At 41.1% G+C, this 107,985-nt stretch overlaps 3 protein-coding genes and 1 long non-coding RNA gene across 4 annotated transcripts; 2 read left to right on the top strand and 2 right to left on the bottom strand.

The window, feature by feature from the left end:
* Nucleotides 1–2,881: 2,881 nt before the first annotated feature.
* On the top strand, nt 2,882–37,833 carry LOC135077064 (uncharacterized). The gene is made up of 30 exons (XM_063971661.1): nt 2,882–3,030; nt 3,146–3,298; nt 5,038–5,206; nt 5,681–5,813; nt 7,854–8,065; nt 9,423–9,524; nt 9,924–10,050; nt 12,431–12,587; nt 12,742–12,885; nt 13,040–13,183; nt 13,338–13,481; nt 13,636–13,779; nt 13,934–14,077; nt 14,980–15,376; nt 17,261–17,399; nt 17,933–18,063; nt 18,524–18,724; nt 21,454–21,739; nt 22,051–22,164; nt 22,532–22,873; nt 23,251–23,364; nt 23,635–23,841; nt 23,933–24,145; nt 24,834–24,961; nt 25,953–26,079; nt 35,640–35,752; nt 36,703–36,866; nt 36,909–37,187; nt 37,230–37,508; nt 37,551–37,833. The coding sequence occupies exons 2-30, from the start codon at nt 3,156–3,158 to the stop codon at nt 37,831–37,833; spliced, it is 5,280 nt and encodes a 1,759-aa protein (XP_063827731.1). The 5' UTR covers nt 2,882–3,030; nt 3,146–3,155.
* A 121-nt stretch (nt 37,834–37,954) lies between these two features.
* On the top strand, nt 37,955–40,687 carry LOC135087645 (uncharacterized). Its single transcript, XR_010260897.1, has 2 exons — nt 37,955–38,044; nt 38,956–40,687. It is a non-coding gene; the product is annotated as an uncharacterized LOC135087645 (long non-coding RNA).
* A 47-nt stretch (nt 40,688–40,734) lies between these two features.
* LOC135087638 (prolyl endopeptidase) lies at nt 40,735–62,856 on the bottom strand. The gene is made up of 16 exons (XM_063982380.1): nt 62,689–62,856; nt 60,346–60,447; nt 57,242–57,465; nt 55,614–55,801; nt 54,625–54,707; nt 53,959–54,101; nt 52,614–52,773; nt 51,891–52,010; nt 51,564–51,644; nt 50,884–51,069; nt 49,965–50,078; nt 49,318–49,466; nt 47,968–48,180; nt 42,458–42,597; nt 41,622–41,812; nt 40,735–40,975 (listed from the first exon to the last, which is right to left on the bottom strand). Exons 1-16 carry the CDS (start codon nt 62,830–62,832, stop codon nt 40,910–40,912), a joined length of 2,304 nt encoding a protein of 767 aa, XP_063838450.1. The 5' UTR covers nt 62,833–62,856; the 3' UTR covers nt 40,735–40,909.
* Nucleotides 62,857–67,995: 5,139 nt separating this feature from the next.
* On the bottom strand, nt 67,996–89,542 carry LOC135077053 (PAS domain-containing serine/threonine-protein kinase). The gene is made up of 23 exons (XM_063971653.1): nt 89,390–89,542; nt 89,103–89,205; nt 88,932–89,020; nt 88,512–88,666; nt 88,121–88,266; nt 87,695–87,868; nt 87,145–87,264; nt 86,269–86,452; nt 85,633–85,760; nt 84,707–84,935; nt 84,042–84,284; nt 80,649–81,140; nt 79,926–80,102; nt 79,433–79,578; nt 75,445–75,556; nt 73,148–73,323; nt 72,651–72,791; nt 71,841–72,040; nt 71,437–71,570; nt 69,950–70,087; nt 69,136–69,228; nt 68,749–68,900; nt 67,996–68,454 (listed from the first exon to the last, which is right to left on the bottom strand). Exons 1-23 carry the CDS (start codon nt 89,452–89,454, stop codon nt 68,302–68,304), a joined length of 3,750 nt encoding a protein of 1,249 aa, XP_063827723.1. The 5' UTR covers nt 89,455–89,542; the 3' UTR covers nt 67,996–68,301.
* Nucleotides 89,543–107,985: the final 18,443 nt, after the last annotated feature.

The following is a 107,985-nucleotide window of genomic DNA, read 5'->3' as shown; positions in this document are numbered from 1 at the left end:
TTAAATTGGCTTACCAGAGTAGGCCGCGCGTGTATTGGTGTAAAAAAAGGGGCGCGTGTACTGTAGTGTTAAGAAGTGTTTGATATGAATTTCAACTTTAATATCTCTACGCGTTCATGTGAAAAAGGGTAGGTAGTAAGTTTATAATTATTAAAAAAATATTTTATGTCATGTAAGCAAAAATAATATTTAAAATTTTATATAACTTCAAATTTATCATTTTCGCAATTTTTCCTTTATCTGTACTATATAACGTTGCTTCGTGCCGAATTTCAAGATTCTGAGTTCACAGGAAGTACCTTGTAGGTTTTGATTCCCTAGCGTGTGACGGAAATTCGTCTAAGGTGTCGGTATAAACTGCTGTATCTTTTGATCGCGTTAACTTAGAAGTTTGATTTTTTTACTTCTTAAAGGGACAATAGATCTAGGCATTTGGTATAAATTTCAATTTGATACCTTTATTCGTTCGTGAGAAATAAGGTAGTAAGTTTCATTTTATTAAAATATTTTTATTATATTATATAACTAAAAAAATGTAATTTTCGCAATTTTTCCTATATTTGCATTATATGACAATGCTTTATGCCAAATTTCAAGATTCTGAGTTTACGGGAAGTATCCTGTAGGTTTTGATTCCTTTGCGAGTGTCGAAAATTTGTTGAAAATATCGACATAATCGGCTGTATCTTTTGATTGGCTTGGCTTAGAAGTTTGATATTTTCACAGCTTAAAGGGACAATAGACCTGAGTATTTCATGTGAATTTCAGCTTGATACGTTCACGCGTTCTTGAGATAAAGGGTCTTGACAGAAGGACGGACGGACAACAAAGTGATCCTATAAGGGTTCCGTTTTTTCCTTTTGAGGTACGGAACCCTAAAAATGATTAACTAATAAAAGCATTTTTATTTTTAAGGAATGATATTCTTTGTTATTATTATACTTCTAAATAGAATGTAGAATCCTGTAGCTTCATCATCATCGGGTATTAAGTCTCCCCTGTAGGAGAATTCACTCTATTTAAAAAAAACATTTACACTCGTCATGCTGCCCAATATGGTTTGGGGAGGCATCATTCATGACGTGTTCGCATAATAATATTTTATCCCTTATGGCCATGGACCTAATGCTTATGGCCATGAAATAACCTGCTCGTGATCCGTGACTTTTTGAATACAACTAATATTAATTCATCAAAAACTAATTAGTTTTAATTATAATATCAATATTGTAATAATAGAAATAGAATACGTTTGGTTTGCAAAATGGTTTACGAAGAGAGATTTAATTATCAACTAGGGTAAACCGACAGTCATTGGACAAAATAACCCTTGAATTTTCTTAAAGTGAGGGAGGTACCTGGATGCAAGCGGCGCAGGACCGGTCTTTGTGGAAATCCTTGGGGGAGGCCTTTGTCCAGCAGTGGACGTCTTTCGGCTGAAACGAACGAATATTCTTTAAAAAAAAACGCCCTTTTATCTCCATCAGTCGGAATCTCTCAGTTGTTGAAATAGAAATGCTATTTTTAATTCAGTAAATAACTGTCCAATAACTTTCTTAAGTGTCCAATGACTGGCAGTTTACCCTATTTACTTTTATTTAAACTACAAATTATATTCTTTAAGTTATTGAAAAAGTCTTAATTTTATATTTTATAACGTCTTTTAAATACTTTGAAATTAATTGTATTTAGCTTTCCGCCCGCGGTTTCGCTCGAGGTTTTCTCGGAAATTATTCGAATCAACGAACATTAAAAAAAAAAGAATTTGTAAAATTGGTCCAGGCGTTGTTGAGTTATGCGCTTACCATCACATTTTGCGATTCATTTTTTTAAAGACTAAGTAAGTATGTAAAAGCTTTGCTAGAAGTCACGAGTAACGCTGTGAAGTTGTTGCAAGTCCCCACCACCAGCTAGGGAGGGTATTTAGACAAATTGGAATTTTATATCGGGCTCAGTCTTGTTTGTTACGTTAGACATACTCTCTCTTATCTTTGGTGCTACGTCCGAATAAACAAAGTTTAGTTAGATGAAGCCAATAGTGAATAATAAGGTTCAAGGCGTTGCTAAATTATGACACAGTGGCGGCACAGTGAACATACAAAATATGCAAAAATGGGATCAGCCTCAAACTTACTTGGTTACTGCCCTTGGTGAGTGTTTATGATTTTAAAATAGCCTTATGTTGACTACAGTGAATAATTATTTAATTAATAGAGACAGAAATATGCCTTTTGAGCTGTTTTTTTTAGCTTTTAGGATTCCCGTTGCCTAGCTAATTATATTTCGGTAGGTATTTTTATTTATTTTCCCCTGGAACACGGGGAAAATACATTTTCATTAATAGAAAAACAGGAAATTATTTTACATAGCTTTCCGCCCGCGGCTTCGCCCGCGTGGAATTTTGTCTGTCACAGAAAAACTTTATCGCGCGCGTCCCTGTTTCAAAAACCGGGATAAAAACTATCCTATGTTCTTTCCCGGGACTCAAACTATCTCTATGCCAAATTTCATCAAAATCGGTTGCGAGGTTTAAGCGGGAAAGCGTAACAGACAGACAGACAGACAGAGTTACTTTCGCATTTATAATATTAGTTGGGATTTATCCTTACTTTATCTGCCCGCCCGCGGGTAGGCTAGATTTTTTTAAATACCGACAAATAGCGTTACCGGTTGTCTACTCAAGCTTCAAATGGGTATCAATATGGTATCAATCAAATAAACAATTAAATTCGTATCGTATCATTTTTAAAAACATTATCGCACCACCCAACACCTGAAGGTGGTTTTCGAGCTTTTCTTGGGCATTCTTGGCTTTACTATTTTCAATAAGATCAACTTTGCAACTGTTGGCAACCAACTAAAAAGACAAATATTTTCGTTTTTCTGGCAACATTTTTAACATGGCCGCATGTTGAACGAGACGATTTTCTTTACTGTTTGCCAAAATAGACGATAAATAACGAAATTTGTGAGCGGATTTTTGTTATTTGCATAGCTAAAGACTAATATAGTTCGTGACACAAATATTCGGTAAGATTAGTTGCTGTTTAGCGATGAATTTCATTGTTTGGCGATGGCCGATTGTTGGTGTTTATTTTGTCGGTTGAGCGCGGTATTTATAGTTTTGTTTGTGTCCTCGCCACAGTGCCTTGAAGATGATGCATCACCCGAACATGCATCATCAGCCGATGTCGGGGCACCCGCCGCAGCATATGGGTGGCCACCAGGGTATGCCTGGGCATCATCAAATGCCGCCCCATCAGATGCACAGAGAAAACAGGCACGTAACACTAACTAGGTAGAGTAGCGTTCAGCTTTTTATTATTATTGTTTGCTAGTCATTAATATATAACTACATCCAGCACCGTTTATGCTGTCCCCATTTCGAAATAGTCCACTGAAGTTCGAATTAGAACTGTGGTTCATAACCTATGAACACAGATTCAGAATGTTTAAGATTTTTGCTCATGATAATTTCATTCTAAAATTTATCTAAGACATAAGTGTACCTACAATTAATTGTTCTTGAAAAAGCTCTTTCATTAAAAGAATGTCTCCGGGTCCGTTTTTGATCAGTAACTGGAAGTAAACTTTAGAAGGGTATATAATACCAGTTAGTACGATACACTTTAATTTCAATACATAATTTCTAGTTCAATGTAAATACGTATTTTAAATACCTGCCTACTGGTTTCGTAATTTATAATTTTATTAAATGAGAAATTAATGGACTTTACGATTAACATCTCTAATTCTATGTAATTAACAATAATAATTAATTATTAACAATAATATTTTTATAATTGAAATAATCACTGAACTTCCAAGGAAAGTTAGTTTTTGCTTTCTCTTCAAAATTGTCATTTTATTGTGTACTTTATTAACCTCAAACTTAAACCGTGTAAGTTTTAAAATTGTCTTACTCATTGTAGCGGTTAGTAGCTCATCACGACCATCTAGTCTCCTAAAAAATTACTGTATTATGTACTTTAAATTCATTATATCTGAGACTTAAAATGCAATAATTCGATATTTTACAACTTTCTATAGTCCGTCTACTAAATGTGGAAAACATTCATAAGCTAGTTTTTGCTTGCATAATTGATTTGTGTTAAGCACCGCTAGAAAGTTTTTATTCAGTTAACTAGATTTTCAATTTAGCTAAAGGATCTAGTTTTCTAATCAAATAATTCATCAATCAAGGTGATCAAATAGCATGATAAGAATACTGAAAGAGCCCTCAAAGCAAGATTCCACAAGTTAAGGCCACATTATTTTATTGTACTCTTTCTTCATGGTCAGTCACCATACAAATATTGTGATTTATGGACAGGGAGACATGTCACCATTCTGTGGTCACATTGAACATTGATATATCACCTTGATGTATTTGGTAACTAAGAATTAAGTGTTTTTTCAGTATTCTATTATGTTCTCTTATTAATGATCACCGCTAAATCAAAAACGAGTCTGAGGAGGTGGGCATTATTAACAATACATTATTATTAAATAGGTTTCTTATATTTCAAATTAGCTTTGCTTTCGGCGTGAATCTCACCAGCAGCTTGACCCCTAAAGCGGTAGCTAAGCCGTAAATCTAGGATCGCATTGATTAAGATCACAGTAGGTTCATAATTCACGTCACTTAGCAATAATAATAGCTGTACAGTAATCTCGGTTCACTCAAACATTGGCACTGTTTAATAAAATATTTTATGCAGCCCATTGAGTGGTCAGCCATTCATATGCAAATATTGTGTAATTTGTTGATACGTCGAGGGTTCTTTTGCGGCGCTCTTTGTCGCGAGAACTGGTCATGTAGTGACAAAGGACCATATGACCGACGTCTCTATTGAGCGGTAATGAATGCGAGGCCTCGGTTCTGCACAGACTAATATATCACGGCCGTTGGCGCGGAGCAGTTGCAATAACACCGTCTCGTAGGCAGGATGTCGCAGAGTGTGGGGTGACGTGAGAGAGAGTGCAGCGGAGGATGTGAGTGTTGAATATTGGTGTATAGTGGGTTTGTGATTGAAGGGTGGCGATGGGTCCGTCGCAGCCGGGCGCCGGGATGGCGGGTCATGGCCAGGCCATGGGCGGCATGGGCGCCATGGGCGTCCCGCACCATGGGCCCGGCCAGCGTCCGCCGCACCCCATCAGGCCGATGCCACACCATCCACAGGCTCAACACCACTCTGTGCCACCAGTAAGTTCTCACTGGATTTTTTGTTGCGAACAAAAAACTCAATCTGTTCTATAGAAATTGGAAACAGTCAGTTTCAAGTTATTCCTGTTATAAACTTGTCTAGCCATAGTTCTCAATATTGCATAGATAGGCTAAATATAAGTGAATCCCTTTGTCAACTTTCACAGAAAATCAAAGCAGAAGAAATTCTTTCATTTCATTTCAAACTTTGAAGCCTTGGGGCCATAATATTTTTTTCGGTATGTTGCAAGGGCCATAACAATTTTTTTTTCTGCCCAACTATACAAACATAGGCTTAGTCTTAAGCTGTCGCGGGTCGGATTGATGGCAGTGGCGGTCCGGTAGTTTGGAGACCCATGCTCTAAACCCATTCTTGAACCCGTTATTTCACTGAAAGATACTGCTACACTAGAGGCCCAATTACACACGTCAATTCACTGGAAGACTAAACTGTACCAAACATGTGGTTCGCAGCAGATGAAGCCAATGCGGCGGCCTTACAACATGGGCGGCGCGTACGGACCGGGAGCGCCCGGCGTCATGCCGCCGCCCTATGCCCAGCCGCAGCGGCAGCCGCAACCGCCGGCAGTACAACCCTCACACACAGGTATTCACTAATCATCTTCAGAGCTTTGTGAAAAATATTATTGGCAGGTAGCTAATTGCTCATAAGATAAATAAAATAAACAAAAAGCTTTTATTTCCACAAGCATTTTGGTTACAATAAATTTAAGTTAATAAGAAATATTTGTTTGTTCATTCTTGTGGTACCCTGTATGAGCAAAAGCCTTCTCCATCCCGCCCCATTTCTTCCTGTCCTGGGCTAGATCGAGCCAATTTTCAGCCGGTTCTCTCATTATTTCATCAGCCCACCTTTTTGTATCGCTCATAAGATAGGCCCCCTTAATTGATATTTTTATTGTCCGTGGTGCTTACCTTTTCTTAAGGTTATTAAACCTTTGTTTGTCACCTGTCATCCGCTTTGCAATGGAGGGAAGTCGCACTTTAATTTGGAACTCGACAGTACATAATATGAAAGCTGCTTATTTTATGGACCCATCAGAAAGTAGCAGTTTTATCAGTCAATTTTATGATAAAAAAAGAAATTATAATATCTAATTGATTTAATTTGCATACATTTCGTTGTTCATATTTAAACGAGTTTATATTTAATTTAAAAAAAATACCAATTTGGTCAGTCCGTTTTAATTATTGCTGTATTTTGTACAAAATGAACAGTTGATGATGAACTTTCAATGAAATGAAAGTATTTATTATTAGGTATGAGCAGATCGTCCTCGCCGATCTTGGCCGCGCAGAAAAAACTCATGTCAGACTTCGGTCAGTTGCGTGCGTCTATTTTTCATTACTTGTTTGTTGTTGATTTTTTGGGTATACTTTTATCATCAGTTTAGTGGTATTTGCTGTGTTTTAAGCTAAAAGTTAGTTTTTTTTTATATTCAGAGCATTAAAGGCACATAACGGTGAATTAACTAAGAACTAAGATTGATACATAAATGATCTAGGGCTATAGACGTATCATCACCACCGTAGTTGATAGCATAATATCATGTATAATGTATTATTTATTAGCCTCGGTTATACTTGTATGTAGATCTATACATTTTGTGCTAAATTTGAAATACTAGTTGGTTTGTAATTGTGTAAAAAGAAGTAAGTAGTTGTGTAAAATATTAATTCCATTTATTTTCGTGATCAGCAAAAATATCTTAATTTATTATACGTTTTATTTTCGTCTTCACGATTATCAGCAGTAAGGACGTAGCACATTTATCAACCCGGAAAGGGATCGTAGCCGTATCAACTCGAGGCCGTCAGTATTCTTTGTATGAAACTCCATACTGTAACACACACTTATCCGCCCCGTAACGTGAACGCCTTGCCTTGCGTTTGACAGCGCGCGTAAGACGATGACAGCTCGCGAAAGGCGATACGGTCTTGATACCTTTCCGAGTTGATAAGTCTTCTATGAGCTTTAATCAGCTGCCAACAGCTCGTGCTGTACTAATTTGAACCTTATTCCCAGTATTGCGGACGTCGAGACACACACAATCACAGTATACACAAACGCACTTTAATACATTACAATTTATTATTATTATTATGTACACACACACACAGTTTTGTTTTTTAAATATTATCCTTTTATTTATTAATATCTTATCACATCTTTTCTACTTCGTCTATATCGTATATTTTCTACTACGTCTGTATTTACACTTAAAATTTATACGCGCACTATTATTATTATTTATGTATGTATATTTTATACAGTATAGGTTAGTGTCCGTGACTCCCACTCGGCATGGGGCACACTGAAAACCAGCGTCGTGGCCTCCCTCACCGGGGGCCACGGCATATGCTGAGTGGGGTCCCATTGCGATGGGCATCGCTGTGCGACAGGGTGGCACTGCTTAGTTTACTTGCTCTTTCATTGTATGTTTTATGTCACCTCTGTCTTATTTGCTTTTTTTTATTTTACCTCTTTTGTCTTTTGTGATGTCCATGGCAATAAATGTTTCTTTCTTTCTTTCTTTAGTGTCGACACAGTCTAGCCCGAGTTGGTGTCTGCTATGAGCCTTAATCAGCTGCCAACAGCACGTACTAATTTGAGCCTTATTCCCAGTAGTGTCGACACAGTCTAGCACCGCGCCGAGCGCAGCCAGCGTGGCAGAAGCTGCGGACAGCGCGAAGGCGGCGCCCGCGCCCGCGGCAGACAAGCCCGGGGACGAGCGCGCGGCGCCGGGCGACAGTGAGGCCTCTCGCCCGGCGCCCCCGGCCAACAGTAAAGAGAAGACTCCTATGTGCCTGGTCAACGAGCTGGCCAGGTACAATAAGGTGCGTACCCGCGTCCCAGCCCCGGGACAGTGAGGCCTCTCGCCCGGCGCCCCCGGCCAACAGTAAAGAGAAGACTCCTATGTGCCTGGTCAACGAGCTGGCCAGGTACAATAAGGTGCGTACCCGCGTCCCAGCCCCGGGACAGTGAGGCCTCTCGCCCGGCGCCCCCGGCCAACAGTAAAGAGAAGACTCCTATGTGCCTGGTCAACGAGCTGGCCAGGTACAATAAGGTGCGTACCCGCGTCCCAGCCCCGGGACAGTGAGGCCTCTCGCCCGGCGCCCCCGGCCAACAGTAAAGAGAAGACTCCTATGTGCCTGGTCAACGAGCTGGCCAGGTACAATAAGGTGCGTACCCGCGTCCCAGCCCCGGGACAGTGAGGCCTCTCGCCCGGCGCCCCCGGCCAACAGTAAAGAGAAGACTCCTATGTGCCTGGTCAACGAGCTGGCCAGGTACAATAAGGTGCGTACCCGCGTCCCAGCCCCGGGACAGTGAGGCCTCTCGCCCGGCGCCCCCGGCCAACAGTAAAGAGAAGACTCCTATGTGCCTGGTCAACGAGCTGGCCAGGTACAATAAGGTGCGTACCCGCGTCCCAGCCCCGGGACAGTGAGGCCTCTCGCCCGGCGCCCCCGGCCAACAGTAAAGAGAAGACTCCTATGTGCCTGGTCAACGAGCTGGCCAGGTACAATAAGGTGCGTACCCGCGTCCCAGCCCCGGGACAGTGAGGCCTCTCGCCCGGCGCCCCCGGCCAACAGTAAAGAGAAGACTCCTATGTGCCTGGTCAACGAGCTGGCCAGGTACAATAAGGTGCGTACCCGCGTCCCAGCCCCGGGACAGTGAGGCCTCTCGCCCGGCGCCCCCGGCCAACAGTAAAGAGAAGACTCCTATGTGCCTGGTCAACGAGCTGGCCAGGTACAATAAGGTGCGTACCCGCGTCCCAGCCCCGGGACAGTGAGGCCTCTCGCCCGGCGCCCCCGGCCAACAGTAAAGAGAAGACTCCTATGTGCCTGGTCAACGAGCTGGCCAGGTACAATAAGGTGCGTGACTCACGGGAAATACTTGTAGGAAATGGAGATTAGCGGGTGTCACGCATCCGGGGTAATCCCGCATTCGTGATTAAATCCGCACGATATTAAAGACACCTTAATTGTACATTATCAAGACGAATGACAGCACCGCGTTCAATTACAGGTGACGCTAGTTTCCGTAAATCTTTAACAGTCGCGTTGCAATTTTACAATAAGCAACCGATTGCTTAGATTCGTAATAACCCCGCTGATTAAAAATTAAGAAAAAATAGAAATAGAAATTAGAAGATTTGTTATATCATTATTTAACAGTAACATATTTTGTCGACAGATTAAGCATCAATACCGCCTCACATCAGAAACTGGACCCGCTCACAAAAAAGTATTCACAGTAACACTCCGATTGGGTGATACTGAGGAATACACTGCTGAGGTAAGTTTGCCTTCATATTATTGCGTCAGGCTACGGTCTCCTATTGCACTCTGTATGCGGCGAACGTCAGAAACGTTTCTATCGACGCCACACGCTGACATCAACGTCTGAAATAGTGATTACAAACCGGGCCCGGGAATGCATATTAGAGATTGTAATCCGGTAGGTTTTTCAAGTTTGCCAGGACCAGTTGCATTCGTCGCTAAAGGGGCGACGGGCTCGGTTTGAAATCTAGTCTGAAAGGCACCACAACAATACATTTCCATATTATGCAATGTGACGCAGCCTACCGCGTGACTATGTACGCGGCCTATGGCGTAAATAGGAGACCACAGCCTTAGCAAGTAGCAATTTTTTTCAGTGATCAGAAATGGTAATTTCCTCATTGTTTGTTTCCAGGGATCGTCAATAAAACGCGCCCAGCACGCGGCGGCGAGCGCGGCGCTGACGGCGACCAGCTTCCCGCCGCCGCCGCCGCGCGCGCCCGCCGCGCACGCCTCCGCGCACCCGCATCATCGCCACTCAGGTTAGTGGCCACATAGAACTGGACTCTAACGCGATGCAATAAGGCGCATTCGCCCTATCGCCACTCAGGCAGTGGCCACGCTGAAGTGAACTCTAACGCGACGCACTAGGGTGCGCACACGTCTGCGCATCCGCACCACAGTCACTTAGGTCAGTTAGTGAAGTGAACCTTAATGCGATGTAGTAGAGTGCACTGCAGTGTCGGCACTCAGGTCAGTGGTCGCGCTGACGGCGACCAGCTTCCCGCCGCCGCCGCCGCGCGCGCTCGCCGCGCACGCCTCCGCGCACCCGCACCACCGCCACTCAGGTCAGTGGCCATGGAGTATTAGACCTTAATGCGGAGCAATAAGGCGCACCCGCCCTATCGGCGCTCAGGTCAGTGGTCACGCTGAATGAGGGCTATCGTTTTTATACTTAACAGTTGGCACCCCTGGCGATTGACAGGACCTTATTCTACAGTGGCGTCATCTTGATGAGTGCAAATGCGATAGTCCTCCTATCACTTTCGCGCTCACCAGCTGGCGCCACTGTCTTCGCTACTAGCAAGTGACAGGACCTTACTCTACAGTGGCGCCAACTGGTGAGCGCTAAAACGATAGCCCCCATTGGGCTCTAACGCATCGCACTAGGGTGCGTACGCGTCTGCGCATTTGCACCACCGCCACTCAGGTCGGTGGCCACGCTGAAGTGAACCTTAATGCGGCGCAATAGGGCGCGCTGACGGCGACCAGCTTCCCGCCGCCGCCGCCGCGCGCGCCCGCCGCGCACGCCTCCGCGCACCCGCACCACCGGCACTCAGGTCAGTGACACGAAGAAGTGAACCTTAACGCTATGTAATAAGGGTGCGCCCGCCGCGGACGCCTCCGCGCATCCATATCATCGGCACTCAGGTCAGTGGCCACGGAAACCTAGACCTTAATGCGTCGCAATAAGGTTGCACCGTAGCACCGCCACTCAGGTCAGTGGCCACGTTGAAGTGAACCTTTATGCGACGCAATAGGGCGCGCGGCTTTAACGCAGGGCACTAGGGCCGCCCACGCCTCCGCGCACCCACATCATCGCCACTTAGGTCAGTGGCCACGCTGAAGTGAACCTTAACGTGATGCAATAAGGCGCACCCGCCCTATCGGCACTCAGGTCAGTGGCCACGGAGAACTGGACTCGGGAAAGTGATGCAATAAGGCGCATTCGGGCAGTGGTCACGCTGAATTGGGCTCTAACGCATCGCACTAGGGTGCGTACGCGTCTGCGCATCCGCACCACAGTCACTTAGGTCAGTTAGTGAAGTGAACCTTAATGCGACGTAATAGAGTGCACTGCAGTGTCGGCACTCACATCAGTGGTCGCGCTGACGGCGACCAGCTTCCCGCCGCCGCCGCCGCGCGCTCCCGCCGCGCACGCCTCCGCGCACCCGCATCATCGGCACTCAGGTCAGTGGCCACGGAGAACTGGACTCTAACGCGGTGCAATAAGGCGCATTCGCCCTATCGCCACTCAGGCAGTGGCCACGCTGAAGTGAACTCTAACGCGACGCACTAGGGTGTGCACACGTCTGCGCATTCGCACCACTGCCACTCGGGTCAGTGGCTACGCAGTAGTGAACCTTAACGCGACACAGAAGGGCGCACCCGCCCTATCGGCACTCAGGTCAATGGTCACGCTGACGGCGACCAGCTTCCCGCCGCCGTCGACGCGCGCTCGCCGCGCACGCCTCCGCGCACCCGCACCTCCGCCACTCAGGTCAGTGGCCACGGAGAAGTAAACCCTGACGTGACGTAATAGGGCGCACCCGCACCAACGTCACTCGGGTCAGTGGCCACGGAGAACTGGACTCTAATACAATTTAATAGGGCACACCAGTACGCAACCGCCCTATCGGCACTCGGGGTCAATGGCCACGCCAAACTGGACGCCGTAACACGGCACACCAGGGCGCGCGCACGAGCGGCACGACGAATGGGCATTTCAGGGCTATTACTGCTGTAAATTTTTCTTGTCTAACTCTTACTGATTTACAGTGAAGTAGGGGTGACCATTTAGCACACCGTGATGGAAAAGCAGCCTTAGGTACGATGCCCATTGACCGGCGCGAGCGCACTTACACGGCCGTAAAGAAAATAGTATTTTATTAACAGTTCTTAGAGTCGTAATTGCTTACAACTGATTAACTGACATTTCAATCCGGCCGGATGCGCGAGCATGCGTCGGAGACCGGTCGGCTCCGAGCGTATTTCAGCGGATACGCGCGCAGATGCGCGCATTCCACCGCATTTTTGACCGAACGGACGCTGCGCTGCGCGCCGCCTCGCGCCGGTCAATGAGAATCCTGCCATAAAGTGAAAGTGTACCTGGTGCAGCGTTGATCATGTGTCAATTCGCAGGTGCAGTGATGCCGACGGTGGAGCTGAACGCGCTGGCCATGAAGCTGTGCCAGCCCGCCGTGTACACGTCCATCCCGCCCGTGTGCGCCGGCGTGCGCGCCGCCCGCCCCCGCCCGCCGCCGCCCTACCGCTTCCCGCTCGCGCCCGTGGCCGTGGGGTGAGTGCCGTGCTCTCTACACACGCGGCCGTGAAGCTGTGCCAGCCCGCCGTGTACACGTCCATCCCGCCCGTGTGCGCCGGCGTGCGCGCCGCCCGCCCCCGCCCGCCGCCGCCCTACCGCTTCCCGCTCGCGCCCGTGGCCGTGGGGTGAGTGCCGTGCTCTCTACACACGCGGCCGTGAAGCTGTGCCAGCCCGCCGTGTACACGTCCATCCCGCCCGTGTGCGCCGGCGTGCGCGCCGCCCGCCCCCGCCCGCCGCCGCCCTACCGCTTCCCGCTCGCGCCCGTGGCCGTGGGGTGAGTGCCGTGCTCTCTACACACGCGGCCGTGAAGCTGTGCCAGCCCGCCGTGTACACGTCCATCCCGCCCGTGTGCGCCGGCGTGCGCGCCGCCCGCCCCCGCCCGCCGCCGCCCTACCGCTTCCCGCTCGCGCCCGTGGCCGTGGGGTGAGTGCCGTGCTCTCTACACACGCGGCCGTGAAGCTGTGCCAGCCCGCCGTGTACACGTCCATCCCGCCCGTGTGCGCCGGCGTGCGCGCCGCCCGCCCCCGCCCGCCGCCGCCCTACCGCTTCCCGCTCGCGCCCGTGGCCGTGGGGTGAGTGCCGTGCTCTCTACACACGCGGCCGTGAAGCTGTGCCAGCCCGCCGTGTACACGTCCATCCCGCCCGTGTGCGCCGGCGTGCGCGCCGCCCGCCCCCGCCCGCCGCCGCCCTACCGCTTCCCGCTCGCGCCCGTGGCCGTGGGGTGAGTGCCGTGCTCTCTACACACGCGGCCGTGAAGCTGTGCCAGCCCGCCGTGTACACGTCCATCCCGCCCGTGTGCGCCGGCGTGCGCGCCGCCCGCCCCCGCCCGCCGCCGCCCTACCGCTTCCCGCTCGCGCCCGTGGCCGTGGGGTGAGTGCCGTGCTCTCTACACACGCGGCCGTGAAGCTGTGCCAGCCCGCCGTGTACACGTCCATCCCGCCCGTGTGCGCCGGCGTGCGCGCCGCCCGCCCCCGCCCGCCGCCGCCCTACCGCTTCCCGCTCGCGCCCGTGGCCGTGGGGTGAGTGCCGTGCTCTCTACACACGCGGCCGTGAAGCTGTGCCAGCCCGCCGTGTACACGTCCATCCCGCCCGTGTGCGCCGGCGTGCGCGCCGCCCGCCCCCGCCCGCCGCCGCCCTACCGCTTCCCGCTCGCGCCCGTGGCCGTGGGGTGAGTGCCGTGCTCTCTACACACGCGGCCGTGAAGCTGTGCCAGCCCGCCGTGTACACGTCCATCCCGCCCGTGTGCGCCGGCGTGCGCGCCGCCCGCCCCCGCCCGCCGCCGCCCTACCGCTTCCCGCTCGCGCCCGTGGCCGTGGGGTGAGTGCCGTGCTCTCTACACACGCGGCCGTGAAGCTGTGCCAGCCCGCCGTGTACACGTCCATCCCGCCCGTGTGCGCCGGCGTGCGCGCCGCCCGCCCCCGCCCGCCGCCGCCCTACCGCTTCCCGCTCGCGCCCGTGGCCGTGGGGTGAGTGCCGTGCTCTCTACACACGCGGCCGTGAAGCTGTGAACTCGTTACCCTAACTTGCCATCATCATCAAGTCACCTAATCCTCACTGCAAGAACAACCCTCGAATTCACCATAGTTCGTTCGTTCGTTTCAGCCGAAAGACGTCCACTGCTGGACAAAGGCCTCCCCCAAGGATTTCCAAGAAGACCGATCCTGTTCCGCTCGCATCCAGGCACCTCCCGTGACCTTCACCAGATCGTCGGTCCACCTAGTGGGAGTAGGAGGCCTGCCCACGCTACGTCTTCCGGCTCGTGGTCGCCACTCAAGAACTTTCCTGCCCCAGTGGCCATCAGCTCTACGAGCTATGTGCCCTGCCCACTAGTGCCCACTGCCACTTGATTTTAGTAATAATAATAATAATAATAATAAAATGTTTTATTTGACAAAAAGGGCGACATCACATTAAAATTTACACAAATTACAAAAAGAAAAACATTGTGCCCTGCTGTCAAATAGGGGCCCGCTCAGCATTAATCGGGGCACGCCGTGGGAATGCCTTTAGCGATTCTGCGGGCTATGTCACCATAATTATGTTCACCATAGGCAAATGGAGAATTGGTCTACACTCCCCACGCTAGTCAATTGGGTTAGAGAGACCAGTGTTGAGAAGACCGTGTCAACTTCGCATAACATTCAGCATAATTATGTTGGTTGTCGATGATATTATTCAGCACCCCGTTAATCTGCGAAACAGCCTTTAAATTATTATTATTAACTATATATTTTATTGATTTATTTAATTTTAAATTTGAATGTAAACTAACCTTAACTAATATGATCCCAATGTGATTGAAATAAATAATTATTTAATTTAATTTAAAACTTGCTAATTTATTAAGAACCTTATTTCCTCCCTACAGCGCACCAGTCGGCGTGGCAGGCGTGGGCGTGGGCGGGCCGCTTCTCTACCGCGTGCGCGTCAGCGTCGGCGGCCGCGCCTGGCTCGGCGAGGGCGCTACACCACAAGCTGCTAGACATGACGCCGCCGCTCGAGCGTTACACGACCTGCGGCCCTCGCCCGGATCACAGGTGGCTGCTGCTACGGCGACACCCGGCGCTGCTGCTACGACCAATGGCACTGCTACGACCACTACAGCGCAGACGGAAGGAGAAAATGGTGAGTTGAGGAGACGCCCGCGGCTTGCACGATCTGCGGCCCTAGGTTTAGTGCAGCTGCTGCTACGGCGACACCCGGCGCTGCTGCTACGACCAACGGCACTGCTACGACCACTACAGCGCAGACGGAAGGAGAAAATGGTGAGTGAACACGTTAGAAGCTAGCTCTCTACAATCGTGCTACGATGCCGCCGCTCGCGCTTTACATGACCTAAGGCCCTCGCCTGGATCACAAGCGGCTGCTGCTACGGCGACACCCGGGGCTGCTGCTACGACCAATGGCACTGCTACGACCACTACAGCGCAGACGGAAGGAGAAAATGGTGAGTGAAGACACTCTGAATATCATAGTAGAGGCTAGCTTTCTGCGGACGTGCTACGACGCCGCCGCTCGAGCCTTACACGATCTGAGGCCCTCGCCTGGATCACGAGCGGCTGCTGCTACGGCGACACCCGGGGCTGCTGCTACGACCAACGGCACTGCTACGACCACTACAGCGCAGACGGAAGGAGAAAATGGTGAGTTGAACACTTTAGACGCTAGCTCTCTACGCATGTGCTATGATGCCGCCGCTCGAGCCTTACACGATCTGAGGCCCTCGCCTGGATCACGAGCGGCTGCTGCTACGGCGACACCCGGGGCTGCTGCTACGACCAACGGCACTGCTACGACCACTACAGCGCAGACGGAAGGAGAAAATGGTGATAGTACGAGAGCCCACGACCAAAATTTTTGTCTCATAGCAATACGGCCAAAACCGCATCAAATCGATAGATACGATTATCCTGAACTCGAAAATACCAATATCAGACATTTTCCGCGTAGCGTTTGATCTGACCGAATTTTCAAAATTGTCAAAGAATATTACCGAACTGCATCATAGCAATATGTCTGATTTGCAGACTGTAGTTGAATGATAGTTCTGAGATACCGGAAACATTATTTTCAGACGTTAGTGGTGTAGCGCAAACCCGTAAAATCACTTAAAAAAATTTAAAATGAGACAAAAAAAAATGTCTCATAGCAATACGTCTGAAAATCTTTTTTATTAGTAAATTTTGGTTATTTGATGCGAACAAAACAATTTTCAGACGGAAATGTGAACGCATTAAATTTTGAGACCGTTTTGAAAATGTTAACAAATTTTACCGATCGGTATCATAGCAATATGTCTGAAAATTGTTGGACATGATAAAATAAGTTGTCCACATGTGCAAAAAATTTATATCAGACAAATTAAGTGTAGCACCTTCTCTATCATACAACTTTTTGATACACTTAAAGTGTCTGAAAACAGGTTTTTGGTAATCATGGCAGCAATACGAAAAGTTGAAAAAAAAATTTATCCGTATTGCTATGATACAGGTCGGCTAAATTTGTTGACATTTTCAAAAATGCGCTCAGGCTATATGCTACGCGCAAAATGTCTGAAAACAAACTTTTTCGTAATACAATTATAAAATCTATGTACATTTTCACTATCAGACGTATTGCTATAATATCGACTGTCTTTTTTTTTTGACACAGCAGAAATGGCCTCCCACGCAGTTGCTACACTTTCGACCGTTACTACACACCTAGTCGGGTTCAGAATCATACAATCTAACGATTTTATAGTGTTTTTGCCGTATTGCTATGAGACATGGTTTTGGTCGTGGGCTCTCGTACTATGAGTGAACAACACGTTAGAAGCTAGCTCTCTACGATCGTGCTACGATGCCGCCGCTCGCGCTTTACATGACCTGAGGCCCTCGCCTGGATCACGAGCGGCTGCTGCTACGGCGACACCCAGGGCTGCTGCTACGACCAACGGCACTGCTACGACAACTACAGCGCAGACGGAAGGAGAAAATGGTGAGTTAAGGAGACGACCGCGGCTTGCACGATCTGCGGACCTCGGCATATAGGCCGCCGCTGCTACAGCGATACCCGGGGCTGCTGCTACGACCAATGGCACTGCTACGACTACTACAGCGCAGATGGAAGGAGAAAATGGTGAGTGAACGTTACGTAAAACTACGCAGAAGCTACGCACGTGCTACGACGCCGCCGATCGTGCTTTTCACGACCTGAGGTTCTCGCCTGGATCACAGGCCGCCACTGCTACGACGACACCCGGGGCTGCTGGTACGACCACTACAGCGCAGACAGAAGGAGAAAATGGTGAGTGAACACGTTAGAAGCTAGACCTCTACGCACGTGCTACGACGCCACCGCCCGTGCTTTACATGACCTGCGGCCCTCGCCAGGATCGCAAGCCGCTACTGCTACGGCGACACAGTGCGCTGCTGCTACGACCACTACAACGCAGACTGAAGGAGAAAATGGTGAGTGAAAACGTTAGAAGCTAGCCCTCTACGCACGTGCTTACATGACCTGTGGCCCTCGCCTGGATCACAGGCCGCCGCTGCTACCGTGACACCCGGAGCTGCTGCTACGACTACCAATGCGCAGATGGAAGGAGAAAATTACGAGTTAAAATGCTCGGAATAATTATGGTAGATAGAAGCTAGCTCTCTGTGCACGCGTCATGACGCCGCCGGCTCACACGCCTACGAACAACAGTAGTGCTACGACGACTATTTGGGCCTGTGTTGGCTGTAGCTAAGTAATACTGCACTGCTACGAGTAACAATAGTTCTTAGGCCACTCAACCCATCTCTATTAATGTTACAAATGAGATGTATTGTCCCCAGGAGACGCGAGCGCCGATATCCTGAACTCGGAGGTGAAGTCGCCGGTGTCGCTGGTGCACGAGCTGGCGCTCAAGCGGAACCTCTCCGTGCAGTTCACCGTCAAGTCCGAGCGCGGCCCGCCGCACATGCGGGTAAATGACACTATAATGAAAAATATTTTTCGTTCGTTCGTTTCAGTCGAAAGACGTCCACTGCTGGAGAAAGGCCTCCCCTAAGGATTTCCACGAAGGTGCCTGGATGCGAGCGGCGCAGGACCGGTCTTTGTGGAAAAATATTTTACTTAAAAAAAATTGAGAGCAAATTAGCACACTTGGTTTTATCATTTCAGCCATAGGACGTCCACTAGTAAACATAAGCCTCCCCCAATAATTTCCATAATGACTGGTTGGTCGCAACTAACCAGTGACCTGCATCCACCGCCTTCCTACTACCTTTATGAGGTCGTCATTCCACCTTGTGTTGTTACTTTGTTTACAATTTAGGTATTTACATATATGATAGTTGTCACTGTATGAATAATTTTAATTTTACGTATTGAAGTTGTAAATTAAATTAACTAAAACTAACAAAAATACTCGTTGCTGTTTGCAGGTGTTCGTAACGGCGTGCACAGTGGGCGACATCGAGACGGAAGGCGAGGGCAACGGCAAGAAGGTGTCCAAGCGGCGCGCCGCCGAGCGAATGTTGGACGAGATGCGGCGCCGCTGGCCGCCCGCGCTGCTGCGCCCGCGCCCGCCGCACGACAAGCGCCGCCACCAGCCCGCCAAGAAGAAACCCAGGAACCTCATCAAGGTACGAGACACGCGTCTAGCTTCACTGTAACATAGTGACATCGAGACTGAGGGCGAGGACAACGGAAATAAAGTGTCCAAGCGCCGCGCCTTCGAACGCATGCTCGACGACAAGCGGCGCCACCAGCGCGCCAAGAAGGAACCCAGGAACCTCATCAAGGTACGAGATGCGACCGTCTTTTGTCATTGACGCACTGTAACATTGCGACATCGCGACGAAGAACGCCGTCACCAGCCCGCCAAGAAGAAACCCAGGAACCTCATCAAGGTACGAGACACAAGTCGTGCAGTCGTGCTTCATTTGACGCACTGTAATATAGCGACATCGAGACGAAGAACGCCGCCACCAGCCCGCCAAGAAGAAACCCAGGAACCTCATCAAGGTACGTGATACGAGCGTCTTTAGACGCACTGTAATATAGCGACATCGAGATGGAGAACGCCGTCACCAGCTCACCAAGAAGAAACCCAGGAACCTCATCAAAGTACGAGGCACAAGTCGTGCAGTCGTGCTTCATTTGACGCACTGTAATATAGCGACATCGAGACGAAGAACGCCGTCACCAGCCCGCCAAGAAGAAACCCAGGAACCTCATCAAGGTACGAGACACAAGTCGTGCTTCATTTGTCTTTTGACGTATTGTAACATAGCGACATGAGACGGAGGGCGAAGGCAACGGAAAGAAAGTGTCCAAGCGCCGCGCCGTCGAACGCATGCTCGACGACAAGCGGCGCCACCAGCGCGCCAAGAAGAAACTCAGGAACCTCATCAAGGTATGTGATACACGCGTCTTTAGACGCACTGTAATATAGCGACATCGAGACTGAGGGCGAAGGCAACGGCAAGAAAGTGACCAAGCGCCGCGCTGCCGCGCGAATGTTGGATGAGATGCTGCGCAGACACTAGCCCACCAGGATGAAACCCAGGAACCTCATCAAGGTACGCACGACACGCTAAAAAAAAGTCGAACTTCTTTTGTCACTTGACGCATAGCGACATGAGACGGAGGGCGAAGGCAACGGCAAGAAAGTGTCCAAGCGGCGCGCCGCAGAACACAAACTCGACGAGATGCGAGACACCAGCCCGCCAAGAAGAAACCCAGAAACCTCATCAAGGTACGAGTTATGTGCTTCTTCTTCTTGTAGCTTCGTAGCACTGTCCCGACACGCGATACTACACTTTAAACCCAGGAACCTCATCAAGGTACGTAATATGTGCTTCTTTTGTCATTTGACGCATAGAGACATAGAGACTGAAAGCGAGGATAACGGCAAGAAAGTGTCCAAACGGCGCGCCGCACCTCAAGCGCCGCCACCAGCCCGCCAAGAAGAAACCCAGGAACCTCATGAAGGTATGAGGCACAAGTCGTGCTTTTGTCATTTGACGCACTGTCATAGCGACATTGAGAAAGAGGGCGAAAGCAAAGGCAAGAAAGTCTCCAAGCGCCGCGCCTTCGAACGCATGCTCGACGACAAGCGGCGCCACCAGCGCGCCAAGAAGGAACCCAGGAACCTCATCAAGGTACGAGACACAAGTCGTGCTTCATTTGTCTTTTGACGCACTGTGATATAGCGACATGGAGACAGAGCGCCGCCACCAGCCCGCCAAGAAGAAACCCAGGAACCTCATCAAGGTGCGAGTGATGTGCTTCTTTTGTCATTTGACGCATAGCAACGTAGAGACTAAGAGCTAGGGTAACGGCAAGAAAATGTCCAAGCGCCGCGACGCCGGCCGAACGAATGTTAGACGAGACGAGACTCGACAAGCGCCGCCACCAGCCCGCCAAGAAGAAACCCAGGAACCTCATCAAGGTACGAGACACGAGTCTAGCTTCACTGTAACATAGTGACATCGATACTGAGGGCGAGGGTAACGGCAAGAAAGTGTCTAAGCGCCGCGCCGTCGAACGCATGCTAAACGACAAGCGGCGCCACCAGCGCGCCAAGAAGGAACCCATGAACCTCATCAAGGTACGAGACACAAGTCGTGCTTCTTTTGTCATTGACGAACTGTAACATAGCGACATGGAAACAAAGCGCCGCCACCAGCCCGCCAAGAAGAAACCCAGGAACCTCATCAAGGTACCAGTGAAACTGTACACTACACATACAATACCATACCTCATCGAGGTACGAGTGATGTGCTGAGAAGCTACTAAGAAGTAACCAAGCTACACTTGGAAGCACTGTCCCGACGCGCGACACTACACTTTGGGTTATGATTGAATCAAGTTATGCGTGATGAGTTTCTGAGCACTGTCTGACATGCAACACTACACGTATAAAACTAGGAATCTCATCAAAGTACGCGTGATGTGCTTCTAGTAACCTTGTAGCTTAGTAGCGCTGTCCCGACACGCGACACTAAACATATAAATCCAGGAATCTCATCAAGGTGCGCGCGAGTCGTACTTCTTTTGTCTTTCGTGACGCAGAATTTTTTTAGCTTCGTGTAGCACTGGGCAATCCGTAGCACCTTTCCACTTAACGCTACGCTTCATCCTGCTACGCTGCCAATTTGTTAGCATAACATAAAGTGCGAAGTGGTTCTGCTTTGCACTATGAGGAGTCGATTCTTAACTTTGAACTCATATATTGCGGGTCCAATGACAACTTTCCCCTGAGACAATTGGCATTCACCGGTTGAGTTTGCTACACAGAAATAGTGCTGCCATTTCTATGGTGATAACACTTTATACATGCTCATCAAAGTTTACGTCTTGTCTACAGGAAGGCGGCGTAACAGCCTGCGCTACCAACGGCTGCGCGGGCGCCGACAACCCGATATCCCGGCTCGCCGTCGCCCGCCACGCCGTGCGCGCGCGCTCGCCGCAGTACCGCGTGCTAGAGGAGCGCGGGCAAGCGCGCCGCCGGGAATTCCTGGTGCAGTGTGACGCGCCGCCGCACTCCGCTACCGGGCTGGGACCCAACAAGAAGGCGGCCAAGCGACGCGCCGCGCACAGTAAGTTATTCCCACAGAATGAAGTACTACGTACAGAGAGTTTTCTTCGCGAAGGCATTTAAGAAAATGTCTACTCAATTTCGTCAACGATATGGTGTAATTTAGCGCGTCTCAGAGTCGAGCACCGTTTCGTTTACATGCTTCGGTAGTGTGCTGAACCGATAGGACAGTGAAAAATACGCGCGCATACGTCACTCGTTCGTTGTGGATTATACCCGCCGACGGGTTCGCCGCGCGTGTTTTGTTTTCGATTCCTACTCGGGGAGATGAACAGGCCTGTTATTACGAACGGCTGCGCGGGCGCTAACAACCCTATATCCGTCTCCATGCCGTCCGCGCGCTCTCGCCGCAGTACCGCGTGCTAGAGGAGCGCGGGCAAGCGCGCCGCCGGGAATTCCTGGTGCAGTGCGACGCGCCGCCGCACTCCGCTACTGGGCTGGGACCCAACAAGAAGGCGGCCAAGCGACGCGCCGCGCACAGTAAGTTATTCCCACAGAATTATAGAGAGTTTTCTTCGTGAAGGCATTTAAAAAATGTCTACCCAATGTCGTCAACAATATGGTGTAATTTAGCTCGTCTCGGAGACGAGCACCGTTTCGTTTATATGCGTCAGTGATCGGTAACGTGCCGATCCGATAGGACGGTGAAAAATACACGCGCATACGTCACTCGCTCGTGAATTCCTTGTGGATTATACCCGCCGACGGGTTTGCCGCGCGTGTTTTGTTTCGATGCCTACTCGGGGAGATGAACAGGCCTGTCAATACCAATGGCTGCGCGGGCGCTGACAACCCTATATCCGTCTACACGTGGTCCGCGCGCGCTCGCCGCAGTACCGTGTGTTAGAGGAGCGCGGGCAAGCGCGCCGGCGGGAATTCCTGGTGCAGTGCGACGCGCCGCCGCACTCCGCTACTGGGCTGGGACCCAACAAGAAGGCGGCTAAACGACGCGCCGCGCACAGTAAGTTAACCCCATCTACGGTTCTGGTATACTTGCGCGAAAAGCCATTTGCGCGCATGGAAACTTCCGCGAAAAGATATGAGCGCGAAAGACATGCGAAATGCAAATGGCTTTACGCGCATGTCTCCCGATACGTACGTCTACACGCCGTGCGCGCGCGCTCGCCGCCGCACTCGGCTACCGGGCTGGGACCCAACAAGAAGGCGGCCAAGCGACGCGCCGCGCACAGTAAGTTATTCCCACAGAATGACGTACTACGTACAGAGAGTTTCCTTCGCGAAGGCATTTAAAAAAATGTCTACTCAATATCGTCAACAATATGGTGTAATTTAGCGCGTCTCAGAGTCGGCACCGTTTCGTTTACATGCGTCAGTGACCGGTAATGTGCCGATCCGATAGGACGATGAAAAATACGCGCATACGTCACTTGCTCGTGAACACCTTGTGGATTATACCCGCCGACGGGTTCGCCGCGCGTGTTTTGTTTTCGATGCCTACTCGGGGAGATGAACAGGCCTGGTAATACCAATGGCAGCGCGGGCGCTGACAACCCTATATCCGTCTACACGTGGTGCGCGCGCGCTCGCCGCAGTACCGCGTGCTAGAGGAGCGCGGGCAAGCGCGCCGGCGGGAATTCCTGGTGCAGTGCGACGCGCCGCCGCATTCTGCTACTGGGCTGGGACCCAACAAGAAGGCGGCTAAGCGACGCGCCGCGCACAGTAAGTTATTTCTACAGAATTATAGAGAGTTTTCTTCGCGAAGGCATTTTAAAAAATGTCTACTCAATTTCGTCAACGATATGGTGTAATTTAGCGCGTCTCAGAGTCGAGCACCGTTTCGTTTACATGCGTCAGTGATCGGCACTGTGCCGATGCGATAGGACGGTGAAAAATACGCGCGCATACGTCACTCGCTCGTGAACTCCTTGTGGATTATACCCGCCGACGGGATCGCCGCGCGTGTTTTGTTTTCGATGCCTACTCGGGGAGATGAACAGGCCTGTTTAATACCAATGGCTGAGCGGGCGCCAATATCCCGTCTACATGTGGTCCGCGCGCGCTCGCCGCAGTACCGCGTGCTAGAGGAGCGCGGACAAGCGCGCCGCCGCGAGTTCCTGGTGCAGTGCGACGCGCCGCCGCACTCCGTTACAGGGCTGGGACCCAACAAGAAGGCGGCCAAGGGACGCGCCGCGCACAGTAAGTTAATCTCCCGTCAGCGGTTCTGGTACACTTGCGCAAACGCGAAAAGCCATTTGCGCGCATGGAAACTTCCGCGAAAAGATATGAGCGCGAAAGACATGCGAAATGCAAATGGCTTTTGCGCAAGTGTCCCGATACGCCCGTCTTCACGCCGTCCGCGCGCGCTCGCCGCAGTACCGCGTGCTAGAGGAGCGCGGGCAAGCGCGCCGGCGGGAGTTCCTGGTGCAGTGCGACGCGCCGCCGCACTCCGCTACTGGGCTGGGACCCAACAAGAAGGCTGCTAAGCGACGCGCCGCGCACAGTAAGTTAACCTCCCGTCTACGGTTCTGGTTCACTTGCGCGAAAAGCCATTTGCGCGCATGGAAACTTCCGCGAAAAGATATGAGCGCGAAAGACATGCGAAATGGGTTCACCGCGCGTGTTTTGTTTCGATGCCTACTCGGGGAGATGAACAGGCCTGTTAATACCAATGGCAGCGCGGGCGCTGACAACCCTATATCCGTCTCCACGTTATTATTTTATCAATGGCTGGGCGGGCGCCGATAACACGATCACCCGTCTACGGTCCCGATTCTGATCGGAGTTGCGCGAAGACACAAAGGCAGAGGAGGTCATGCCCTGGTGTAAGACGTTTGGTGCCAGTGCATTTAGGCTGTCTCCCTGAGGCGAAAGGCAAGGTTTGACATGCACTAAAGCCACCAGTTAGCCAAATGGATTAGGCCTGTTACTTTCATATTTCTCCGAGTATCCTCTTATAACACATGGGAACTATGTAAGTGGTCGTATTATACGCTGGCATAACTAAAAGGCTAGTGCGCACAGTGCCTTGATGTCTGTGCGTCCTTGTTTTATTTTTGGATAAAACAAAATATTCATATCAGAAGTCAATATTCACCATTTTTTAAGCATTTCCAAGTATAAGCTATTATGGTGTCAGCCTACCTAATTTTCTTAAGTTTGCCATAGTAAATACTAATGTTGAATTTTAGATGTCTTACTAGCGATGGAGATGAGTACCAACGCGACGGACGTGGCGGCGGTGGCGGCCGCTAATAGCGCCGAGGCTAACGGCGCCGGCGACGCGCCCAGCGTCAGCCAGGGGGACAGTAAACGAAAGGTAATTGATGCGTTTAAATTTTTTTTTTAAATTTAATCATGTCGCCAATAAACGCCTTGGTGCTCTATGCCTGACAGGCTTATCATCATCATAACAAGTAGGCCATTTTATAAATACGCAAAACGCAATTAACTCCCATTTTTTCCCTAAAATCATCGATAGATCATGCCACACATTTTAGCCTGGCTGGTAACGTAGTCTATTGATAAGATAAGAAAAGCTTTATTTGACACTAAAAGAAAATTAAAAAAACAGAACAGAGCAGGAACAGCATGACCCTCTGAAGGAAACCTCAGAGGACATGATACGCGATTTTGTTAATGTGGTTAATTCGAGCTCTAGATTTACCCTAAACATAAGAATAAGAATACTTTATTCAGCATAAAAAAAATACAGTACATAACATTAAACTACAAGCTATGCTGAAGAGGCGTCTCAGCATAGCTTGTATTATATGTTGCTCGCCATGTCGAAAAGCTGGTTTTCAGCGGGAACCAACACGATGAGGATTGCGGATTGCGCGCCCTCTTGACCGAGACCTACGAATAAGACTACTTTTTGAATCTACTAACTAGTGTGCATTACAAAAAGAGGGAGACAACGAGCGTGTGCAAAGAAGGTAGAAATTAAAAGCAAGGGAAGATAATATTGTTTGTATATTATACTAGCTTTCCGCCCGCGGCTTCGCGCGCGTGGACTACATTATCTACATATTTTACGGAACCCAATTTTTTTCCAAAATAAAATTTAGCCTACTCGTGGATAATGTAGCTTTCGAATGGTGAAAGAATTTTTAAAAACGGTCCAGTAGTTTTTCAGCCTATTCATTACAACCAAACAAGCAAACAAAGTTTTCCTCTTTATAATATTAGTGTAGATTTTCGATACATATTTTTCATTTTATAGCACTGCTTCCTCAGCTGGTTTGAGGTGGAGCAAAATTCTCATTACACCGTTGTCTTAGTCTCAACATTCCACCGTGTATCCTCAGGAGGGGTCGATGTCCCCCGCGGGCGCTGGTACAACAGGCGGCGCGGCGGGCGAGGTGCGGCAGCCGGTGCCGGGCGTGCTGCTCATGGACTACCACCAGCGCTCCGGCCAGCCGCCGCAGCCCAACGGTCAGTATCTAAAGCCTGGTCCGTGAGCACGTAGAATCCCGTCCAATGACCCCAAGCTACCCATCCTTATCGCTCGCGCGTAATTATATTGCTGTCGCGACTGTTCGACGCGCGCCCGCAGTGAGTGTGCGAGCGCGACAGCAACATAATTACGTGCGAGCGACAAGGCTGGGCAGCTTGGGGTCATTGGACGGGATTCTACGTGCTCACGGACCAGGCTTTACCAGTACATACGCATTACGGGACTATTCCCACCTCTTGTTCCCACCACTGCAACTCCTGTGTAGCCAGGATCTACAGCTTGACCGCCACAAAAACCCAACCAATGAAGGTCAAGTTTGTCCCGGGGGAAAGTTACACTGTCATTGGACCCGCAACGAAATTAATCAGAACATAGGTGTACGAGTCAACTCGCACATTTTTATTACTAAGTAATTTATTGTTAACTTGCATTTTATTCATGCACTTTGGCCAGCTACGCCTGACCTACATTTGGGACTTTGGTAGTTTAACATTTTATAATCAGTGCAATAAAGCATTCGGCAGCTAAAACACGTCTTTCAATAAATCCCATCAGCGGTTGATACGGCGTAGTTGTCTGACATCTTGACATCAGTCTTACTTTGACACCACATCTTACATTGGTCCTTCGAGAGTTTGATCTATCGCGCGAGGAGTTCAAATTCGGGACATTTCGGCGATAGAATACTTTGCTGAACTTTGCGTTACGGGAGTGACTCGTGTACGTGGCTTAGTAAAGTATACCAGTGACACGTGTACTTATACAGTGCATTTGACAATTTGACATTTTGAGTGTGCAATCCTTCGGGAGAGGGGTTGAATACATCGTGACAAGCAGGGTAGCTTCGCCATCAGTTGCGAGGCACATGACTTTGACATCAGAGCGGCATACCACGTCTGCAGTCGTCGAGTACGTCGACACCACGGGACGGAGCGTGCAACCAGCTACGGTAATCAGCATCGCCAAGGTATCAGCAGCCGCAGTGACAGCAGCATACACAAGTAAGACTGTTCCATATTATTATTTTAACTGATCATTGACTACAATGGAGGCTATTATCGCCAAACAACAGGAACTTATTACGTTAATTGAAAAAGTTAACTCAAACTTCAAAAAAGATTCAGGTGACAGAAAGACAGCAGAATATATCGCTAAGAGGTTAGAGGCATTAGATGTACATTGGAAAGATTTCCAAAATAATCACGACTATCTTATGACAGCTGTAGATCAATCCCACGATTATTACACAAAAGGGGTGTTTAATCGAGTACGGGAATATTATCATAGCACTAGAAACTTAATTGCTAACTTTGAGCCAAAAGTTGGTACTTCTGACACAAAATGTTTCACTTCTGAGCAAACTGAATCTACATCTTTGTTGAAAAAACTTATGAGTCAACAAAGAACAAATTTTAAGGCATTTGTAAGGCAAATCAACTATTGTGTACTAGATGAATTAGAGGAAAAGTGGGAGATAGAGGACGAATTGAGAAGCATTCAAGCCCGTTGGGAAACTATTGATAAATTACATTGGCAGATTGACAACTTGTTAGAGGAGGCGGATCATGGTTATGAGGAGGAGTATAATGAAAATGACATTAGGTACAGAACTATAAAGCGACAATTGAATCAAAAGTTGTCTTCTAATGCTCATCTTAAGGAATCCACACCAAAGATGGAGATTCCTACATTTACTGGCAATTATACTCAATGGCCTACTTTTTATGACCTTTTTAAGGAAGCCATTCACTTCAATAACACTTTAAGCAAGTCACAGAAAATGCAGCACCTGAAGAGCAAGGTGAAAGGTGAAGCTGAGCGTCTTATTCAGCATCTGCATATTTCGGCTGACAATTATGACACAGCTTGGGACATTCTTTGCCTACGCTATAACAATAAGCAATTGCTATTCACTAAACAGATCGAGGTATTCCTAAACCAGCCATCGATTCAAAAGCAAACTTCATATGAGATCAGAAAGTTGCATGACATCAGCAAAGAATGCTTTCATGCCATTGACAACCTTGGGATTGACACGTACACTTGGGGTCCACTTCTTGCTCACCTGCTATGCAAGAAGCTAGATAGTGATACCTATCGAGACTACCAAGAGTCGAGGAAAAAACCGAGAGAATTAGCAGACTTAGGCGAACTAATGACGTTTTTAGAAACTAAATTTACAGCTTTAGAACCTATAGCTAAACCACAACAACAGAATATGACTAACAAAAATGACAAAACTGACTATAATAAATTAAATAAGTCCTTTTCTAACTCTAAAAAACCTACATTTACAAGGGCATATCATACAAATTTCAAATCATTTAAATGTCCTTTATGTAATTTTGATCATGCACTATACAATTGCAAAAAATTTATTAGTATGACACCGGATGCAAAACTTGACATTGTTGCGAAATATAACGTATGCAATAACTGCTTATTTAAACACGAATTAGGTATTTGTAAATCAGTGAATCGGTGCAGAAATTGCAACGCTGCACATAACACACTACTGCACGATGCTATTTGTAACACTAATAAGCCATCGACCTCAACAAATAATATTTCATCATCTCGCCCTACAGGGCAACCACAAAAGAATGCAAATCATGTTGACAGTGAGAGTGATGAAATGTTATTAACAACAGTACAGATAGGGGTGAAGGCTTATGACGGTTCGTATATGACATTAAATGCTCTGTTAGACCAAGGGTCACAAATTACCTTGATCACGGAGAATGCAGTACAACGTTTAGGCTTACGCCGTCAACAAGTCAACGCATCCATTTGTGGAGTGGGTATTGCGGCTAAAAAAGGCAGAGGGAAAGTGACATTGGATTGTAAATCTATTTATGACAATTATGAGTTCGTTACAGAGGCCCTCATTATGTCTAAGGTCGTCAATAACTTGCCAAATACATCATTATCGAACATTGAATATTCTTATTTACAAAATATTCAATTAGCCGATCCAAAGTATCACATTTCAAAGCCAATAGACATTTTACTTGACGTCAAAGTTTACTCGGAAATAATCATGAGTGGATTGTTACGAGGTAAACCAAATGAACCTATCGCCCAGCAAACCAAGTTGGGATGGATATTGTCTGGAAACGTATCTTCTACGTTCAATTGTCATGTTGTAACTAATAACGTTGAAGATATGTCCAGATTTTGGGAAATAGAGGAAGTGACAGATAACGTAAGTGGGTTGACAGAACGAGAACAGTGGTGTGAGGACTTTTATGTATCCACCACAAGGAGATTACAGAACGGGCAGTACGAAGTACGGCTGCCTATGACAGATAAATTTGACGAACGTCTTGGTGCTTCCAAACCAAAAGCCATGGCACAGTTCAGGCAATTGGAGTCCAGACTGTTAAAAAATGAACATTTGAATGACAATTATAAACTGTTTATGCAGGAATATGTGTCTTTGGGGCACATGAAACAATGCATAAATAAAACAGAGCCAAGTTGCTTTTTACCACATCATGACATTCATAAACAAGAATCCACAACGACAAAGTTACGTGTGGTATTCAATGCGTCAGCTAAAACTCAATCAGGATACAGCTTAAATGACCTGATGGAGTGCGGACCTAAATTACATAATGACATTCAGAGCCTGCTTTTAAACTGGAGAACATTCAGATTCGTTTATTCAGCAGACTGTGAAAAGATGTACCGCATGATACTGGTCCATGAAAGTGATCAACATCTTCAAAAGATCGTATGGAGAGATCACCCACAGGATCCCATTAAAGAGTATCAGCTATGTACTTTGACATATGGGACTAAGTCAGCCCCATTCTTAGCATTACGAACTATGAAACAGCTTGCAAATGACGAAGCCGAGAGGTACCCGTTAGCATCACAAGTTTTATTGAACAACGTGTATGTAGACGATCTTTTGGCAGGTCATAACCAACTTGACATAGCAAAGCAAACACAGTTGCAATTGATTGACATGTTACAAGGTGCTGGAATCAACTTACGAAAGTGGTCCAGCAACTCATCAGAGCTACTAGAGCACCTATCTGATGAACAACTAAACCCAAGTGTGGTAAACTTTAAACATGCAGAGTCTACAACAACATTAGGGCTTAGATGGGAACCGACTACGGACTCGTTTAAGTTCCGAAGTAAACTTGATCATGACATTGACATGAATGTGACAAAGTACACAAAACGCATGATGCTATCCGATATCTCCAAACTATTTGACCCTTTGGGATGGTTGTCGCCAATCACTATCAAGGCGAAATTACTGTTTCAAGGTGCATGGTCGTCGGGGATTGGTTGGGATGACGTCATAGCGGATGACATACAAATCGAGTGGGGAAAGCTGAGAGATGACTTAAAAAATATTGACAAGTTCGAAATACCTAGATGGATTGGAAATACGGTAAGGCCTATTCAATTACATGGGTTTTCGGACGCATCAGAAAAGGCTTTAGCATGTTCAGTATATGTTAAGTCTATAGATGACAATGGTCAAGTGATCATTAGGTTACTTGCCGCCAAAACAAAACTTGCACCAATCAAAAAGCCAGTCAGCTTACCACGTCTAGAACTCTGTGCATCCGTATTGTTGACAAAATTAGTACAGAAAACTATGACATCAATACCTACAAATATTCAATTACAAATATACGGATACACAGACAGCATGGTGGTTATTGGGTGGTTGCAAGGTGACATTACGCGTTGGAAGACGTTTGTTGCCAATCGCGTAAAGCAAATAACTGACGTCATGCCAGCATCTTGCTGGAGACACACAAAGTCCGAGGATAATGCAGCGGACTGTGCCACGCGAGGAATAGCACCTTTCCAGCTTACCAACAACTCATTGTGGTGGGAAGGCCCTGCATGGCTTAAAAATGACATCATGCCGGAGATGAAAATATGTGAAACTCCGAAAATTGACATGAAACGTAAACAAGCGCTTTCAGTTCAAGTAATGACATCGCCCACTGTGCTTGACATCGTAAATAAGCATAGTTCATTGACACACGCCGTCCGAGTCATATGTTGGGTGTCACGTTTCATCGCGCGCACTCGACGCTCTGACGTAGTGACAAGCGAACACCTTACCTCAGATGAAATGCGAGCGGCGCTTCAGCTGATAGTGAAGGCCGTACAAGCGCAGCATTTCAGCGAGGACATCTTACGACTCAAGGCCAAACAAAACCTTAAGCCAAAGAGTTCTATATTGACATTAAACCCATTTCTGGATGACAATGACATTTTGAGAGTTGGGGGAAGACTACAACAGTCAAAGTTATCATATGACAATAAGCATCCTATACTTATGCCCCATGACTCACACTTGACGCGTCTCATCATCAGCGAAGCCCACAAGGCCACGCTGCATGGTGGTGCATCGCTAACATTAGCCCACTGTCGTAACATGTACTGGATCGTAAGTGGCATCAGAGCGGTAAAAAAGCAAATAAGACAATGCACGAAGTGTCAGCGGTTGAACACACAAGGGCAGCATCAGCTGATGGCCGATCTACCCAAGCCGAGAGTGACACCGTCTAAGCCTTTTACCCACACAGGCGTCGATTTTACAGGCTTTGTCGATGTAAAAGCAAATAAAGGGAGGGGTGTAAAAACACTCAAGGGCTACATAGCCGTCTTTGTCTGCTTTTCCACGAAAGCTGTACATTTAGAGCTCGTCGCTGACTTAAGTTCTGCATCATTCCTTGCAGCATTCAAGCGAATGTGTGCCCGTCGCGGAGTACCTAAACATATGTACTCTGACAACGGTACAAATTTTGTCGGCGCAGCTAAAGTCCTGACAAACGAGTTTAAAGAAGCATTGAAAGTAATCAATACTGAGTGCTTAAGTGACATAAACGACATGGGCGTGACATGGCACTTCAATGCCCCAGCCTGGCCCAGTGCTGGAGGTCTATGGGAGGCTGCTGTAAAAAGCGTCAAATTTCACCTCAAGCGGGTAATAGGAGAACAAAAATTGACATTTGACGAATTTTACACACTATTGACACAGATAGAGGCGTGCTTGAATTCAAGGCCGTTGTTTGCTCTGTCTGAAAATATCGAAGATGACATTATGACACCAGGTCACTTCTTGATCGGTGGACCGTTGCTAGCAGCACCACTATCTGATCCAGAAGAGCCCATGACTACGCATACTCGTTGGCAGTTGATCGAAAAAATGCGTAAGTCATTTTGGCATAAATGGTCAGCTGAGTACTTGCATCATCTGCAAAAACGCACTAAGTGGCATCTGGGCAGACCTAACTTACAAATTAATGACATTGTGTTGGTTAATGAGGACAACATGCCACCATCCAAGTGGGCATTGGCAAAAATTGTTGATGTTCATCCTGGTAGTGATGGGAATGTTCGCGTAGTGACATTAAAAACGAAAAATGGGATGATAAAACGCCCCATTGTTAAATTGACACCACTCCCTGTGCGACAAGAATGTGACAGTGACAATCATGACTCGATTAAGACTGACAGAAACGGTGACAGCAAAACTACGTCACAAACTCAAAGTCGTAGTAGGAGAGCCAGGAAAAGGCCTAACCTTTTAGTAGCAGCACTCTTGTTGCTTATGACATTCATAACGCCGACTGTTCAACAAATGAGTAACGTTACGACGATAGGGACTGACACTACTTTATACTTTGACAAAGTAGCTGACATGAGAGTAGTACAGGAGCAGTGGAAGATGATCGTCTTCTACAACATGACAAATTATTGGCAAAGCATGGCTGACATCAACAAATACGTAGAACACTTAAAAATAATTTGCCAAGATGACATAACTTTTAAACCTATACTCTCACAATTTGACCACGAATTAAACGAAATGACACATTATAATGACTTACTACAGACAAAAGCGACTAATCGTGTTAAAAGAGGTTTAGTTAATGCGATTGGGAATATAGCTAATTCATTGTTTGGAGTACTTGATGACAAATTTGCTGAGCAGTACGAGAAAGATATTGAAGCCGTAAGAAACACGGAAAAACATCTGTTCAAAATGTTGAAAAACCAAACTTCGATACTGGAAGCTGAAAACAATATTTTGAAACGAAATGAAGTCGTCATGAATCAACATTTTTCATACATCAATCAGCTGTTAAAGAATCTGTCCCAAGAAGTGAATGACGTCAAATTAGCTAATGCACATCATCTCAAAATGTTCTACACTATAACTACAGCTTTATCTACTGATGTCATCATTTCCAACCTGAGACGTATTCAAGAAACACTTATTGACACCATAACAAACATCTACCATGGGCAACTTGACATACATCTGATATCACCGAGTCAACTGCAGAATCAGCTGAACATCATATCAGGCCAATTACAAGGGGAATTGGTTATACCTACTGACAACATAAGAGATTTGTATCAACTCCTACAAGTCCACGTAAAAGTGACACAAAGGTATTTAATTATAGAGATCAAAATACCACTTCTGAGTCATGATCTGTTTGAGCTTAATAAAATAATACCTATTCCATGGATAAAGTCTGACAGAACTGTTTACAACATCCCATCTACCACTTACATTGCCTTTAACATGAAAAAGGATTTAATAATGCCTATAAATGACAATGACATGGATTCATGCCTAAAATTCAAAAACTCAAAATTATTATGCTATGAAACTCATCCCATATACAATGTGCACTTTGATCAATCATTATGTGAATTGAGATTGTTCACAAGTAACAATAAACAAACTTACTGCCGTTCAGAGATAAGACAATGTACCGACAGGTGGATCAAATTACAATCGTCTGGCGCGTGGCTATACTCGTGTTGCCGAGAATGCTCAGTTCGCATTTTGTGCCCAGCTGGACTCGAGACTAAGTACCTACAAGGGAACGGGGTCATTGATATCGGCCAAGGCTGCGTTCTAAAAGGTGACATATTTACAATACATGCTCAACATGACTACTACAATGAAATGTACATACATAAGGACATTGACATACCGGTCCTGCCTAAATATACCTCATCTCTTAACGATATGATAAACACCTCCATGAACGAAAAGGTGCTAGATAACCTGGAGAATCATGATCAGTTATTTGATGAAATAAACAAAAGAATAGAAGTGCTGAAATCGCAAGATTTACAACTGCTACAGAACAGCAGTGTCACACACTATTCTACTATTTACGCTATACTGGCGATGCTGATAGTCGTCGTCGTCATTTACATCGGCTGCAAACTGAAGGGCCGGTGCGTGTTGGCGAGCTGGCGGGACAGAGGCGCGCAGGAAGAGCGCCCTGTCATCCTCGAGTTGCGAAGCAGCCAGGGTGTCAGTGCCAGTGCTAATAGTGTCAGTGCAGTGCATGATAGTGAACAACGGTCGAACACAATAGTGTCGATGGGACGTGACATGAGTGGATCCGTGTTAAGTGTGGATAGGGCCACTTCTCCAACTATGACAAGAACAATTAAATTTGATAATTTACCTAAACCATAAATACCTTACTAATTATGCAATTAATTTTATATGTTGGTTTTTAAACTCTCTTTTTTAACTTTCTTCTTTTATTTTTATTTTTATGTGTTTTTGACATTTTTTGTAGTTGGCAATATGTACGAGTCAACTCGCACATTTTTATTACTAAGTAATTTATTGTTAACTTGCATTTTATTCATGCACTTTGGCCAGCTACGCCTGACCTACATTTGGGACTTTGGTAGTTTAACATTTTATAATCAGTGCAATAAAGCATTCGGCAGCTAAAACACGTCTTTCAATAAATCCCATCAGCGGTTGATACGGCGTAGTTGTCTGACATCTTGACATCAGTCTTACTTTGACACCACATCTTACAATAGGAGTTCGAAATTAAGGTTCGACTTCCCTCCATTGCAAAGCGGATGACAGGAGTACAAACGCATGTTAAACAGTTCGCGAGGCGTAAGCTGAGCTTTGCATTTATGTGATGAATCACTAAAAGTAGTCAGACAACACTTAAAAATATTTGTATAGAAAATTTTTTACACGCGAAATCACAATACTACTGCTGAGTTGCACAACTTTAACCATAACTATAACGATAACCGATGATTTTTGTATGGCGTTTGACAGACTTTTAACGTTTGTTAAAGTATGTTGATTGTTGGTGCAACTCAGACTAAGAATTAAATACGCCACGCTGCTACTAATACAAGAGGTAAAGTGTGATAGATGCACGGCGGACTTGGCGCCTCATGGCGTGTCCACACTTGCCGCCGGCTTTCAAAATGCCTTGCCAGTGTGCCGTCCTGGCCACCGGGTTGGCCGCCGGCCGTGCTGCCCGGCATATATGGATGCGCCATCAGATCGATTACCAAAAAGCGGTAATAACTGTCACACACTATCCATGTGCGATCGCACAAATACAAAGCTCTGCTTAGGCCTCGCGAACACTGTCTCAAACGAACATTGTTTTAAATTGTAAGGAAATGTTGTAACGTAATGCCAAAGAGTTTATTGTAAGCTTATTTATCTTCTAACAGACCTGAATTTAATTTCCAGGCGTCAGCGAAACTAGCGCGACGGGCGGCGGCAGCTCGCCCGGCGCCAAGGACCAGCTCATGTACCTGGCGCAGCTGTTGGGCTTCACCGTGCAGTTCTCGGATTTCCCCAAGGTACGTGGGGTTTGGTGTACTGCCACAGAATAATAATAAGTACTACGTACAGAAGGTTTACTTCGCGAAGATATTTTTAAAAATGTATGCTCAATGTCATTAACAATATGGTGTAATTTAGCTTGTCTCAAGAGTCTCAAGCACCATTTTGTTGACAAACGTCAGCGATCGGTACTGCGCCGAAGCCATAGGGCTGACTTCGGTAAAATGATGTGTGACGTGAGGTGCCAAACTGCAGAAAATGGCGGAGGAAATACATGTTTAAGCATAAATTATCATGAATAATATTAACCACTTATTTACAATTTTGTTTTGTTTTCGATGTAAACTCGCGGAGATGAACAGGCCTGGTACTGCCCTTATGTGGACGGTATTATCAAGTGTACTGCTGAATCTGATTCTTGTACTTTGTACTTTATTGGCGACCGTCTTGCGGGGTAATAGTGCGGTAACTTATTCTTTTGCAAACGTCCTGCGAAGTAACAAGCAGTGGCGGGGACGAGGTATTAAGACGTGAAAGAGTAGCGAGGAAGAGCAACTCATGCAACTGCTATGTGTTACCTAGTCCCCGCCACCGTTTGTCCACCGCAGAACGGTCGCGCACGAAGTTATCTGACTATAAAAAAACTCATAAAAAACTCAATTTCTTGTAAATAAGCTTTTAAAACGCCAAATATAGCTTATCCTACCACCACTTCAGGGCTGGGCTGTGCAACATATGGCTGGCTGAGAAGTGGCGGAAGAAACTCGGTCACCTTTATATTTTTATCAATGTATAATTTGAGGCTTTTCTCGCCTGAAACAGGTTTTTAACCTAGCTCAGGCTACAAAAGACAATGAACTATATGTAAACTCTAGCATAATAAGTTTTTATAATGCTCTTATTTTAATGAATAAATTATTATTTATTTATTTATTTTAATGTTATAACCTTGACGTGTATTTTCCAGCGCAACCACGGCGAGTACCTATCGCTGGTGTCCCTCTCGACGGAGCCGCCAGTGATGTGCCACGGCGGCGGGCCCTCCACCGCGCATTCGCACGAGCAGTGCGCGCGCGCCGCCCTCCGCGCGCTCGCGCTCATGGGGCTCGACGCGCCCTCGCCCGCGCCGGGGTGAGTACATCACTAGTGTCCCCCGCGCACTCGCACGAGCAGTGCGCGCGCGCCGCCCTCCGCGCGCTCGCGCTCATGGGGCTCGACGCGCCCTCGCCCGCGCCGGGGTGAGTACATCACTAGTGTCCACCGCGCACTCGCACGAGCAGTGCGCGCGCGCCGCCCTCCGCGCGCTCGCGCTCATGGGGCTCGACGCGCCCTCGCCCGCGCCGGGGTGAGTACATCACTAGTGTCCACCGCGCACTCGCACGAGCAGTGCGCGCGCGCCGCCCTCCGCGCGCTCGCGCTCATGGGGCTCGACGCGCCCTCGCCCGCGCCGGGGTGAGTACATCACTAGTGTCCACCGCGCACTCGCACGAGCAGTGCGCGCGCGCCGCCCTCCGCGCGCTCGCGCTCATGGGGCTCGACGCGCCCTCGCCCGCGCCGGGGTGAGTACATCACTAGTGTCCACCGCGCACTCGCACGAGCAGTGCGCGCGCGCCGCCCTCCGCGCGCTCGCGCTCATGGGGCTCGACGCGCCCTCGCCCGCGCCGGGGTGAGTACATCACTAGTGTCCACCGCGCACTCGCACGAGCAGTGCGCGCGCGCCGCCCTCCGCGCGCTCGCGCTCATGGGGCTCGACGCGCCCTCGCCCGCGCCGGGGTGAGTACATCACTAGTGTCCACCGCGCACTCGCACGAGCAGTGCGCGCGCGCCGCCCTCCGCGCGCTCGCGCTCATGGGGCTCGACGCGCCCTCGCCCGCGCCGGGGTGAGTACATCACTAGTGTCCCCCGCGCACTCGCACGAGCAGTGCGCGCGCGCCGCCCTCCGCGCGCTCGCGCTCATGGGGCTCGACGCGCCCTCGCCCGCGCCGGGGTGAGTACATCACTAGTGTCCACCGCGCACTCGCACGAGCAGTGCGCGCGCGCCGCCCTCCGCGCGCTCGCGCTCATGGGGCTCGACGCGCCCTCGCCCGCGCCGGGGTGAGTACATCACTAGTGTCCCCCGCGCACTCGCACGAGCAGTGCGCGCGCGCCGCCCTCCGCGCGCTCGCGCTCATGGGGCTCGACGCGCCCTCGCCCGCGCCGGGGTGAGTACATCACTAGTGTCCACCGCGCACTCGCACGAGCAGTGCGCGCGCGCCGCCCTCCGCGCAGCTCGCGCTCATGGGGCTCGACGCGCCCTCGCCCGCGCCGGGGTGAGTCCCTAACTTTTACTTATTCTCTATCATCATCATCATCTCAGCCATAGGACGTCCACTGCTGAACAACATAGGCCTCCCCCAATGCTTTCCATGTTGCCCGGTTGGTAGCGGCCTGCGTCCAGCGCCTTCCTGCTACCTTCCTGCTACCTTGTGGGTGGACGTCCCACGCTGCGTTTTCCAGTACGCGGCCTCCACTCCAGAATCCTGCTGCCCCATCGGCTGTCAATTCTGCTCATTGCCACTTCAGCTTGCTAATCCGTCGGGCTATGTCAGCGACTTTAGTTCGTTTACGGATCTCCTCATTTCTGATTCGATCTCGTAAAGAAACACCAAGCATAACCCTCTCCATAGCACGCTGTGCAACTTTGAGCTTCTGCATAAAGCCTATAATGAGAGGCCACGTTTCCGAACCATAAGTCATCACTGCACTGGTAACACACATTGGTTGTACACTTTAGCTTTCAAGCACTTGAGGTATTTTGGACGAAAAGATGTTGCGTAATTTCCCGAACGCTGCCCAGTCGAGTTGCATTCGACGATTGACCTTTTATTTTCTTTCGATTGACCTTTATTCTCTATGCATAATAACAAGTATGTAGTATGCGATCTCTCGCTGGCAAAGTCCGTCTCAGGAAGACAAACAGTACGAAACGTCACGAGTAGTAGTAGTTAATGAACCAAACCCTACTTATACACCTATAAATATATGCTATCCCGCCAAAAAATCCACTATTCCACCCATCCCACCTGGGTGGGAAGAGCGGATTTTTATTTCCACTCTTCCTAATTCTAATGACTTTTCGTGCCCTGGCACAGACACAAAAGGACTTGCTATTCGTGCCGTGCAAAAATTAAACTCTTAACACGCATGCATATTTTATTAAACAATTATATTTTCATTCCAGGATGCAAAGTGTGCCTGCGACAGGCGGCGGGCCGAAGCCGAGCACGGTGAATGGCATCGCAGAGTGAGCAGGCGGCAGCTACTGTACTGGCGTGAATATCTCACAGCGCGGAAGTAGTTCGGGCGACGCGTGCATGCTGCGACTTGTCGTTCCAGCTATGATATATTCACAAGCGCGACATTTTGATCTCGGGTCTTGCAACATATTTAGTTCATTTTTTAATTCTAAACGTTTCCTATTATGTTAGAATGACATATTATGTATATTTTTTGTTATACACGCGCGATCTGTGGGGGAGCCGTTTTAGTTATTCTCGAAAGATGTTTGTTTTTCATTGAAACATTTCCGCTCACAAACTAGGTGTACATTTTTTATATTATTTTTATTGATACTTATACATTTTATTGCAAACGGATTATGTTCTATTGAGCAGAGGAGGTTGGCTCATCTCGATTATTGTTAAGAGTAGTTCCAAATAGATTATACTTATATCCACAACATTATGTAATAATTGGTTATATTTATATGATAAAGCGTAGCTGATTTCTTAGGTAGGTAATTGGACATGTATCAATAAAATTATGTAGAGAAACGAATAATATATCGAAACTGAGGCTGTGAGGCCAAACCAAAACAGTTTCATTGGGATTCGGCGACCGTCGCGACCTCGTGCGTCGTTAGTGACGTAATTAAATTATAATAAAAGCTCATTATATTCATGCAGTGCAGAGCGTTCGTCATGCATGAAATAATGATGAAACAACAGCTGCATCATGTAACGGCCAATAAAAAGATCGAGAAGTCGATAAAATGCATGGCATATCGTTAGAATTTACTGGTTCGCATGTGATGTGTTTTTTATAATCCAGTAAAATAAGCTGTATACCATATTGAGTCTTCTCGAGCCTCGCGTTACATGGTGTCGCGTGTTGCGGCCCGACGCGTGCATCATGCGGCCATGGTGTTAGCGTAGGTAGGCGACGAACGTTGTGGCCTCGATTTTAAACCAACAACTAGTGGGTGAGCGTTCAAATTTCCCCCGACCCTAAGCTATGAAATGTGTAATTCTAGAAGTAAGCTTCGACAGGACTGGACGACTAGCGATTGCGCTCCTTCGACTTAGGCTAAGGTTGGAAGTTGCTTGTTAATTTTAGGCTCTATGTAACCTTCGTCTAATGCATGTACCCCTAATGAAGTAGTATAGCGTTTGACTAATCGTAAAGCAATTTTTCTCTAGGTGTAAAGTATGATAAGTGAACACGACTGACCGAGGCCGTTGTTTGTCGACTTGCGTCGCGGCCCGGTCGGTCGTACAAGTGTACTGCCGATTGTACATTTCATTGTATTGGGTCCGATTATACACTTTATTACTTAGGAGGTATCCTATTGCTATGTACTACTATTAGGTAATCGACTTCGAGTAAGCAAAATGTGCTTACTCGCGAGCTGATTTTAAGATGGTACCAATTTTACCTACGAACTCAATTCTATTTTAATTTGTTGAAACGATTTTAAATCGAGGCCATCGAGAAAATTTCTTCATGTTAAAAGTTGCACAAGTAACATAGCATAAAGAAATTAATTATAAAGACGCCACGAGGGCATTAAGAAGCGTTTTATTTATTTTGTTCTAAGCAACTAATATTTTATATTGGAGGGCAAAGCAAGTCCCAATGAACTTTGTGCTTTTAGCAATAAATTGTAAGGATACAACAATAAAGTTAAATATTTACTCAATTGTTTCATTTAATGTCTACTACCATAATTAAAATGACCAAGTTCAAAAATAAAAACAAGGTTTTATTAATAAAAAATAGTAGCAATGCGTAACAATATCACCAGTCTTATCTAAGACCCAGAGGTAATCATCAACAGACTGTGGTTGCGTTTATTTACATAATACTATTTCTGTTTATCTCATTGTAATACTAAATCCGATAATATGGCAGCTGGGTTACTTCACGAATTTGAGTTTTAGTGCTTGTGTTATGAAGCACAAGATGTCTGTGTGTTCTTCAATCTGAAAATAAAACGGTTTCGTTATTGAGAGTGGATGGTTTTCTGTCGCCGCATTTCTTTGTAGCAAGCAGATAAAGTACGGCCAACGAGAAGCGATACCAAATGTAAACAAACCCAATATCATGGTCATTAGTAATAGTAGGGGTGCATAGCTTTTTAATAGTTAGATTACATATTATAGTTCCAAAATACTGAACTGTCCTATGCATGACATTGACAGTGGGGCGCCACCGTCAATACCGGAACGCTGGTTCCGATTTTTGCCATGTTGGAAACCATATAGTTGAACGATGGTAGCGCCACCCTGTCATTGAGTTTGGTGGGACAGTTCAGCGTGGGTCATCTATAGGAGCAGCACGGGAGGGGTGACATTGACATTATGACGTGACAGGGTATACAAATTTGAATTCTCCTTTGACCGTCACAAAATCACCCCCTCAATACCTCAGGCTCAGTTAAGCGTTTTACATATAGTTATGGTATTAGTGTCGATGGGAATGAAGATGTATGTTACCCACGACACTACAGGCTTGGTAGTGCAGAAGGGAAAAAATATTCCCCACGACACTACTGGTAGTGTGGTTTGGTAGTGCGGTGGGTCAGAAGGGAGACCTATAAATAGGCAACTGAATAGTTGATATACTCACAATCTTAGCGGTGGGCTTCCCTCCCCCGTGCCCCGCCTTGGTATCAACTCGCGCCAGTAGAGGGCGCGCCTGACGAGATGAAGCGCCGGCGGTGTGCTGCAGTGCTGCGATGAACTTCAGCGAGTGAAGCGGCACCACGCGGTCGTCGTGGTCCGCTGTTAGCACGAGCGTCGCTGGGTACTCGCTGTGCTCTGGGGACAGAGAAAGATGTAAAGAAAGGTATTCGCTACAAACGGGATAAGGCCGAGTTGCACCACAAAACTTTAACCGTAACTTTAACAAAAAACCGGTGATTTTAATATGGAGTTTGACAGATTTTTTATGTTTGTTACAGTCAAAGTGAGATAGATGGGGCATCCCAGCATAAGAGGTGTATGTAACGAAAACTTAGCTGATTCAAAAGGGGCAAAATTTTTTTTATAACTTGAAAGAGGCTATTGTTTTAGTGCTCACCAATTGGCGCTACTGTAGACTAAGATAAATCACTTGCTAGTTACGAAACAGTGGCGCCAACTGAGCGCTGAAGCGGTAGGAAGTCCATCGCATTTGCACTCGCCAGAATGGCGCCACTGTAGGGTCATTTCAAGCCAGTGGTGCTCTTAGGAATTTACCGAGGCGAGGCAAATGAAGCGATTCTATTGTTTTTTTTTATTTACAAACACATCCCTCGCTATGCACATCTCTGGTGGAAACGCAGCCTTAAGTATAAAAACGATAAACCCCCATGTGAGTAATTACAACGATTTCTCTAAAAGAACAAAATTCTAGCCCTGGAAGGCCAATTTATTGTCAACTAAATAGTAAATGTTTGTTGTAGCTTGTCTGACTTCGCTTACCGTCATCGGGCGGGTGTATGTTGTGCAGCGGCGAGTACTTGAGCAGGTTGTGGAAATGCGTCTCGTTGTCAGAGCTGCCGTAGTCCGACACCCACGCGTGCCCGATCGTGAACTTCTGGAAGCGCAGCATGTCCAGCACGCTGCGAATAGATATAATAAATAAGTGTCCATTAATACGCGTACTCTTGCTTTGTATACCTTAAATGATAATTATGCTGAATAAAGACATTCTTATTCTTAAAACCTACACCAAAAATATATTTCTGTATTGTCACACATGTTCTGATAAATAAAAATATCTTTATCTATTAATCAAAATAAAACATCAGTGCGATTCCTTAGTTTACATGCACATCATCCAAATCAGTTCAGCCATATAGAGCCGGAGGCGCAACAAACCAAAATTGTCATATCGGAGTAATCATTTACGTGGGTTATACGGTTTAGTGCTCGCGACTGTAATTAGACTAGGCGCGGAGGGATCTTTGTCGCCGTGACAATAAATCTGCCCCTTTTCATCTTTTGCACCTTTATTTATAGAGAAAAAAAAAACTTTTGCGGATCTAGCGGCATATCTGCTCCTCTCGCTCGCTCAAAGTTGACTTTTATAGAGGATGTGGTGATAGCATCGTCCTTGTTAAATCATAATTATTTGTTAGTGTCCGACCGAATATAGATTTTCAGCCGAAAACGGAAACGAAAACGAAGCTTCGGCTGCAGTCTCATTTTCGGCCGAAAACGAAAACGAAAATGACCTTCAACTCTCAAATTTCAATCTGAAATTATGTAAAAAACTTTGAAAACCGTTAATGTTTTGACCAAAAACATAATGACGTTTGACAGTTGATTTTGATAAGGATTGATTAAAGAAAACCGGCATTAAGGCTTGGTATTTCTGCTAAAGTAGGTATTTCGCGCTGTCAAAATCTGCGCGCGCAATACTTCGCAGAAGACAGCGCGCCAAAGAGCTCTCGCGGCTACACAGTATAGAAATACGCAGTTGGTTAGGTTAGGTTGACTTCCTTCCGTTCAAGCGTCACACACACAGCACTTTCTAATACAAATCATAATTATCCAAGTGATACAAATTAAAACAACTTTCAAAATTTTTGGGAATATATTTTAGAATCGAATAAAATAATATAGAATATAACTGCCAAAGTAAACACGGTTCAAAGAGGCGTGGCGTCACCTGACCTTCCGGAAGTTCCGCGCCGGCTAAAAGAATTTCAAGATTACGTCACCCAACCTATCGGTAGATCCTCGGGAGCTTGAGCGATTGGAAAAACATTTTATGATCAGTTATGTTACTCGTAGTAGCGATTATTTAGAGCTTGGATAATAAATTATAGTTGTTGCAATTCACAAAGCTTTGCATGTGGTTAATTACATTAATCAGTACACGCATCAATTTTGTTCAGTCTTTTTGTTTATTAATAAATAAAAATATCATACTAAAATTGCATACATATTTGTTTGTATTGGTCTGGGTGTTTTCTTTCCATAATTTATGTATAACGTATGTACGGGGCTCTGTATCGAAAATCACTATGAGCAATAAGCATCACACACGGTTACCTGGAGTGCATTACCGCAGCAAAAAGCTTGCCATCTTAAATGAACGGTATAATATCGAGGTTTCGTCAGTACAGTTGCGAACAAAGGTGTTTGTGTAGTGTAGTTGAGTTGAGAGGTCAGATTATTGAAATAATAAAACGAACATTTTATTTTTTAAATACATTTTAAAAATAATTTACATTACAGATAACAATGAGAGGATTCTTCTATCTTGCAGTTTAGACTTTTATTACAGACCTCAGACAGTATTTTTGGAAAACTTTTACGCATGGTGGAGGAAGGGACGCTCTAGAGACTCAAGTCTAGAAGGAGTCACATGAACTCCAAGTTTTAAATCCGTTGACATTTGCTGCATCTGCCATCTTTTTGGCTAGAAGATTCTTCTATCTTGCAGCTTAGACCTTTAGCTACAGACCTTAGACAGTATTTTTGCGAAAATTCTTACGCATGGTGAAGGAAGGGACGCTCTAGACACTCAAGTCTACAAGGAGTCACATCAACTCCAGTTTTGAATCCGTTGACATCTGCTGCATCTGCCATCTTTTTGGTTAGAAGATTCTTCCATCTTGCAGCGTAGACCTTTAGCTACAGACCTTAGACAGTATTTTTGTGAAAATTCTCACGCATGGTGCAGGAAGGGACGCTCTAGACAGTCAAGTCTACAAGGAGTCACATGAACTCCAGTTTTAAATCCGTTGACATCTGCTGCATCTGCCATCTTTTTGGCTAGAAGATTCTTCTATCTTGCAGCTTAGACCTTTAGCTACAGACCTTAGACAGTATTTTTGTGAAAATTCTTACGCATGGTGGAGGAAGGGATGCTCTAGAGACTCAAGTCTACAAGGAGTCATATGAACTCCAGTTTTAAATCCGTTGACATCTGCTGCATCTGCCATCTTTTTGGCTAGAAGATTCTTCTATCTTGCAGCTTAGACCTTTAGCTACAGACCTTAGACAGTATTTTTTATTATTTATTTGTGTCAGTGTGCTCTTCTAAAGAGTGTAAGACGATTGTATGTAGGTACTATTAAAATGTAATTTCAACTCATTGGTTTTGTCTCATATTTGAGGAATGTACTATGTATCATGAGTAGAGTCTTCGTTTAAAAGGATGCGAACGATTTAAATTTCAATAGGTAGACAGAATTGATAATTTTTAATTATCAAAAATTTAAGCTTTCTCCAGTAACACTGATATTATTATACTGTGACTCATCAAAGTCATCATTGTCAAAAATATTGACAAATCGCGAACTGTCACGGCCAAAAAACTGACACGCGTCCGTCCTCCGTAAGCGCCACCGCGCGACTGATTGAGATTGTCCAAGCCGTCATGGACGATTTTTTCCACATTTTTTAACATAGTAACTAAATAAGACGCAATATAAAAATTTCATCCGTTAAAAGCCCTCAAGATATTTCTGAACTTTAGTTTAGTAAAAGATTTAGAATCTCAAATCGCTTATTTTAAAAATAAAACCATAAATAGAAAACGAATAGAGGTAACTTTGGGAATTTATTCTATCGAGTCAAATTCATCAAATCGTGTTTCCATCCGTTAATAGCCCTAGAAAATATCCTCAACTATGCCCAATAAAAATCTTAGCCTTTAATTTTACTGTTTAGTACCTCAAAAATCAAAAATGAAAACCTCATTTTCGCCATTTTCTCTGCTACCCGGCCTTAAAACACAAAAAATTTAATCATGCATTCTTAGTAGAATATTATATCCGGTGTATATTGAAATATTGGGAAGTAAAGAAGAAATAAAGGGTGTCCAGTGGGAATTTTTCAACTTCAAAAATGAATACAAATAAATTAATGTTTTTTTTGTTATTTATTACAAATGCAAACTGGAGTTTAACAATGCGAATTGAATTTTTTATAGGCAATGTCTTAGATGATGCCCGTTTTACTATAGGCACTCTCACAGCCGGACCCTTACATTCGCAACTATGCGAGAGCAAATCGCGCTAATAATTTTCCTGCAACTTCACGGCGGATATTTTCTCACAGAACCTGAATTATTTAAGGATTGTTTGCTGTAAACTATTGACTTGAGATATCCCCACAAGAAAAAGTCGCATGGTGTGATATCTGGTGACCGAGGCGGCTAGGGTATGTCCCTGTACTTGCTGATCATTTATTTGAAAAAAAATAATAGGCCTCAGTGTCTCCATCGAGGTAATCTCCGTGTGTGGTGAGACACCTTCTTGCTGAAATAGAGTTACGTAGTTGACTGGGATGCAGTTGCAGTTGTGGTATCAGACATTCATCGATCATTCGACAATACATTTCAAATACTTATTGCTCAACTGCGAACGCTCTGTAGGCTTCCGACCAGTGACTCATGGCGTATTTCAAATCCGCATTAGACTCTATTTTGAAACAATTAAAGTTAATGAAAACTCTTAGGTTTTATTTGTATTCAATTTTGAACTTGGAAAATTCTAGCTGGACCCCCTTTTCAACGTAACCTCACTTCACAACTTCAAAAGAGTGTGACAATACCGCGTCCGTTCAAGTCTGATTGGAACCATGAGTGCACCAGATTCACTCCCGAAGATATCGGAACGATAAACGTCACCATCTTATTCACGTATTTCTGATATTCGGTTTGGCCGAAGCTTCGGCTGGTTTTTGGCCGAAAACGAAAATATGGCCGAATGTCCATTTTTTGGCCGAAAATGGCCGAAAACGAAAACGAATATTCGGTCGGTCACTATTATTTGTACTTTTCAACCGACTTCAAAAAAGGAGGAGGTTCTCAATTAGACCCGTATGTTTTTTTTTTCTATGTTTGTTACGCGATAACTCCGCCAATTATGAACCGATTTGAACAAATCTTTTTTCGGCGTATATGTAATACCTCAAGGGTGGTCCCATTTAAATTTAATAATAGAAAAAACAACCCCCAAGGGTGGAAAATTGGGGATGAACTTTTTTATACGCAATATCTCCGCCGATTATGAACCAATTTGAACGATTATTTTTTTGTTGAATAGGTATTATCAAAAGGGTGGTTTCATGCGAATTTGAAGAAAATATTTCACCCCCAAGGGTAGAACTTTTATTTAATTTTTAGTTTTTTTTTGTGTTCACGCATTGAAGTCGGTTTTATTTTAAAAAAAAGTTAATTATTAATTATGACAACTTTAGTGGTCCATTGTTTGAATTTCTGGGTGGAATATGCTGTCAAAGATCACTGACCCCACCGCCAGCAGACCGCCATTAGAGCCGCCCTGTATGGTCAACAGCTCGGGCCGCGAGTACTTCTCGCGGATCAGATACTCGGCGGCCCACATAGGTCACGTCGTCGAACACGTTCAGCTTATTGAGCAGGCGGCCTCCCCGCTCCATGCACCCGCGCGAGTTTTAGCGGAGGCCTTTAACAACGACTCTAATGCTAGAAGTTCTGTGTAGTAGATTGCTAGTTCACTGACCCCACTTGCACGATGGCAGCGCCGTAGAGGTCGGGCCGCTGGTTGATGCAGGCGGCCACTAGCAGCCCTCCGTTGGAGCCGCCCTGTATGGTCAACAGCTCGGGCCGCGAGTACTTCTCGAGGGTTAAAGTCCGGTCAACGAACACAGAATTTCTTCCAATGACCTCAAGCAATATCCTTAGCGCTCGCACGTAATTATATTTCTGTTGCGCTCGGACACTCACTGAGGCCGCCCGTCGCACAGTCGCGACAGCAATATAATTACGCGCAAGCGATAAGGATGGGTAGCTTGCGGTCATTGGACGAAATTCTATCTGCTCGGCGACCGGACTTTAGATACTCGGCGCCCGCTTGGAAGTCGTCGAACACATTCCTTCTTATTGAGCAGGTGGCCTGCCCACTCCATGCACCCGCGCGAGTTTTAGCGGAGGCCTTTAACAACGACTCTACTGCTAGAAGTTCTGTGTAGTAGATTGCTAGTTCACTGACCCCACTTGCACGATAGCGGCGCCGTAGAGGTCGGGCCGCTGATTGATGCAGGCAGCGACTAGCAGCCCGCCGTTGGAACCGCCCTGTATAGTTAGCAGCTCGGGCCGTGAGTACTTCTCGCGGACCAGATACTCGGCGGCCGCTTGGAAGTCGTCGAACACGTTCTGCTTGTTGAGAAGGCGGCCTGCGTTGTGCCACCGTTCGCCGTATTCACTGAAATAGATTGTTTATTAGTGAAAGGTAGTTCTTTTCTATTTTCGTTGAATAAATGGAATACGCGAAGCTGCTTATAAAATTTTAACATTTCCGTCAATATATATTTTAGAAATAGTACTGTTTGTTAAGGCCAATCCGTCACTTTTTATTCGTTTAGAGGATGTTGTCAGTCGCAACCGACGCGACTACTCAAGACTACGGATGCCCCCCTCAAATTCAGCTCTTATGAGTAAAAGTATATTATGTATGGCACCTAGAATTTACAATAACATCCCCTTAACAATAAAAAAATTAGAATTGTATGAATTTAAAATGAAGGTTAAAAATTTATTAATTGAAAAATGTTATTATAATCTGACGGACTTCCTAAGTGACAAATTTTGATTTACTTCTTAATATTTTTTTTTCCATTTAATCTGATTATGCAACATTGACTTTAAACTTTAATTTGATTTGATTGATTATGCAGTATTATTGTAATTGATATTTTATTTTTAATTTAATTTGTACACCGCAAAGGTACGACATGTTGATACCATTTTAAATGCTGACTTAACACCTTATGTACACATGTTTGAACAAATAAATGTATCTTTATCTTTATCTGCTTTTATTTGAGGCAGTCACTGTGTGATAACCGACAAAATTCGCCCTATTTTTTATTTACATGGTCTATCTTCGCACGTGGCGTTAAAAATTTTAACAGTTTATGTGATCACATTGAAGAATCATTTTTCAGTACCATAATCGGGGAAAACATTTCACTAGTCGATTAGCAATGACCGCGATATGCGAGAGAACATTCAACGCACGTTTCTTTTGGCAGCCGCTTTGTGAATACGCTCCTATACGCTTTATGCTGACTGAAGATTTTTATTGGTCGATATATCGACAGAGCTGTCGATTAATAATAAGATTGGGTTACAAGGATGACGTGACTGGTGAAAGCGAATAAACCTTAAATTACAAGATTACGGTGGTGACGTGTAGAGGTGAATCCATAAGTTACACGGTTGCCTTGTTGGCAGGTAAAAGCAAATGACGCTTAATTTACGTTGCTGTGTGGTAGCAGCTGTTTAAGAATGCTTGTACAAGGTTCACATGGCGGTAATAACGTAATGCTATTGAACTCACCCGCCGCCGCGAATGTTGGGGATGGCGACAAGGCCGCGCAGGTGCTGCATGAACACGAGGCGCGTGACGCTAAAGCTCGGCTGGATGTTGATGTTGAAGCCGCCGTAGCCGTACACCAGCGCCGGGTTCGACCCGTCGCGCGGTAAGTCCTGGAAACAATACAATGGCCGTTTCATTGCGGTCCCACTATTGTTTTTAGATGGAGTCGTTCTCAAGTTGAGCAGACGTAGTGTAGGACGTCTATCTGGAGAGATGGATTTTTTTTAAATGAAAATGCTAATTTCTGAAACTTTTAGTCTGTAATAATGGTATCCACTGAAAACCAGCCTCATGGCAAGATTTGCCCTTCACCTTGCAGCCCTGCGGCTTTTTCAGCAGTAGGTGAGACTCTCAGCTTTAGAATTCAAAGATTTGTCCTACTAGAGTAGAGTAAGAGTCCTAGATATTTGTCCATGATTTAAGATTAACCTCTTTCGGATATTTGACAGGGGGTTTAAGACTTGAAGGACTAAATCTTAACATCAAAAGCAATTTTTTCCAAAATCATATACCATACACTACTCTAACTTTGACAATATCAATTTATTGAGAGCCTCATCTTTTTATGTAAAATATAGGAAATCTCGATAATAACTCTCATCACTCACCTTTTTGGAAACGATAAACATAGGCACCTTGGTGCCATCTTTACTTGAATAGAACACTTGTTTAGCCTCATACTGCGATGCGTCGAATCCTTTCACTTTTACTTCTCTGAACACCTGGAAAATAATGAAAATATCTATTTCATTATTGTGACTAGTATTCAATAATAATATGTTAATTAACTAAAGCCTGGTTATCGCTCGCGTGTAATTATGTTGCTGTCGCGCTCGCACACTCACTGTGGCCGCCCGTCGCACAGTCGCGACAGCAATATAATAAACACGGGAGCGAGAAGGATGGGTAGCTTGGGGTCATTGGACAAAATTCTACGTGCTCACGGACCAGACTATACATGCCCTAATTTTTTAAATACGTAGTTGTTGCAATAGCAACAACTTGATATACACTAACTACACAAGAAAGGTATACTTTTTATAGTACCTAACTAGCTAATCAAAATAACTAATCAGACCAGGTAATTACAGAGACTTGCCACTTGCTTTTTTCACAATTTTCTGAAATTAAAATATTTATTTAGTTGACAAAACGAGATCGTATATTTATTTGAATATAGGATTTTTTTTCTTAAATTAAAAAAAACGAATACTAAATGTACAGTCTCATACGTTCGAGCGTATTTGAGACCGCAGAGGCAAGACCCTACACAACAGGAAGCAAGTTATTTATGACGATCATTGTGGTTGCGTCTTAAATCGATTACCTATATTGTAATATTTATTCTATCAAAATAATTTACATATTAGTTAATCGAATTATTTTTGAGACCTATCCTATCCCTTTATCACAAAGAAGTCAAGAAACTACTGGATCGATTTGTCAAATCTTTCACCATTAGAATCTTACATTATTTCTCATGAATATAGGCGGTACAAAGTTTGTCAGATAACTTTATTTACCCACCGTAGGCTCAATGGGCGTCTTCTTGAAGTCGACGTGGTAGATGACGCCGGGCGTGAGGAAGGACATGAAGTGGTAGAACACCTCTGATTGCTCCTTCTTGCCGCTGAAGCCCACGACTGAACCAACCGCTAGAGGGAACTCTTGGAGGAGCGCGCCGGTTGATAGCGCGTGCAGTTGGAGTACACTCTGAAATTGAATAAAAAATACCACATATACAGGGTATTAGGTAAATGGGTATATGAGCCGACACTAGCCCATGTTAACATGGGCATATAAATGGTATGGTGAAGTCAGAAAGAAGAACGGTCATCTGTGACCCAGACCCGACAGAAACGAGACCTACCTCAGTTTTTTCGTCATGTCTTAATTAGTTAAATTATTATATATTTTTTATATTTGAAATCTATGTATAACACCAAAATATTACCATTTGTTTTTGTTCAGGCGTTATACAAAAACTAATACAAAATGCCTATTTATCACCAAAATTGGTAAATGTATGTACCTAAATGTCTATTACAGCTGCTATGGAATGTATCTAGGTGACCTGGAGATACAGCCGGATTATACAGGGTGGTTATACATACATATACATTATACACCGTGAATTATCAGTATGTGTCTCTCATCTAGAAATGACTTCAATGTTTATAAAATACTTTGTGTTAGAACATACATACCTTCACATCTCTGACGTAATGTATAACGAGTTTGTCGTTGTCGACGGCCGAGGCCCAGTCCAATACGTCACTCGGATGCTCCTTTAAAAAGATAACAGACCCATTTTATTATGAACACCGTTACGGAAATAAACTTTTAAATTTTACGTTACTTACAAAACTTCGTTTTTATTATTTTAGTAATTTTGTAAAATGTTTAAAAAAAGTGAATAGAAAATGTAAAACAAATAAAATTGAAGGTTGAAAGAATTGGCTATAAAAATGGGAAATTGAGATTTGAGAAGATATTATTACAATACAATACTGTAGAACTCCTTAGTACCTTACCGGTATCAATGTTTCCCAGTGCTCCTCGGCAGGGTTGTTGAGGTCAATCTTGATGAGCCGGTAGTTGGGCGCGTTCTTGTTGGTGCGGAATATGCACACGGAGCCTTCGTTGGTCACGTACTGGAAACGAAACGTGTTTGTTATGTCAACGTTGTAACGTAATCAGAGTATGTACGTGATTTTTTGGAATGTTGAGTTTTGGCCACTCAAGCCGATTGGAATGCCAGCGCGTGTAGAGTTAAATTCATTTTTTTAAATTTGCCATCACTTTACGCTCTAGGGCTCAGGGGGCTAGGGTTCAATCTGTAATTTTAAATCATCATCATTTCAGCCATATAGGATGGCCACTGCTGAACATAGGCTTTCCCCAATGATTTCCATGACCGGTTGGCCACGGCCTGCGTCCAGCACTTTCCTGCATCGAAGGTCGTCGGTCCACCTTGTGGGTGATTTTAAATATTTAAACCAATCGCATACCACTATCAATTAATACTTGTGTGACGTTTCACAATTCAGTAATTGTAATCACGGCTGGAAATTTTATCTTTAACTTCTTTTCTACATTCTTTATTTACATAGAACACGTAACACAAATATTTGTATTGTACAGGGATCGAACCTTCAACCTCTCATGGCAGAGGTCGAGGGTTCTACTACAATGTAGTTCAGTTCTTCTTCTACAACAAATAGATTTTTTTATTTAAAAATACAAGCGTAAAGTACCTCGTAATCCGCCTCAAACTTATGCACGATTTGCGTGAGCGGCAGCAGGCCCGATATGTCAGCGTGTTGCGACAAGTCGGCGAAGAATAGCAGGTTGTCGCGGCAGTCCTTCACTGGAGACACGATCAGGTAGCGACCACAGTCCGTCACCTCCGCACCGCTGTGAAATAAAGTGAAGTTATAAATATAGATCGTTTCATCCATGAAGACGCGCCCCACCAATGTTTGGTCGAGCGGGGTGCGGGGAGTTTGATCCGAGTTGTTTGTTGTTTGGAGTTTGTGCGTGTGCACTCATGGATAACTTAGCGTGTGCCGATAACACTCAAACATTAGCGGAAGAATGGTGGGGCGCGTCTTCGTGGATGAAACGATCTCTATTAACCAACATGAGATACAACTTCTTTAAAAATACACTTCTTGCTCTAAAGCCCTACTTTTTTCAATTTGTTGTAAAATTTCATTTTTAGCATTTAGTTTTTTAGGAATTTATCTGTCAAATAGTCGCCAGAGAACTAATTTAAACTTTATGATCATCATATCTAGAAAATCTAACCCTGAGACATAAGGAGCAACACTTAAACGTATCTTTTAATAGCATAGAAATTATGGAAATCTATTATCATAGATTAAAATTCAAATCAATTATTTGCATAACACGTGTGGGTTATTTTAAAAGGTGGTAAACATGGTTACTTATGGTACAAAGAAATAATATGCTTATTACAATACTACTATAATTACATTAAACTTTGTAGTCTAACTCATGTCATACTATGATATATCATAATATTCTACGATATACATACTAGTATATGAAAATGATTTACTCACGGCTATAATAATAATGTACATTGCCCATAAATAATCTTACAATACATCGGTATTTTACGAGAACAAAGGTAAATACATCAAAGCAAACTCATGTTTTCTCAAAGTAAAAGTATCTACAGTAATGTACATAACCAGAGAAGACATACGAGCGTTTGTCTTGGCCCTGGATGTGAGTTTGAATATCTCTGTTAACGAGAAAAAGATAACGTTAGTTAATACTGAAAAAATAAACTAGAATACTATCTAATCTACTGATTCATATAAGTAAGGGCTGATTTTTAATCGTCGGATAACTTTTGACTGAGGAATAAGTTTGGCACATCGACTTCGATCGATTTTCCAGTTAAAAGATACTTATGTAACAGTTGAAAAATTATCCCTTTTAACTAAATTCGGAGAATAAAAAAATGCTGTTTTCCAATGATCACTAATCCAGTTAAAACTAGCATGTACTGGATAGAACTGGTTTCTAACCGGTTCATAACTGGTTAAATCTGTATTATATCAAACTCACATTCTCCATAGGGGTTCTTCAGGGAATTCTACGGTGATGACGTCTTCCGACTGGGGAGTGTTCAGCCGATGGTAACACAGTTTCTGGTCGCGGTTCACTTCTGTCTCAGAGCCGTCCGTTTTGCCGGTTTGCTCTGGATATCGCTGGAATAAAATATTACAACAGATGAATATCCTCGAAGTTTGAACATCTCACAAAGCGCACTTTAGTTTCAAACCAAGCAAAGTTACCGGTATGTGACAATATTTTTTGGTACAACTCATTAATACAAATTCTGAATTGATTTGGATTAAAACTAAATCGTTAGTTTTGAAAGTTCAACTTTACCCTTACCCTAAGATTTAGTAAAAAAATAAATACATCAGTCAATGATGTCGCTCATAAAGATCTGATACTACGATGTCATACGGTAAATTACTGTATTTTATTAATCAAAACGAAGATAATTTAAACGCAAAGCACGATCAATTATATTTATGTTAAGGTCATATGGAAATAACTGACTGGATGTCCTTTCTAATGCCCCTTAAAACCACGTGAATTAGGGTCAAAATACGTCGATGTCGTGCCGTAAACACAGTTTGCATATTTATTAGAATAGTTATTTTCTATTAAAGGATAAGGATATTTGCTATAAACAAACTATGTACTTGAAGGTATACTCACAGAGTAAAATAATCCTTTGTTATCTTTAGTCCATGACATTGAAGCGAATTTAACTTTCTCTAAAACTTCTGGATAATCTTTACCTGAAATCAATAAAAATTGGATTAATTTTCTTCATCTTTATTTTCTTCGTCCGACATAAATACATCTTGACCAACCCGGCTTATCATACTTTCCCAATCACAGAAACATTACCTATTTTAACTTTTTTTTATTTCTGCCTGGGAATTGAACCTTGGGACCAAGAGCGTCCAACTTTGTCCATTAGTCCACGTAGGACATTGCAGAGTCATCCAAGGTGAAATTCTTTCACGTACTTACATACGTAACAAGTAACAACACATAAAAATACGTGCGCAAGCGAAGAAAACATCCAGGACACGTAGTGTTTTCCGGCACAGAACTACATCAGCGTCATTCGAAGACAGCATTGTTTTTGTTGTTTGTTACGATGTTGATTTGAATCGTCAACATAATGTTGCAAGTCGCAACATTGTCGATCATATTTGCCATGTTATTTACACGGTATACATATTGCTATTTAAATGCCAATCGTTTAGGTTTAGAACTAAGAGATTCTATGATGTAGATTGTAGAGGGTCACAGATTGGTTCAATTTAGAAAGTTATCTGAATGTACTAAAAGAGGTTGAGCATCTGGGTGTGTTGAAGGAAATCGCCATCAATATAATCTAGCTATCTGCAGTCAGTATCTATTGATGAATAACTGAATAGCCCTCACGAGAAAGCACCGTCTACTAAAATCGCAACCTATATCGTACCCTTTTGCGACACGTTAGGCGCTAAACACATTGAAAACTCGTTATTGTGGCAACATCTGTAAGGTGTATAGTGCAATGGAGCCACTGGCGGTTAACTTTTAAGCGAGTGGAACCAGTAAACCGACTGCCTGAGCGCTAAAATCCCTTCTTTCATTAAGATTTCCATTGCTTATAAACTTATAATCTACAGCACACTGAAAACTCGTACCTGTGGCAACATCTTTAAGGTGTATAGTGATCCAGTCGGAGCCACTGGCGGAGAGCCCGTAAGCGAAAGTGGCGCCATCTTCCGTGAACCGGCTACCCGAGAGCGCTATCGTGCCGTCCTCGGATAAGGTGTTGGGATCGAGAAACACTCGCGGCTCGCCGTCCAAGCTGTCTTGTACGTACAGGACACTGAAAAAAGAGTAGAAATTGAGAATTGGACATACTAGTGGATAAGCCTAGGCGCAGATCATCGACTTTTAGTTGGCCGATAGTTGGGTCGGGCTGTTAATCAGTATGGACAATGGACATGTATCAAAGTGCGTACATTACACCGATTTGGTATCTGCCGATTCAATCGGGCCCAACTATCGGGTGACTAAAAGTGGGGTCTGTGCCTAGGCTAAATTTTGGGGTTGCTACACACAATAATAATTAATCGGATAGCCGGACATTACAATATAATTTAGATGATTGTAAGGGAAAAACTATACTATTTATATCCCAACAAGAGCTTCACGCTTCAGTCGGTGCAATGCTATCGCTTCTTCAAGTTAGCCTTCGAGTAACGAGAATACCGGCACGCTAATACCCCTTACTAATAAAGGATACACGCGCGTAGAACAAATGTTTAAAGGGACGTTTAGTATAGAAAGAAATGTTACTTTAAACAACTGTTCAACGCATGTGTAACTTTTTATTAGTAGGGGGATATGTTTTGCAAACCTTACGGAACACGTCACACGACAACTAAGTGGTATGTAAGGTGTACTCGTAAGTGTACTCCATCTCAACAAGCTTTGTTATTATCAGCCATCTATAAATAAATACTCTCTCCGGCCAATAAGTACTGTACCAGCCGGCTATCATTGGACGCAACGAAGTGAAAGTCAAACATTGGCTTTGGAATCAAACGTTGGCGTTACAGTTACTAAAAAGCGTACATATCTCGACCAACATTGGCCACGAGTTTGCGCTGCGGGAGCCGGTACCGATTACGTAGATAATGCCTGCACACTGACACTAAATTGATAGTTACGTGACTTACAACTTTAATTAACCGCACGGGTCCAATAAACATTTATTACGTTCAAAATGCACTGTTTAGCACGTGTGGCCGTACCGGTTTTGCATTATTCCGTGATTATGCATACTACATATTTGTTAGCTGGAACAAAGCCATCGCGGTTACTAGAAAAACTTTGATTAATTCCCAGCATGGCGTTTAATATGATTAACATTCAAACATATTATAGATAGGTTTAAGGTCTTTAAAAAAGTTACTCCAGTATTTCGGCCCATAACTTTATTGGTTTGAAACTTTTGCAAGATTGTCAGTCTTTTGGTGCGGATTACTTCTTTTTTCATCAATATTTCAATAAATATTCTGTAATGTAAATGCCACTTAGAAAAGTAGCAGAAAGTAAGCAGCAGAAAAGTTCTCGAGTGGCGACAACGGGCCGGAAGACATAGTGTGGGCAAAACTAGGTGGACCGACGATCTAGTGAAGTTTGCGGGAAGTACCTAGATGCGGGCAGCGCAGGACCGGTCGTTATGGAAATCCTTGAGGGAGGCCTTTGTCCAGCAGTAGACGTCGAACTGAAACGAATGCTGCAATGTAATACCACTTACTTCTGATTCTGAAGTCCAGTGTTCTTGAAGAAGAAGTACCGGTCACCACGGCGGAAGGGACACGAGTACTTGGGGTAGTTCCACAGTTCGGTTAGCCTCTCGTTGATGTCCGCCTTGACGGGGCACGCGTCTAGGTACGGCCGCGTGATTTTGTTCTCAGCGTCTATAAACTCTTTGGTCTCGTTGGAGTCTGGGTCTTCCAGCCAGCGGTATGGGTCTTTTATCTGTGGGGTTTATGTCATTTTTATTAGAGATGAAACGGATATCCGGTAACTATCCGGTAGGCCGGATATCCGGCCTAAATTTACTATCCGGCCGGATACCGGATAGTGACTCACTATCCGGCCGGATACCGGATATTAAAAAACTACGACAATTTCCTATTAATAAAATGAAATACATTAATCTTTGAGGTAAATATCAATAAAATGGCTTATAATAATGACGGCTTTTATTTAAAGTTCAAAGAGTTACAAAAAAGCCATATTAAGGAATTTCAAAAAACTTAATTTCTTTTTCTGGGCTATTCACTCTAATCTAACTAATGCATAAATAGTAAATACCTATCTGTTAATGTCGAAATATTGCCAAATAAAATAGACGATCTTTTTTTCACTGATGGTCTGATGATATAATGCAGTTCAGTCAGATAACGCAGCAAGTAAACTAATTTAATTTTCGCTATTCAATCACACACTCACGATGGCAACCGAAATCGCCCGAATTGTCTGCCCCTTAGACAAGTGGCAAAATCTGACATTCTATTCGGACGGATTCGATTTTCGAAAAGTGTGACTAGTCTAGTCTACTTATTAGATACACTGATCGCGTTCGAAGCGCCTTTGCGGCGCTAAACTCGTCACGACATGTAACGAGACAATGGGCCAACTATCCGGCCGCCGGATATCCGGCTATCCGGCCTAGCAGCTGGCCGGATATCCGGTATCCGGTATCCGGCCAAACAACTATCCGTTTCATCTCTAATTTTTATACACAGACAAAGCAAGAGGAAACCTTTTAAACATTTTTGTGGTGTTATTAATTGGCAGTTCAGACAAAAGTCCGCACTCCAAAACGATTCTGAGCTCGATTCAATTTCGGTCATAAGCCTCAATCAAAAGCCTCAATCTGCAATAATGAATCGAGAAGAAACGTGAAATGTTTGAAACTAATTTTGTAAACATAAAATAAATAAACCTAAATCCAACAATTGCTATAAATGAATTATGTATACGTAGTTTTTACATTATCAACCATTGTAATCGATCGCGGTAGTTTTTGTATGTCATCGATGTTATTTAATTTAATGCACCAATAAACTTACATAATAAGAAAATCAAGAATGAGGAAAGGAGGTCAATGTCGCAAAACGTCAACTTTACAGTATTTTTATAATAAAAAAATGCAAATGAGTACAAGGTTCAATAAACCTGTGTCAATGACCGGTATGTGCATAATAAATGAGCTATCAAAATAATAACTAGTTTAGAATACTAATACATACAATAGGATAACAGGTTTCTATAGTCCCATACTAATCAAAATTATCCTCACGTTGGACGAAAGTCCAAAGTTCTGTAGGGACATGTTATTTTGAACTACTGTTAACCTGCTTGTAATTTTACCAGCAAGAGGGTAAAGGTTTCAATATCCGAATCTTATGACGAAGGCACACTGATTGCGCGCTTTATGACGTAGGTACTCCTAATACTATACACTATTGCAGGGGTGGCCAACTTGATTAGACATAAGATCTACTGTTTACTAACGAAACCCTGGGCGATCTAACACTTATATACTTCTTGAAATCTTAAATGGAACAGCATAGATCGACCGGTTTGCCACCCCTGCACTATTGTAAACGAGATATTTTTTGAGGATTGAAACTTATTACTCCTTCCCGCAAAAACTACAGGACAGATTTTGATGAAACTTACACGAAAATAACACGTAGACTATATTTTTTTCTTGAGCTACTTATTATCGTAATCTACAGTCACTAAATCGCGTGCAGCTAGGTTAGGTAGTACTTAACTAACCAATTCATGGTTCGTTATTATTTTAACGGTGGTTTATCAACTCATTTTGTTTAATAATAATTAACATTGGTTTAGGTAGGTTGAGTAGCAGAAAAAGTTAGTATTATCCTTTAAACAAAATGCCCAACATAATGCAAAGAAGTAGAGAGGTGAGCGACAAAACATTACACGCTATAAATTTTGGAACTGAACTTTGGAACCAAAAAGGAGAAGAAAATATTTTTTGTTACATCTCGCTCGATTAGTTATTGTTTATTATAAAATGGTTCTGTAATCCAGAGTTCAGCTTTAAACCTTTTATGACTCAGCGCGTAAGTTTTGGGAGAATGTAGAATTTCATACAAGTTATTTAACGTGGTATGTAAAATTAATACAATTTGATTACAGTTAAAATAAATAACAGCCTATTCATTGGCAGATCACACATACAATGACCCTAAATATGCAAGTACCGTAAGTAAGTTAGCAAATTAGTATGGAAATCACGCATACGTTTGCGAGCAAGCGTACCTACGCGATCAATATTGATAATTTCATTGAAAATGTGAAAACCACGGAACAAAACATTCGATTTAAGGTTTATGCAAGTTATTTGAATTGTGTTTTAGTGACTTTGATCGAAATTTTAATGGGAAAGCACTAAATGCATATTCACTGCTTATGTTTAAATAAAAAAAAACAGTAGAATAAGGGCTGTGTCTCTTAAAAACTAGCTATAACAACAATAATAACAACGTAAAAATTAAACAATCATCATGATACACTGAAAATTATTTTATCAATCGTATTGACCTTTCAACAACAAGATGATAGATAATGATCTATCTTGCGATTAGCGAGATCTAATTAATTAACGAAATTAAACGTCGCTATTTTGTCCCTACTACTTGTTATAAGATCTGGCTGAAGTCTCGTGGCGAGGTACTAGACTCCATAGTAGTCATCGATGACTGTTTCAGCTCAGCACGCTTCTGGGTATGATCTATCTTGCGATTAGCGAGATCTAATTAATTAACGCAATTATGGTCCCGTGTTATAAGTTCTAGAGTAGCGTAGCAAGTATACCTTGACTCCATGGTAGTTGTCAACGACCGTCTCATCTCTGCGCGCTTCTGGGTACACGAAGCTCATATTCCTGGGTGCGGACGACGTCGATGCGCAGGCGCACTGCAACAACGCACACATTGTAACACACGCATAGTACGCACGCATGGCGACCGCGCACGCAACCACACCGAAACAAACTGGCGGCCGCGCGCGCTTTAACTGCTTATATCGATACCAACCGTGGTGAGACATGAACAATCCTTCTGCTGAGCACACCACCTGGTGCATGCCGAATCGACGGACATTATTTTTCACTTTCAGCACCATCGGAATTCACTGACAGTGACAAGTTTTTATCTTTTTTCAGCGTCTATTCACGACAGAATTGTCACTTTCGATTGCAAAAAGAAGAATTTGCTTTGAAAGTATGTAGGTACAGTCCGCTATAGAAACTAGATTATTACATACTCTGTGGATTCACCAATGTTGTTGCTAGGGTGAACAACTCTGAAGGGGTTCAAAGGACCAGATTAGGACATTTTCTAGTACTTACGCAGTATCGAAGCTCGAAAAAAGCAGATAAAAAGGAAGAACTACGAGTGACTACCACTACAAATAAACACGTGAATGGGTAAGCTGTATAAATTATACCCACCCACATGTGTCAATAATGATAACATCTACAATAAACTGCAAGTGAAAACAGATAAGGATTTTGTACACTTTAGCTTTAGCCACATACTGGAGCCCTTCAAGTATGATAAAAGACAAAGGCGATAATTAGAAGATTTATTTTCAAAATTTCAAATGATTTTAAAGCAAATTTCCATTATGATATGATACATGTAGGTACCACATAACAAAATGCACTAAACTCTATTTTTTGATGCATTGCAGATGTCTTAATGACAAATGCAATAACACCTGTGTCATTGACAGACCAATACATAATAAAGATAATAACTGTTACACATACATACATAAAAGGATTCTTCATTATGATTGCTTCTACTCATGTAACAATATTTCAATAATACAATGTGGGCTTCTAATTAAATATGTAATTATTTTTTCTCTACTATACATTTACACTATCTATTGCAAATTGCCATATTGGACTTTTTTTGGTGAGTAAAATCATGTTTTTTGTAATGTTTATTGTTTTTTGAAATTACAATATCAAAACATTCTTAAGTTTAATTATAATTTTAAACAACTTAAATTCTTTGTCTTATTACTTATCAAGTATAGATTTTGCACATTATCAAAAGTTATTATGCCCTTGGAAGTCATTAGAAAAAAATCAAACAATTAATAATCTGCCTTTGTATGAAATAAATCAACTGTTTTTCTTAACTTTATCTAACCAGAGACAAAATTGTGGTTAGCTGTGTAAAGTGGCTATTATTGACTATAAAATGTCATTACCTGTTACCTGAGCTGACTGTACCTACTATTCTACGTCATAATCAGTATTATTTAGGAACAATGTAAATTTTATTTATAGAAAATCAATCATTTTTAGACACCGGTGCTTGTTTTGGATTACATTTACCTACCTACTTGGAATAAATTAATGTTCAGTAGTGAGAATTCTAATAAAATTGGAGAAGAATAACTAAACACACTGGCAATGGACACAAATGGCAAAACAAGGGTAAAGTAAACAGATAATGTGTCTGACATTATGGTACTCAGCTAACTTTTAAAAGGTGCCACTTGAATCTCAATGATGTATTGTTCTTTTGTGCACAATAGGCCAATAAATGATTACCTGCAAACTGTTTGATATTGCAGTCAGGCTTAACAGCTATTAGAATCAACACTTACTACAAGAACTATGCTTTATAGGAGTTGCAAGAACTTTCTAAGGCACTACACTGGCAACAATTTTGTAGGACAAAGTTGTACTTAGTAGTGGTACGTACATTTACGCACAAGGATACTTAGCTAACAAATAGAAAGCAGGCTATGTAACCCAACCTGTTTATAAGTACTTACATACACTTTCAACTGCTACTACTATCTATTACACTGTTCAACTATTTTTTAAACAATAGTTCAAATTAGAATCTTGTTGGAATCAATGATCAATCAACTTTAATAGATGTTCAAGGCTCACACAACTTTTAATTAATAAATAGTGGGTAACAACAACCTATCAGGAGGTTATCAAGAAACTGATTTGAAGACACTCAGAGAGTTTAAATACAACGTTTAGATAGCGAACACTCGCAAACAAAACTGTGCAATAAATCCACCACGAATGCTCTCTGAAGATTCAAATATTGATAAGCAGGGCAACTGTGCAAAATTGCATCTTGTATCCAAATAACCCCACTACACTGTATAAAAACTTACCAAAAATTTGTTGACTTGATTAAAACCAGCTGCACGATTAACGTAGGTAAATAATTTGCGATGCTTTATCGTATTTACATTCGAATTTGCTGCAATACGGCAGTGATTAGCAAAAAAGCGACGCACCGCCATGTAATTTGACATTTCTCAAAAGTGTTGCCACGTACCAAATAAAGTCACTATTTGAGTATATTTTGGCAGATTACACGCCCACATAATTCTCTACTTTCACTTTCAAAATTCATTAATTTTAATTTACATACATTACAGGTTAATAATATAATATCCAATAATATCAACTAGTAAAAATGATAATACTTTTAATTTAACCGAAAGCATTATTGTAAAAATGAAACAGTTGTGTAAAAACAGAATATTGATATTTATCGTTCGTTCGTTTCGTTTCAGCCAAATGACGTCCACTGCTGGACAAATTGATATTTATCAATTGCATATAATTTGTATTACATACTTTTATTATTACTCACAATTATTTAAACTTTTAAAACATTTCATTGAAAGTTACCTATTTGTCTTTTTGATGGTTAATTTTAGATTTTTTAGAATGGTATTACAGTTACGTTCCGATTTATGCAAAGTGTGTTTTTAAACTATGAGGATTTTTTTATTTTTTTAGTATGGAAACAACAGAGTAATAATAATCACCCTTTTGGCGGCAAAGTAAAATATTGTTTGCGTCGGTTTGCACCCTGCCAGGGTTTTATAAAACTTCAAAAACTTGGTTTAACTACTTAATATTATTCTGTGGTTTAACCAAAAATAATAATGTAATAAATAAATAACGGCGCAATAAACATGAATGAAAGATTTTTCTAATATGCAACATGATTGCTAAGTATAATTTCCGCATTCGTGTGGCGACTGATCTTCCACTTTCCTCTCTCCTTGAGATTGAAAATCATAATCAATAGATGGATTTTATTGAGATCGAGAAATAAAACAACGAAATAGGTAAGTGTCGTTTATTTACGATTAATGGTCAGAGCGCGTCCTACGAGCAACGAAACCCGCCGTCCGTTCGTAAGGCACTAGTCGAAAAACGGACGCACTGGCACTCAAAACTACGACGATCAATGAAAACTCTAACGGTCAAAATTAACATCACATCTATCCATGAATTGCCCAACTAGAGCTCATAAATGACAAAATAATAGTACGAATTTATAGTAGGGTAAAGGGTATAGTTAGGACATTAATTTTGGTCTTATATGAACACTACAAAAATATAATCCTATTTTCTATACTGATTACCAACAAAGTATGTATTTTACTCGAGTTTAAAGCAGTCAATACATTACATTTTGGCATTACTCCGATATAAAACATTTGAAGATCGTCAAAGACACAACGTCAAATAAAAACAAAACTATAAAAACGCAAAATTAAGATTAGGTTAACAATAAACAAAATACAGTCGATTCAATTAATAATAATAGCTCAAGAATACCTACTTGGTTTTTACTGTTTTTAGAAAAACAGAAACAAAATTTGTTTGGGTATGAAATAAAAATTCGTCACTTTCTCTATTGTTCAATTACAATAACCTTCTCCTTTTTTGAAGTCGGTTAAAATATAATGTTACTACTGCTTTTCACTCAAGTATAATCATAATATTCATTAGTTTTAGGGGCATTTCACGCGAAGCGGACAGCGAAAATCAAGTCAGGTTTTGGATTTTGTTCATATTTGGATTAAATGTACTGCTATATGACCTGAATGGATGTGCATCATTATAATTTTTTTATGAAGCTTAGTTTATTTTTTATAAGCGTTCAAAAAATTGGTAAAATTTTAAGAACAGATTTTTCAGAAGCTATTCTACTATTATTACATTTGATTAAAAATAAACTAACTATTGGACTTTTGAGAATAAATAACTGTGTTTCTTACTATTTACTACAAATTTGAAATTTCTTTTTTGTTCACATAGAAAACCGGAAATAAAGTTTTAAAATCGAATTTTTCAAAACTTTGGTATTTTTAAAATTTTTAATTTTTATTTTAAAATATACCTAGTAGTCTATAAATAACGTGTGTAAAGTTGTCGAATGGAGTCTGTATTGGTTTTTGATTTAGACGCAGTACAGTGCGAGCGCGCCGCAATGAGCGTCATACTGGCTATCGACATTTGGCTACTGTATAAAAATTATTTGTTCGAAAATAACTGAAACGTTAATATTGTTGCATGCATACTCTTAAACAATTATAATTTTGACTCGGCGAACTTTGTACCGCCTAAAAACAATGATTGTTGGCAGTACATTTAATCCAAATATGAACAAAATCCAAAACCTGACTTGATTTTCGCTGTCCGCTTCGCGTGAAATGCCCCTTTAATAATTTGATTGAACCCAATATAGATATGTAAGAATTTACTTCATGATATTTACAATGGTTAAAACTATACAAAAAAATAAGAATTTGGTTCTTTTAGGAATCGCTAGATTATTATAAAAATTATGACGTATTAGCATTATTCATAAGAGATTTTTTGATGTATTGTCATAAATACTGATTTATCTGCATTTAAGTCATAAGAGTCAGAAAAGAATAACAAAGTAAAATTTTATTTCGATAATATTTTTCATTACAGATAACGAATCGATATAAAATTTCACATTACATTCCCTTTAGAATTTATCTTATAGGTATTTTGAGAATAGAATAAGAATAGATTTATCACATTTTATACATTAAAATTGTTTAATTAGGAAATATGTATGTACTGGATGAACAATCCGCACTTTTTGAACAAAGATCAATCGATATTTTGTAATAATTTTTTACTTTAAATTTTTTAAACCATATTTTATTAATATCATAAAAACTAACCAAGTAAACGAATATTACACGTATGACCGTGTGTTTCGATCAACGTCCAAAACGTACAGTATGTACAGAAACAGAAGCTGACGCAAATTACAATGCATAGCCAGAGAAAACTTCAATATTTTACATAGTCACATCTTGTTCCCAAGAGTATCTCTCATTAATATGTTGTCTATTCATTTTTGAATAATCTTTGTTGATTTGGATAAGTATTTATGAGTTCAAATCCAAAGTTACACACATTTTATACCATGAGATTTAAGATTCAAACGCTCAAACGGGCTCGGAATGTACGCAACACGCCATTAAATGTACTACATATTAAGACAAAATAGCAAGCTTTAGACAATTATTTGTATGTTTAGAACAATAGCCTTAAAACAAACTTTAATTTGTGGTTTCAGGCGAAATTTGCAGTACAAAAATACTTAACACTAACGCGACACGACACTCCACATCACATTGGTGTGCAAAATCTTATAAAAGCATGTGACAAAGTAAAGATTGCAATATAAAAATACGTGTTTATTAATTATGTAATCAATTCAATTAATGCCATTCGTATAATTTAAAATGTCTACACATGCTTACGAAACTATTAAAATGGCAATACTTAAATACGATAATTTATAATTAAAAAACTTTGATGGGTTGATACTGACTTAACATTGTGTGCCACCCATATAAACACTACAGACCTACATATAAAAACTACTTCACGCGTTCAAAAGACTTCTTGATTTACCTTCTATGCAGTTCTTCTAATTTTGGTCAATTATTTAATACACATGTAAGAATCTTAAGTTAATAATGAATAATTAAGTTCAAATGGAATGGTTTTATACAAAAATAATACTGTTACTTAGCCAAAACAGCTACCAATAATCGAAACAATATGTAAGTACCCTTATTTTTCATAATATTAAATAAACTATAAGCTTATTATTTAATTCTAAAGGAACATTCAGCTACGTCTATAAGTGCAATTTGGCAAGTGATTTTTATCTTTAAATGTGAATTTTGCTTCCTTGACTAGATACAATATCGAATTTCAAAATGAAAATAAGCTTATTTAACCTACACAATCATAAATGTTTTTGGATAATAAACATAAGAGTGATATTGAATATAGTCCGGTCGCCGAGCACATAGAATTTCGTCCAATGACCAATGCGAAAAATGCGATTGTGCGACGGGCGGCCGCAGTGAGTGTGCGAGCGCGACAGCAACATAATTAAGCGCGAGCGATAAGGATGGGTAGCTTGGGGTCATTGAACGAAATTCTACGTGCTCGGAGACCGGGCTTTAATTTATACATACAAAGCGTTGTTATAACTATATTAGATCAGTACTTATCAAACATTGAGATTTATTAGAGAGTTTCGCTATAGCTTAAACCTAAGATAATTTTAGCTCGTTTTCTGAGTCGCTTAAACTTCGACACAAACTCAAGGCTAGATTTAAGCTTGCAATGGATAAGAACTAATTTATGCTAGACTCGAGTTTTGTTCCGAGAATTTAAACAATATCTGATACTGTTATCTACAACAATAAGTAGGAAACAAATACGACTCCATTGGAAACGTGGGATAGCGTTTCCGAATTGTCCATAGGTTTTATGTAGCAGCCTTTTAAAATAATTGCATAACTCTTTTCAACCGACTTCAAAAAAGGAGGAGGTTCTCAATTCGACCCGTATGTTTTTTTTTTTTTTTTTTTTTCTATGTTTGTTACGCGATAACTCCGCCAATTATGAACCGATTTGAACAAATCTTTTTTCGGCGTATAGGTAATACCTCAAGGGTGGTCCCATTTAAATTTAATAATAAAAAAAACAACCCCCAAGTGTGGAAAATTGGGGATGAACTTTTTTATACGCAATATCTCCGCCGATTATAAACCAATTTGAACGATTATTTTTTTGTTGAATAGGTATTATCAAAAGGGTGGTTTCATGCGAATTTGAAGAAAATATTTCACCCCTAAGGGTGGAAAATTGGGGATGAACTTTTTTATACGCAATATCTCCGCCGATTATGAACCAATTTTTTTTGGTCTCAGTGTACTGCCTACCTTCAGTGGTAACATCAAGGTAATAATTAGTTAACTAAAAAGCAAGAAATAAGTAAAATTTTATTAAAAAAAATAAAAACCGACTCCAAAAAACCTACACTAAAACGTAGAAAAATAATTACTAATTACCTACTTATTTATTAGGACGAATTATTAATATTTATGTAGGTATACCATGATTGATACTTTTGGAGTCGGTGCAGGCAAACTTTACATGTTTCATAATCTTGGCACCGACTCCAGAAGTATCAATCATGGTATACCTACATAAATATTAATAATTCGTCCTAATAAATAAGTAGGTAATTAGTAATTATTTTTCTACGTTTTAGTGTAGGTTTTTTGGAGTCGGTTTTTATTTTTTTTAATAAAATTTTACTTATTATTCATAGAAATGAAAAATAGATAGATAGATGATAAACAGAAACATATAGGCGGATACGCAATGAGTGAAACATTGAAAACACAATAACTGTCTCACCTACTCTTTGGTATGTATACAAGTTTCAAAACCAAATCTTAAAAACTATAATTTTTTGAGATTTAATATTTTGTTGTCATAAAAGAAATCACAAACCAAAATAAACCTTTTTCACATTGGCAAAAATGACAGAAAGAATCTTATCTTATACCCCAGCGCCACCTGTTTCAGCATTCTCTTTCATACCTCCTGCTGTCTCGCTCTAGCGCTCACGAGAAGCTGTCCTGCTCGCACTCGTCCCAGCTGTCACACTCGTAGTGGTCGCAGTCATAGTCGATGTCACACGCTGCATGTCCCGTCGCGTCTGAGCTGATGTCTGTCAACGCGGCATCTGACACTGGCTTGGAGGATATGTCCAAGATCTGTGGAGAAGGTAATGTGGATGTATAGAATTTTTTGTAGTTGACAAAACTATTTATGCGGAACAGAGTATGTATATTACACAAAGGATAATAATATTCCACTGACTCAAAATTGTATGTGGCAATGTTGATTTTAATTTGTGAAAGAATAATTATCTAGGAATCAAATCAATAAACGCGTTTGGATAATTTAGTATAGTTTCGTTCATTTCATCTTTTCAGAAGGAAGGCATTTTCAACCGCAATTTTACTGTTAAAAACTATTCCCCTACAGATAATGAAGACAATACTCACATCTGCAGAAGACCTCAGACTGTAGTTATCCGACTGCGCGTCTCTGTCAGCAGTGGACAACGCGTGGAGCGCCATCGAGTTTCGTTTGGGCTCGTCCCTGGACAAGTTCTTACCGTCTGATCTGACTACCACCTCAGACGGGTTTGAACGTTCTGGAAGAAGAAAATAGTTAAATGAAGATACATAAAATTATTTTCCAATGGAGAAGATGACATACCGGCCCCGGTGCAACGCAAAATTAAGTTTAGATGAAATTATTAATGTAAATCGATGTTGCGACTTGCAGTGGCTTGGTAGAATAAATTGATCATAAGGAGGATCAATTTTACAGTTGTAAAAGAATACACATTCATGCACATATTTTTGTGGGGTCGTAGAAACGTTTACCTTTCGGAGGGTCGGCGAGTGAGACGGGAGAACCACTTCTCGGTGAACCTAGACTGCCGCTGTAATACATTTCTGGGTTTGCTTCATGGCGATCTGCAAAGATGGTTTACGGTCAGTGATGCTACTTGTCATCTAAGGTTACGTCACGACAACGTTAAGTGTAGAGCCCACTGAGGCGGTAAGCTGTCTGGTATTAGCACGAGAAGTAATTATTGTTTGTGCTATGTCACAGCGGCTAGTGTCTTAGCAACTCGAACAATATAAAAATTCCAGTGCCCGGAACGCTCAGCAGCTTTTTGGCATTATGGATTCATGCCTTTGCACAAAGCCCAAATTAAAAAAAAAATCTTTCAAACATGACGTTTCTTCTTCTTCTTTTTTGATGATGTTGGCAATACACGTCGAAGTCGACTTGATTTGTGCCATTTTCAAGTTTATAGGTGATACGAGTTACAAAATGAGATCAAGTAATGATATAATGAAGGATGATAGATGAAACCCCTTCCCACCCTTTGAGTCTCAGTAAAGTTGTGGTGCTTTACTGAGACCTCCTATGGACAACTTGAGAGAACCAGAAGAATCACGATGCACTGCTTTGCTTCACTTGCCCACACTCATGCACGTTCACGAACACTCAATGGTTAATAATCCACCATTATTACACATTAATAGTCGCCCAAACACGAATTTGAGGAAATAAAACAAAACCGCTAACATGACGCTTCAGATTCCCGCCAAGAAGTCAATGACGTTTCACTTTCCCGCCAAGAGCTCCCTCTACATGGGTTCTGCACTTTGGCCAGCTATCACTTACCGCAGTCCACAATCTCGTGGAATACGTAGTTGGCGATGGCGACGGGCTGGCGAATCCAGGCGTGCGCCATCAGCTGCTGCACCGTGCAGCGCGCCGCCGGTTCTTTGCACAGCATCCAGCGAAGCAACTGTTCTAGCTCTGCAAGATAATATGCATGCATAGTGTTTTAATAATATGTAGAACTATGATGATTATTATGAGGTCAGGATAAGGATCACCTAAGGAACCCAAAATCGCTGTGTTCTATAAGCTCCGAGTTATTTTGTACCATTACGGTAACATCTATACTTATAATAAATCTGTAGAGAGGTCAATTCTGTACATGAAATATATTTTCAAAATAACTATCAGGGGGTGATTAGTGATCGATACTGATGCCAAAAATGCAATCAGTAAAATTTTTGTCTGTCTGTCTGTCTGTCTGTCTGTCTGTCTGTCTGTCTGTATGTTCCTTATAGAAACAAAAACCACTTGACGGATTTTAACGAAACTTGGTACAATTATTCTTCGTACTCCTGGGCAGGTTATAGGATACTTAGGAATTCCCACGGGCACGGGAATTAGCGGGAAAATCCTTTTGTATGAAAAATCTAAACCGCTGAAGTTAGACGCTTGAAATTTGGCATGCAGGTACCTTAGTAAACTTAAAGCGTAGTTACAACAGGATATTGCAAAATTCCCACGGGAACGGGAGTTAGCGGGAAAAAACATTTGTATGAAAAATCTAAACCGCTTAAGTTAGACGCTTGAAATTTGGCATGCAGGTACCTTAGTAAACTCAAAGCTTAGTTACAACAGGATATTGCAAAATTCCTACGGGAACGGGAGTTAGCGGGAAAAAACATTTGTATGAAAAAATCTAAACCGCGTAAGATAGATGAAGGGGGTAAAACGGGATCCACGCGTACGAAGTTGCGGGCGCCGCTAGTTTAAAAATATAAAAGGAGAAACTGACTGACATATCATCAACGCACAGCCTAAACGGCTAAACGTAGGCACTTGAAATTTGGAAGGGACGTAGCTTAGGTACCGTAGAGGTGGACTAAGAAAGGAATTCCCGAAATTCCCACGGAAACGGGAATTACCGGGAAAATCCTTTTGTATCAAAAATCTAAACCGCTTAAGTTAGACGCTTCAAATTTGGCATGCAGGTACCTTAGTAAACTTAAAGCTTAGTTACAACAGGATATTGCAAAATTCCCAAGGGAACGGGAGTTAGCGGGAAAAAAATTTGTATAAAAAAAAGTCTAAACCGCGTAAGATAGATGAAGGGGATAAAACGGGATCCACGCGTACGAAGTCGCGGGCGGCCGCTAGTAATGTCATAAAACAGCGCGAGCAGTATGGAACTTGGACAAACTCTTAAATAATTTGGTCAAGCTTATCGATCTGTATTATGCACTATAGGAATTAAAAAAAAAGAGATACAAGAGTTTAAACTTTGCGCGAAATAAGCGTGTGATCGGGCGAAATCAAATGTCGCTCACCATCTGACACGACCTGCGGGAACGCCAATGGACCCTGTATGGTGTCCTCAATGTCGGAGAACGGGTTAACGAAGAATGTCAGCACATAAAGCGTTATCCCCATTGACCACATCTCAAGCTCCGGCCCGGCGTATCTGGAAAGTTAAAAAGTAAATTAATACCAGCAGAACTTTTTTTTTTGGTGTTGTCTCTTTCACATTATTTTGAATTTGAATTAACAATATCCTTAAGCAAGTCAGACACACGTGGACATACTTTATTTATCTTCCATAATGGACCGAAAGGGCCAGACTAAACTTTCTTCATCAAGAAAAAGATAGACACAGTAAAGCGAATATTGTTTTATTGAGTTTCTTTGATTTAAAAACGGAACCGAGAAGTTTAGTATCAATATTAAAACTCACTTGTTACCAGCCAGTACTTCAGGGCTGCAATACTCTGTGGTGCCGTAGAAAGTAGAAAACAACGTGTCTTTGCTCATAAACGTCGCCGATCCGAAGTCTATTAGCTTCACGTGGAATTTGTTGTCTATGATTATGTTCTCGTCCTTTATGTCACGGTGAAGAATGTTTAGGGAGTGCAGGTATTCTACTGCTTGTACTATCTGCAAAAATAATAATGATTTGAAGTAAGTAAAACATTTATAACACTAGGTTATGTTTGATTGATCTATGAGAAACTTATTTAATTGAGCTCTATTGGGTGTCCCTTTTCCAGCTTTTTAGGTAATATTCCGGGATTTAATAAAATTTTAAAGTCGGTGCTAATTGGTTATAGTTAGTTTTTTAATAAACCCTTGCTGAAATCTCTTGTCCTTTTCTCACAATGAGGGTTTTCGCGATTGAAAAATCCGACAGATGGCAATACGTAGACGCGAGGTCCAAATGCTGCATGATTGGTGGATTTTGACATATCTGTCAATGTCATGTCAAAAATAACCAATCATGCAGCATTTGGACCTCACGTCTACGTATTGCCATCTGTCGGATTTTGCATGATTGGTGGATTTTGACATATCTGTCAATGTCATGTCAAAAATAACCAATCATGCAGCATTTGGACCTCACGTCTACGTATTGCCATCTGGCGGATTTTTCAATCGCGAAAACCCTCATTGAGTAGACGACACTTTTGATTCGAGATTGCAAGTGGTCTAGAAGCAATCTTATGCTGTTGTAATAGATGCTAATTTGCAATAAAGTATCTCACTGTACCTGTCTAAAGATGTAGCTGAGCAGCGGCTCGTCGAGGCGCGGGCGCCGCTCGATGAACTCGAATAAGTCCATACCCGCGCCGTGTTTCTCCATCACCATTTGGTAGTACTTGTCGTTCTCGAATACGTCTACCACGCTCACCTGCAAAGATACAATACATATTAATTATATCGATATGGAGGCAGATGGGACCTTGCTGACCTCCTAGGTTTTCTTGTCAGCACCAGGCGATGTGTAGTCCAAAGTTGTATGTTTGGGACTCGTATTAGTGCACTGAAAGGGGCTTAAAAATGTCGAATTTAAAGGTCAGTTGCTTTCATTCTTTAACTCACTTCCCACGGCTGCAACTTTTTTCAACTTTCTATTGGGATCATTTTGACCTAACTGGTTGAGTTTTTAATGGGGGTCTAGTTGTATAATCCTGGTTACACTGAAAATTTACCGTGGTGTAAACAAGAGGTGTGTTGAGTTGGTGATTAGTCCCATTATACACTTACAATATTAGGATGCTTCAAAGTCATCAGCAAGCTCAGCTCCAAAGGCACGCGTCTCCCATCCGGCCCGTCGACCCAGAATTGGGCGCCCACCTTCTCTTTCAGGATAAACTTGGCTACCGTGAGTAGGCGGTCGGATCGACGGTACGCCATTTTGACGCAGCCGTATGCGCCTTTGCCTATAACAATAAATTGTATTAATTACACTGGTCAACACATGTTTTTTTTCTGTTATTTTTTTTTCTGTTATTGGGTATTTCTATTGCCCTAATTATGAAAAAAATACTGGGAGATCGCCAACAGCTTTACTTTTTAAAATATAGAGTCTTTTTATTTTGACAAAAAAATACGAAAAATTATACATTGTGCTAATAAAATTTCTATTGAACACTAGCAAATGATCTTTTATATGATTTCCTTGAATAGGCAAGTTTGAGTAGGTATCGTGGCAAACTCCAGCAATGGTCTGCCATTCATATATGAGCACCACGCCCCTGATAACCTTCTTCCATTGTCAGAAAATTCCAATGAAAACTTTTATCCTGCTCCTCACTAAAATCACCCACATCTTGTGGAAATCGATGTTAATGCGAGTACATGAAGTGTATTTTTATGCCCATGTTGCACCCTAGCTCTTGCAAGTTGGATAGCATGCTCTCAACAATCTCTTTTTGCTTAGGAAATTACTTATAACCAAAAAAAATCATTTTAAGTTTAGGACTGGACTTCACTCATTGATTTCTTAAAATAACGATCATTCACCAGTTGCCTAATGTGAGTCCCATCAAAAATTACCAGCTTTTAAGTTTTCTGTGCTTATACCTGAAAAATTGCGTGAAAGAAAATTAAAACATTCTTCACTTTTGTCAAGCGCCTTCACAAACTGTTTCAAGATGCCGAGCTTCATATAAAGTGGTGGAAGTACGGTGATACGGTCTTGGCTAACTAAAGGCACGTTTATAAAATTGTTTGTATCAACTTTAGCTGAAGAGCTAAAAGTTGTGTGTGCGGGAAGCCGCACTGGTCAAATTTTTTGTAACCAATGCTATTGTTTGTTGCGACTATTCCAGAGACACATGGAACGGGAATTTTGTGTAGCCCCCTTGTTGGCCTAAAAGATGTTACCTATTCTCAGAACACAACTGACCCATTTGTGGTCTTGATTACTTAATTTCAAATATTTATATTAAACTATCGATGTTACGCAGTTTTCATCCAGTCCGATAGAGGTTTTCGATGTTTTTTAAATATTATATTTACCACAAACATAGCAGAAGCCACCTGGATTAAGCACACAACATCTTCATAACGAAGCAATATCGAAAACACCAACAAAATATATTTTATTGTCCAATTAAATCAAAAATCTAAGTAAAAATATTAAATGAGGGTAGATAGCTATAACTTAAAAACAAAAGCTGTTAGAGAAAAACTGTTGCCATATTTAAAAAATATGCGTCAATTTGAGATAGAAACAGAAAAACAATCACAGGAAACAAACAATTTTATTTTTTTTGTTGACCAGTGTTATTTTTTACTAAAAACGCAATAGGGTAGATGACAAAATTTCAATTATTTGTCCCTCAGACAGATAATTAGAAAATATTAGACTCATATTTTTTATTTTCTTTCATAATTAAATAATAACAGTGCTACATCGATCGATTGAAATGGCGCGTTACGTCACGCTTGAGTAGATTTTTTACTCAAAAGTGACGTCACGCGACGTTATAAGTCAATATAATACTGAAATTATTCGATTATGAAAAAAATTTAAAAACATGTCTCCAAATTTTTTTTATTATTTGTCTGATGGATTAAATAGAATTTCAATTTCATTACCCAGTCATCATCCCTATTATACAATGTGATTACAGATCGATACAACCTCATATTAAATTCATTGGAAAGACTAACGCTAAATTCTACGCTCATAACTAGTTTTGGCACCAACCATAGGTCATACCCATTCAAGATTCGATAAATGGCACACAAGGCGTGGTATTTTATTGCTTATTACCAACTGGTAATAAATACCATGCCTTGTGTTCCATTTATCGAATAAATAACTATTTACCAGTGCAATAACAACAGCAAGAACGCGTTAGCATTTTTTTACGAGGATTTTACACAATTCCATATTGGTAAGTTTAATCCTTACGTATGAATCAATCTTTCCTTTTTATTGCTTTTAACTTTTATCTCAAGGTTCTAATTTATTACGATGGCAAACTTTCGCCAACATTATGCATTTAAGGGTACATCCTAATTTAAACTTTACGCAATTAAGAATAACTCACCAATCTGCTTGAGCGTGACGTAGTGTTTGCAATACTCGCCGGCCACTTGTTCTTCGCCACACTGCGACATCAGAGACATGGACGCCGGCCGGCTGCTTGCCGACTTGTTGCCCTGTTGGTGAATGCGTTAAGAATATAACAATAGAGATTTGTGAACACTTTGGCTTGTATTTTAAACGAAGCTAATAACAGATAACATAGAGTCAAGCCTGTAATTAGTAGGACCAACCATTTGACTCGTGTATCTATTGCAGACTTGAGTATAAACTCGAGCATAAGCTCGAGATTGGATCTAGAACTTCAGATTAGAATAGCAGCAAAAGTTCTAGTATGTTATTTGCAACTGTCCTGTCAACTGTCAGACCTACGAATAGCGTCGCATTAGAATAGCTGAAAAAGTTCTAGCATCTTATTCTGTCAACACTGTCAGCTTAAAAATAACTTATAATTTCATTTGTTGGATATAGATAATAATATTTAGCAGATGAAGTTACCGTTAACGATGGATCTTTATTTGTAAGAAAAGATAGAGCTGCTGATACTAGAAAATTTTTGTCAAAAATATGTATTTTATTTGTTTTTCCGATCGGAAACAGTCACTTCTCATACAAATATATACAATAAAATCTTTGAATGAACGCACGTATGTGGATATTATACTTTAAATTAGCACAAATAAGGTGTAAATTAGCACAATGTTCAAACCCAAATAGATCGGAAGCGATGACGTAACCGCGGAAACAAATTCGGAATGCACACTTGAAGTTCACTCATTATGTATTATTCAATAGCCAATGTTCAAGATAGTCTTTGGAAGTGATACTGAAAAATAGTAAATACTGAATGAACAATAGCTTTGCCTGTTTTATTTTGAACTGTTTGATCAAACATGACGTGTTTGATGGTATTGCTCTAAATGGTGAGTAGCAGTTAATTTGGTCAATAAATAACCAAAGTGCTAGTAGTTTATTCAGTATTTATCTGCGAGATAATTGTTTGCGGAAAATTACGAATATTTGGTACAACTTACTTAAGACTGGAGTTACGAGGAAGCGATATTTAAGAAAATAAGTAATTTAAAATGTGCAGCTGTGCAAAGCTTAGCGTCACAGACATTGTTATATTAGAATATTAAATCGTATAATCAAACGATTTCTATCCTGTCTATTTATTCGATTGCCAGTTTGACAATTTTTTATATCAAATCGATGACTTATGCCATCACTTGAACATTTATAAGACTGTGGAAATAAAATTACTTCCTTATTTCGAACGATATGCTACTTTTTTTAAAGGTGAAATATCAGTTATCATTTAGGCCTCATCTGTTTCATCATCATCATTTCAGCCATAGGACGTCCACTGCTGAACATAGGCCTCCCCCAATGATTTCCACAATGGCCGGTTGGTGGGGGCCTCGTCTGTTAAACCTTTGCAATTATCAAAAATAAGTTACTCAACAGTGTTCGGAATACTGTATGCAGCGTATACGGCTGCCATGGCCAATTGAAGCCTTGCAACGCTGGGAGGCGGTTACGGGTAGTGATGTACAAGGCTCGAGGCTCCCGAGTCCTTTTGCCGAGAGCTCAGAGTCGTTTACAGGGCTCGCCTCGTTTGTATGAAGCTCGACGACTCGGAAGTCTTTTTTAGAGTTCGAGCTTTTTTCGGGGCTCGCCTCGTTTGTATGAAGCTTGGAGTCTTTCGCAGAGCTCGAGCCTTTTTGAAAGCCCAGTTAACTTTTGTGTTAAGATCGTTCTATTTAATAAAACAGCAGAAATTCTGATACCTACAATAAAATACACATTTGAAAAATGTTTTTCACAAAAGGACACAAACCAAAAAATGACTATAGCCCGACCAGGAACATAAAAACCCTCGCCATGTTGCGGAAAACTAATGGTACTAATTTCTTTTAATGGCAACAGTAACTGAAAACTTCATTGACATGTCACCTTGCATGTCAGTCTATTGCTATCAAAGTGTAAACAAACTTTATTTTAATGTGCGCAATTGATTTTGTGAATTAAATTGGTAAAATCTTTTTATAGTCGTGAAAGAAAAGTGGTTCACAATGTGTTAAAGTATTTGTCGAATAGAAATACTAAGGGTTCGGACAATATTTTTATTGAATAATGTTTCCGACAAAGGTTGTCAAATTGACTGACATGTTTATCGTATAGTACAGTCCACTATGAAAATTAGGGTTATTCCGTATTCGACCCATGATAACTCAACCCATTTCTTCACTCATCCCAAATTAGTATTCCTAGCTCTACCCATTACAGAATTTCGTTATTCTACCCAAATGCATTCCTCACTCAACCCAAAGTAAATATACCAAAAACAAGTATGGATAGCAAAACAACGTTTACTATTTGTCCAGAAATTTAATTATGATAAATACATACTAGTACATTTAATTTAAAAAAAAAATCACCTACATGTTTGATAAAATATACAAACATACATATGGGAAAACTTGCACTTTCAACAAACCGTTGTTAAAGGTAAAAGTGTGAGTTATTATCTTATTAACTGTTATCTATGCAAATGAGTAACCGATACCGCTTGCCAAGCGGCTTGTCCATCCATTGTTCACCCTTAAACCGGTTTTAATTGTTTTGACAATGTTGCGAATCGGCCCTTATCAGTTTACCCCTAACTGACGTACGAAGTGCACCTATCTCGTGTTTAAAATGCATCAATCGTGATGGTGACTTGTGTTATGTGGATACGCAACGAGGCCGTAAATTGTTGTTATATAACGGTTTTCAATTTTATAAAAAACTACAAAACAAGGATGGTCCGTCCACATGAATACTTTTATTAAGATTTATAGTGGATTTATAGTTGATTTATATTAGATTCAAATTATGTAAGTTATGGTTCCTCTTTAATCTGTGATTTTTATTATAAGATTTTAAAAAAATGTATCTACTTTTTGTTTTGTTATGAAAAGTTATAGTTCTAATTGCATGTAGTCATTATTTTATTTGTGTCCTTTTGTGAAAAACGTTTTTCAAATATATTATTGTATCAGAACTCCTGTAGTTTTATTTAATAGCACGATCTTAACACAAAAATTAACTGAGCTTAAATTTCTAAAAAATATATTTTTATTCTGACCGTACAAAAAATCTTATATTTTTTAAGTGGTTTTAAAATGGGTTGAGCTAGGAATGTTTTTGGGGTGAATAAGGAACATAAAATTAAAAATTAGTTGTGGGTAGAGTAAGGAACAAAATTGGGTTGAGTAAGGAAAATAATGAGTGGGTTGAGTTTGTCGTGGGTCGAATACGGAATAACTATTTTAAAAAAAATTGTCACTTTCTAAGTGTTGAATTTTATGGAATTGGGAAAGAAGTACCGAGTTTGAAGCGTTCATGAGCAGACATTGCAGTTGAATATTTAAGTTCTGAATTTGATTATTGATGAATAATAAAATAAATCCTACTAGCTCGATTGATGGTTTTATTTAATTTATTTAAACCAGGTTACCTATAATAATATTTTTTCGTTAATTTACGAAAATATCAAATTAGCCCGTAATCCTCAATCCTGATACATAAAGTTAGCCTATTAATTTAACACAGGTACGACTGTACTCAGTGTTGCACTATCAAATGCAATTGACGCGCCTCTATGCCAGGGTTTTTATGTTCCTGGTCAGGCTATACATACGATTAGAATTATAACTTTTCCTAACAAAATAAAATATAAGTAAATTTTAAGAATCTTATAATAAAAAATCAATGTAGGTGATGTTTTTTTATTTTTTTCGAAGGTTTGAGCTCTTTTGAAGGTTCGAGCTCTTTAGAAGGCTCGAGCTCTTTTAAAGCCTCGAGGCATGGCTCAGAGAGCTCGCAGCTCGGCTAAGCTCGGGGCACCGAGCCTACCGAGCTCACTGAGTCTTGCCATTCCGCCTCGAGGCTTCAAAAATAGGACTCGACGCCTCGAGTCTTGTACATCACTAGTTACGGGCACTCACGAGTATCAGCGAGTTGTCGGCGGTGGAGGCCACGCTGGAAGCAAGCGTGGTGTGGCGCGGCGCGTCCTCCAACTGCACTCCCAGCCACACGCATCGCACGCGGCTGCCGTTGGCCAGTTGCATCGTCGACACCGTGTATAGCACGTCTGAAGAACAAGTATGATCATTTAAGATGAAAATAACAGATACTTTCATTTTTTTTTCTGAGACATGAGCTGTAGTAAGAACCTAGTATGCATTCGAGTTTTCAGAAACGTCTGGCAGGATTGTACATCACGAGCAAGTCAACATTGCGGGGAGCTGTTTGTTTTGTATGAAAAACACACTCAATATCATGAGAGGTAAAAGCATCAAGTTAACATAGGAAGCCCTTGATGGGATTGTCGCAGCCCTATTCGTTTCGCTCTAAAGTGGCCAAAGAGTGTATTTGTTTCCAGGTAGCAGTATAAAGCTTTATCTAAAGTTATCGTTCAGCTGAAGTTTGGATACTCACTAAGTTCAGTCCCATCTTTATGCAGCACCACGCCTCTATAAGTGCCGTCTCGATGCTGGCACTCAGTAGTGCAGTCGCAGTGGTCAGTTTTACTCGCGCGCACGTGTTGCGGCGTCGACGTTGTCACGTGACTGCGCAGGAGTCGTTTCGCCACGCACGGCGTTTCGGGCGCGTCATCTGTAGGGAACAAGATGGCTAGCTATGGTATTTTCTTTGATGGACCAAAGGGGGATTTGAAATGATCTTATATCGATGGAAGATAATGGTAGCACGTCTCACGAAAATAATTTGATGGCGATCTAATGTAGGTGCTGTAGAAGTGACAAGTAATAAAGAAAACAATTGTTTTGACAAACATCTTACAAACTAATAGGTTAGATTCTAGAAAGCGCTCCAGCTCTTTTTAACCGACTTCAAAAAAGGAGGAGGTTCTCAATTCGACCCGTATGTTTTTTTTTCTATGTTTGTTACGCGATAACTCCGCCATTTATGAACCGATTTGAACAAATCTTTTTTCAGCGTATAGGTAATACCTCAAGAGTGGTCCCATTTAAATTTAATAATAAAATAAACAACCCCCAAGGGTGGAAAATTGGGGATGAACTTTTTTATACGCAATATCTCCGCCGATTATAAACCAATTAGAATGATTACTTTTTTATGTTTATGAAGATATAAACGAAGTCATGGAAGTTCATTGGCAAGAGATCATAAATCACTTACCATCATATTTCTTCCTCGGCGCTGACTCGGTCTGCGTTTCCAAATCATTGTCATTGCTCAAGCTATCAATGCTTTCGTTGCCATTATGTTTCGGCAAATCTTCAATCTCACACCCTGGCGGTGGCATTTCGTTTATAGGCGTCAAAAAATCCGCACTAGTCTCGTTAGAGTCACAGAAATCTAGCGAAAGACTGCTCTTGTCGTCTCTCACTTGCCCCGGCAAATTCGCCTTTAGCGACCTATACTTGCTGGAATCAAAAGACAGCCTTAAAGACGGGTCGTTCAGTCTAACTCGCGGCGCGTTTCCTGTGGGCGTCACTTCTTGGGAATGCTGTGACGTGTAGTAGATAGAGTCGGATTTCTCCGAAGGCTTGTTTGAAACCAGTTTTATGGCTGGATTGCTGTGTTCAGACCTTAGTATGTTTTCGGACCGCGATTTTGAGATGCTGCTTGGACAGTAGTTCTCGTCATCGATTGATATTCCTGACATGCCTGAAAATTAATATGTACAGTCACATAAGTATAATTACTTTCTTTTAAAAAATAGTTTTTATTGCCACTACATAAAAACACATTGCATAAGGTACTGGACAAATGTTCGTTTAGTTCGTTATTCACTCGAACCTTATTTGATTGATTCAACTGTTTTTTTTCGTCTTAGAGTAGGCGCACACCGTTGATTTTTCGTCGGCCGATAGTTTAGTCGGGCAGTTAATCAGTATGGGCATGTATGGGAGTGCGCACACTACGCCGATTCGATTTGGCCGATTCTTCATACAATTTAAAATCGGGCACAACTATCGGCCAACTAAAAATCAACGGTGCACAGTAGTTTGATTTTAAAAATAGGTGGACATACGATCGAAAGTCATAATTTCATCGAAACAAAAATTGTTTTGGATAGCATTTTGAATGCTGATCAACATTTGTTATTATGCATTTTTCGTAAAAACGAGCCTTTCATGCTTAAAAAAAATATGACAAAAAATTTTGTATGGAGAAAAAACGTTTTTATTTTTTTTCTGGCCACTGTTGCAAACTGTAGCGGTCAAACCTTATGTAGTCGTAAGTACCTATGGTGCCTAATATTACTACATAAAAAATTTTTGCGGGCACGCGCGGCGAAGCGAGTAATGGACATGCAAAATTTTAAATATTTTTATTTATGTATTATTGATTTTAATGCACTTAAAGTAATTATTAATAGGAAAATAGACTTAGTCTAACTTAGTACAGCCCCCTATTACCTCATTTCACACTAAAACCTTTCAAACTAGAACCTAAGTTTTTAGGTACTAGGTAGCCTAAGTCGATTATTGACATTATAATACTCACTACTGGTCTACTGGTTATGGTGTAAGGTGGATTAGGTAAATATGTACCCTTTTACCTAGGTATATACCTACTTCTTGGCACGTATAATACCGACAGACATGATTAAAAAAAGTCTTCAAGCAAAAACCCTTGACTTCAATGGTCATGAAAGATTTTTTTTACTTTCTAGAGTAGTCCTGAATAGATCCTTAAATCATTTTGACTGTCATAATCAATTACAGTAGGTAGCGGGATAGTTTCAATTTTGATATAACTGTAATTTCCAGTTTTCTGATAAGTTATTGTATACTTATACTTTCGCAAAAAGTGATTCTTTTTTTTTTGGCTCTTTTAAAGAGTTGTAAGTTCCTTTTCCTTCGTCTATTAAAAAAGATAACGTGCCTACATAACAACTTCATCAAGTAGCGTGAAACATATTAAGGTTTGAAATATAACACCTTTATCCAAGCATCGAACAGAGAAAAATCTGAAATCCGACATTATCACCTTCTTCCATTCATGTCTTCAATTATTATCTTCGTTCGAAAAACAATCAAAAAATATATTTTAACCTATTCACTTATCTTGAACAGAGTGTTCAAAATAATCTAAGTCACTCACATACTTTTTCCGAAAGAATCCAATAGGCAGTTAGCCAGTACACCAAAATGTTATCACATTATCTGCACCATGTATCAGCAGTTTGTGTACGTTAGCTGGCATATAAAACTATAGGTAGAGGTGAACATAATGGATCTGCAATAATGTGTGGCTATACGGCTCGGAAACGTGGCCTCTCAATATAGGCCTTATAAATAAGCTCAAAATTGCACAGCGTGCTATGGAGAGGGCTATGCTCGGTGTTTCTTTACGAGATCGAATCAGAAATGAGGAGGAGATCCGTAAACGAACTAAAGTCACTTACATAGCCCAACGGATTAGCAAGCTAAAGTGGCAATGGGCAGGGCACATAGTACGCGGAACTAACGGCCGATGGGTCAGCAAGGTTCTGGAGTGGAGGCCACGTACCGGAAAGCGCAGCGTAAGACGTCCACCCACATGGTGACTGACGACCTCATACAGCAGGAAGGCGCTGGATGCAGGTCGCCACCAACCGGCCATTGTGGAAATGATGATGGATGATGAAAATGTGTGGAACAGGGTTGCGGGTATTCCCATTTATGCTAGAATTATTCGACTAACTTTAATAGAGAGTGATAAAAATGTATTGTTTACTATAACCGTTCAACCCTTACTGAACCCACTACCTACTGTAGGTAATCGATTATGACAGTCAAAATGATATAAAGATCTATTCAGGGCTACTTTAGAAAGTAAAAATATATTTCATAACCATTGAAGTCAAGGGTTCTTGCTTGAAGACTTTTTTTAATCATGTCTGTCGGTATTATACGTGCCAAAAAGTAGGTATATACCTTGGTAAAAGGGTACATATCTACCTAATCCACCTTACACCATAACCAGTAGACCAGTAGTGAATATTATAATGTCAATAATCGACTTAGGCTACCTAGTACCTAAAAACTTAGGTTCTAGTTTGAAAGGTTTTAGTGTGAAATGAGGTAATAGGGGGCTGTACCTAGTTAGACTAAGTCTATTTTCCTATTAATAATTACTTTAAGTGCATTAAAATCAATAATCCATAAATAAAAATATTTAAAATTTTGCATGTCCATTACTCGCTTCGCCGCGCGTGCCCGCATAAAATTTTTATGTAGTAATATTAGGCACCATAGGTACTTACGACTACATAAGGTTTGACCGCTACAGTTTGCAACAGTGGCCAGAAAAAAAATAAAAACGATTTTTCTCCATACAAATTTTTTTGTCATATTTTTTTTAAGCATGAAAGGCTCGTTTTTACGAAAAATGCATATAACAAATGTTGATCAGCATTCAAAATGCTATCCAAAACAATTTTTGTTTCGGTGAAATTATGATTTTCGATCGTATGTCCACCTATTTTTAAAATCAAACTACTGTGCGGTGTGCGCCTACTCTAAGACGAAAAAAAACAGTTGAATCAATCAAACCTACTCTTAAAAGTTTGCGTCTTACCTGAAGTAACATCCGGCAGCGCCGATATATCGTTCCTCTGTTCCGTGGTGCTAATACTTGATACCATATCCTGAGTAGGCGTGGGTGTATGCGTGACCAAGCTACAGGACTTGTCCAGACAGAGGGCGCTGGAAGACTTCTCCCTGGTTGTAGAGAGGACAGAAGGCTGGACGTTGAGAGACATGCAGGCGGACTTCTGGCTGCCGTTGAATGCTCCACAGGAATCCTCGTCAGTGTCTGATGCTGGGGAGATAATGTGAGGGAGTTTTTGAGACGTGATGTACTTTTTTTTCAATAAATTTAATAAACAAATTTTGATAACGTGATGTACTGTTGAGCCATTTTCACTTAAAATAAGGTGGTGGAAAAAGAATGCAGAAAAAAGAGTTCTTTGCCAGAGTGTCAAAATAATGTAACATACATACAACAACCCAGTGCCAGTGTTCCGAATGTTTAGATTAGAGTTTACAATGCAATTCGATGAAATAATAACATACAGAATCATGATTTCCATTATAATTGTACAGTTCTTCATAGTTATTTATAAAGCTAATGTTGAACCTCCCACCAGGGTAAAATTAGATAGCAGAGAGCTTGTTTCAGATGAAACATAAATCATTAAATATCTTCATGAAATTCTCCACGATTGTATTTAATGTTATTACCTGATCCATTGTTGTCATTGTTGACAGGCGACAACGTCATCTGTCGCCCCCGATCTGGAACTTTGACCATGTCAGCCTCGCGGCAGAAGTGTTGAATGACGTCATCGATGTGGTGGCCCACCACTTCTGCGTGTGGTTTGCCGAAGGTGAGCATCGCGAAGTGGTGATTGCAAGCGGTTATGATGCCGCTCTCGTCGACTACTAGCAAGCCGCTAACGTTGTATGTGACCTGTTGGAATAGAATTCAGCGGTTCCCAAACTTAAATAAGTTTAAGTCAAAATTAATAAGACAAAATTGTCTACTGCCCACTTTGAGAATAAATTCTTTTTTAGCGCCCCCATTTTTGTACTCAAGAGTCGAGTGCTCAGTCGGTATCTAAGAGTCCTCCTAGTAGATGAAATTATAAATCGCCTCCCAAGCCTCTACACAATGCCCCGATTTTTTCCGGGGTCTCTTACCGCCCCCTTTTAAGCCTGCTGCGCCCACAAGGGGGCGTTATCGCCCACTTTGGGAAAGACTGGAATAGATAGATACGATAAAGACTTCTATGCATACTAGCCTGTATGCGTCCACCGCCCTATTCGCATCCAAACGAAGGATCACTTTTCACACACAGGCAATACAGGCATTCATGGATTTTGGTTTTGTGTCGGTGCCAATGGTTATTATCTCTGGTTTTAAATAGTCCTCTGTCATTTGGATTCGAATAAGGCGGTGTACACGAAAGGGCGACATGATAAGAAACCTAAGTTTGTGTACTAATAGATTTTAGTGACTTTGTGAATAGGTAAAGTCTCGTCTCTCTTCCCAATTGAGCAATTATGTCTAGAAGATATTGACGGTGATCTGCCTTTGGTTTAGTATTATATAAATAAAGGATGATAAAACCTATTTGAATTAAAAACAAAGTCAAATTGGTACTTACCCTAACAGTAACTTCGAGAATAGGTCTGTCCTTGTATGATTTTATTGATGACCACGGGGAGTTCTCGGCAATATCGGCTTTCGATATCCAAAGACATAGCGGGAAAGTGCCTCCGTCTAATGTTCTTCCTGTAAACATTTATACAACAACCATGATTAATAACGTGCTATACACTAATAATTTCGTATTTTCTAGTTATGTTTTTACACATATCTGCAGATCTAATAACACTACGAAGCAGACTGTGGTTAGTGGAAGACCTATGGGGACTATTAGTGCGGTGAACATACCTGGAGTCACAGAAAAGTTGATCACGTTATTTTTCCAATTAGCTTGGGTCTAGAATCTATAGACCGGTCCCTGAGCACGTAGAACTTTGTCCAATGACCCCAGGCTACCCATCCTTATCGCTCGCGCTTAATTATATTTCTGTTGCGCTCGCACACTCACTGCTGCCGCCCGTCGCACAGTCGCGACAGCAATATAATTACGCGCGAGCGATAAGGATAGGTAGCTTGGGGTCATTGGACAAAATTCTACGTGCTCCGCGACCAGACTTTAGGTCTTAGATAATAATAAGCTGCAGTACCTACGAATTATCATATGAGATAGATGAAAGTAAGTTTATATTATTACCCGTTGCCTTCTGTTTAGAAACACTTCTGGTCATCGGTGCATCAGCCGTAGGCAGCTGAATGGACGGCACCAGAGACGCTATGGGAAGACCAATCAACTTGTCTGTGGTGTCCGCTTGGAACAACAGAGCGGCGTCTTCGCTCGAACATGAGAGAATCACGCCCGTCTCAGCGTCTATCGTGAACTGGAAAAGAATAATGTTAATGAGGGCTATCGTATTTATACTTAACAGTTGGCACCCCTGGCGATTGACAGGACTTTACTCTACAGTGGCGCCATCTTGATGAGTGCAAATGCGATAGTCCTCCTACCACTTTAGCGCTCACAAGTTGGTGCCACTGTCTTCACTACTAGCAAGTGACAGGACCTTACTCTACAGTGGCGCTAACTGGTGAGCGCAAAAACGATAGCCCTCATTGTACCGAGTGATCGATCCGGCAACGGTAACATCATCATCTTTATTCCCAACTTAAGTCAACTTTGTCAGATTTTATGAGTCGATTCATAGGAGTCTGGAATGGTTTAATAACAAAAGTCAATAGTGGCCAAATTATCTCACTTTTCATAAATAGATTTAATTGTCGAGTTTATTGTGTAGTTGTTATGTAACAAAAAACTGAAAGTACCTAATTGCTATATGATTTTATAATTTGAAACCGACCAAAGGCACATAGACTTGGAGCAAATGGGCATTGTCAAGGGCGTACCCAGCTTCTGGCCTAGGGGGGCGAGGGGAGGTCTAATCCAGCTGTAGTAACACATCTCCACTACAGTTGAGCGTCAAATAGGAGTAGAAGCCTAATTCTACAATTCATTCTTAAAACAAAAAACAAAGTTAACAAAAACAGATGTTATCTAATCAAAATGTCTACTAACCAGTACATTCTTACAGCTGACAGGTTCAGCGACCACTAAGCAGGGGCCATCATTGTCCAGTTGTCGGATCCACAGCGAGACTTGCACTGTGCCGCCATCTTTTGATAGCAATTCTACCACCTGTGAATAAAAAAATATGAATTTATTACCCGTAAATCATTAATTTTTTAAGGAGAGCCCAGATACAAAGCTTTATATTCTTGAATCACAGCTATGCCAGATATCACCTGATTACTAGATGCTGCTGGCTGAAAATAGGGTTTGTAAATTGGCTGTTTCGATTTCCTATTATCTATATTAATATTAAAAATGCGAAAGTAACTCTGTCTGTCTGTCTGTCTCTCTTTCACGCCAAAACCACAGAACCGATTTTGATGAAATTTGGCATAGAGATAGTTTGAGTCCCGGGAAAGGACATAGGATAGTTTTTATCCCGGTTTTTGAAACAGGAACGCGCGTGATAAAGTTTTTCTGTGAAAGACAAAATTCCAGGCGAAGCCGCGTGCAGAAAGCTAGTATTTGCATATTTAAATAAATATTTAACAAATACCTTTCCACTCAGCAACACAATAGTCCGGTCTTCAGATACGTCTCCATCTTCAGGCTCATGCAGACTGAAGATCTTGCAGCTCCGTTTGTGAAGGAGATCAGAAAACCTGAGACCGCATAGCTCTCCGGAGGAATATCCCAGCAAGGAACATGCTTTGTTATTTACAATTAGAATCTGAAATTATAAGTCAGTGGTTAATTAGATATTGAGAATTGAGTCCTATATTATGATAATAAAGCATATGAAACTTTTTTGAACTATCCACACACCTCAATATAAAAACTGTCGGAAGGTCCTTAAAGCACTATTAAACTAGAGATGTGTGAATAAAATAACACATTTTCTGGGAAAAAAGGTAAACACTCAGCATCATGCTTTAGGTGTACAAACCACACCTTATCATAGAATGATGAAAAGGTGTCTTACTTTAGAAGAGTTAGGTTCAATAGTGAAGACAGCCTTGCTTGGGTTGATAGCTTGCTGGATGCGGTCAGTTTGTGACTGTGCTGGGGAGCCAGTCACTTCACCAGTTGCCAGCGATGTGTTGAATCGGAGTCCATTTGGGCCATCAACTAAGGACGTTATTTAAAGCATTAATACCACATTAAAAATATTGCTATTTGCTACCTACTGTAACATTATTATTACTAACTTTTACGACAACAACTAAATTCAATGAAAAGAACAGAATAAAATAATTATTTATGTTTCATCAGTTCGTCACAAACAACAGTTACTGTGCATTTCAAAAACCAACACCTTGATGTTAAGCATGTTAAAAAGACAAAGTGCTATGTTATAGTGATGTTATACAAACCTCTGACAAAGTCAATGGCGGTTTTGGTTTTAGTCGGTGTTTCTAGCTCCATCTTGATGGGCCGAACTCTACGGTTCAAGCGTGGGAAGCTTTGGTTACCCTCAAATGAGCAGTTTCTAAATACATCGCGCAAGCGTGGCTGTGGTTTGACCGTCCTATAAACAACAGTTATGTTTATGCAATGACATGTTATTTGTTTTATTGATGAAACAGTTAATTATAATAGTCAAGAATGTTAGTCAATTGTTATGATGGTATAATTAGTGAAGTGCAGATGGTAATGTTAGAATACTTCAGTGTGCAAGTGTATAAAATGTAGTGTTGCCTTATAGTAATTAATTACTGGTGTTTGTATGTTGTAAGGCTGGTTCATATAGTTTTAAAGGGTAAAATTTTGATAATTCAGAGAAGGTAGCTTACCTGCACCTGTAATCAATTTCTGGATATTTTTCAGGTGTATACTGGCAAGGGCTTTCATTCCTCAGTTCATTTATATCAAATTTAGGCTTCTGTAATGATATTTCTCTAGTTAAAAATAGACAAAAAATCAATAGGTACATGCTGTACTGGGAAACAGATAAAAATACATACATTTCTAGGTGTCAAATTAAGATGTTCCGGTGAGTAAACATCCACAAATCTTCCCAATCTAGGCTTTACAGGCGTCCAACCCGGCGTATCTTCGATTGAACACCTAAGAAAGCACCAACACAATTGTATTTAAAATTTATAACATGTTCTTCAACAAAACCTGTACAAATACCGCGAAATTTCACTTGCCATAGCGTTATGATTTATTTACATCCTTCGGATTATTTTTGGAAGGAAAATCAATACATTACAGCGCGCAAGTTCAAATACTCGTTAGTTTTACGTACCTGTTGAAATCACCGATTTCCTTGGCATCTCCTAGGTCAGGACTGGAGGATTTTATGAAATTCATGATTGTGTTTCTTATTTTCGTCCTGTATTAGCGAAATTTCGTAAAAATCGCCGTTGTACGAGATTTTCAAACAAGAGACAAAGTTCAACGTTTGGACAGCTGTTGTCAACTGTCAAAACTTTTTGTGATGTTTTGTGACCAATCATGGTTTATGTTTATGTTGAATATGTGAAGCTAAACTTTAATTAAATAAACTGAAACAAACGTAGACTATGTACATTTAATTCACGTATGTATTAAATTAATTTAATTTCTTCAAGGAGAAAGAAAAAAAATTCAATAATTTGTAATTACTGAATAGCGCCATCTATTTTTCTGAACATTTAATAATACAAACTGTAAGCAGCCATCTTTAATTTATCATGCTATTAATAGCACTAAACGACCTAGTTAGAACTATTTAAAATAGATGGCGTTCATTTTCAAGAAAATATTTTTATTTCTCAAAAGGCATAATAATTAAAACAAAAGTATTTAAAATAATAATTTTCGAAAAATTTGTGAGAGCATGCCAATAACTTATTTTTTAACGAATTTGAAATATGGTTCTTTTATACGGAAAGATACCTACAATTTCGCCACTACTTTCGACTGGGAGCGTGGCGTCTCCTGTAATCCGGCTACTCGGAGGTCGGAATCGGAGGATGGTTTGAGGTCGGGAGTCCTGGTGCTGAGTGGCCCATGTTGACTGGACGTCCGCACTAAGCCTGGTATTAATATGGACCTCCCGGAGGAGTCTGGGAGGTGCAGGTTCATTAAGGAGAGGCGAACCGGGCCAGGGGGGAAACCCAGCAGCCAAAAGTCTCCGTATCGGGCAGTAGTGGGATAGCGGCCGGGAGTGGGTGCTTAGTAACAGCCTGACCAATATAATCAGACCCGTTTCTTTTGCAGTTTTATTAAATAAATGCTTTTATTTTTGCCGTAACCACCTGTATAAAATATCTAAGTAGGCTTAGCTGATGTCTCGTGTTACTTTAATTGTTGCGTAACATTATATTATTGTTATCGAGCGTTTATGTACCTATAGCTTTTTAATCTCGTAGGTACTCGGGCAATACGTTAGATAAATCGAGGTTCGAGGCAAAAATCCCGGTTCAAAGTATAAAAGACTTCAGTAGAGTAATTGAAATTGAAAGTTTCTTTAAAACCAGATATTGTTTGGTTGTCCTAATTAAGTAAGACAATCATTAAACCACCTTACCCTAGATAAATAACGTATATCAATAACATAACACCACATAGTTAATGCTTCCATATCAGATAGCAATTTTCCACAGTTTTTAAAGCGAGGAAACGAAAAACATCAGATTTTTTGTTCTCAATAGGTACCATAAACATACAATTTTGCGGTAACATTATTGCAATGATCTGGATTTTTCCTAGAAGGCAACGAGCGCGTTCCGCTTGCAGACTTTCAAAACCCAAGGTCCTTTCGACAGATGTAAGTACTACGCCCAGTTCCTACAACGGCTAACTAGTTGTCGCCCGCGGCTCTGTTTGCGTTTATTTAAGTTGATAAACGACGGTTGACCGTTTAAGGCTACTTGGGCGGGTTTTTGTCAATGGGTTGCAAGATTCGTCACATTTGTAATATTCGTATTTTGTACGAGGTATAAGTATTGACAGTAAATTCGTCTTCAAAGTACGCGTCAATTTTTCACGAGGCATAGGAACTATTATCAGGCCTGTTCATCTCCGCGAGTTTACATCGAAAACAAAACACGCACGATGGCCCACCTACAGGATACTATTCGACAAGGCCTCACATACGAGCGAACATTGACTCACGCACGCGTATTCTTGTGTATGATGGAAGAAAATAAAGAAAATGGTGTACTAAATACTGTGCAGTATTTAACTGCCTAAATAATAATAAAAACACAGAATGTACTTTTTTAAGTTGCCTCAAGACACTGAGAGGTCAATAAGTAGTTAATAATTCATGACAATTCATGCTAAATCATGTATTTCCTCCGCCATTTTCCGCAGTTTGGCACCTCACGTCACATCATTTTACCGAAGTCAGCCCTATAGCTTCGGCGCAGTGCCGATCACTGACGTTTGTCAACAAAATGGTGCTTGACTCTTGAGACAGGCTAAATTACACCATATTGTTAATGACATTGAGCATACATTTTTTTAAATACCTTCGCGAAGTAAAACTTCTGTACGTAGTACTTATTATTATTCTGTGCTATTATTAAGTATGATGTGTGACGAATTAACATAATTTTCGCTGTCCCCATTTACATTTCCTGTGACGAGTCGACTCTATTACAAACGTAAGAGTCTGAAGAAGGAAAATCATTGTAATAACATTATAAAATATTTAAGTAGAGCCAAGTTAGGTAGTCTAGTTTGCTTTTTTATTTAGAACAGAGTTTTTTTTGCAAGACAGTATCTAAGTTTTTTAAGTTAATAAAAAGTCGATAGCGCACAGACATTACGATTTTCTCTACATTAAACGTTAGTTGTTTAGCTCAAACTTGAGCCGTATTCTACACGTAATAAGAACATGCTGTTTATTGTCAATAAACGTATTAGTTGCTCTATAAAATGGTTTATAGACTAACTAAATTAATTATCGGCCAAGCCAGCCACGGACAATGGGCATGATTGTAGGCCAACGTTCACGGATATGGGAGTAGCTAGTTGTAGATACTCACTTATAATCACTTGCTTCAGACGTATGGCCAAGGTTGGTAGAATTTATTTCACTGCGGAAGAAAAAATCACTAACATCCGTCTAATTTACATTTCTGATCTTGGGAACTAAATGTTTTTGGTTGACGAGGCTCATTTGATTTAGTTGCTGTTTTTAATAGAGTCAACTTTACGATCTTGTACCTACTTCATACTTTACAGGTAAGTAAGATCACTTAATAGTATAAAACAAAGTCGCTTTCCGCTGTCTATCCCTGTGTATGCTTAAATCCTTAAAACTACGCAACGGATTTTGATAATATGTTTTTTTAGAATACATAGAGTGATTCCAGAGGAAGCTTATGTATACTTAGCACCTGTGCGAAGCCGGGGCGGGTCGCTAGTTGATTAAAATGTAGAGTATGAAGCGACGTTGTGGGAGAAGTTCGTGCTGTGGTGCTCTTTGGTGGAGGCTTGCGTTCAGCAGAAGATTTTCATATAAAAGTTACATGGGTTGATAAAATGATGGTATTTGTCATGAAATTCTACAAAGTAAGATTCAGCATGATGCAGTGGTGGCAGATTCTAAAGTCATTGTCAGAGTGGTCGAGTAGAGTCATTGCCCACAGTCTGAACAACTGTTACCGCAGTTTATAAATGTCTTTTTTTTTCATAATCTGACTGGAACATAACGAGTGCCCAGAATAAAACCTAACAGATAAATTGAGGTCAAATGCTAAAAATATTTGAGTCAGTTACTTAGTTCGCATTGTTTGCATAGAGTTCCTGTAGTGAGTGTAGTGTAAAATATTATAAAAGATTGGCAAGTAGGTTAGCCAGTAATAGTAGATGCGCACGCGTCGACGTGCGTGGGTTGTCTTTTATTTTGAACCATTCTTTATTTATATGAATGAGGCATCTTTTGAAATTGAAAGTGCTCTCTGGCTTTACGAAATTGATACGTCTGTCGGTCGGTTAAGGCGTATCGGTTATGTCATGGTTATTAGGTGTGAATGAATAGGTATGGTTAGTAAATAGGTAGTTTAATTTACAATAAGCAGGGTATGGATTTTTTGTTTTAGCTATAGGAGGCCTATAGCATTCATCATCATCATACATCTATTTGGTTTTCCTTTTAGGGTATTGCATGACCAAACAACCGGAACTAAAGTTTTGAATAAAAAGGTATAAAGTAATTACTGCGCTTAGTTACTGGGGGAGCACAGAATAAATTAAGTAAAAGTACAACTGGAGCACAATTTTGTGTGATATAAATAAATTGAAATGACATGAAATAAAATTACAAAATAAAGTTTTATTACCGGACAAAATTTATGGCCGTGTAAGTTTACACGGCCATAAATTTTGTCTTGAAAATTCAACTGAAAAAGAAAATTCTGTTTTGAAAAGCTTTTCTTTGTTTTAAATTGAATAAAACTCGTGTTACTCATTTGTTAAGCTTTTAAAAAGAAATGTGTATCATTTAGTACCTATCAAATAAATAATTTTCTTTCTTACTTTCTTTCTTTTTAAATAGAGTTTTGAGCTTCGATCAACTATAATATACGCACCTTAGAGCGCCTTAGAATGGGTTCCTGGGAGAAAATAGTGGGAGGTATTAAAAAGATAAAACGAAAATAAGTAAGTTAAACAAGATTTTAGATTGCTATCTACACCAGTGACCCGGGCGAAGGGAAGTAGTAACCTTTGGTGGCTGGCATTACATTCACCGAGCTATACCTAGGTATACTTAGGTAATATCTAGGTGTTACGGGCAATGAGACGCTGGGCAATGAACTATCGCCTTTAAGTGTTGCTAATATTTTCAATTTATTTGCCAAACTTTCGTCATTTTAATATCGTTAGATATTAGATACTTTAGTAATCGAGTTTCTAAACAGACTATGCAACACATTTGTCAATCAAGGCGGGAAATTAAATACAATGTAAACTCTACTTATGTAGAGAACTACAGTTTTTTAGAATTTAAATAGCTAGTGTTAAATGATGACTTTTATGAATCAATTTCTTTTTAGTACTCCAGTTAGAAGAAAATTTGTCTTTTGCATTTGACTTAAATGTAACTTTTAATGTGGAAAATGATTCCACGACTAATTCTAGAAACATTAGGCAGTAATATTTTTCATACTTTCATTATATTTTCATACAACTTATAATAAATACAGAAGACTCTACCATCGTCTTTATCTTTAATCTTCAAAAAACAAAAACAAGCGTTTGCATCTTGCCTAGTTCCAACCACAGTTCCGACTTACTCATCTGAAATCCGCTCGCATTTTTGCATTCAATTGAAGTTATCAGATAAGTACTTATCAAGATAAGTGTTTCACTAGCTGACCTATAAACTGCACTAACGTAATGCCCATCTGGCCGTAATGATCAGCTATTTTGACCTCTCGGTATAAGTTCAGCTTGCGTGAATACTGCTGAGTTCGTTGACATTTTAACTGTTAGATTGGATATTAACTTCGAGTTTGTCATTGGAGATGGCATAAATAAATATTTTTACAAAAACAGACGAAGAATGTGTCTCATTTAGTGGTATTAAGACACAAACAACGTGTATCCTTAATAACATTCCAGTAATTTGGAGTCCATTTCTTCTGTTCTGTGCCTGTGCAAAATGCGGACTCTATTGTACTGTATTCGGAAATTAAAATCACTTAATATTAAAAAAAGTGTTTTAATGAAATAGGGCTTAGATTAAATAAAAGACTCGAGAATTTCTAATTTGGGTTTAATATTGATTTCTGCTTTCAGCTTTGACTGCGTTAAAGTTATCATTGTCATCATCGAAGCCTTATATCTATAGTATCTTACAGGGTGGGATATCCCATAGGTATACTTGCTGACCCTGCTGTTACTTCAGAGTAAACAATCTTATGACCGCTCCATTGGTAGAACTACTCGAAGAAAATAACTTACTTTGCCACTATGTTCGAGATCGTGTTATGAATATTTTGTAGAACAAAGGTTTAATATTTTGCATTTGAAGTTGCAATCCACCGCTTTTTGATTCAAGTAAGAATGGTAACAAATAACTTAGAAAGGATTGAACTATCACCGATTTCAATTTAAGATAGTAAATTGATTTTAAAATCGATTGTTGTTATTTTTCTGTAGTACCTTACCTAAGCAGAGTGCTACTTTTTGTATCCGTATAGAATTTTCTATAGAGAAAGGTTTACGATACAATGATCTGTTTCGTAATCACATACAAAGGTGTAATTAAATGTAACGTGTTAATAATTGGAGGTATAAAAGAGATGTTACATTCGGCTGATCATCCGGATTCGATAGACGAAAGATGACCTACTTTGATTGCTTACACCTAGCTACTATCACTAACTAAATAGGTAATAGTAACGTGAAACCAACTCGTTTATTCTAAATGTTTATGATGTTTGTTTTTAATTTTTTTTAAATGACCTAGGTACGTGTTAGGTAACATATTTCAGGGAGGCGAACCACAAGGTGGACCGACGACATCAAGGGTAGCAGGAAGGCGCTGGACGGAGGCCTCTAGCTCTACCAACCTTTAATTTCATTAAAACGCTTGCTACATCATAAGTACGCGAAATAATTTTCAGCTCATCTAATACATTTCACCATGACTTTTGAACGAATAGTTATAATAGGTAGTGATTGTTTGTTGATTCATGATACATTTTGAAGACGTCTATTGCCGGATATTCAAATAACACTAAAAAGGCGGTAATTTTATTATCTCATCGCGACACAACATCAGTGTTTACTAGTCAACATGAGGACTTGTTTTTGAATACATTTAATAGTTCCTATCATTAAAGGTATGCCTTTTCCTCTTGGTATTTTATCAAAGTACCATCGTAATCGTCTAAAAATACCAAGAACCCTTATTGACAAAGTTTTAATCATTAATATTGTTGTCCCTGTAGTGATTTCGTAGAAAGAAAAAAATGTTTCCTGGTACCATTGGATTTTCACTGAAGAAAAGTGGAAACCCGATATTTACCTGTAACGCCTTGATTTGATCCCCCCTATGTATGTTAAGTAGAACTTCTTGAAATGTTTATAAGGCGACCTGTTCACAAATAAAAAACATTAATAAGTATCAGCGTAATAGACAAGTGAAGTACGCATAATAAATAATCATAGCTATTACAAAACCATTTTGTCATAACTATAATTACTTAGGATTAGCATACATCTCGCTCGGAAGTGCAAAAGAACCGTGACGGATCGGTGCGTGTTCGAGAAAGCGTTTGCGGGTTCGATTCGACTGATGGGCATTAGCGTCTGCGATGATTAATCATTTGTTCTGTCTAGGTCAGTGGTTTCCAACCATATAGCATCTCATTCGTTTTTTACAGGTTTTGGGAGAATGTGCGAAGGAATTACACAATCTAATTTCACCAGCCCCTTTCATCACAGGGGAACCAAACGCAGGTTAGCGTACCACCCTACATTGTCGACATTCCACCAGCAGCAACAGCAACTCTTTTATAATGTGAACATCTAGAGACTGGAATCTTTCCCGTTCAAGGCGAGAGTGAATAGGCACTTACAGGGCAGGTATGTACTATCCTAGACTGTATCTCACTTAATTTTAGGCGGGACCATGTTGAAGTTTTGAGGTTGCATTATTTTGTACAAGTAGTAGTAATCCTAGGAAAATCGTTCATGGACCGTATTGTACACACGTACAGTCAGTATTCGTGACACCCAAAGTGGCTAAAAAGTTTACAACACAATCTTATTCCAATTGTAACAAAGACGTGTTGCGATCTTTTTGGCTACTTTGGGTGTCATGAACTATATTTAACGTTGACTGTACCTGCGGCGGTGCCGCGGTGGTCCACACTGAATTTTTTCAATACTCTACTAGGTTGGTCCGCGGACCACTGGTTGGGAACCACTGGCCTAGGTATTGTTTTGCTTTGTTTTTGCGTGGGCGGGTTGCGCAAGCGCCGGTCCTGGTGTATTTGGGTATTGAAAGCGGTACGTGTCAAATCAGACGGCTGGGAATTTGGGTTCCGTTTGAAGAGACGGCTAGGTCTTATTATAAATCATGTAATAAGTTATATTAGACCTTGTTCAATGACACTTTAATGTGTGTCAGAATATAATGGGGTGGTCCCTATATTTGTGACTTAATTAATTTGGTTTCCTTAATCACAATTTTTGTTTGTTTATTATGAATTCTACCTAATTAATTACATAAAATAACTGGCGAAATTACCTATTATAAATAATATAGGATGTAAATTAGTTAAGTAAATTAAGTTTTTTTACTATCACATCAATTACCTGTCCCAAAAATAAGTAGAGCTTCCAGTAATATAGACTAAATAAATTACAAATCAATTTTATAATAATAAGTAAAGTACTAGCACGTCTGTGACTCCGGGGTTGTTTTATTAGTGTAATTAATTTTTATATTTTTTGTTCTTCAAGCAAAGCAGTTATTTTGGCTTTAAGTCTGCATAGTTACAATACAAGTTATTAAGTAATAACTTTAAATCTTAACCCAACCTCTTTTATCGGAAATATGACAATTGTGCAGAGCAATAAACATAATCCAAGCTTATTTTAGCGCAAGGCTTTCGAGAGTGTAAAATATTGTAATAATTTTATCAGGGCCAGGCTAAGTAGGTATGTACAGTAGACATAATAATATCAGACTATACATTGTTTGATAATAGTACCTATTATAACCACATAAGAGTCTACTGTTTTTAGCTTGAAGCGCCGTCGTATGTACAATTGAAAATGCCGCACCTCGACACCTAAATCAGAATGTGCTCGTGCAGGCAAATTTTATTTTATTAATTTTGTTTGTAAATAATGCATTCTTATGAGTAAGTTGACTGAGTTAATACAGAGACACCTGCTGTATTTTTGCAAGTGAATTGTAAATTTACTCATTTTCAGCAAGATCGATTTCAGCTGATAACTATTTCAGCAGATTCTAAAATATTAGAACTTTCACTGTAACTCACAATTTTCTAATCGTTTACTTATTTTAATGGAATATGATTTTGTATAATTTCAGGAACACATGAATATACAGTCTTCTTTCTGATTTCGCAATTTAAACATTTCATTCCATTGCTTTACTGTTTACCTTTGTCATGCTGGTTTGGTCCACCTTTTCAGTAACCAGTTTTGGTTCTTGCTATTCAAATTTTGAGCTCATCAACGATCGGAATTCTTTAATTGTTCTTTTTCGTTTAATTTGAATAAAAAATCTCTGAGCATTATGGCATCTGCTAGCAATTAAAATTGTATGACCAGTAGTTGGTTTTAATTTACGAGTTTTTTGATGGTTGAGCCTTAATTCTTGTGTATTTCCTCGTGCGACACGTTTATTGACAACTATTTCCTGCTATAATTAATATGCGGCAATTGCATCGTAATGAGTTCCTTAATATTGAGATGTCGTTCTTGTTTGATTTATTTCGAATCTAGGATATTCTAGTATATAGATAAATATTTGCTACATCCCTATTGAACAAATTCAAGGTTCTTTGTATATTTTTGGTTATTTAAAACGCAATATTATTGAATAATACATAGGTGCATCTATGTTAAAATTACAGGAAGATTACAAAAAAGTTTGTTTTAGTTTGTTGTTTTCCTTTAGAATAGTTATTTTATTATGTCCATATAAATAACGCTTTTCTTATAAGCGCTGCTCTATAAACTTCATTTAGTTGCAGTAACTATCCATCACAGATATTAAGTAATTTAGTCGATTCAAATAGTTAATGTATTATGTATTACCTATTTCAGCATTAATATCGAATATAATTGAAGTCGTTAGAATTCTGTAGGTAATTTATATGGACTTGTAAAGGTTACTGACCTCATTGCACATATTTTGCAATTTGCGTAATTTACAAACAACGGTACATCATGTTGAACTCTATCACATCTTATGTACGGGAAATAAGGGTTATTTTACTATAAAATGTATGATCTGATGTGCTGTCAACTATACATGCACCTTTAGCCCTGATAATGACAGAAGAGGCATCTCATTTATAATTAAATGGCAATAGGCAATGTAATCGAAACCTGATATCTGAAACCCGTTGTTTCTCATTATGTCATCAAAATCCATGTAATTATCTCTGTAATAAATATTATACAACGTCGATCGAGAATCGATTAGTCAACCTGTGGATTGTCGCGAAACACTTCACGATCCATTTGAGGCTAGTTTATTGGCTGGATCATTGGCTGGATCATTGTCTATTTGTGATCACTGCGGGTCGTTTGTGGACGTGCTCATAGATCTTTATTTTGTTGATCTTTGGTCGGAAATATTGATTTTGATTTTGTTGGTTACGTTAAGACGTGTAATAAGTATCTGAGGCTTTTATTTGTTACAGTGACCTTAAATATTATTAAAGAAATAGGTACAAATGATATAATCAGCTTCGTTGTCAGTTAGGTAGGGATACATGGATCTTAGGTACCTAGTCGCTTGTGTTGTACATTAGATGCTACTTCGAATAATAGAACTCGAAACAGGAGCATGGCAGGATAGGCAGGGTATTTTATGGGCGTGCTGCATAGCCCTTATAGGCTAGGAAAATTAGTAAGTGTTTAAGTATTGTACCTATACTCCGAAACAGTATTAAGGCCTACTGCTACTACCAAAACTTAAAGTAGGTACTCTCTATTTCACTATAATTTACTGAATAAATGCATTAATTATCATATACATTACAGATTCTTCCTCCCATTTAATTGCAATGTCACGCCGTTTAATTCTGCCGAATGCCTGTAAAAATAGTGCACAGTTGTCAACTTGCACAACCGCCTTTCACCGTGTTGCAACGCGGTGCAGTGGCTCATGCGATTTCGGGCGCAGTCAAGGCTGCAGCTACCCATGTGGAATGATGTCGTTAGCTGCCTAACTATAAGGGTTAATGTTGGGTAAATTAAAGGGTTAGGGCTATTTGTTTATATGCTTAGCTAAATGTAGGCATGTAGTTGTAGATGCAGTCTAAGATTACTCAAAGCCAATGGTGAGGCCACAAAAACGCAACACTAAACACATACAATACGTCCAAACAACGGTTCAGAGGTCGATTTGGAGTTTCGAACGCACGAAAAGGAGATTACCGTATCAATTTTAGATTTATCTCACACGAAGTGCGAAGTGTATGGCTTTAATGAAATAATTATCGTCAGTAATTAGCCATGATTGATGTCGGCCGAACATTCCGCGTGTTTCGGCACACGACCGTTGTATCGCACGGCCATTACAGATAATTAGATTAGTGAATAGACACCTTAGTGAGATAGACTTCACGTTTTAGAGTAGGCGCACACCGTTGATTTTTAGTTGGCCGATAGTTGTGCCCGATTTTAAACTGTATGAAGAATCGGCCAAATCGAATCGGCGTAGTGTGCGCACTCCCATACATGCCCATACTGATCAACTGCCCGACTAAACTATCGGCCGACGAAAAATCAACGGTGTGCGCCTACTCTTAACCTTTTTAATTGGCCAGTTAGCCATTAATTTGCAGTTATAATGTTCTTTAACTAATCGAAAAGATTGTGTGTTCGTAAAAAGACTCGCCATTTTTTTCAGGGACTCTATGTATACATATGTATAAAGTTAAGAGGATTGGACATTGCTTTCTCTGAAATAATGGTTTAGATATGAAATGTGAAGCTTATGAACACAAATTATGCTAGTATTAAATGTTTCATGTATTAAAATAATATCAGTATCCCAGTCTCAGACTGCCCTATCGTCCCTTGCTTTTCTTCTTCATTGAGATCACAACGCTTTTGTTGGTTTGTTTTGAAACAAGGCCTATGCTATGAACTTGAAAGTGTTGTGAATTGTGATCGTGGATGTCATTTTTAGCGGCATCTACAAGGCTAAGTTGTCTCCGGCTTAGTGAAATAATAACCTTAGCGAAAAGGTCACGCGACCGATTTCCTGACCTCGCTCTGCGTACGCGTCAATTAAAGTGACTAATGGTTTGTTGTACATAGTCATTGCGCCCGGTTTCGCTTAATTAGTGCAGCCTATGATTTAGTAGGATAATTTGGAGTAAATTTGCATTGAGGTAGGTACTTTGCAAATTGGCGGTTTGCACCTGGTCGTTAAGTTTTTGTTATTTGCATTTGTCTTTGATTTATAGTGCGTTTTTCTTCTTGCTTGATGATAATAAGTTGTTCAGCTTTTGCCATATTCTCTTAACTTGCGTATTTTTTAAAACTAGAGCTTTCTTTACCTACATTTAAAGAAGGTAAAGGATAACAAATGACATGCTTTCAAGGCAAGGCTCATTTGTTTTAATGCAACGAGTGCTAAAAGAAATGTTTATGCATGAACGTTGAGCAAACTTCAAACTCAACAAGCTATTCAAAACAATACCTAGATCTTGATAATTCCTATGAAACAATAAGCAAGTTACTACGGCATTGATAAAATCAGTTTTGACACATTTGAGGCTCTGAGCGACAAAACAATTTAACAACTACAGCGATAGGGTGTAATTTTTTTGACACGGTTACCTTGTTGGTGTCAGCGTATCTATTTACTGACTTGTAATTATCTATAATAATATTATAAATACATAGCATAATATTCGTTTGTGGGTATGTATATTTGTTAGGCAGAATGTTAGAAAATTGTCTTGGGGCTTTTAAGGTTCTATTACAAAAAAAAGCTACATTATTATTAGCGCCAAAATGTGTTAATCTCTTTGGCAGTAAATTTAGTTTCAAACGAATCTCAACGGTATTTCTTAGACAGATATAACGTGCAGAGCCGCGGGCAATAGCTAGTACACAATACACTAGGCCCATTAAGATTGCAGATACTTGTGTGCCTGCGTGTTGAAGGATTTTCAAAGTATAACTTTTGATAACGCCTACGGCCAATCGCACATCACGTTTCACGATAAGTACGAAATAGCACCTAAACTAGTTCTGAAATCATTAACAGTATTTATGAGAACACTAAAAACAGATAAGCCATTTATTGAAAATGGTTCTCTTTGAAGTTGTGTAGGTATTTCTGAATCATTATTACATCGGTTGTGAGGGATATTTTAATGCCTTAAATATGTAGGTAGACCAATCATAGTCTGGAATCTATGCTCGTGTAAATTCTCTTAAACTAGGTTCAGGATATAGACCTAGAGCTAAAATCATACGATCGTTTTTCGTGTAAAGTTTTTTATTCCTTCTACGTCGTTGTATGGCCCAAATTTATCTTTCGTGAATTTAGATACAATGCTGTAACTAACTTATAAATTACGAGACACAAAAATGCGACCTGAAGATGTTTACGATCGTATAGTAGACGAAACACACATTTTTTAGGTGACAGGAGGCAAACGGATCACCTGATGGTAAGTGATTACCGTCGCCCATATATAGACACCCGCAGTCCCAGGGGCGTTACAGGTGCGTTGACAGCCTTTAAGTTGAAGATACGCTTTCTTCTTAAAAGCTTGCAGGTCGTATCGGTCCGGAAACACCGCAGACGACAGTCCATTCCACAGTTTGGTTGTACGGGGCAGGAAGTTTCTAGAGAAACGTACTGTTGTGGACTGCCAACCATCTAAGTGATGGGGATGGAAGTGCTGTCGGGTAGATCGGTGGCGAAAAGTGGCGGCAGGAATAAGTCCGGACAATTCTTCGGAGCACTCCCCGTGATACATGCTATAGAAGACCTTTCAATGCTGACAGTAATCTAGGACCTTGGGTTCTGTATTTTCTATCTTTAAGTCTATGCTCTATCTCTCCTTCTCTGTAGGTTTAGGTAATGTAAGATATAATATACCTACTTAAATTATGTACTTCGGCGAGTACCTAGAGCTCTTGAACTACTTGTAACTACGTGGTAATAAATTAATAGTAACGAGTGTAGTCCTGTTAGCCCAGAGCAAGAAATCTAGTTATTCCACTAGGTATGAAAAATGATTGGAAAGTTCATAAATGCCGTTGTTTAATAAACATGAATAGAGCTGGTTATAGGCACTGCATTATGCGATGTGATTGATAGGATGAAAATCAATGGTTAGATATTTATGCTATAAACTTAAGGTTGTGATTATCGTGGCATTTATAGCCACGATAGCCGAACGGTGAATGGGTCGGACTGGCCGAGTCGAGATCCGAGGAACGTGGGTTCGAATCACACCGCCACGCCGCTCGACTATTGTGGTAAGCCCACTCGTAACACAAGCTTATTTAGCTTAACACGAGGGGCTAACAGGACTATTAGTAATTTGTGCAATATTAATTGCTAATAGTCTTTAAAAAAATACTCGGATCAAACCTTTACACACAAAAATTACAATTATAGGTGATTATAGTCAACTATCTTTGTCATAGCCATAGTTCAATATGTCATTCAATCTGCAATCCTTGAATCGATCGATAAAAAATGTCCATACTTATGTGACGTCCATTGTCTGAGCATGGCACAATCCACGATCGTATCCATTGCAGCCATTGTTTTAATTGCATTTATCGATAATTACGAGTACAATGCCGTGCGTAGTGCCCATGCCATGAGTGTAGTAGGTATTGCTCAGTGTTGTCATATCAGTGTGTTATACTTTACTGAATTCTACAAAATAGGAAATTTAGATAATTAAAAATTATGGTGTGCTTGCGACTCTAACAAAATTCTACCAGACATGAAAGAATGAAAGAAAGATAAAGGATGTTCCGATTTGCATATATTTTCATCTTTCATGACTTGCAGCCCAACTCCAAATCACATAGTACAATCAACTCGTAGGGAGGTATACTATGATTGTATTTTTTATGAGATTTGGACAGATTTTCAAAAGTCCTATATTGATTTCTAAACCTTAAAAATTAGTTGCTTATCTATTTACATTCCTTCAGAGAATTATTTCAAAAAGGTAGGTACACAAACCTTTTTGGTAACATTCGCGTTCGATCAGCTTGCAACACCGATCACATAGCGTGCCAATAATAATCGATATACTTACCAATAGACAGCAAATATGTCGGATATAGGTACTTGAGTCGTGACGCAAACGACATTGGCCATTGTCTTTCGGCCCGGATTTAGGCGAATTTAGGTTCAAGATCTTTAGAACCGAGTACGTTTTTATGGGCGTGTCTGATTGAAAGGTCGGTTTACGTTTCCATTTTTAATAATAGTTTTCGATACCATTGTCATTGGGCAAGAACGATTAAAAAAATAAACAGCCATTGTTAGGCAGTTATAATGTTTGCAATAAATTGTTATCAACTCATGATTTATTGCGGATTTATTTTTTGTTGTAAAAGGAATGTCTTGAAATTAGACATGATTTGTTTACTTACTTAAAAACGAATTAGGAAATAGGAAATTAGCATTCCAAGCTACTTAAGTTTTTCGCTTTCTTCTAATATAAGCTTTAAAACAAGTATTAATCCATTAACTACGGGTGACACTGCTTAGTTGCACCATCTAACTTTGATCGTAACTTTAACGATAACCGGTGATTTTGGTATGGAGTCTGACAGATTTTTGATGTTTGTCAAAGCTAAAGTAAGATGGTGCAACCCAGCCTCAGGTAGTAGTACATTTCCATGTAACCTACTTACAATCTATGTAAATGACTTGATGTTCGTTAGTCTGATTAAAACTCGAGAACGGCTGGGTCGATTTTGGTTTTAAAATGTTTGTTGTAGTCCAGGGTAGGTCTAAACGGTGAGCAAATACGCGCGCGATATTGTTTTTCTGTGACAGACAAAATTCCACACGGGCCAAGCCGCGGGAGGAAAGCTAGTTTAATATAAATTCTAATGTTTATGAAGCTAACATTTGCTCCATGCGGGACTCGACCCCGCAAACTGCAATCTGGTTAACCCTCAGGCCAGGTCAATAATAAGACCGATCTGGGCGGGTGCTCTACCGCTCTACTATAGCCCCATTTCTTAGGTCACTTGTTGACCCTTTGGTATTACCGTGACCCTTGTTCTTAAGTAACGGAGAAATGACCTATCACAACAATCGAACGATCGAAAATTTAAATAATCTGTAACAATAGTTAACCTGTAACTGTCGCATGTTCTAAGTGCTCGGTTGAACTTGAGTTGCGAAATGCTCATTGTCAACCAAAGGTCAGGCGATATTGTTATGAAAATTAGACGCCGGGTGCCAAATTTAGTGTTAAATGTTATACGGTGACGAAATCAACCTTCTGATCAATGAGGGGTTGTGAAATGGGGTTAAATAATTCTGTTAGCACATATTACTGGCTGTTATGCGGGTGATGTATGATGTAGTTTTCACTGTTCCGATAATTGACCTCTGGGCACAAAGTCAAGACAGGTTCAATTGTTTTCACCTTCACCCTTTTTTTGTTTTTGGTTTGTGTTAGGGGTCATTGTGTGAAGTATAGTGATAATAATCATACCAGCAATCTGTTTAAAGACTCTACATTTTAATGATATACTTTATTGTTTAATCGTTTCTTGTTAATACCACACTAAGGCTGAGTTGCACTACCAAACTTTGACCGTGACTATGACGACAACCGGTGTATTTTGTATTGAGTTTGACAGATTTTTGACGTTTGTCAAAGTTAAAGTAAGATGGTGCAACCCACCCTTAGTCCTTCTTGGAGAAGGCCTTTGAACGTTGGACGACATTTGGTTGAAACGACGAACATACTTAGTAGGTATTTAAAAAAAGTCTTTTTTACCATTCTTGATTTTTCAGAGCTAGAATTAGGAGTTTTGTATATTTTTGGACTGCAGCTAAAAACGATTGTACAATTTAATGTCATATTTAAATGTATATTTTGATATTCACATTGTTATCAATTACATGAGTGCAGCCATTTATTTGCGAGACAATAGTCCATACAGCGTGAGATGAGACTGCGCGTAATTAGACAAAATGCTCGCCATTTGCGCGTTTCCATTGTCGTTGCATTGATATTGGGGCTGAATGACCTAGAACTTACACAAAACAATAACGTTTTTATACTGACGGGAAAAGTTAGTTGCTATCAACGTCACACCCAAAAGTAATAAAGTTTTTTAAACTGTACTTTGTAGATTTACCTAACAATCATTAATTACTGGTATTGATGACAAATATCAACTTTTGAATTTTACTCAGTTATTTCAAGCTTTAGTTTAAAAACTTTAACAGCTAATCAGACTACTTACACCTTAGATATTTGTTGCAAAATAGCATCTACCAGAACCATATTATAAAATGCCAGTGTTTACAGTTTCTGACATCGTCTCTACATATACCCCGGTTTCTGAATTATGATTCTGATAATAAGCGTGCTCATTTTCTAGTTAAAGCTTTAATGAGCATAAGTACATACTTAAGTAGAAAATGAGAACGCTTAAGCTAAAATCTCGATTCAGAAACCGGGTATGATATAGGCCGGTTTACTGAAATAAATTCTAACTCAAAACCGTCCATTTAGATTAGGATTGATTATAGCAATCCACCGATAGTCGTCGCCGCATCGTCAACGAAAACGTTTTGCCTCAAACATTGCCAAAGCATAAGTCGCCAGTTTCCATTGTTACTGTGTCAATATATATGTTTTTGTGTACCACGTTTCCCATATTCCTGCAGCCGTGAGGTAATAATGAAGAATAGGGTATTATCAAATGTTTGTAATAGTGATTGGCTGACGAAATCAGTGGATGTTGGAACAATTCATTTATTTTGTGAGGTAATTAGACTCCGTGCATGCAAACATTGTTTCAGCTTGTATAGAAATACTTAACTGCTTTATTTAAACTAGCTTAGCTTTTTCCCGCAGTTTTGTCTGAGTGGATTTTTTGGAAGTCTTAATATCGAGATAGTATTCTCAGATGATTTAAAATTCAGGGCCGGATCGTGAATTTGTGGGGCCCTGGGCTGAAATTCTTATGACGTTGTCACGTAAAAATATGGTCCGTAAACCGACTTTACAGACAACTTTTTTTTTTTTTTTTCAAATTATGGCCTACTTTTTAGCGGGATCTGGGGGCCCCTTGTAACCCCGGGGCCCTGGGCTGCAGCCCAATCAGCCCATAGGTAGATCCGGCCCTGTTAAAATTTATTTTTACCAAAAGCAAAAGTGTGAATTTTGGTTTCCTGTATTTCTTACTCTACGAGTATGTCACCGCCTTTACTGATTTGTAGATGTAGTGGTGGCTAGGGTTTTACTGAAACGTGTAAAAGAGCTAAATAAAGGCTAAATTGTTACAAACAAATAAGTTATTAACAGTAATTACAAACAATCATAACTTTATCGCTCTATAACTAATAAAGCCATGCCTAAAGTGTTCGAAATAACGATGCCACGGTTTCACCGTTCGCAATTATTCGCCTATTATTTCACACACAAAACATCTGTTAAGTAATAGAAAAACAATCGGGTAAATCATGACCACAGACGGAAAATAAAGACAATAATCCAAACAATCGGTTACGTAAGTGGAGCACGATCGGCGATTCTCATTCCGCGCCCGCCGCCGACTGCGAATGTTTTGTAATGAAGCTGTCGAAAAATACTCTGTGGTCAAGTGGTTGTTTGTCAAAATAGTTGGGTTCCGTATCTCCTATGTGAGTGATAACTTTGAATTAACATTTTTTTACATAATTTAGGGACTGTTACACAGTGTACTTCCTACCATATGCACTCTACAACAAAGAAAAATTTTGAACTGTGATGTTATGCACATTTTGTGTATGTGCTAAAATTTTATTTGTCTTCTTTAATAATAAATAAATAAATAAATAAATATCCTTGGACATTTTACACTACGCTTCTAGTCCCAAACTAAGCAAAGCTAAAAAAGCTAAGTAAATAAGTAGGTATAAAGTTATTTGAAAAAGCTAAGAGTGATTTTGTATTGAGT

This window comes from Ostrinia nubilalis, chromosome 1 (assembly GCF_963855985.1).
Source record: "Ostrinia nubilalis chromosome 1, ilOstNubi1.1, whole genome shotgun sequence".
NCBI classification, from domain to species: domain Eukaryota; kingdom Metazoa; phylum Arthropoda; class Insecta; order Lepidoptera; family Crambidae; genus Ostrinia; species Ostrinia nubilalis.
The sequence above is the reverse complement of the archived record's forward strand: the minus strand, read 5'-3'. Positions and strand labels throughout refer to the sequence as shown.

Coding starts and splice junctions, on each gene's coding strand:
- LOC135077053 (XM_063971653.1), bottom strand. CDS start 89,454: ATGAATTTCATAAAATCCTCCAGTCCTGACCTAGGAGATGCCAAGGAA. Junction 73,324..75,444: donor CGTCACGCTCAAGCAGATTG/GTGAGTTATTCT, acceptor TTATTGTTATAG/GCAAAGGCGCATACGGCTGC. Junction 70,088..71,436: donor CCCGCAGGTCGTGTCAGATG/GTGAGCGACATT, acceptor ATTATCTTGCAG/AGCTAGAACAGTTGCTTCGC.
- LOC135077064 (XM_063971661.1), top strand. CDS start 3,156: ATGATGCATCACCCGAACATGCATCATCAGCCGATGTCGGGGCACCCG. Junction 23,842..23,932: donor CAAGGGACGCGCCGCGCACA/GTAAGTTAATCT, acceptor AAAAGATATGAG/CGCGAAAGACATGCGAAATG. Junction 37,188..37,229: donor GCGCCCTCGCCCGCGCCGGG/GTGAGTACATCA, acceptor TCGCACGAGCAG/TGCGCGCGCGCCGCCCTCCG.
- LOC135087638 (XM_063982380.1), bottom strand. CDS start 62,832: ATGTCAAATTACATGGCGGTGCGTCGCTTTTTTGCTAATCACTGCCGT. Junction 54,102..54,624: donor ACAAAGGATTATTTTACTCT/GTGAGTATACCT, acceptor ATTTTATTCCAG/CGATATCCAGAGCAAACCGG. Junction 51,070..51,563: donor ATTACGTCAGAGATGTGAAG/GTATGTATGTTC, acceptor ATTCAATTTCAG/AGTGTACTCCAACTGCACGC.